The 144,179-nt window shown below is 45.2% G+C and overlaps 1 protein-coding gene across 3 annotated transcripts; it reads left to right on the top strand.

Moving 5' to 3' along the window:
• The first annotated feature begins 32,024 nt into the window (after positions 1-32,024).
• On the top strand, positions 32,025-128,689 carry CYRIA (CYFIP related Rac1 interactor A). Of its 3 annotated transcripts, XM_032497064.1 has the most exons (12): positions 32,025-32,163; positions 72,598-72,752; positions 101,587-101,666; positions 113,549-113,670; positions 114,907-115,012; positions 116,862-116,998; positions 117,466-117,543; positions 117,711-117,827; positions 117,918-117,997; positions 119,495-119,621; positions 123,254-123,324; positions 125,380-128,689. In XM_032497064.1, the coding sequence occupies exons 3-12, from the start codon at positions 101,597-101,599 to the stop codon at positions 125,441-125,443; spliced, it is 972 nt and encodes a 323-aa protein (XP_032352955.1). In that variant the 5' UTR covers positions 32,025-32,163; positions 72,598-72,752; positions 101,587-101,596; the 3' UTR covers positions 125,444-128,689. The 3 variants fall into 3 exon arrangements, with proteins under 3 accessions (XP_032352955.1, XP_032352957.1, XP_032352954.1); XM_032497066.1 differs by lacking the exon at positions 72,598-72,752 and having other exon boundaries at positions 32,106-32,163; XM_032497063.1 differs by lacking the exons at positions 32,025-32,163; positions 72,598-72,752 and adding an exon at positions 85,314-85,452.
• Positions 128,690-144,179: the final 15,490 nt, after the last annotated feature.

The following is a 144,179-nucleotide window of genomic DNA, read 5'->3' as shown; positions in this document are numbered from 1 at the left end:
AGAGTGGCCTCCGGAGAAGCCAACCCTGCTGACGTCTTAATCTTGGACTTCCAGCCTCCAGATCTCTGAGAAAATAAATGTTTGTTGTTTAAGCTCCCCAGGTTGTGGTATTTGTTATGTCAGCCCTTGCAAACTAATAAGAACAGTATCTCAGAAAAAAATATAGTTACCCAAAGAATTGTATATGTCTTTGAAGCAATGTTGCCACAGTCAACATTTGGAAACAGACTTAATTTTCCCTCAAAAGAGAATTATTTACGTAAACTGGGGGTGATACACCTATATCATGGAATAAAAGTAACATTCAAAAATATTTAGATGTATCTTTTTATTAACATAAAAAAATCAACTTATTAAATTAAAAAAGCAAGTTACAAAACAATACATATACTATAATCACATTTATATGTTTTTTAATATGAACATCTGTATACGTATGTATGTTGCATGTAAATGACTCATAATGCCAATCTCCTGTTTGTTTTGGCTTGGCCTGCCCTGCCCAGCCCCGCCGTAGGGCTCGGATGCAGCCCCTAATCCCCTTCAGCTATGTGGGAAGCACAGCTCAGGTCTTAGAAGTCTTCATATGAGTAAAAACGCTGGGACAGCAGAAACATGATGGAAATTTCATTAGTGAACTGCATTTCCACGACCAGCACTGTTAGGTTTGGAAGCGTCCGCACTCCTGCCTGGGAATGTGGGCTGTAAGTTTGCTGCAGTGGCTTTGAAGAGTTGTTTCCAACTTGCGTGCCGCTCAAGCCAAAGAAAAAAGAAAGACATTCTTGAAAAATCAATTCTTTGAATTTGAAAAAATACATATTTACCAAGTGCCTCCTCTATGCTGGGCCATATATGAGAAAACGTACGTACACAAGCCCGTTTAAGGCTGAACACCACGCAGAAGCAAGATCATTGTTTCCATTTTACAAAAGACAAACTGGAGCTAAGCTAGTTTGCTTAACTGGAATGATTCTGAGATCCTTTAATGAATCACTGTATTCTCTCAGGAAACAGAAGAAAGTAAAAAGTACACAGCACCCTTCTTCTTCCCTGATATTAATTCATATTTTCTGCTTTACCCCTTATCCCACTGCCCAATTCTCCCCAGAGTGCAACTGATGAAGCAGCTGAGAAGTGGCCATGAGGCCCCACCCAATTCTTTCTCCCCAGTAAGATTTCCGGAGTCATTCCTTCCTGCCACCACACTGGAAAGCCTGGCTCTCCTGGGTCTGACACAGGAGAGGGAGGGGTCGGGAGGGAGTCAGCAGAGGGAAATCCAAGCGCGCTCACCTTCCAGACTGTCAGCTGGAGCAGATGTCAGAGACAACAGTTTGCTTGAGACCAGAAAGAAAGAAGCTGGAACAAAGTGTGGGGGAGGGGGAGTTACTGGGGAGCAGAGTCAGAAGTAGGAATGTGGGTGCATTGATTGTATTTTCTTTTCTCTGTACTCTGGATGCTGTGGTAGCTGGGGCCTCACTGACCGGAGAGAGGTGCCCTGCCAGGCCTAGCTGATTCTCTGAGATAGCAAAGCTTGGCTGGAAGTGCATCTCTCCTGTGCATAATCATCAATCCAGAGTCCACACTCCCAACTGCCTCCTCTGTCTGGCTCTTACACTCCAGCGGGGAATGGCCTTGAGGGAATTGCCCTCTGTCCTACTCATCCTAGGGCCAGGCCTCAGACAGCTAGGGACAGCCCCTGTGTCCCGGAGCCTGCTGACATGATTCACACTAGTCAGTTCTAAGTCTGCTTACCCTGCCTTACTTTGCCTTTCCTTTGGAAACCATGCTAAAGGCTCTGGCCCGCTTTCCCCCTTGCTCTTTCTGCATCCTGACTGACCCTGTGCCTCCCCGTGCGGCCCCATGTGGCCCCGTGTGGCAGGCCATGCTTCCTGTTTCCAGGGAACCTGGAGTAAAACAATCTTCCTTCATGACAATTTTTCCTATGTCTGTATGTCTTACCATACCTGATTAAAGCCAAACCCAGGGTTTATTTTAAATAGTTTGTCAGGACAGTAAATAAATACCAAGTTGCTTACGATGCTTGCTAGCATAAGCCACGTGGGACTGTGTGGAAGGCCTGTGACTGGCCACAGAGCAGCACTGTTTGTCACTCAGAGCTCTAAGTCTCTTCCCCCTCCCTTTGATCAAAACTGAGTGAGAAGTCAGCATGTACTCTCTCATCTTGATAGAGAATCCTAGGAACATGGAAACTTCTGTCTTCTGGAAGAGAATCTGGAGCCCTCAGTACAGGCAATCTGGAAAACCCTGAGAGCATACCCCAAGGGCACAACCAATATCCACACGAAGAGGCTTTTATTTTTAACCTGGTCTCCTTGCACGGTGAGGGGGTCACAAGGAGGGTCTGCTTTTCTTTCTCTGGGTGAGTGGTGAGAAGAGGAGGTGACTGAGACACAAAGAAAGAAGTTGCCACAAATCTTTCCAGCTGCTGTTTAACTCATCATACTTCCCAAGTAGGATCTGAGTACTGGAAGGCTCTTGTCTTTTCTTTCATTACAAGCAAACCTAGGTGTCAGCCTCTTAGGACCTGCAGTTCTTTCTCTTCTCTTTCCTTGGGTTCCCCATCTATGCAGTCAGATTTCTGCGTAAGTTGATCTCTTAGTTCATTTCCAGTTGAAAGGACCCACGATGCCCAGCTGAAGCCTTCTGAGACAGGCTAAGCCTTGAATGTACCCAAGTATTAACTCGAATGATAGTCCCAGTTGGATCAGGAAGTTCTAACTTTATCACAGGTGCCAATTACTTTAACAGTGCGTGACTGCTGTGCAGGTGCATCCACACACACACACATACACATGCACACACATGCGCACACATACACACATATACACATACACACACATATACACATATACACACATACACACACATATACATATACACACACACACAAACACATATACACACATACACACACACACATACACACACACACACATACACACATGAGAAAGGAAAAACCTGGTTTACTTATTGATCCTGGTTTCTTTGCATTAATACATCAGACTCCAGACGGCTCTTCCTGGCTTGTAGACCGACCAGATGGTTCCCCAGACCCTGATCAGCCCCACTAATTATGAGCAAGGTGTGCCCCTAATTCTGAATAATGCAGGAAGCACGTGAGTCTTCCACAGGGAAAAAGACCCTGGGCCCAGGACAGTCTCTCCAACACAGGTGCAAAATGCATTTCAGAAGGAGGCGCTAAGTGAAGGAAAGCTCTTTTTATTCCTGCAGTTTAAGGAACTTTTCTTGGAGCGTTTGATTTTAAACATCCAGAACCAAATAAAATCCCCATTAATTTTTCACTTCAAAGGCCTTTTCTATGAGCTCTAATGGGACTTAGGAAAGCATTGATGGCTATGAATTTGCTTTTATTCCTTTGAATGTTGTGCATCTGATGTGCTAAATGCACTAAGTACCTAATAAGCTATAAACTGAATTGAGAACAATTTCATTATCTTGTTCAGGGACTGAGATATCTATTAGTTAATTCACCCACTTCAAAATAAATCAGAGACATATTTAACAAATGGGATAAGTGTATTTTTAAATAACATTTCTTAATTCATACAGCTGATATTCAGGCAAGATAATCAGCCCCATCACACTCCAATGCTTTTCCCAGCATAAGAAATAAAACAGAAAAAAAATTCAAATTTTCATAACTATGACTAAAAAAATATCAAAATAAATTCCTATGAATATCTGTATTGGACATATGACTTAGAAACTAAGATTCAAATACCTGGGGAAAACTGAAAAGATATGGCTGTGTGTCTGCAGGGGATCTAGAAATGGCCTCATGGCATAAAGCCCAGAATCACACAAACTGTACTATGGACTGAGGGCAGAAATATGCTAACCTGTGGACAGGAAGCGGGATGACTTAACCCAGGAGGAGACAGAGGCAGAGCTGCCACAGAGAAATGAAAGCTCTCAGACTACAAAGGATACTGTCACATGGCTGTAATAAACACTTTTTAGAATGTAAAAACTCCTGAGTTGGGAAACTTGTAAAAAGTGACCTGGTTCTGGTCAATCCTCTAGGTCTCCATCTGATGCCTCCACAAGTCAGTCCACAGCAGGATCCCACCAAAAGGAACCACACTGAGTACGAGAAACTGCATGAGGAAACAGCCCTGTGAGGTAATCAGTGGTTGCAACAAAGAAGGGAATTTATTAAAGGAGAGACTTCCCTCAAGAACGTTTACAATGTCCTAAGAGACAAATGGAGGGAAAGAAAATCAAGAATAAGACAGAATGAAAATATAATGAGCAAATTTCAAAAAGAAAAAATAGGTTCTTAAAAAGAACAATAGGGACTAAAATCAGAGGGGGAAGGAAATTCAGTGAATTAGCTTAGTGGTTGATTAAATGACGCAAAGAGAGAGACTCAGCCAGAATGCAGAAGAGAGATGGAAAACAGGTAATAGAATCAGAGGAAATTGAAGCTAATGTATGAAATTCCGACACGTGTTCAAAGGATTGCCCTTTACTTACTGTCCTGAACAAGCTGTAACCAATTTTGGTTTCAAGGTTGTAACGGCCTCATAAGATGTGCGGCTCCATTTCGCTTCTCTCCCTGTTCTCTGGAATATTTTCTGTAAATTAGGGATTGGTTGTTCCTTGTTTCCTGACACTTGGTAAATTGTCTCTTTAGCCAAATGGATATGGGGAATACAGGGAATTATTGGTGGCTGGGCATTTCAACTATGCTTTAAAGTTATTTGATGGTAATTTTATAGGGTTTTCACTTCTTTTCTTGGTGGGTTTTTTGAGATATAATTAACATGCAAAATTACACTAGCTTCAATACACAGTGACTTGATATTTGCATATACAGATGTCCGTCAGTATCCTTGGGGAATTGGTTCCAGGAACCCCTGCAAATTCCAAACTCCACGGATGCTTTAAGTCCCTTATATGAAACGGCACAGTATTTGTATATGCTGTACACGCGTCATTCTCATCTCTAGATTACTTATACAACGTAAATGTTATGTAAATAGTTGTAAATACAATGTAAATATTATGTAAATAGTTGCTGACCTACTGCAAATTCAAAGTTTGCTTTTTGGAACTCTGAGAATTTTTTAAAATATTTCAACCCATAGTTGGTTGAACCCATGATGACAGAGGGCCAACTGTATTATGAAATGATCACTGTGGTAAGTCTAGTTGACAACCATCACAGTACATAGTCACAAAAATTGTTTTTCTTGTGCTGAAAACTTTTAAGATCTACTCTCTTAGCAACTTTCAAATATACAATGCAGAGTTATTACAATCATGATGCTGCACATTTTATCCCCATGACTTATTTATTTTATTATTTCATATCTGTAAGTTTATACCTTTTGATCCCTTTCATTTCTTCTTGAGTCAATTTTTATGTTTATATTTTGCTTTAAAAATTGTATTTTTGTTTACTGGCATAAAATTAATATATTTTAATGTGCATTTGATAAAATTCACTGCTCATTAATGATATTTTTTGCAATGTGAGGAATCATCCTTTATCTTAAAGGCTTAAAGGCATTCAACTAAAATACACTAGCAAGCAACACATTTAATACAGAAGTATAGAACAATTTCCCTAGAGAGAAGGACTGAGACAAGGATGCCTACTATTGCCAGTTTATTTAACATTGTATTGGGGCTCCTGGCCAATACCTTTAGGCAAGAAAAAGAAATAAGTAATGAAAGGTTTGAAAAAGTAAAAACAAAACTTATTATTTGTAGCTTACAAGAAGATGTAGATAAGATAGTCAAAAGAATCTACATAAAAACTAATAGAATTAGTAAGTTATTTTAGCTAGGTGGGTCCCTGGATAGATCAATAAACAAAAATTGTATTTTCATATACCAACGACAAAAAATTTGCAGATGAATTTAACAGTGAATTCCATTATAAGAGCATGAAAAAATATTAAATACCTAAGTATGTAAGGAGGTCCCCCTTATCCGTGGGGAATTAGCTCCAAGGCCCCCAGTGGATGCCTAAAATCAAGGCCAGTCCTGGACCCTATGTATGAGGCTTTTCCTATACACACATCCTTATGATAAAGTTTAACTTATAAGTTAATCGCAGTAAGAGATTAATTGCAATAACTAATAATAAATAGAACAATGATAACAATATACTGCAATGAAAGTTATGTGAATGTGCCCTCTCTCTCAAAAATTTTATTGCACAGATTTAATACCTTTTCCATCTAAACTAAGCACTTATCACACATTGTGATAGTAACTTTTATAGTCTGAGATACGACAGCAAAACTAGCATGAAGTTCCTTTTCCTTCTTCACAATTTCACAGATAGAAGATTTGTTCTTACTAGATCTTAGCAACCTCAGCATACAACTTTTTCCTTTCTTTGTTAAGTCAAAAGCTGTCACCCTTTCACTTAAAGGGAAAACTTTATGACTTCCCTGTGGCACATCTGAATTGGCAGCATCACTATTCTTGCACTTTGGGGCCATTATTAAGTAAAATAAGGGTTCACTTGAACACAAGCACTGTGATACTGTGACTGTCGATTTGATAAGTAAGATGGCTACTAAGTGAATAACGGGTGGGACAGAGCAGGAGGGCACAAGATTTCATTATGCTACTCAGAAAGGCATGCAACTTAAAACTTAGGCATTGTTCATTTCTGGAATTTTTCATTTAATATTTTCGGATCGCAGTTCACCATGGGTAACTGAAGCTGTGAAAAGCAAAACTATGGGTAAGAGGAGGCTACTGTATCAAACAAAAGATATAAGAAACACTCTGTACAGAAATATGCAAAACATTATTGAGATAAATGAAAGAAGACATAAATAAAGGGATATAGCATATGATGAACTGGGAGACCCCAAATTATAAAGATGTTAATTATCCCCAATTCGGTATAAAGATTCATTGCAAAATCATAATACCAGAAGAGCTTTTTGGTTTCTTTTCTTTGTATTTTTTTTTTAAACTGATGAATTGATACTGAAATTAAAATGGAAATGTAAAGGACCAAAACAAAAATAGCCAAAAGAATCATAAATACTAAAACACAATTGGAGAAATTGCACTGCCAGATATCAAGACTTATTAGAAAGTAAGTAATTAAGTAATACAGTAATTAAGAGGGTACAGAATTGGCTTAGAGACGGACAAAGAAATTAGTGGAGAACAAGAGAGGATTCAGGAAGAGATTCACATATATATGGAAAGTTCATTTATGATAAAATGCTTCTGCATAGTGATGGGGAAAGGATAGCCTTTTCAATATTTTTTTTCTAGTTCAAATCAACTTTCATATTGAAAACCATAAATCTTGACCCGTACTTTGTATGATATAAATCACACCCAAACATCAGATTAAAACTGTTTATCTAAATGTGAAAGGTAAGACAACACAGTTTCTAAATGATAACATATATCAAATGATACATATACTTAAGAATATAATTCAGCAAAGAGAAAAGACCAGAAGAAAAGCAATAGGGAGTTAAGAAGCTGATAAAAATACTTTAAAGAGTCTAAATTTTATTGATCATAAAGAGTAAAGCTTAAACTAAAAGTAAAATGTATATGAAACTGGATACTATTGACTCATTTTCAAATAATTCATGATTGAAAATAAAATAAAAATGGAAATTACTTAATATTTATAAATGAACAACAGACTACACCTTGAAATTGAGAGATGTAGTTAAAGGGGTACTTAGAAATATGAAGCCAAATGTATTAATTAGAAAACAAGAAAAACTGAAAACAAATGAGGAAGGGCAAAGTAACAACATAAAAAATCAAAGTAAAAAGAACTTTAAATAAGCAAACAAAAAATAGTAACAGCAAACCATCCATCTGCTTAAAGGTTAATGTTCAAAATATGTAAGAAAGAAAAAGAAGAAAAAATGCGTAAGAAAGTCATACAACTCAAGAGCAAAAACATTAACAACCCAATTGAAAAATGAGCAAAGAACCTGAATAGACACTTTTCCAAAGACGAACATATGAATGGCCAGCAGGTACATGGAAAGATGCTCAACATCACTAGTCACCTGGGGATGCCAATGAAAACCGCAATGCTTTATCACCTCACACTGCTCAGAATGGCTGTTGTCAAAAAAACAAGAGATAGATGTTGGTGAGGAGGTGGAGAAAAGGGATGTGTAGTGAGAATGTAAATTGGTGCAGCCACTGTGGAAAACAGTATGGAGATTCGTCAAAAAGTTAAAAATAGAACTGCCAGGGATTTTCAAAAGTGAGCATGTCAGAGGGAAAGTCCAGGCAAAGTCCAGACCAAGAGGAAACTGTGAATGCCTAGCAGTGCCCCTCCCTTAGTAAAGCTGCTGTTTTTTCCCAACGACCAGAAGTCTCCATGGGAAAGTGGTAGTGGCAGGTGGCCATTAGGAGTCCCCAAATAATATTCCAGAAAGAAAGTCCTGGTGTGAAGTTTTTCTGTGCTTGATCCAGCATCTCTCAGTAACAGAAAGACGAATTTTTTTCCCTTTGCTAAAATGACCACATTTGCTTCTTAAGCTTCTTAAGAAATGCCTTAAGGTGGTCAAGTGGACACACTGACAGAACATAGGACACCCAAGAAAACGACGAATTAAGATAAAATCAAAACAAAGTTTCTGTGGCAGACACTCTTGTTGCTGCACCCAGATCCTCTCCAGTCCTTGTACTCTTTGGGGGTGTCTATTTCTCCCTCTTTCTTTGCTTTATAGGGTCTCACCTGAGACTCTTCCTTGAGTCTCTGGATCTGCTTTACCTGAAAGCACACAGAGCCAGAGAGCCTGGGGGTTTACATTCTCCCTCACCTCCCTCCAGCCCCCCTCCCTGAGCCTGCAGCCCAGTGGTCGGCGTGGGAGAATGAGGCTCCCTGCAACTCTAGGGACCTCAACTCTGAGGCATCATTTACACTCCAGGGCTCCCCTGGGGAGTCGGGCTGAGGCTAGAGCTTGGCTGTAGTTTCATGTTTGGTTGATTTCCTCCTCCTTCCTCTTTCCTGCTCTGCTCCTATCACCCCCTCGCTGAACCCCATAACACATTCTACATAAATCATTTGCATACATTTTCCTCTAACAGTCAGCTTCTGGGGAACTCAGCCTAAGTTCCCCAAAGAAGCTTGTAACTGTATGAAAATGGATATGAATACAAAGGTGTTAAATCATATTCCATCCACTGATAGTCGTGGGCATCTGTTAAGTGAAAGCCAGCAAGACTCCAGGGTCTTCCACATCCCCATTTCCCTTTCCAATTTCTCACTGAAGGGAATCAGCCGGAGAATAAGATATAAGACTATGAGAAAATAGTGGAGGTTCCTATCTCATACCTGAAGTGACAGACATGAGTGGAGAGAGGGCAGCATTTGCCACCAGCAAGGTGAAGCCATCCTTGGCGGTAAGGAAATGGAGTCAGTTCCACCCCCATCCCTCCATGCATCTCACACCAAGATCACAATATTTCATGGATCATTTTCCAGGATGGGAAACAAGAACAGAAGAGGAATAAAGTCACATGTCAGAGCTCACCAGGACAAGATTGTCTTCTCATGTTGCTTTCAACATACATGCACAGGCAGCTGGGGACACATCACAGCTTTGATTGACAGGATGGACACAGAGAAGAATCTCTTCATGGAAGGAATTGCAAGATTCCCTCCACAGTCTCTTGGGGGCCCATCTTCATCATCGACATCTAGCAAGCTTGACCTCCTGCTAGGAAGATGATTAGACAGAAATATCACTGGGTATGCGACAATTTTCAGGCAGTTAATACAGGTAACCAAGCCCAGCACTCAGAGCAAATGGGACACAGGGAAACAGAATCTCTGGGAGAAAAAGGAGAACACACTTGAAAACAGAACAGAACAAGCAGAACCCCTCCTTGTGTTCTGAAGTCTCAGGTTTTCATCTTGCTTGGGTTGAAGGTGGTAAATAAATATGCATATTCTGCTTCATTCTTGACACTGATGGAGAAATACAGCTTTGTTTTTTAATGTAAAACAATCATGAGAAGACTTGAAATAGGATTAACAACTTCCAAATCAATATAGGAAAAAGCAGACAGGGAATAATAAGAAAGCACAGGCAACAGGAAGCATAAAATAATACGGCAAGAATGAGGTCAGTGTATCCATCATCCGTAATAAATGTGAATGAGTTATGAAGATGAAATGTATCAGAAGCTTAAAACAAAGCAACAGATCAGATTATACCAGAAAATACAAACAAAATGCAAGTTGTAGTGGCCACATTATAAAAATGAAGTGGAATTCAAAGCAAAAAGCACTGAGGGGGAGATTACAGATTACTGAAATGTATACCTCATGGTGAATCTGGAATACCTATGAACTCTTAGATTTTCAACAAAAACCCTTCAGAATATGCTGTAACGAGGAGAAAATAAACAATAACATGAGACCAAAGTGTACACGAAACAAGCTTAAATACCCAACCATTTTTCTACTGTACACAGACTATTGACCATGTCAAACTCAGCAAAGAAAAGAGTTCCCTAATAGAGATTTATAGGCCACAGTCACTAACCACACTAACGAAATAGGAAATTACTAGCAAAAAAATAGCAAACTTAAATTTTTAAAACTTGAAACATTACTCTTTTAATTAACTTCTGTTTCAAAGGGAAAATCCCATTTGACATAAAATTATTAGTAAATCTGTAATTAATGACAATAAAAACACAAGATAGCAAAACATGTATTTATATAGCTAAAGGAAATCCTTCATTTTAAAGGTCTCTCATTATTAAATTAAAAAGACCGAGAATAAATAAAATAAGCATCAGGCTCAAAAAGTTGAATGAAGGAAATCAAAACTAGAAATAAATTCATAAAGATAAAAACACAATATACTGTGAATTAGAAAACATCAAAATTATATTTAGACATGTTTTAAAAAGCAGAATTAATGGACGAAAGCAATAAAATGACAATTCTCTAATTATACCAGAGAAAAAAGTAAAAGAGCAGAATTAAAAAGCATCAAAAAGCAGACCTTTGAAGGATATTTTAAAACTATAAGAAAATGCTATGTATAATGGATGCTAATGAATTTGAAAATCTTTTTGATGTTAATGAAAAACAAAATCTGAGTGGACCAGTAACTGACAAACTCTTAAAACCCAGTCACCTAAAACTGGCCCAAAAAAATGGCACTAGTGCAAAATATTTTAAAAAATAGACCTTTAAGGATTAAATAATTTATATGCTACTATGAATTTTAGAGCACTGAAAGAGATAGAACATCCCCTGATTATTTTTATAACTAAATGTTAATATCAAATTGTTATAAAGGCACTCAAAATAAAACCACAGACCTAATAAATTTGGGGGAAAAAACCTACGTATATAAATAAATTACATATTAGCAAACCAACCCTATATTTCATGATTTAAAAGCAAGACTATTCTGTGAGATTACATTTATTTTCAATTCCATATAAATATTTGAATCCATTTGTCAAGTATCATATTATAAATAGGGCTTCATTAAATTTTTAAGTTGACCAGTGAAAGTGATATTTTTTAAAAATATTAGGTCTATTCCACTAGGGAGTTTTTTAATATCCTTCAGTTTTTGATTTACTTCACATAGGCTGTGCATATTTTTGTTAGAGTTTTCCCAAGGTATTTTTAATTCATTTTTGTAGCTATAGAAATTGCTTGCTTTCCCTTATAATTTCCAAGTAACAGTTAATATATATTGGAATTTATTGAGTTTTTATGTTGGTCTTGAGTCCAGTCACCTAACAAAATTTGTTATTCTTGTTATGTTAGTTTTAGCATATAAAGAATTAAATGGTCTGCAAATATCTATTTTTGCTTTCTAATATTTATTCCTCTTATCCTTTGATTTCATTGAGTAAGTTGTGTAACTACGTAGATTTACTTTGTACAAGTCAGGATGTTTCCTTCTATTGTTAGCTTCCTGAGGAGAGAATGTTTGCACTTGGGTGTGTGTGTGTGTGTGTCTGTGTCTGTGTCTGTGTGTGTGAGAGAGAGCGAGAAAGAGAGGGAGAAAGAGAGATCAAAAATGTCTCTGGCATCTATTAAGACAATCCCCATGTCTCTTGTCCTTCTATGTGCTAAATAGTGAATTTCATTGTTTTCCTGATGGGGAACCATTATTACATGCAAGAGTAGAAGGGAGAAGCTTTAGTTACCATAATTCACCGCAAAATTCAGTTTTATAAGTGTGCTGCTTCTGAGTTTCGCATATCTGTTTGTGAGATTGGCCAAGACTGGTGAATGTGTTCGCTAGCCTAGTTCAGATTTTAGGATCAGGATAGCATTATATTGGCTGTGAAGTGTCCATCTTTTTCTGTGCTCCAGAGCAGTTAACATAACAGAAATTACCTCATTTATAACATCAACCTGGATTGAACTCTTTCATAGGGTAAGATTTGGGCTACTTTTTTCCATTTCTCCTATGTTAATAGAGAGATGTGCTAACTTACATTGATTCAATTTTGCTAAATCGTATGTTACTGGAAAAATTATCTATGTTTTCTAGTTTTCAGCTTCCATCAAAACAAACCAATGTATTATTCTATCATTTTTAATCACTTTCATTTTCCAATATTTATTTCTTCCTTTTTTTTTTTGTTTTCTGGATTAATTTATCAGAGATTTTCTGTTTCATTGATGTTTGCAGAGAACAATCACTTCATTTAATTATTGAAGTTTTTTTGTCACTTTTTTAAAATGTCCATATTTTTGCTTTTGTCTTTATTAAATATTCTTCTATCTTATTTTGATTTGTTTTGATGTTTTTCCTATTTTTCTTAATTGCATGCTTACTTCCTTTATTCTACACCTTGCTTTTTTCTTTTATATGAAAGTAAGACTATATATTTTGCTATGGATATTACTAAACCAACATTCTATAGTTTTAGAATGTAGTGCACTCAGATTTCAAGATAGATATGTTTATTTTCTCCTTAATTCAAAACATTTAAAGTAGCCTTTTTACTGAAGTATAACATACATACAAAAAAACACACGGGAAGTGTTGCTATGGTATGTAAAATTTTTAAAATTTAAATTAATATAGTGTTAGTGTAAGCCAACTTTTGATATATATTCTAATTTTATTACATTATAGCCAGAGAATAAGATCATTTTTCATTTTCATTTTTTAAATTTCATGAAGATTCTCTTTGAGATGTAACATACTGTCAATTTTTGTTTTTGTATTTTTGGAAAAAAATGTGTTTTTCCTCTTATCGGTCTAGTTTCACAGAAGTTATATGTAAATGCATGGAATACAAACATGTATATAAGATATCATACATACATGCCTCATCATATGTTTCAGATCCTAGTGAATTATTCTCAGTCACTCCTAGATTTGTTTAGGTCAGAGCACATCTCACACAGAGATTTGCTGGGATGGCACCTTCAGAAAAAGAACAAAGCTGCCTGAAATCGGAGGTAACTGATTGAAGGCTGTGGCCGCCTCGGGTCCCACCAGCCCACTCCGTGGCCACGTGGATCAATATCTCAGCACTTCCGTGCCCATGTGCGGCCCACCACTGTGGGGAGGCCTGGGAAGCCGGCCCTCAATCCTTTTTCATGGTTTCCTTGATCTGCTTATTTCAGAACAATGGGCATTAAAACGTCCTACATGAATGTGGATTTCCCTTATAATTTGTCAGTTTTCCTTCGCAGATTTTGAAACAAGATTATGAAAGGACTAAAAACCCGTGGTTCGGAACCACTTAAGGATTATAATTTTTATTAAATATTTTCCCTCTGTGTTGTCTTGCTTAGAAATCCTCACTTTAAATTCTCTCTTGCCTAAAATTAACATTGCTGTTTCGGCACTTATACCACAGCCATGTGCCTGGTGTAGACACAAGAGTCACTTTAAACTGTGTCTTCTATGTTTCTCTCTGTTTTAGGTGTGCTGCTGGTAGGCAGTGCAGAGCGGGGCTCTACCTAAGGGTCTTTTCTGTTCATTTTCATTGCAATTATGTCTGCTGGAATGGTTTTGCATGCGTATTTTCTATGTAGTGTTTCTTGGTGTTTCTTTGTATTCCTCTGTACCGTTTTTGTTTTAATCAATTGAGTTTCCGTTATTCATTTTGTCCCTTTAGTATTTTTTTAATTGAAGTGTAGTTGACTTACAATATTATGTTAGTTTCAGATGTACAACATAGTGATTCAGTACTTTTATAAAATACACACCATACAAAGTTCTTATAAAAGATTGATTATATTCCCCATGCTGTACATCCCTGTGACTTGTTTATTTTTTTAACTGGTACTTTGTACCATTTATTCCCATTTCACTTACTGCCTCACCCTCTCCCGTCTGACCACTAGTTTATTCTCTGTATCTATAAGTCTGTTTCTGTTTTGTTATGTATGTTCATTTGTTTTGTTTCTCTAATATTTTAATATGTGTATTTCTTATTTAAGTTTTGATAATGAAAACCCTTAAATCATTGCCCTGCATATCAACCTCTGAGCCTGTTGGTATTTATATCTTTTACCCCAACAAGATAAAAACTCAGTGAAGCTTCACTCTCCTCCTCTCTCTAACCCTAGCATCCATCTATCTTAAGATCCAGATTGGTGCTAAAATATTTTTAAATTATGCCAAAATAATCACTTCAACTATAAGTTTTATTGGTTTCCGGTGTTTGGGTGGTATTGTTTCATTTGTTATAAGTTATTTATCTATTTATTCCAAGGCCCAACTTCTTTAAAAACTGTATCTTCCTCTTTCTTGAATCTATTACTTATTTTGCCAGAATCTATGCTGAAGGTTCTGAGTGGTAAAGTTTATGAGTCCTTGCGTTGCCCCAAACATCTTTACTTTGCCCTCTTATTTGCACTTTAGTTCTAAACAGTTTTAGGACTTCAGTTTCAAAACAATGTTATCTCATAACTTTGAAAAACTGTGTTCCTTTGTTTTTAAGCATCCAACATTGCCAAGGAGAAATTCAGTGATAATCTAATCTTTAGTTTTCTGAAGATACCCTGATTACTTGTTTTCTGTATTTGGAAACTTAGAAGAATTTCTCTTTTCTTTGATTCTGAGCTTTTACCAGCATAGGTCTGGATGTCTTGTCTTGTCTTTTCTTTTCTTTTCTTTTCTTTTCTTTTCTTTTCTTTTCTTTTCTTTTCTTTCTTCCTTCCTTCCTTCCTTCCTTCCTTCCTTCCTTCCTTCCTTTTTTTCTTTTCTTTCTTTCTTTCTTTCTTCCTTTCTTCCTTTCTTTCATTAAATTCATCCCAAGCAGCACTTTTTGGGTCTTCAAATTTAAAAATTTTGTCCCTTCTTTGGCTTCTGGAGAGTAAGATGTGACCTACTTCTTGGACATCCCTGCTGACAATTTCCTGGTGAGGGGCAACTCCTTAGATAGGACCCAGTGCAAGCCTGAGAACCAGAATAATGCCGAGGACCTCAGCCCTCCCCATGCCAGGGCATTAACATTAACTTCCCCTACATGCCCGGACTCTGTCCCCAGCAGAGGAGTATGGAGGGGAGCTCCCCAAAATGATGGCATAGTTTTTATCCAAGAGATTGAATAAACCATCAAGAGACGGTTTAAATTTCAAGATTAGACTAAGCTTTACACCAGATTGAAACGTGGGGCGGGATAGTTTTCATTTTGTTCGCTAAGGCGTGTGTGTAAAAATGCATGTGTTTGGCATGTGTGTGGTTTGTTTTATTCTGGTGAACCGGCACGTGGAGGTTCTGGAGCAAGGCCATTCAGTTATATGCAAATTTTTTAAAAAATTACCATTTTTCTCTACAAATCCAAGTTGTGAGAGTTCACCTTGTGACTTCCTCCTATAGTAGCCTTTCAATAAATTATAATGAGGAGAAAGATGAGTAGGAAGAAGAGGAAACTGGGATAAAATCCCAGGAAATTACTTCCCCTGACATTTAACTGACTCCTTGGTCTGTCCCAACCTAACTTCAAGTATTATTTCTCATTTCTTCCTTTAATCTACCCAATCCCTTTCCAAGGATCGTTTCTTCCAAAACCAGACTCGGAAGATGTGGCACAGCTTCGTAATCAGGAAATTGCTCTTTTATTTGAAGCAGGGGTCTCCCCTTCCCCCCATCTGTCCTAATGCCTCTCCCCAACCCGCTTTTCTTCCCTTCTTTGTTCCGGGTTCTTAGACTCTGAGCATCCAGGGCTGAGCCTCAGTGGGCACAGAGAACGGGAATTGAAAGTGGAGATGAGAGAAACTGGAGCATCAACCTGGCAGAGACATGAGATCAGATAAAAACCAGCAGGCAGAAACGAAAAGAACTGTCGCCTTTGTGTGGAACCGCCATTGCTGGGGGTTGAGGAAGTAGCCCCGGCCTGGCATTCTCAGGAATTCCAGAACATCCCAACTATGGCCTCTGGTCTTGTTTGCTTATCAGCTTCCTCTCTCCACAGGTGTCAGGCTCCAGGCGGCTCAGCCACAGCACCTATGAAGAGGGGAAGAAAAACTCTGGTTATAAAGCAAATTTCTTTATGGAGACAATTCGAGAAACATCCACTGAGTGTTGGCTGCTGTGTGCCTGGCAGGGAGGTTTCCCTGGGAGGCGCCCGGGCCTGTGGGACTGTGTGCACTGAGGCCAGAGGGCACGACTGCACACATCAGAATAAACTGGCAATGTCATGGGTGCCATGGTGGGAACAGAAAATTCCTACCCAGAGATGAGTTTCCATGACTTCTGATTTATTATTAGGTGAGCCTCCCTGGGCCATGCTTTGTTCTAACCACCCCTTTCTGCCTTTCTGCCTCTTTCCTCTGTGCCCCCGGAGAACCCTGCTCATTCCTCTTCTGTTGTCTGTGGTATTTTGTCATGAGGATTACAGGTAGTTCTTGAGACTCCTGAATATTATGTGGTTGCTTTAACACAGCTATTTTGAAAGCTATCGTCATGTAAGTTGTTTTCCTTACCAAGTAACAGCAGAACACATTCACCCCATCCCTCAGATCCATGTCACCCAGATGACCAGCCTTTCTTGAGCCTCCAGGGAAAGTCTGAGGGTTGGAACTGGGATCCAGGCACACATTTTAAGGCCTCCAGATCTCTGGGACAAATCGAGTCAGCTGCATCGACATATCCTGCTTCAGTTTGGGCCTGATCCTTGACCACCTGTGTTCTGGCTCTGCGTCCTGGAGCCCTTCCTCCTTAGAGGGCTGGGCTCTACGTGTATGACTGGGTGGGCTGTGTCTGTGCCCCTCCCCTCACAGTGATGCCCTGAACAGCTTTTACAGGCCTCTGCAAAGATGCGTGAAATTGGATCATACATCGGAGTTTCCATCCCACCACCCAGTGAACTTGGCAGGGACAGAAGCATTCGTTCATCTTCCCAGGGCTGTGTTCACCCACATGGAGCCTCCCCTTCCATTCCAGGAATGGCCCGTCATCCTCTCCCTTCCCTCTACATGTGAGTTCCCGGCCAGCTGGCCCCGCCCTTCCATCACAGCCTCACCGGAACCCTCTTTCCTCCGCCCCTCCCCCTTGAGCCCCAGGCCGCTGCAGCCTGCTCTCAGATGCCTTCGGCCCCTTGCATCTTCAGGTTGCTGCATTTCCAGACCTGCGTTCAAGTTCAAGATGACCTCGACCCTCTCCCTGCCAGTTCTCCTCAACCTGCTCACACTCCCTGATGCTTCCTAGAAGCCAGAGAAGCTCAACAACAGAAGGAGCTGACCCAGTGTGGACACCCCCTCCGCCAGCAGCCCTGCCTGAAGGTGTCCAGTGACCATGGAACCCCTGCCAGGCAAATCCCTCCAGTTACAGAGCATTCTTCCTCAAAACCAAAGAGAAATAAAAAGGACCTTGAAAGGTTCCTGGAACACTCATCCATCATGATACATGTGCGAAACGGGGCCAGGAAGCTGCAAGGCGCTGCCCGGTGGCTCAGCCAGTTGGTTCCGTTTCAGGGCTGGGACAGCTACACTGTCTTCCAGGCACTGAGTGTGTCTGGCCCCAATGTCACTCAGGCCTGAGCTCTGCCTCCTTGTAATGTCACCAAGGCACATCGCTATCCTCTGGGGCCACGGGGAACCCAGTTTTCTTCTCTCCCTGGGAGACCGTGCACAACTGCTCTTTATGGAAATTACTGTCGTGGGTTCCGGAGCCTTCTTGTCCCCAGACTCAGCGCCCCACGGTTGATCCGTAAGTTGACAACAACCCCACCCAGGCTTTTCTTCTTGCCTTCACCCAAAATGGATTCCTTTGTTTACTGGTTCATAAGCTGCCCTTCTTCTCAGGTCCATTTTCCAGGACCTCCCTCTGGAAACTGGACCTGAAAACCCACCTTCTCCGATCCCTTACTTTATTCTGCTGGTGGTTCAGCAGCCTCACCCGGAAATCCTTCTAGGGTTGTCGTCGTCCTGACCGTGTCACTTGTGGCTTTTTCTTTTTCTTGAACACACTGATCTTCTTGGAGGCAGGGACTCGTGTTGCATGGCTTATGTGTAAAGAAACCCATGTGCCTTTTTCATCAGTGCCTCCTGTCTAACTTCCTAATTTGTCCAACTTCACGTGAGGAAAGTGAAGCCCAGGGAGGCTGGGTGATTCCCAAGTTCTCCCAACTTGAGTGGTATCAAAACTGGGACTGAAACCCAGCTCTCCGGACTCTCATGCCAGTACTTTTTCCAACACATCCCCTGGGCCCACAGAGAATTTCAGTACACCAGTTCTTTATGTAAGTTCAGGTATCTGTGTGTCCTCTGAGTAACTTGATCGTCTCTCTTTAACACCATCAACAAGTTCATTCATCGTCTCTGATTGGGCCTTTGTATATTTCCTCCCGTTGCAAAGAATCCTGCACAGATGCTCATTTAATAAGTGCTCTTTTGATGACAATAGTGATTTTTAGGATAATTATGCAATTCTAGAGGACAAGGCTGGAGATCTTACTCACATTCCCACATTCACTATCACCAACTTCAAAGCAGTTCGGGCAGATGGGGAATACCGCTGTATTGCAGTATAAGCTTTCTCCAGTCAGTCCACTGCAGCCACACTCAAATTTTCAGTTCCTCAAATAGAAAATAAACTGAATAGATATTAACAAAGCAATCTCTCCACTTCTTTGAATATTGCCAACTCGCTGAATTTTTCTCTTATGGTTGATAATAACCATGAAGAAACCAATCATAATTTCTCCTCAGCCTCTGAAATACATCACTTGGAGAATCTTTCCTTACTGAGAAATAAAATGAGGAGAAAAATCATATTAGAGACTAATGAACTCACAGAGTATTATTTTCCTTACTTGGTAACCTCAGGGTATGAGGTTTGGAACAAATTTTTAAAATGTGGACTAAAGGATATGTTTCCTTAAAATCCTGAAGGCATCACGCTAGAGTGATAACTTTTTTTTTCACATTTATGAATTTGGGAACAGAAAAAGTCTTTTTGTTTATTTTCAGGTATCTTTAGCTTCACTCACATATTCTAGCTACCGTTATTAAGCCTAGGGACTGACCCAGATTGAGAAAAAGAGGACATTTGTTCTAAAGGCATGAACATCTGGAGCAATAAATGTGGCTGCAGCTCAAAGTGGAGGCATCGCCTCTTCCCGGAGGCCTGGACAGAGGGCTTCACGGGGGGCTGGGCACACATTGAGGCGACAGTGACTCCTTGGAATCCTAGCGGGCATTAGCTGGATGGGTCCTGCAGAGTCAGGCATAGACTTCAGTGACTTCAGAAGCCAAAAGAAAGCTGTAGTGGAAGCCTTAGGTGTGTCACCAGGCAGGGCTGACTCTTGACTAAATTGGCGGCATGATTTGAGAGTCAAGAATAAGCCAGCTTTGGACCAGTGTTCCCAGTGCACCAATAGGCTCTCTGGTCACCCACGGGAGAGCCTTCCTTAAGGATCTGCTCGCAGGTTTTGTGTGTCCCTTTCAGAATATGCATGTCTCATCCTCTAGAAAGTAAGGCAAGCAGGGCTGCAGTGGAGTGTCTACTGCCCTTACTCAAAACAAGACAGAAATGTTGGAATTAAATGGAAAAACAAAACACATTAGCTAGCAATTGTAAATTCACAGCCTACCTTGAGATCAAGAAAGAAAAATTCCAAATTGAAAAAAAAAAAATTAAGAGAGGAATCTTAAAATTGGTAAGTGACAGTGAAAACGGAAAAGTGTCATAGGGAAATTGTAACCTGCTACAGGCTTTAACAGCTGGGACTAGGGACTAATGCCCACCCAGAGAGGGAAATCCAGCCAGCAACCCCGTGTGGGTGGGCAGCTGGGACTGAGTGCCCTGAATTGATTCTGCAGCCGCTAGCACTATGCCATTTGTAAGAAAATCACTGCCTGCAATCCAAGGATGCTGTAATAAATCTTCCTATCCACTAGGCCAGGGGATGAAATAGACACACATGCGAATAATCGGAACACAGTAAGGGGTCCGAGCTTAAGCCACCTTAGTAGTCCAGGACCCAAAAGAAACAAGTTAACACGAACATTAGTCCAGTACACTTAAATCCATAAGGTCCCAGCAAATGCAAATGAGAAAATGTCACCTAAAGCAAGTCACACGTGTGTCCCATGGAAAAATATCCTCACTGACAACAAGATCATAGCCAAAGTCACAAACCATATGAAAAGATGAATGACCAGGAAGAAGAGGCAAGAGGAACAACAAATAATCCTGGAGATAACGGGACAATTTTTAAGCATTTAAGTGTTTTAAATGCTTGCAGAGATAGAGAAGCAAATAGAAATCACACTGTAAGGAGAAGTCCGTATGAGAAAAGAAAAATAAATTCTAGGAATATAAGTCAATGAAAAACTCGTAACACCCCAAACATGGACACTATGCATTCTTTCCAAGTACACAAGAACTGTTTCTAAAAATAACTATGTATTAAGACACAAATGAAAATGTGTTCTTTTATGAAAATGCAAGTAAAACTAAAATAAACTATATATATATTTAAAAAACAGTATATGTGTGTGTGTGCATGTGTGTGTGTATTCTTTTTTTTAATTTCAAAGCTGGAGAGTTCCAATTTCCAGTTCAACATGAAAAGAATTTAAAAGCTTCACTCCCATCTGCACAACAACAACAAAAAAGTTGAACAAACTGATAATCAGCAACCTGTCATAGATCTATTAGAGAACTGAAGTTATGGGGCCTGAACACTGGAGAGACAGGCAGACGCAGAGACTCACAGCTTACTAGAAGCAGAAGGCAGAAGTTGCATGTGAGCCCCGTAGGGACACTTAGCTAGCAATTGACTAACTACTGGAGGCTAAGTGAGGTATTGCTTGAGAGAAACTCCTAGGGACCTAGCCTTAGAGGGGCCCCCTCACTTACAGGAGTGAGAAGTAATTATGGGATTATAGAATGTTTCCCCTTTCCCAGCATCTTACCACACCATCACCAAGGTTCTCGTATAAGAGCCAGAGATTATAGCCAAAAGAACTGACTTAGACCCTATTTAAGAAGGAGTCTCTAAGGAAACTCAAAGGTAACAGGAGACACAAAACAAGGACACTAGAAGAAATTTTAGCCTCTAACACCAAAGCTACAGGAAAAATTACCAGAGCCTAACACCTAGCCAGATAAATATAAAATCCCACATCTCAGTTCTGTTTACCTAATGTATTGTGTAGCTTTCAAAAATAAATTTTACAAGAAATGCCAAAAAATGAGATACAAATAAAACACACACATACACACACAAAACAAACAAATAGTGTTGAAGAGACAAGGCAAGTGTTAGAGCCAGACTCAGATATGAGAGATTTTGTAATTATCAGACAAGGAAATTAAAATTTAATATGCTAAACATTCTAGTGGAAAAGCTAGACAACATGCAAGAATAGATGGGAAGCTCTTAAGAAAGAATAAAAAATACTAGAAATTAAAAAGACTGTAACAGAAATGAAGAAGGCATTTAATGGATTCATCAGTAGACTGGACATGGCTGAAGAAAGAATTGGTAAGCTTGAAGATAATGTTGATAGAAACGTTGCAAAATGAAAATTCTTCAAAACTGAAAAACACACTCCCACTGCTTTTAAGAGAAGGCCAAGTGGAAGTTATAAATATTTACTACCTAATAACAAAGGAAGAGCTACACTGTATAATGTTTAGATTATGTATCACAATTGATGGGATATAAATAAACAGCAATTAGAAGATAATTTGTTTGTTAAATCCATTCATTCAGAAATAAAAATGAGTCGAGTTTTCTATTTAAAAACCTAGAAAAAATGGAAACATAATACCCTCCCCAAAAAGAAGAAAATGAGAAACAATAAAGGGCTCACATTGGTAATTAAGTGTTCCAACCCGGAAGTGACACCTGCCCACAAACCATTGGCCAGAACTGGTGAGATGATGCTGTAAAAGGGGCAGAGAAGTGTCGTCCTCCCAGTGGCCAGAGGAGAGAAGAACCAGAAGTGATTCAGCAGGAAAAGCTTCTACTACCCATGGGAGCATAAGAGTTTCCAGTTGATCATTGATATCCTACTATTGAATAGAAAAAAACGAAGCACTAATAACACAGTGTTACTATCCTAGGTGATGGGAACATGAATGCTTGTCATATTATCCTTTGTATCCGTGTTCCCTAGAATGGGATAAGCACTTCTCAATCATTACTTTTTAGTGTGAATTAGACCATCAGTGCTCGGATCAGGACAAAAGATAGCAAAGAGGAAACGGATGCATGCTGAAATCAAACTTTAATGAAAAATTCCTGTTAGCTTTCAAAAGCTAGGATAAGCTCCTTAGAAGACCAGAGAATCCCCATAATGGCCGCCATCTAAATCTACTATCTCGGCAGGAGGGTATAGCTCAAGTGGTAGAGCACATGCTTAGTTAGCTTGCATGAGGTCCTGAGTTCAATCCCCGGTACCTCCTCTAAAAAAAAGTAAAATAGATAGACCTAATTACCTCTCCCCACAAAAAATAAATTGATAAAAATAAATAAATAAATAAATCTACCATCTCATTCCCAAATCTGCTGTCAACCCGAAGTATTCACAATATCCTAAGTAAATCCACATCCTGATGTATTCGTGATTTCTGACTTTCCCTTTTCTTCCCCTGAGTCAGTCCTACTCAGGAACAAAAAACAATTTTTCCTGGAAGCCCCCCTCACAGACTATGTTAAATGCCTGTCCCTAGGTTCCTTAGCAGACTTCTCATACTCACAAGGCAATTTCTTAGGTATTTTCATGTTTAACTTCCCACCTGGACAGTGAGTTCACAACAGCATCCTTGCTGGTATCTCTAGCACCTATCAGAGTGTCTGACATACAGTAAGTGCTAAGTAAATCCTGAAATTGTAGAAAGACCAAATTTATTCCAAACTTCAGTGGTGTTTGGAAGGAGAAAAATAAAGGACAAAGAAAACCTGACCATCCGCAGAAAATTAGCATCGAATAACCACGGGTGCCACTTTGGCAATGAACAGAAGTGAAATATTCTGCTGGGGTTCTGCTGCTGCATGAAATAATGATGTTTCAGTTAGCTTTTTCCACACAGTCTTTTCACATCTGTCATTTCATTTGATTCTCCGAAAATTCCTCTTGGGTAGGCAGGGCAGGCTTTATTACCCATGTGAACAAATAAAAACACTGAAACAAGAGGAGTTTACTCACCTGCCCCCAAATCAGACAGCAAATAAAGCAGAACTGTTTCTAGCATCCAGGATTTAGGACACGCTCTTCCCATCAGATCTCTCTGTCTGTTGACAATAGCAGTTTCAGATTCTTGTCTCTAGAATCAGCCTGGACCTTTCTCTAGACTCGTCCCTCTTGGGTGAAGCCCCAATGCAGGCCAATAGAGTAGTTCAGGGATTTATGAGAAGCTATGGAGAAAATTGGAAAATCTACATAAAGATATACAACAAGATGACACGTTAGTGCTCAAGTCAGAATTTCGGTACCAGAGAGAGAAACCAGCCTGGAACCAGCGCACCATGTTTCAAATCCCGCCTCTTCCATTTACTTCCAAATCATCTTTCCTTCCTGGGCCTCAGTTTCTCAAAGGCCCCTTCTGCTCTGAGATCCTTCACAGACCCTGAAATGGCTAAACATATGTTATGAAAGGTAATGTTCCTTTTATTTCTAAAAACAAACAAATGAATAATAAATTCGTGAAAGGCTGGGTAGAGGTGAAATGTGGAAGTCGGAAACCCAACTGCATTTGCATTTATGTGTAACAACAGAAAAATCACCGTATTTTAAAAAATCTTCCACTTCCTCTCCCATTAACAGATGGGAAGCAGTTTGATGGAGTTTCTCAGACGAAGCAGCTGCCATCTGAGCAGTCACACCACATGAGTGACACTAATGAGGCAGGTGAAATATTCAAGAGCCCAAGACTCTCCCCAAGAAATCACTGCATCTCTATTGGGGTCATAGTTGATATGCTTGTGAGTTAGTCCTCAGCTCTAAAAATAGAATCTGCAAATAATAAGCCTCATAATGGTGATGACTATTATTTACAGCTTGCCCCAGCCTCCCAGGCAAGTGTCCTGGGAAGAACAAAAAGACGCTTAGCATAATTAAAACAAAGAAAATGAAGGTGTTGGCACATGACAAAAGGAAGTGTTTTAACATCAGAAGCTGAGAACGATTTGTTGGATTTGATTAATAATCACTAATGTGGATTTTATTTTAAAATCACACAGCTAGAGAAGCACACGGTAGGAGTTTTGTTTTATTCATACACAAAAAAAGCACCTTGAAATTGATTTTCTATTAAAAGGATCCTATAATGTTCTTCCAGGATTGATGACACTTTTAAATTCTACTTTTCCAGAAATAGCTTGAAAGGGCAATTTTTCTAATCCCTGGATTTTGAGGGATTCAGTTTAACTCAGATCAACTCAATAAACATTTAGCATTAAGTGTACATTACATTTCAAGCACTGGGAACACAGATATTTTATTATATATATAAAATATATATACATACATGTACCTATACGTTTATATGAGATGTATGACATATATAATATCTATAACATTCGTAAATTCCAGGAGCTCAGGAAGTGATGGGCAGAATTAAAATGCTGTGAGATAAAGCACGTGACTACTGGGCCTGCGTATTCTGAGGATCAGAGTTTGGAAAGTACTTCACTACAAGGTGATATTTCTCCCCCGCCGGAAGAATAACTTGGAGTTCATCCATTTGACAAGGGAGAGTGGGGCATTCCAGGAAGAGGACATAGCAGGAACAAAGGAATAGAGGAATGATATAATTGAGTTAAGAGTAGAAAAGAATGCAGCAGAAAGAACAAAAAAGGACAGATGATTAGTGACTGTATGAGTCCTCCAAAGAATGGAAGGCTTTGTCCTGGGGCGCCCCTGAGGGGTTTGAATAAGGGGGCTGCCAGTGACCATATAAGTCTCTTAGAAAGGTCACTGGAGCTCCAGGATGGACAGTGGGTTGGATGAGCTGAATGTGAAGGCAGGGGACCAATCAGAATGCTGTCAAAATAACCCAGGCGAGAGCTGATAAGGAAGGGGTTGATCTGGGCAGTGGTTCAAGGGAGGATAAAAAAAAAAAAGGAAGATAAATACGAGTTCTAAATATATCAATGTTCCTGCTAGCATCACTATTCTAAGACGTTTCTCAAGTGATTAAAGAGTCCAAAGGCAAACACAGTAGGAAGAAAACCATTAAAACAGCCATTTATGTAATTGTCACACATAACAGTTACATGCATTTAAACAAAAACATTCATATATTGCTAGCAGGGCTTGTAAGGAAGCTCTGTAGAGTTAGCCATTCTGTTTGGTAGGAAATTTAACATCATCCTAGTACCCAGCTGTGTTTTCAGCTCTTTACATTGGACACAGTCTCTGAGGGCAAGAGAGAGAATCCTGGCCTGTGTCTGAATCAACCTGCATGCTTGTTCACTGATAAATTTCCTCCAAAGAAACTGTGAAGAAGAGGAAGATCTGGTTGTCCAAGGAATTCAAAGCTTAATCCTAAACCATGAACCATGACACCTGCGTTTTATTTTCATGGCTGTGGCTGAGACTCAGTTGATGATTTGAACAAGTTACAGCAAGCCTTAATTTCCCTGGCTATTAAATGGGTATAGTCAGAAGTGACCCCTACTTACTTGTTGGTGATGCTGCAGATATTAGTTGGCTGTGCCTATAAAATGCTCTCAGCCTTTGCTCAAAGGCCCTCTTACATGTGTCATTGCTTTGTTGATGGTGATTTTGGAGATGGTGTGAGCTTTGTGGGTGGTGAGGCTGAGTCTCCTAGAAGGGCTGATTCATTTGGTCAAAGGTGCCAGAAGTTGATGCAATCAGCAACTTCCGGATTTACCTGGTCAGCCACAGATTGAGATCAACTGACCTACGAAAAAGTATCAGAGGGTTTGGAGTTCGAAGAGAATGGAAGTCACACATTCTTGCAAATCAGGGAAGGAAAGAGAGGGAAGAGAGAGAGGATGAAAGCAGGAATGAATTTCTGCAAATAATTAAGATCACTTTTTAAGTTTGCTAGCTGGGTTACATCAGGCACTGTGCTAGGTACACATTCGCTATCTGCACATTCATTGTCTCATTCCATCTGGCACACAGTAGGCACTCAATAAATATCAGTTACATAAATAATCCTTTATAGTAACTCCTATTTCCCCTATTTCCCCCATTTTATGTATATGAGAAACAAGGAAGAAGGAAGTCCTGTTCAAAGCCATGCTGCCGTAAGTGGAGGAGAGGAGCCCAGATTTAAACCTGACCTCACTGAAAAACTCCTGCAGGGCCCCTGTCTCTTCTCTGCTGCCAGGTGTCCCCTTTCCTTCCCTACTACCCAGTGAACTTCATCACTTTCAGTTTCTGGACTATGTAATTTTTCTCCATTCTTGACCATCATTTGACTCTATTTTTCCAGAATCTGGAAAATTATTGTCCGCCTCTTCTCTTTGAGGGGAGATGGGTGGATGGTGTTTATAATCTTTTACCCATCTTGGAAGCCAATATCCATATTATCCAGACTTGCCACACATGAGGGATCTACTTCATTCACAATTCTTCTTTACAAGTTCAAAACTAAAATTTTCAAGATACCTCAACCTCACCCAGACTTTTGACATCCCAAGGGATTATATGAGACATCTTAAGAATAAATAAAATGTATAATTTTGTGACAGGAATAAAAAGATGTGGTAGGCAAAAAAAAAAAAAAGAATGTTCCTTGCATTCAAAAGCAGAACTTTTTCAAGTGACTCACAGGAACCTGATCAGGTCCTTGACATTCATATGGGAGAAGACCTGAGACATTTTGATGCTTTATTAATATAAGTTTCTAAATGATTGGGAAAATCTCTAAAGAAATGCAAGACTGCATTGAATGCTTCACTAAGTCAACTGGCATTTATTGAGCATCAATAGTTTTATGTATCAGGGGCTCTTTGAGGTGCTGGACACTACCACCAATAAGACGGAGCTCCCGGATGCAGAGTTCATAGTCTAGTGGGGAGGAACCCACAGCCTACATTATTTGTAGATTCTGTATTGGTGAATTTGCCTACTTGCCAAAATTTATTTGTAGCCTCAAAATTACTACTCCAGGTGCTTTTGTGTCGTTTGTCAACATGCACCCAGCAGCAAAAACTTGTTACCAACCAGCACGTCCCTAGCTGAGGTCGAATGAGGCAAAGTTCTGCCTTCTTATTTCTGCTGTCATACTGGAAACAAGTGCCCTTTTTGTGGTCAATGTAGTGCCATGCTTTTCATATTTTTGTGCTTTTTGTTGGTGATTTCACCGTCAGAAGCGGCCCCCAGGCACAGTGCTGAAGTGTTGTCTACTGTGGCCAAGAGGGAGAAGGTGGTGCTGTGGCTTATGGACAAAACATGTTAGGCAGGCTTCCTTCTAGCATAAGTTACAGCGCTGTTGACTGTGAGTTCAATGTTAATGAATCAACAATACACATTAAATAAGGTGTTCTGAAGCAGAAACACACATGGAAGACTTGATGAATTGATGAAAATGTGATGACCAGAAGCTCACAGAACTCTAATCCTGAATTTCCCCTAGCGGCAATGGTTCAGCATTTGCTAGCTCAGAGTTTGTGGTGACTTCATAGAACATAGTTGCTAGGAGTAACAAAAATCAACTCTATATAAATTGATCAGATCCACATACCCTTGAGAGCGAAATGATAAAGGTATGAATGCAATACTATAAAAAGCACACAAGAAAAAAATAAAACATTTGACTTGGTCTTGGAGAGCTGAAGGAGGCATTTTAGAGTGGTTACTTTTGAACCAGAATTTTAAAAATGAGTAGAAACTCAATGAAGTGCACCAGGACGGAAGATCATTTTAGGCAGAGGAGAACCACGTGCAAAGACGGGGAAGGTCTGAAAGAGCTTGACATGCACAGTGATTTAAAAAGTGATTAATTCAGCTTTCTTAAGCCATAGGCTCCCATTCAGCCACAGGCAAGGGTTTCCAGCCATTACCAAGTTCTTCTACATAATTTGGGCTGTAACTTCTGCAACAAGGAAGTGTGCAGTATGTCAGCTGTGAAAATTGGCTCAATATTCATAATCAAATCTATTATGCTCCCTCTGAAGCCTGAGCCATGTTTCCGTAGAAACCCCTAGTTACATAAAGGAAGCCTGGCCTGTAATTGGCAAGAAAATATACCACCTTTGGAAGCCATTCTGGTCATGCCAGAGGGAAAGCACTGTGTAATTCCTGGGGAGCTAAGTGAACTGGGAGGACAATGTAAAGACTCCTTCCCGTGGCCTAACAGGCAGTGAGCCATGTAGGGATTCAGCCTCCACTCCAAGCCCTCACTGATAAATCAACCCACTAACCACCAAGTCTGCAATGAGCACTTTTTATACACCCAGCATCATTCAAGGCCCTAGGAGGCAACACGCGCGTGCAAACACACACACACACACACACTATTCTTTCTTTCACAGCTTCAAAGAGTTGACATCAGCCCTCATGTCAGCCTTCTAAAATAAGTATTATTTCTTCCATTTTAGAGACGAGAAAACTAAAACTCCAAAGGCTTACGTTTCCTAGGTTCACACAGCTAGTGAGTGGCAGCATCAGAATTTATGCTCAGCTTTGACTCCAGATCAAGTGGGGGTTTTAAGCTATGGCTCAGATAAGGTCCTTGTTCTCAAGAAACTGGCACATGCGATAAGTCAGAGGAATAAGGGGCTCAGATTGTCAATTTTATAGGAATTCAGAGGACAGAAGTGCGAGCGCACAGTCCATCCTCGTCCTGAAGGCATCACTGGCATTGAAACGAGTGGTCTTGGACAGCTGGAGATGGGGGAGGAAGTCATCCTAGGTGTGGATGTATGTATAAACACGAACAAAGGTTCAGAAGTAGAAACGATCTTTCAAAGGAACCAGAGGAGCTCTGCTGAGAAAGGGAAATCTGACTTGTGGAGGGATTTGGAAGGAATGTTCCACCTGTCCTAGAATGGATCTCAGCTGGAGGGAGAGCAGCCCTGGAGGGGAACAGCCCTTGTTGCTTGGGGACGCCCATCATTCACGACTCCATTGCTCATTCAATAAATATTATTGTGGATAGGTTTGTGCCAAGTATTGTTCTCAGCACTGGAGATGCTTCAGAGAATGTGTTTTCAAATGTGAGGGAGCAGAACCTGGTCCTTTGCTGGCAGCATACAGTCCCTGGGTGATGATGTGGTTCCCTCTGATCATTTTCACTACTGCTTCCTTTACTTTTACCACCCCCAGTCCCCAGGCATCCTTGGGCCATCAATCTCTTATTTGAGGCTCCAGTCAAACCCAGTCCCCGGGAGCTCCCAGGATCCAGCGCAGCCTTCTCAGGCTGGTGTTCCTGGTCTCCATCCTCAGCCTCACTTTGTCAAGACCGTCACACACTGATCACACCGGACTCCTTCCCACCAGGGCCTCTCCTTTGTCTCTGCTTCTGGAATGTCCTTGACCCCATGTCCTGCCTAATGAAGTCTAATTCATCCCTCAGGGTTCAGGTTAAAGGAATCTGCTCCTGTTTTCCCCAATCATAATAAACTCCTTCTTGTCTTGGGTCCCTCCACCCCTCTTTTGTGTCCTGTTCCACTTTGTCATAAACTGGGCCGGCAACCAGCCTGTCTACTTCTCAGGTCAGGGACACGTGTCCTGATTCCATCATTCAGCACAGTGCCTGGCACTTTGTCAAAGCTCAAGACATCTCTCAAAAAAAAAAAAAAAAACACACACACACACACACACAGCCAGGATATCCTTGAAATTAGAACAGTTCCATTTAGATTTAATTGAACTAAGATGTTAAAGTTCATTTTAGGAAATGTATATTGTGAATGAAAACCACTGAAATTTGATCTCAACCTACCTGCACCCTCAATGACAGTTTAATTTCACTGTAATCTTTGTTATAATAACCTCTAAACTTGTTATTAGTATTATTGATGGAGTTGAAAGACCATTTCATCTGATTATTGTGTCTTACGAAACAATTATTAAATTCCACACTAATAATTAGAAGGCCTATTATTTCACAGTGGGGTAGGCAGTACCATGCAGGTAGCCCTCAATTATGGAAACAGAAGCCGTCTTTAAGTGTGTGGAAGTGAAATTTCGTACATCAAATAGTCTCTTCTCACCAACTGAAGCTGTGTTATTAGAGACAGACAGGTGTAAAGTAAGGAGTCCTCCCGTGGTCTGAAATGACAGTGCTGTGTGGGGTGAATGGCGTCTGCGGGTGATTTGTCCTTACCCTTCCCAGAGCCTGACCAAGTTCAAGGTGGGCAGAATAAGTCAGAAATTTTGGTGTGTATATGCGTGAGGCTGTAGCAAGAAGGATTTTCTAATAGAGCCATCCAAAGATAAAGTGGATCTTCTTTACCAAGATTGATGGCAGGGTTTGTTCCAGACTCAGGCACCTCGACTGACACGGATGGCAAAGGGCAAGCCTTCTTCATTCTGAGCCGAGGGACCCCTACCAATTGGAAGACTATTTCATTCTAACTAGACTGCGCCCTCCTGACCCCTGTCTGAATTCTTGCCAAAACCCAGAGCAGGAGCCATGCTGGGCAGTTTGTGGAAGCTCTTCAGACTGATGGGTGGTCCCAGCCTGGAGGAGGCTAGGATGGCATCGGGTCCTGCATGAGGACCGTGGGGCTCAGAAAGAGGAAGGACTTGGTAAGGTCTCCTGAAGCTTCCTGCACTCCAGGATTGGGACATTATGCTCCCAACCTACACCCTCCTGCAGCAACTGATACAGCCATGGCTAGGCCCACTGTCGGAGTTTAATACAGTTTCATGACGCTCTAGCTGACTGACCAGGAAAGGAAGCCCTAGAGGCCTGGGCCTGAAGGAGGGCCCCCCCAACAGGAGCTCTGACTCACAACCTGTTTGGCACCGCGCAGCCCTCTCTGGTTTCCTGAATCTCTCTCTCAAATGCAAAAAGCCTCCATGGCAGATGTTTTAAAACAATGATCATGACAATGACGCTGTAATCCCCTACTTTCCCTTGCATCATAGAATTTTTCAAAGTGTTTTTGCAAACTTGCTCTTGAAGGTAGTTACGTTTTTCGGACTAAGCACTTGCAAAGACTGTTTCGGTGGTCCCATCAGATAACCGTGGCCCCTGGGCTGGGAATCCGTTAATAGTAAGCGCAGGGCGGAAGGCTGGGTTCCGAATCCAAAGTAATTTGGGAGTGGGGTAGAGGCTGGGGTGATCTGGCTGAATGCAAAGGCACTAACTTGAGGGTGGGTGTGCCTCTAGCGACTGACCAAAGGGCCTTTTTCCCTTCTTTTTTCTTCTTTTTCTTTTTTTTTTTTTTAAGGGGAATAGTGGATATGGAGGAATTTTGTGTGTAGAAACAGAGGGGCGGATCCAGGCTTCCCCTTGGAGGGAAAGGCAGTGGCCAAGGCCAAGAGAAGGGCAGGGTTACCGTGTGCGGAGGCCAGCACCAGCTCCCGGGCGCAGAAGGGGTCTGGGCGCCGGCGTGGGGACCCGGGCGGGTGACGGCGGGGGCGGGGCTCCCCGGGGCCCGGGGCGGGGCGGCAGCGGCGGGCCGGGCTGGGGGCGGGCCGGGGCGGGGCTCCGGGGCCGACTCGCTGGCTGCGGCCGGGGCTCCACGCGGGAGAGGCGTCCACAGCGGCGGCGGCTGGGGCAGCGGCGGACGGGCGGCCGAGCAGGGCGGCGGCGACTCGGGGTAAGCGGGGCGCTGGCGCGACGGGGGCGCGGCGGGGAGCGCGGCCGGCGGCCTGCGGGCAGGCGGGCTCGGGAGGCGCCGGGCCATCCCTGCCATCCTTCCCCGGCTCCCGACGCCCCTGCAGCCTTCGGGGGGTGGGCGAGTGGAAGAGCCGAGGATCCAGTCCCTTCTTCAGCGACCGCCGGCTAGGCTCCCCATTGCCCCTTGTCCCGAGGACAGCCTCCTGATTGTATTCCAGATCACCTCCCTCGCCCCTCAACCACTCAGCCTCCTCCCCCCACCCCCAGCGCCAGGTATCTTCAGCCCCAAAGCCATTCCTCCAGGAGACCCCAAGTCTCTGCTTCCCCGTTCCCACCACAAGAGGCCTGAGCTCCCCACCACTCTTTATAGCTCCAGAGGCAGGGGTGACCCCCACCACCCCACCCCGCCCTCGTGCCTGCACACCTGGACCCTTCTGCTCCCACCTGCCTAGATATGCTTAGCCAGCCAGCAAGCTGCTGTGGCTTGGACCCAGGCCCCCTTGTCATCGCCCTCCCCGCCTCCAGAATCCCAGTCTGAAGAAAGGGGACTTGACGGATCCTGAGCTTTGGGAACAATTTGACCCACTTCCGAAAGGGCTGGTCCCAGGCCAGGCTATGTGGTGGAGACACCTGTCTTGCCTGCCAGCTGAAGGATGGAAAGCCTCTGTCAAAATGGACCAGCCGGCCCCTGGGTCCTCCTCCAAGCTGCCCTACTTGCTGACCAGTGTCCCCAGAGACCAGGACCGACAGCTTTGTCATTTAAGACCTACAAAGCTATTTGCCGACCCCACCCTCAGATCCCCAGAGTTCCTCCAGTGGCTGGGTTGGGAGTGTAGGGTGCAGCACTGGTGGGGCCACCCTTCTGGGCCTGGCCTCTCATCCCAGGGCCTTGTTTTCTAGCATGCTCCCAGGGGAGCCCAGGACAGAGTACTGGAGCTGGTATTCAGGGCCTTGGCCCCACAGCCTTTTGGCCTTCCTTCCTTTCTCTGCTGGAAACTTTTTCCCCTTTTCACCAGTCACCATCACTCTGGTTGGGCCTGAGCCATCTGCACAGCGCTGAGTCCCCAGGGCACAGAAAGCTGGGCTGGGACCCCGAACGGCTGAGACTTGTGCTGGGCCAGCAGGGTGGCTGCTAGCCAGGTTGGGCTGGGCATCTGGGCCTGGGGGCCAGAGCTTTAGGATGAGTCGTTCGCTGGCCTTCATTGCTCTCCGAAGGGGGTCCAAGGGCTCTCTTTGCTGTGAAGAGAGGAGGCAGAGCAGGGGCTGTTTTTCCTGCGTGCTTCTGACTGTCTTGTGTTGCTATGGTGACAGTTTTGCCTCTCTTCCTCCTTCTGACTCTTCTGGGAGCTGGTTTTTATTGGTCTGTTGTCCTGTCTTTTATGGCTCTAATTTCTCCTTTCTATTTGCTCTGAAATAAACAGTCATAAACATGGGCGCTGGGCCCAGGCTGGGGCTTGTGGAACTGCACCTCTTCCTGGCCTTGGGCTCCTATGAGGGGCAAATAGGGGAAAGAGGTGGGGGCTGACCTGCCCACACTCCCTCCTGCCCCGCAGCTGTGGGAGGGGGACAGTGGCATCACAGTCTTGGGCACACCGTGGGTAACACATGGCCTTAGTGCTAATAATAGACCCAAGTGTGATGGAGAAGCTCACGATGTTATTTCCTTTCATCTCACTGCAACCCTGTAGGGTCGGGGCTGTCCCCACTTTGCAGACGACAAAACTAAGCTCAGAGTGAGCTATTTCCCTGAGGTCACTCTGGTTTTAGCATATGGTTGGCACTGAGTTTTTGTTGAATGAATGGAAAAATGATGGAGCAGGTGTGCAAACGCCCAGCTCGCTGACTGTTTACCCTGCGGGCTTCTGGGTCCCGCTCCCAGGACAGCAGAGCCCGCTACTCGCATGTTCTGTGAAGTGTTCTCCAGTTTCCCGACTGGACTCCCACGGAGGCCAGCTGCCAGAGAGCTGCCTGCCAGGTCCTTCATGCACCCTTGCCCCCAGCTGTTGGGGACTCAAGTTGGGAGGGGAGTCGAGCCACTTGTGACTTCCTGTTTCTGCTCAGCACCCAGAAGCGTTCAATTTGCTTTTACTCTCAGGGCCTGGATGTAGGCAGGGGGTTGGGGGCGCTGAGCGCCCAGGAGACCTTGCCGAGCCAGTCCTGGGTGAGGAGTTCAGAGCTTCCAGGGCCCTGGGTCACCGACTGTCATCTGTCAGGGACACTCCAGAGAAGCTGCCCCCTCTTCCCTTTTATTTTTCCCTTCACTTCACACTCTCTTCCCCCCGCCCTCCCCTTCCTCCCTTCGCATTGCTTCTGCTCTCAGCCTGTTAATGATAAGCTGGAAAAGCATTATGGTTGCATGCAAAGACCAGGGAGTCAACAGCCTCATTGTCAGATGCTGGCCCTGGCAAGTCAGTTCACTCCTATGGGCCTCAGTTTCAGTCTGTAAAATGGGGTTGATAGCATCTGCCCTAAGGGCCACATTTGCTTGTTTTTGTAGGATGGAACGGAGTAGCTTACAGACGGTGCTTTGCAAAGTTGAAAGTCTGAGGGGCACATAGAGCCCTCCTCCTGTTGGGAGGTCTGGGTATTCAAGAGAGCCCCAAACCGCTGCCCAGAGATTGAGAACTGATTCAGGAGTAATTAAGCTGTCAAATCTCCAGACTTGGTACTGACTCAATCCATTTCTTTATTTATGTACCTTGTGTTAACTGAGCATCTAATCTGTACCAAATACAGTTTGGGGAACAGGGGCTTTAAAAAAAAAAAGAACACTATTCCAGTTCTCAAAGGATGTAGTCTGGTGGTAAAGACAGACATGAAAAGAGGCCCCTAGAATGCCATCGGAGAGGTGGTGAGGTAAAGGAAAAGGCGAGGTGATGTGGCGTCCAGAGGTGGGGATTTGACTAGGGGTCCCCATTAGGGCTGAATCAGGCAGGATGTGCTTTGTGGCTGAAATAATGTTGTCCTACCACTGCCCACCTGGGAAGCATCGGGGTGAGGCTGCCTGAGCTGAGCCCCTGGCTCAGCGCTGGTGAGCAGGGTCAGGAGAGGGGCACACGGTAGGGAGCCGGTCCTGCCTTCCTTGCTGAGTTTTGACTCATCCACTCATAGTAGCCTCTGGCTCCTGTTTCATCTTGTTCAGAATCCTTTCTCAAGGAAAAGGCAGCATGGTGATTGGAAAGACACTGGATTTTGGAGTCAGCCATGAGTTCTAGGTGTGATCCTGAAAGAATATGTAACATCTCTGAGCCTCAGTTCTTGCATTCTGTAAAATGGCAATAATGAGACTTGCCTTCTAGGAAGTAAACGATCTGTTGTATTTATAGGACCTGGCATGGTCCCTCCCTCACAATAGACGTGCTGTTATTTAGTTATATTGATTAGAGAAGAGTTCTCAGTTACCAGGCCTCTGGGTCCTCTTAGAACCATTGGACTAATTCTGGTCTTCAGAGATCTATCCATTATCTGAGAAAGTTAAAAACTGCCCTTCCTCAGGCTCCGCACGCTGCACACTGCTGGTTAATCGCTGAGTTATCTCTCAGCAGATAAACTGTGTTCTCCACCATAGCAAGACTGCAAATCACCAACACTTTGATTTCCTCAAAGGGGAACAAATTTCAAATGCCAACAAACACCCTGAGTTTCAAAAACATGTTACTATCTGTGAGAATGTACTTTAATTTGATGCAGTCTCACTTGTTTATTTCTACTTTTGGTGTCAAATCCCCAAAACATCATTGCCAAGACCAACATCCAGGAGATTACCGCCTATGTCTTCTTCTGGAAGTTGTATGATTTTAAGTCTTATGTTCAAGTCTTTAATCCATTTTGAGTTACTCCTGTGCATGGTGTAAGAGAGTGATCCAGTTTCATTTTTTTTGCATGTGACTCTTGTTTTCCCAACGCCATTTATTGAAGAGACCATCCTTTCCCCGTTGTATATTCTTGGCTCCTCTGTCTGACAACACTTTAAAATGACTGCTCCAAATTTTTTTTAATCCTGGGGATGTTTAGCTTCCTTTTATTTTTTTTAAGTTGCCATATATATGTACCGACATTTTCTCCAATCGTCACTGCAACTCTGTGACATTAGTATTTCCGTCCCCTTTTGACAGTTAAGGAAACCGGGAAGGGTCAGGTCGTTTGCACAGAGGCCGGCAGCTAGTAAGGGGTAGGGCCAGAATTTAAAACGAGTCCTCCTTGCTCTTCGTGCCAGAGTACACAGTCTCGTCATTTCCTTGGCTGGCATGTCAGTGACCTAAAATAATTGTGTTTGGGGAATGTGAGCAGATTTTACTGGATGTGGAACTGGTCAAGGCTATAACTCAGGCTCATAGTAAATATTTAGAGACTTTATTAGGTTTTTGCTCTCAGCACAGCATTAACGAGGCTTTCTGAAGTTGGCTAAGGCTTCATTCCTAGAAGTGATGGACAGGAGTTTGGCGTGTCCGAGTGAAAAGAAAATGTTTGATGATGCTCAAAGTGGCTTCCTTTGCACAAGGAAGGGTTCCTGGTTTGTTGCTGAAATAAATTGAATTGGTTTTATAACTGAATGTATGAACGGAAAGCATGACAGATGCCTCCCAGCAATATAGGGACGGAAGCAAGAAGGTCAGAAGATGTGAGCTGGTGGCTCTTCAAATGCAGGAGTGGATGGGACTCAGTGGGTCAGTATAACTCATGTCTAAGCAGATGGAGGTAGAAAAGCAATCACAGAATTGCTCGCTCCCAGCCTTCCTTGGGTAATTTCGAAGCCTTATTTCCCTGGTTTGGGAACCCAATGAATCCAAGAGCTGAAAACTGTGCCTTTTTTTGCCAGCAGTGTGCTTACCCGGTCCAGCTTAGCTCTGCAGATGGATCTGTTTCTATCTGCAATCATCTCAGGGCCTGAGTCTGGTGTCTGCTTATTTAATGACTTCATTTTCTAATAAAAATTCTATATGGCATAGATAATTAGATCTTTAAAATGAGACTGGGGAAATGGAATGCCCCCAAAGGGTTGAACTGCAGTTTTATGATGGAACAAGCATAAATATGCGCTCATTCATTCATTCACTTAACTCATGTGTACCGGGCAGGTTCTTGCCCTGTGCCGTGCTAGACAGAACACAGTGAGGTGACCCTGCCCGCCGGTAGCTGTCACTCCCACCAAGGCAGGGGACCGTGGAGAGTGTCATAGAGCAGCGTGCGAGGTTGTGGAGGTGGGGGTGGGAAATGTAATTGTTTCAACCCTTATTGCAACACAATCTTTCTGGGTGTTGTCTGTGGCGCACCGGAATCACACCTGACACGGGGCAGGGAGAGGAAGCCTGGAAGCCTGGATGGCAAACGACTCGGCTTTGCCCTCAGCTCTGCTCCTTGCTGCCTGGGTGGGGCAGGAGGAGCAGGTCTCTGTACAGGGTCCCCTCCATGTCCCCAGTTTCAGTTGCCCACAGTCAACCTTGGTCTGAAAATATTAAATGGAAAACTCCTCAAATAAACAATTCATACGTTTTAAATTGTGTGCCGTTCGGAGTTGCGTGATGAAATCTAGCCCCTTCCTGCTCCGTCCCACCTGGGATGTGAATCTTCCCTGTGTGCAGCATATCCCACCCCACTTAGTCACTCAGCACACATCTCTGGTATCAGATAGACTGTGGCGATGTTGCATTGCTTGTGTTCAGGGAACCCTTATTTTACTCAGTAGTGGCACCAATGCCCAAGAGTAGTGATGCTGGCAATTCAGATCTGCCAAAGAGAAGCCATAAAGCGCTTTCTTTCAGTGGAAAGATGTAAGTTCTCAACCTAACAAAGAAATTAAAAAAAAAAAAATCTTTGCTGAGGCTGGTAGGATCTATGGTAAGAAACCGTGAGGGAGAAAGAAATTCCTGCCCATTTGCCGTCATACCTCAAACTGCGAAAGTCACGGCCACAGTGCATGACGTGTTCAGTTAAGAAGGAAAAGGCATTAAATTTGTACAATGACCTACTTTGAGAGAGACCACATTCACATAACTTTAATTACAGTTCCAACTTTTGTTATAATTGTTCTATTGTATTATTAGTTGTTGTCAATCTCTTACTATGACTAATTTATAAATTAAAGCCTTATCTTGGGCACGTCCGGATAGGGAAGACCGTGGTATATGTAAGATTCAGTACCATTTACAGTTTCCACCGGCATCTCCCCTAAGGATTAGAGGAGACGCTGTACTTCACTTTCACTGTTGGTAAAATGGGAGGGTTGGGTTCGGTGACTTAGAAGGGCGTGTCCACGTCTGCCTGATGATGCTAATAAACCCTTGGGCTTCTGTCCCCAAGTGACGGGTGAAGGAGCAGAGCCTGGCAGCCGTAGTCAGCAGGGTTTCAGAGACAGAGCTGGGATGGGGAGAACCAGGCATGTTTGCAAAAAACAGAAGCCATGCTCTCCCCCGAGCAAGGGAGCCAAGTCTGACTGTACATCCCGATAAATGGTTGAACGTCAAGGCTGACGGCAAAAGAGACAGAAGGGAGGCAGGAGCTCAGCGGAGCGGGAGGGGCCGTCACCAGCTCACTCCCACGTCCCAGGGTCTCCACCAACTGGGACGCGGAAGGCTGACCTCACAGATGCTCGGCGACTGCAGTATGCGCTTCTGTTTTAAGTTAATATCCTTTAAAGAAAATCATTTGGTTTGATGATTTCCGGGTTTTAGAATAAATTAAAGTGCATGATCATTTTAGGGTCATGAGGAACGAGAGCAGACGCACGACTACCTCAGCACACCGTCAACCTCTCTCATTCCCACTGGCAGCGAAACTCAGGCTCTTCCGGTAGCAGTGACGGGGCTGGATCCCAGGCACTGGAGTAGACAGGCAGAGGAGACCTGGGGTCTCACCCTGCGCTGCCCGCCCAGGGCGGCCTGGGCTCTGACAATTTATCTCATCTCTCTGAGTCTTGTGTTTCCCTCTATGAAACATGGGCAGCAGCAGCATCTCCTGAACAATGAGCATTTAATATCCATGTTTAGCAATTCCCCAAAGAGCTTTTGAAACAGAGATCCCCGTACTATGGTTGTTCTATTGTGTTAAGGAACTTGCATAATGTCGTGTCAGTAGGATGGTCTCATCGCTGGTACCTGAAACCATGCCTGTGTGCTCTCAGAGCATGGTGTCTCTCTACCACCCACCCTGGCAATGAGAGCCCTCCATATGTGAAAAGTGTGGAATTAAGAAGTGTGTATCTTGAGTAAAATCCTCATCTCAAAGAGCTAGATGTGTCTCCACACCTTGAAACTGGAAAAATAAAAATTACATACATGGCTGTGTTTCGAGTGCTTCCCTGGGAGTGGTATCTCTGAGTTGGACTGACGTCCTTCTAGGGCATCCTGTGCTCAGCTCAGTCCATCAGAGGTGAAGGCCACCCCGTGGTCCTGAGCGGGGGTCTCTGCTGTGTGCAGCGCATGGCCTCGCTGAGCCGTGGAGCCAACTCATGTTTTAGAACCTCCCTGGGGTCACTGGAGGTCATGCGGGCACAAGCGAACCATGGTCTTGACATACAGATGCCAGACTTGTGTGTTGTCAAGGCTGGAACAACACTTTTAGTCTAATCCCTCTATTTTACAGAAACTGAGGTCAAGAGAGAGAGTGAGAGAGAGACAGCGAGACAGACACAGAGAAAGATTGAGACAGAGACAGGGAGAGAGAGAGAGAGAGACAGAGAGACAGAGAGATTGACCAAAGGCTTTTCCAAAGCTGGGATAAAGACTCAGGAATTCAGCCTTGGGAAAGCTGCAGCTGGATGATAACCCTTTGAGATCCAGGCAGGTGAAATGTGTACTTAGAGGGTCCATGAGAACCTCCCGGGGCTCAGGGTGACTGTGCATCTGGGCCCACAGACCTGGGTGGAATCCTGGCTCTTCCAACTTGCGCAGATGCCTTAGGCTTATTGAGTTTTCTGATTTATGAACTGAAGTTAATATTTGTGGCTCAGCAATATGGCAAAGAACACAGGCACGCCTCTTTTTTTTTTTTTGCACTTCACAGATACCACGTATTTTACAAATTAAAAGTTTATGGCAACCCTCCACCGGATCGACTCCGCGCCATTTTTCCAACAGCATTTTCTCACTTCGTGTCTCTGTGTCACATTTTGGTAATTCTCGCAGTATTTCAAGCTTTTCATTATTTTTGTATTTGTTACGGTGATCTGTGGTCTTTGATGTGACTACTACAACTTGCTGAAGGCTCAGACGATTGTTAGTGTTTCTTAGCAATAAAGTATTTTTTAAGTTAAGGTATGCACATTTTTTAGACACGATGCTGTTACACACTTAATAGTGTGCAGTATAATGTGAACATAACTTTGTATACACTGGGAAACCCCCAAATTCATGTGACTCACTCTATTGCAGTGGTCTGAAACCGAACCCCACAATTCCTGCAGGTCCTCCTGTAGATGAGTTAAGCATATGTCAATTTCCCCTTTTTGCTTGATCTCTTAAGAAAATGTGTTTGGTAAGTGTTTAGTCTGCTTCCTTGAGGCTTCTTGTTTGTTGTTTTAGATCAGGAACAACAGGGAACTTCTTTCTCTGACAGACACGCCCCTGAACTGGCCCTGACAGAGCACCCCCCAGACCCACTCTTCTGGACCTTTAATTTCTAGCTCGTAAGCCTTCATTTTATACTTGAAATGAACCTGGCCGTGCCGTTCACTTGAGTGTAACAAGGATAAAAATCCAGTGGGCATCCAGCACCACACCTTCTATATAATCTATCTCCCCACCAGTCTTTTATTTTGTAAATATGTGTGTGTGTATTTTTTTTTCCTGAAGAGTTAAGGTTTCGGATCTGTGCCCTCGAGTACCTTCAGAAGTGATAAATGGGGCTGTGAGCTATTTTCTGACATTCCCTTATTTGCAAGTCCAACACCCTAAAAGCTCTGAAATGCAAAGGTTTTTTTTTTTCTCATAACTCATTTTTTGGAGGCAAGAGCTGGCCTGATGGTACATGAGACTATTTATAGTTTTTATTTATTTCACGCAGGATGAACAAGGTTTTCATCGGGAGGAGTGTTCCAGACCTTGCTGGGGGTGCACAGTCCATGGTGTGTGTCCTGTATTACCTTTCTAAAATCTGAAAAATTCTGAATTTGGAGGCATAGGGTTTCAAAGAAGCTTTTGTAGCTTTCATTCAGAAAGCCCAGAGGAACTCGCAGCATCACTGGAGTCGGCGGGTTGCGAAGGCACAGGTGGGGCCCTCCCGTGTCTGCTTGGTACCAGATGCTGCGGTGACGTGGTTCATCGTGTGTTCATCAGATACCTTCCTGGCCGGTTTTATATTTCATCAATTTAAATAATAGGAAATAAATGAAATGACCGTGCTTGGCACAAAACCAAAACCAAAACAACAACAAAAACTTCTTAAAGCAGAGTTTCCAAAGTTTCATTGGTACAACGTATTTTTGAAAAAATTCCATAGAGCTGAAATTAGCTGGGAATTTTTGTTCTAGTGTGGCTTAAAAAATTAAGTTTCATCATTCACCTTTGGAGGGAATTTTTAAATCTTACTCATCATTTTAGCCTTGAGAGGAGGAAGCGGGCTTGGAGAGTGAACATGGGGAAGTGAAAAGCCCCCAGTAGGCGTGAGAAGGATCTTCGTTCTTATCATGGGTCTGTTGTTGACTTGCTGAGGGAGTTGGGCACGCTGTTGCCCTTCTCTGCGCCCTAGAAACTTCATTTCCAAATCAATTACTTCTTTCATTCTCTCTCTGTCTCTCTGAGAGTCTACGGGTAGAGCCCGGGGCCCCAAAAGAGAGCGCAAACGCTGAGCTTCCTGCCTGGCTGTGTTCTGGAAGCTTCCATCCGGCCTCCAGGCAGCCTGGAGGGAGGGGAAAGGCTTCCGTGGTCTCCTTCGCGCCTTTCCTTTACACGTCTCTCAAACACCGATCCTCTGATGCCTTAGGCTGGTTGGTGTGGGATTCATTGTGGCCCCCGGCACCTCTCCTGATGCCCAGGGAGGGCCCACGGAGTGTTACATCAGTTATATTGCAGGGGACCGTTGACCTGCTGGGTCTGGCTAGCGCCAGCAGCTACCCTGCATTACTGGGGCCACAGTCAGGGCTGTGTTACGGGGTGAAGGGGGTGTCGGGAAGGAGAGTCAAAGTTCCCTATCACAGAGCAGGACCAGTGCAAGGTCTGCCGGAGGAAAGGAGTAGGTCCCTGTTAGGACCTCTGTGGCCGAAGTGTTGAAATATAGATTCAGGTGAAGGGCCTTGGGACTGACCTGCCTCCCTCTCACTGCCTTTATCTTTCGAGTTTACGCAGAATGTATCATAATTCTGACTTTTGCCAGGTTGAAAGTTCCCTCTAGGATCGAGAGAGGTTTAAAGAGTTGATGGTTCTCTCCCCCTGGGAGTACCTGCCCTGCCCATCCAGGGGCTCCTCACTCAGCAGTAGCTCATGACAGGAACCGGGGCCCTGGCTGCGGCCAGGGGGTTTCCACGAGGCAGAAGTGACCTTGAATTTTAGGATCCTGAAGTCCTGCAGTTTGCACAGACTGTGGGAGCCGCCAGGCAGCTGTAAATGTGGTTGACACTGGGGCACACTGAGATGAGGGCCCCTCTGGGGGTGACTGGTCCTTAGAAATTCGAGAAGCCTGGACTTCTGTGTGTGAGCATGTGAGTGTGAGTGGCTGGTCTGTGTGAGTGTGTGTGAGTGTGTGTGCAGTGTGTTCTGTGTATGTGAATGTGCATAGGTACGTGTGTGAGTGGATTATGTGTGAGTGTGTGTATTCAGGGGTCCTTTCAGATCCTGGGCGGTGCTGCCAAGGCCAGGGTCAAGGCCTCTGGGCAAGGCTCCATTTCAGCCTGACCCCTGGCCTTTGTGTAACTCACGAATGAAACTGACCACTGAGGGTCTCCCACGGGGCTCAGGGACCTTTTGTCTTTCAGGGACCAGTGACCACCGAGCATGGCAGTTCTGAGCTTAACTGACAGGAAACAACGAAATGATGTTTTCTGAGGGAGAAAGACCTAATCCTTCTGCTTTGGGAACCTGGACCCCAGTCAGAGCTTATTTGATACATATTTGAAAAGACTCAAGTCGTTTGCCCATGCTACTTTAAAAATAAAAACAGGAGAAAAACCTGATATGGGTTTTAAAAAAATAAAGTCCTAGAAATATGTTCAGTTTCATTTAGTAACTTATTGGGGGAAGATAAGAAAAGGTTATGCAAGAGACAAGGAAGGGAAGGGGAAAGAGAAACACAGAAGAGACGCTGAAGCTGCCTTCGCCCTGTGACGCGGTGGTCCCCGGTCTCCTGGTCCAGGCTCTTCCAGGCCAGACCCAGGCAGGGCTCAGCAGAGCCGGGAGGCTGGACGTGAGGGAGGAGGAGGAAGGGGGGGTGAGGTGGGGGTTAAGGATTTTTGCAGTTTGCTTGCTAAGCATCTGAGGATCAGGAAGACCTCTCAGGGTGGGTGGTGGAGAGAGCACCGTCCAGGGAATCCCCTGGGGGTTGAAGTCTCCCACCAACCCCCCCCCTTTTGTCATCCTTTCTCTCTCTGTGCCTCAGTTCCTTGGCCTGCAGTTTCAGTGGCCCAGAACCTTCCTCCTCATGGGTCCAATTCGGGGGTTTCCTCCCAGCAAGACTGGGGGTGAGTGTGGAAGTTCACGCCGGTGTGTCTGAGATGAAATGCTGTGTGTGTGTCCTCTGCTTTCCCCTCGCTTTAGAACCCCTCTGTGTCCAGGCCCCAACACCCACTTCCCGTTCACACTGTCCACTCAGTAACCTGCAGGTAGGGCTGTGGGTTGTGCAAATTTATCTGTTCCACCTCAGATTCAGAAAATGATTTGAGTCGCGCGTATCAGCTAAAATAGCACCAGTATGCTTGATATGTCGTCACATATGCACACGAGTTATTTTTTCTCCCTAGCTATTTATAGGTTAACCATACCGACATGGCCCCTCATTTTTCAAAGTATGCCACATTTTAAATTATGTTAAGAACCAAGATTATCATCTTCATTCTCTTTTGCTTGTCTGTTTGTATATATTTCTCACCCTACAGACGGCCTGGCATGGTAGATGTATTTCTGTCTCTTTCGCAGAGAAAGACTGAAGCTAAGACAGTTTTAAAAACTTGCTTTAAGACATAGGTTGGAAAATGGGGCACCACGGTTTTGATCCAAGTCTGCCTGGCTCTCAAAGTCCTGCACTTTCCCACATCACTCAGTCCACCCTGCTTCCAGGGCACCGTTTTATTTTATTTTTTTAGGAAAAGAAAATCTTTTTTTCCTGCCGCAGTTCTGCTTAAGCCTCAGAAAATACATCCCAGCTGGAGCCCTTTGCCTCCTTCCGGAGTTGAGTCCCATGTCTCTCTCTACCTTCATGTAAACTTCATGCAAATGATAGATTTCCACGTAACAGACTTTTCCATTCACTCCTCAAGTGCCAGACACTGTTCTAGAAACTTTCATGAGTCATTTAATGGGAGAAGAAGTTGTGGACTTCATTTTATAGAGGTCAAAACTAAGTCTCAGGGAAAGTCAATTATTTACCCAAAGACAGATGGCATACGGGAGGTTGTGGCTTGCTTTGTGAATTAAGGATTCAGAATACGGTGCTGTAGGGGTTTGGGATGTGGCCTTTGGCTTAGGACCAGAGCATCCCCTTGACGAATCATGAAATCTAGTCCAGCTGACCCCCCGACTCTCACCCTCACAGTGCCTGGCTTCCTCAGCCTCTGTCTGCTGCGGTTAGAGCCCGATCTGGTGGTTGTGGAGAAAGGCTTGTTTCCTCTTGTCTTTTCCCATCTTGCATCAGCCTGTGCCATCCTTGGCTCATCTGAGCTGGCTCGAACTCCTCTTCTAGTTTCCTGGCTCAGTGCAGACTTGCCAATATTATGCATTAACTTCATATTACAGAAGAGAACACGGTGATGTGATTTACCCAAGATCACACATGAGTTACGCCTGCTGTTTCCAAGATGCTCTTTCTTTACCCAGACAGATTCTTTGAGATTCACATCTGGTCTTTCATTCTCCTGGAAAAGTCCCCACCAAGTTCATCCATCCATCCATCCATCCGTCATCCATCCATTTGCTCAGCTCATTTATTGAGCCCCTACAGTGAGTGGGGTACTTCTCTGGGTCAGTATTTGCAGCTTCAACAGTGAACCAGACACACAAAACCCCTGCCCCCATGGAGCTGATATGCTGTTGGAGAAAGATGGGCCATAAACCTATCAACAGGTAAAATGGATCTTGCGTTAGGTGGTCCCACGTTCATGAAAGAAAATGAAGCAAAGATGGGTGTGTGGAGTGAGGTGGGCAGGGGAACTGGGGTGGGGAAGAGTTGCTATTTAAAGTTGGGAAGGAAGGCTGGAGGGAGGGAGAAGGAGTGAACCACGCAGCTAGCTTGGGGAAACGTGTTCCAGGCGGAGAGTCAGCAAGTGCAGAACCTGGGGTGGCATGTACCCGGCGTAGCAGGGACAGCACGGAGGCCGGGGCTGTGGCAGGGTGGACAAGTGGCAGGCGAGGAGGTTGGGGAGACAGCCAGGGACTGGCTGGTGATTTCGGTTCTCTCCTGAGGTTCCCTCCGACTAAGACCCTTGGCTGTATTTTTGCAGCCTCCTTTCCCGCTGGTCTGCCCCCACACTGGCCTGTGCACCATGGACCAAAGGCCTCGAGTACCCGTGGTTTTCACATCCCAAGCACCTAGCGCCAGGCCTGGGGTGGAGGGAGAGGCAGCATTTATGATAATTCTGCCCCCTTTTTTTCTTTTTTTTTTTCCCCTCTTAAGGCCAAGGAGTCTAATGAAAAGTTATTTACAGTTCTTCTGATAAAAATGGGAATTTTGAAGGCATGCCACACTTCTAAACTCCAATTAGCCAGTTCCTTTTTGGACAACCATCTGAGGGTTGCCAGGGAAAGAATAAGACGCCAGAACCAAGCTGGGAGTGGAAGTTGTGGGGAGGAGAGTGTTAACTGGAGTCCTGAGGAAGAGGGCTGCACGCGAAATCCCTGGGGATTAGCAGCGCTCCTCGGATCCCTGCCGGGACTGCTGTTTACAGAAGGGCGACCACAGGCTGGAGCAGGGAGGCTCTCGAGAAACCCTCAAAGCGTGTCGGGAGCCCAGCCAGGACTTTCCACTCCCCACTGTGCTGACTCAGAGGGTAGCTGGGGGGGGGCCCTGGGAGCCTGGAAGGCCTTGTCTCTGGAGACCTTTCAGGAAAGAAAAGAGCATTTTCCCTGGTGGGGAGTTTCCCTCACAGAGCTGAACGCTGGTCTCTGAGAGGCCCTGGCTGCTTCGGAGGCAAAGAAAGAGCTTAGGAGATGCAGCTAAAGTCGGGAGAGAGGAGGGCTGTGCAGAGGCCCTCCAGGGACACCATGGGGTCAGGGGCTCCCACGGCTGTCAGCTCCCACCTTCATATCCGCTCCCAATCCGAATCCTGCATCCTCGGGACAAATGGAGACTTAGAACAGTTTGTCCCAGCTCAGAGCAGTTGGTCCAATAGTCGGAGAGGACGGAGAGCAATTAGTGGACGCGGAAGCTGGAGGACCTTCTGAAGGCTTTGGAGAGCCATTAGGGAATTCCACCCAGGCACAATTGGGTGAAATTGGGTGTGCAGCCCGAGGTGCGTGTGTGTCAAAGTGAGTGTGACATAGTTCCATTATGGAGTGGCCATTAGTGACAATTGGGAGGGAAGGGATTCCTTTCCTGCTGGTGTGTCAGGTGGTGGTTTTGTTTAAAAATAAAAATGGGGAAAAGGAAAGATGTGTCTTGTAAAGTATTCAACAACTCCTTTTTGACGACGGAAGTGTGCAGGCACCGTGCTAGGTGCTTGTGTGGACACAGAGGATCAACACAGCTGTTGTGGGCCTTGCTAGAAAAACCGTCCTTCAAAGAATGTGGGATAAGATCAATTGAATGACTTGGCTTCAAATGTACGTGGCAGATATTCAAAGGTGGGGAGACAGAAAGCCACAATACCTGATATTAAAAAAAAGGTGGTATGTATATGAATTTTTTAAAGTAGTAAGTTTTTGCATGTGAGTCTGTGCACCTCCAGCATTTTCCTGACTGTACACAAAGTTTTTAGGGTTGCCTAGATCCTTTGTTACAAAAAAGAAATAAAATGTATAATCATTTGTCATACTAAGAAACCATGTTTTGTATCTAGAAGTACCCTTGCCCCCCCCCCCCAAAAAAAAAAAAGTAGGGAAAAAAAGAAGAATGGAGAGTTACTTCTGTACCTGCCAGTGATCTGTGTAAGGCAAGTGACAGCACTTCCGGGCCTTCATCTCTTCTCCCACTGGTGGACTTGACCTTCGGTCCTGCAGACTTCCCTCCCCCAGGGATATTAGGAACGTTACAAGCTTTGAAAACAAGTTAAAAAGCTCTGTACACATTGCAGGGTGTTACTAACATGCCCACGAGGGACCTCTGATAACAACGCGGGACCTGTGAGAGGCTTGGGTGAAGTCTAACCTTTGTTCACGACTCCCATCTTTCTCAAACGTTGCTTCTCCTGTATGCCTCTGACTGCCTATTTGGGCTTTCTTCCAGCTTTCAGAATTGCTTTTCCTGACTTCTTATTAGCGTCTGCTTTCTGCAGTTCAGTGCAATGCTCTACAAATGCACACGTGTCTGTGTTTACCTATACACCATGGGGCCGATTTTTTTTTGGTGGAAATTACACTAATGGAAGAAAAAAGGCCAAGATTGTGGCTCAGGCTGTGAAAGGCCAGGGGTGATATGTGAAAACGGCACCTGTGGGTAAACGGGGGAGGGAGGTGTCAGAAGTCGGCCTGCTGGGGTCAGGGTAGGAAACCAACAAAAGCAGCAGGCAGGATGCCAGCTCTGTCGGCCCCCTCCCACCCCAAAATAGCTGCTGAAAATGGGGCTTTCTGGTGAGCAGATCAGCTGCTGCAGAGTGGAGACCGTGCGCCTTGTATGTCAGCAAGCGGGGCAGAGCGCCGACGCAGCCTGCAGTGTGTCTAAATAAATGATTAAGGTGACTCACCCATTCCCATTGAAAGGAGCTTTTTAAAAAAAGTGAAAGTAAGAGAGAAAGTCGAGAATAAAGCTGAGACAAAGAACACTAGGAGTTGAGGTTAAAACAATGGGAACAAGAAAAGTGCATTAGTCACTCTTTTCAGATCCTGTGAGCCTCTGTCCTGGATGACTACGTCCCTGACTCGGTTTTAAGGTCAGGGTCTCTTTATGTTTGAATTTCCTGGTGAAATAACACACCATTCCCAGTGCTGGCCCCAGGCCTGTGATGGGCACTCAGGGGACATTTGTCATGCTGTCCAGCTCAGGAAGCCTTCCTGCGGCCAGAGAACAGCCTCTCAGCCACGGGCAGAAGAGCTGAGGCTCACAGCCCATTCAGTTCAATGGAGATGGAAGCACTTCATCTCTTTTATTGTATTTTCTCATCTTCTTTGACTCCATTATTCCCTGATATCAGGAACCGACCAGAGATCAATGAAATCTTTATGATTGGCTGGTATGTTCATCAGTCCGTGGTTTGCAAATGAGATTTTTACACCAAAGATGAGACAGTCTTGTTTTTAATCACACTAGGCTGTAATAAAGTATACAGTTTTGTTCATCTCTTGGCCATTTGATTTTGGGCCATCACTTCACCACTCTTAGGCCCTCGGGGCCTCCTTCATAGAATGGATGTGGGTCCTTCTTTGATGACCTCAACTTAATACCTGCAAATATGAAATGACTTAATACAGCATCCAGTGGTGTATCAGTCAGTGTTGCTGCAGTAAGAAATAAGCCCCAAATTTCAGTGCTTATTGTCAAGTGTAGCCGCAAGTGTCTCACTTATGTCACACGTCAGGGGCTGCAGGTTGGCATCTGTGGTGCTGCCCCACATTTCTTATTCTGAGACATGGGCTGAAGGGGCTGCTGCCTCCTGGAATGTGTCTTCCTCACGACAGGGAAGAGAGTCAGCGAGGCAGACGCTTGAGATGCTTTTTGAAGCTTCTGCTTTATTCTCCTCACATTCCATTTGCTAAACAGGGCAAATGGCCAACTTTCATATCAACTGTGTTCTCATCCTGTGAGAAGGGACATGGTACAAGCAAATCACATGGCAGCCAGAAAGACTGTATGTTCTTTTTACAACCCATACACTGTAGACCTATTAAGCAGGGTATGAATGTTATGTTCTTAGTGAACTAGTATTTGATGGCATAGTAGGAACTGAGCTCATATCTGGTGTTGATATATAAGTCAACTGGACTGCACAGGATGAGCCAACATTCAGCTATGCTAGAATGTAGCCTTTCCAGCATGGAAGACATTTTGAGTCATTTACCCTTATACGTGAGGAGTAAAACCTAGCACAGTGCCTGGAAAATAGTTGATATTTGACATGTACTAGCTGTTTTGAATAAGTACACGAGGTCACAGCTGCTCCAAAACTCTGGGAACCCGAGAGTCAAACAGATTTAAGGTTTCCAGTCTATTTCAGATGAGAACGTTCGGCAAAGTGTGTATTTTAACTGTGTGCTAGGAAAACAGGTCTATCAGTGTATTCTTAAATTCAAATATAATCACATCTCTGAAGACCCTTTTTCCCTTATGGTGGAACTCACATCATGACATCAAAGAACTCTCAGTGTGCAAACAAACGTAACCCAAGGTCCCCAGCATGGTTGATGGTCGCTGTCCTTGTGAGGGACAGTCATCACTGCACTTTTGACCATTGTTGCGTCTCTCTTTGCGGCTTTCCAAAACACTTATTATTCATATCTTTTGTTGTTATTGTACCTTCCTGTCTTGCTAGGAGCCACGGTAGTCTGTTAAAGTTAGAGAAACGAAAACCAAGGCGTCAAGATCTGAGGGCAGGGCCAAAGGTCAAGCAGGGGATGTGGCTCATCACTCCTCCCCTCCCCAGCTGTGTGACCTAGGGCTAGTTACGCAACCTCTCTGGGCCTCATTTTTCACATCTGCCAAATATAGATGCTAATAACTGCATCTTTGTCTTGGGGGTGCTGTGATGATTTAACAGGGTGATGCATGCAGAGCGTTTGGAGCCCTGCTTGACACAGAGTGAGTGCTCAGTGCACCCACGATCTTTTTTAGTTTTCAGCTTTGACCAAACCCAGGTGCAGAAGGAAGAGTGGCAGGCAGAGAGCAGCAGTGTCACTGGTCTTTGAGAAGGGGGAGCAAAGGTAGCAATGAGGCTTTGGATTGAGGCCGGGGTATGGGACTCCATGGACGGTGAGGAGGAAAGGAAGTGGCCATGCTCCGGTTCCAAACAGCCTCCTGACCCAGTGCAGACACTGAAAAACTCTCCAGGGTCCTTGTCCCTGCTGTACCTGAGCCTAGGCCATCAGGGGGCTCGCCCTGCTGTGGTGGTGACTCAGGCAGCAGCTTCCCAAAGCAATGCTCCTTTGAGGCACACTGGACAGTCACAGGGACGTTGTCCATCTTTGTCCAGGGCCTCTGATTGTGTCTCTCTGAAGGCCAGGTCAGGTCATGCCTGGCCAGCCTGTGGAAGGCGTGGGGCCTCCAGGTGTGACATGTGGCTCGGGAAACAGGCTCAGAGCCAGTCTCGGGCAAGAGGGCTGACGGGGGCCCCGGGCGCTGGTCACAGTGCAGGTGAGCGCCCCACACGGTAGGAGGCGTCTCCTATGCATGTAACGTCCTCTTTGGGTCCTTGCAAACCGTCATCTCGTTCCCCCTAAGACCTTGAGTAGACCACTCCCAAGAGGCCAGTGTAAACTGTATCTTGAGCTCACAAAGCATAGAATGTCATTCTGCTTTTTATTCTGCCATTGAGATTTACCGTTTCTCTAACGTCTTTAATTTAAATAATGCCATCCTGAGTGTCCAGAAATTTCAAAGTCCACTGCAACATCTAACCCTTTTGTCACCAGCATGGACAGGTTTTAGCCAGACAGAACAGCTGATTTAGACTGCTGTGTGTTAGTTACAATGGGGAAAGTATAGGCCTTATTTACATTTAACTCTTTCCCTCTCTGCTGGCACTAACTAGGGGAGGCGTTCTGTGTGTCATTCAAGGGCACAAGGACACTGATTTGCAGGAGGATTCCCACCTGCGTTACTCTTCACAACAGTCCTAGAAATCATACCTTATGATTTATGCCCATTTTATGGGCGAGGAAACTAAGGCTCAGGGGCTCATCTGAGCCCTTGGCCCAGGTTATAATAGCTAGTAAATGGAGGGGCCAGGACTTGAACCCCAAAGACTGACTCAGAGCGTGTGTTCTTGGCATAACATAGGATCGCGGTCAGTTGTGAGACGCTGGACAACGTCCCTGTGACTGTCCCATGGCCAAGCTTTCTGAGGCCACTTTCTGTCCCCAGCTGCTTGGGCCAAAGTGGGCGAGAAGATGCATTTATGAAAGCCTTTCCAGTGTGGCTCAAAAGTGTTTGTGTGAGGCTGGTCCTAGTGGTCAGGAGAGGTGATCCCCTGGGTGGGAGGGCGCACTCTGCCCAGCCGTGCAGTGGCGTGGAGAGGGAGGAGAATGCAGGGTTCATCCCACCCAGGCTCCCAAGTGGGTGAGTTGCTCCCACCCGCTCCCTGTTGTCAGCCTCTACCCAAGACTGGACGGCTTGGCTTTGCAGCGGGGCTGTGACGACTGCACCTCATCTCCTCAGTAAAGCTTGGCAAAGGGAGGAGAGGGGAAAAAGGTTCATGTTTATGTGGGTGGTTTGGAGACGGCAGTCTGGTGAGCAGACCCCTGAAAGAGGGGGAGGGGAGGCACGTCCACATCTGCAGGAATAGCGTGGATGGTACAGGCAGGGGGAAGAGAAGTGGGGTGACCCCGAGGACAGCATGCTTTGCTGATCAAAGACCGAAGAGGAGAGTCTGTCTGGGGGAGTAAATGAAGCCAGGAGAGGGAAGGGCTGAGGGGGAGGCCGGACTGTATCTTCAGAGCCTTGTAGAATGGGTTCTCCACAGGGAGACAGGAAGTTGACAGTGACTGAACCCCTGCTGTGCACTAAGCTCCAGCTGCCTCTCGTCTCATCCCTTTATCCCTTTAGTAACTTGGCAAGAGGCCCAGGTAGCCATGGCCCAGGTGAGAGACTGAGGTCCTCGTGTGTCTGCAATCAGGCAGCTCACAAATGTCAAAACCAGCGTTTCAACCAGGTCTTTTGGATTTCAGGGCACATCCCAGGCCAGCTTCAAATTTAAGTATGTGAATGAATGACTGAGCTATTGTGCTGTACACCAGAAACTGACACAACCTTTTGAACTGACTCTACTTCAATTAAAAAAAATACAATTTAGACATTTGTTAATTATTTAGTATCTGAATATACTTATTTACTGTCTGCCCCATATCCACTGTGATGATACAGGAAGGCTCAATTTCTAGCCCCTAATGTGCATTCACACAGTTCAGGCCTGTAAGACATCTTTTTGGAAGGGAGGTTGTACTAGGTGTAAGTTCATTTCTTGAGCAAGTTAATGCATCCCCTGTTGCCTGGTATGTATTAGTGTGAGTTCTACCGAGAAACAGGACCAACAGGACATATACGTTTGTTCAGACATATATACAGACATGTGTATCTCTGAGGAGTCCCAGACCTGTAGTCTGCAGGCTGGAGGCCCAGAAGAGCTGATGTGTAATTTTAGTCTGTATCCAAAGGCCTGAGAACCAGGGGAGTTGATGGTTCGAATCCGAGGGCAGGAGAAAGTGACATGCCGGCTCGGAGACAGTCAGACAGAGAGCGTGACTTCCCCTTTGCTCAGCCTGCGTTCTCTCCAGGCCTTGGAGGGACTGCGCCGGGCCCAGCCACGTCGGGGAGGGGAGCTCGGCTTTGCTCAGCCCGTATTTCAGGTGTTCATCTCACCCAGAAACAGCCTCTCAGACACACCCACCTGGAAAAGTGTTCAGCCAGGTACCTGGGCACCTCGTAGTCCAGCAAGCTGACACACGGTATTAACCTTCACAGAGACCGCCTTTACTAATATAACACAGGTACAGAAACCAGAACGTGGAAGTGAGGAGGCTTCAGCCCTGCGTGTGCCTGCTTGGGTTTGGCAGTGCCCGGAGCCCGGGCGCCCCTCGCGTGGACCGGCTTCGCTGGACCTCTCAGACTCCGCGTTCAGCCAGTGCCAACCCTCTCCGCTCTCAGGGCAGCCTCGAGCTCTGCTTCATAGGTGGACCGAACAAGCAGGGTTCTTTGAGATCGTCTGGACTAGGGATTTTCAGCATGTCTTACGTCCTGGCCACATGGAAACTGGTCATCTTTGTACAGTGCGCAGAGGACACGGGTGAAGCTGCTTGTGGCCTGGCCACCCTGACCCCCTCAGCGGTCCCCCAGACCAAGGGTATAAATGAGCGCATCTTTGCCACTTGGTCGGATCTGTTTTACAGATGGAAATACTGACGCCCAGGGTGGGAAAAACAGAGCTTCCTGGTTACTGCTTGAGACCATCCTGCACACTTGTGGTTGCACTGTGTGGCTGCCTTCCCATTGTAGCCACTTCAGATTTCTGAATTATTCATCAGCCATTTGTTACACATTGTCAGGGACAGCTGACTCGTGTGTGTGTCTGTATATACACACGTGACCACTTCCCAACCGGGTTATAAATTACCTAGGGACGGGGTCTTTGTCATCTTCGCTTTCCTTTCTTAAACCCTCCAAACTGCCAAGCATAATGGCTTGGACTTTTCCTATGTATTAAAGTATAAATAAATAATCATCCATCCTTATCCTTTTAAATAAACTGTGGCATCCTCCTGTGTCAAGTATCCCTTCTTCCCGAAAGCATTCCCAAGTGTCCCTGGCTGTAAATCATCTCTGCTTTGTGTGACCCTCAAGAACATTTTCTTTGTGACATCTTCGCGCTTGGGCTACTTTCTACCTTACGTTAGAGTCGTAGGTGAAGGCATTCCATCTCCCTTTCCAGTAATATGACCGCTTTGAAATTAGAGCTACGTGTGATGCACGTAGCAGAGTGCTATTTACTTCACAGGCAGTCAGTTCAGACTCAGCGTTGTTTGAGGGCTTGCTGCGTGTCAGATGCTGCAGGGGGTCTGTGATACGGGAGCTCCTTTGAACTTCAACAGTCTTGCCAGGTGGGCGTGGCATGCGAGCTCTATTTCACTATGTGAGGAAACTGAGACTCCAAGAGGGAGGCACCTATTCAAGACTGCTTTAGTTGAAGCCAAGACCTCTGGGCTCCAAACCCCATACCCTTTGTACCACCCAGGATACATCCCTGCTCGCCTTAACTAATGTCTTCTGAATAAATATACAAGCCAAGAAGGGGGCGGGGCTCATTAATTTAGAGGCTAATAAATGTGGGGCATAAGGATGCGTGATTTTTGCTAGTGGCCATCAAATTACCCTCGTGTTGAGAAAAAAATGAAAAGAATGTTGGTTCTCATGGATGTGTCCTGCTCGCCTGCCAGTTGTCCCCAGGACATCTGCAGTCAAGTGAAATATGACTTGCAGATGCGAGAATCTTCTGACTGTCCTCAGCCTTTCTCCCCTGATTTCTGCCACAACGAAAATGGGAATTCGTGCTTTTTCATTTTGCCAATAATCAGTTTCCTTGATAAGTCTTGCATTTATGGGGGAAATCTAACCAGCCGCGGGCCTCCAGGAGGCTTTGTGGTCATGGCTCCGTGTGTGTGTGGGCAGCACGGCTGGGAACATCCTGCTTTATTTTTTCTGCCCTACTTTTCTCTTATTTCCCATGGCAGTAATTGACCCCTTTCCATGTTGAAGACCCCCCAAAGGTGGAAGAAAGCATGTACAGCGATGCTGGATTCATCTGCCATGTGATTATCGAAGTGTGGCCTCCAAGGATGTTACTTCCCCAGCCCCATGCATTCCTGACTCTGATCAGAGCCCGAAAGCCCCAAATCATGCTTCAGAGTTGGCAGTTAGCAGCAAGTATCTTCACAGACATCTGTGAAGAAAACATGCCTAGAGGAAGCGTCTGATAACAACAGAAGCCACCACGCCTGCTCGACAGATGCATCTTGGAGAGCACGCTCTCCCTGGGGACACGGCAGGGCATGCCCAGAGAAGATGTGATCAGCCAAGCTAGAACTCGGTGAGGTCAGTCTTCAAAGGGTCTTCCCAGTCCTCGTGTGGCCCACCGGTGTGATAATTCCCTTTTTTGTGGATGCAAACGCTGAGGCGCATCCACTGAAAGGCCTGATTTTAGAGACGAGCCCTTCGGATCCCAGTCGTGACCTCCCTGGACGGCCAGGTGGACACCATGACTGAGCGGGGTGCTCTACTCTGCCCCACATTAACTCTCTGCCCCGGATCGAATCCCAGCAGCAGAGTAGAGATGCTGAGATGCTGGCTCAGCGTCAAAAAGAGGGATGTACCTCAGTGCCCTTTCCCACGTCCGGGTCTGTGTGTAGATGAGCTTGACTTTCAGCCATCAAATCCTGCTCAAATGTCTGCTGGAAACCAGGCGCTGTTTAGGTGCCGGGAGGCAGGGGGAGTGAGGGTTGATGTATTTTCAGCCGTGAGGACAATTCTGGTGGAGAGTTCTTCCTCAGAATATATTTTTACATCGTGGAACTGGTCTTGGCAGGAGACAATCAGAAGGCATTCACTCATTTTTTATTCATTGAATAAATAATTCTGAAACAGTTACTATGCCAGGGTGGGCACTGAAAATATGACAGGGGGCGGGACTGACACGGGCCTGGCTCTGAACACTTGCTTACAGGATATCTGATTGTGGGTGACTGTGGACAGAAAAAAGAACTAGGGCTAATGTCTTTGTAATATTTTAGGGGGAAAAATGTGGGGAAATGTGTAATGCAAACAGAATTGTAGAGGGGATGTTTAGGCATTTATTTACCAACTTTTGTGTGTTTCATTTCCATTTTGATTGTATTTCTTTTTCACACAAAACAAAAGTAGTTGTCCATTGAAGTCCCTTGAAAACTTCCTTGGCTGGTCTGGACCAGCTGGAAACGACTCAGGTCTGCTTCTTTGGTGGTTTTGCATCATGGGGGCAGGCTTTTGCAACACTGTTGCACCCTCAGATGTTGGAGAAGGTTCTCTCTCCAGGCCCTTGCTTCTCTGTATCTCTGCCTGCAGAGGCCTTTCAGCTGCCTTCCTCTGGGGCTAAATGCTACCTATTGTTAAGCCGCTGAAGTAATTTGTGCATTTGACAAATATTTATTGAATGCCTACTTTGTGCCATGCATAATTCTAGGCACTGGGGATATGACACATTAGTGAGAAAAAATAGATAGTAAAGTTTTAGTGATAATAGGAAAAGGTAATAAAGTAATATTTATTGCCTTGTAGTTTCTTAGAAGGTCAAAAGAGCATGGAGAAAAAATGAAGCAGAGTAAAGGGCATACGTTTGGATCCGTGCTGGATGTGTCTGAAAGGTAAGACCAGAAGAATTTCCTGCAGGATTGGATGTGGGACGTGAAATAAAGAGGAGGCTGAGATGACTCCATAATCTTGTCCCATGAAACTGGAAGGATGGAATTGTCATTAGCTGAGATGAGAAAGGAAGTGGATGAAGCAGAATTGGGAGCAGAGACAGGGAGTTCGGTTAGGGGCCATGGTAAGTTTGAGTTGAGACTTCAAGTGTGGGTTTTGAGCAGGCGGTGGTGACCACAAGCCGGGGGAGGTGAAAGCTGGAAATACGCATCTGAGACTTGTATCAAAATAGAGATGATATTAAAGCCATAACACCGGGTGAGATCACCAAAGACATGAGTCCTGATAGGGAAGAGACTGAAGATCTGAGTCCTAGGGAATGCCAAGGTCAAGACTTCTGGGGAAAAAAAAAAAAAGAGAGAGAGAGAAGGAACCAGCCAAGGAGACTGGGAAGGAGCAGACATTAAGTGGGAGGAAAAATAAAAGACTGTTATTTTAAGACTTTCTAGAAGGGATGATGACTCAGTGGTGCACAATTGCTGACGGTCTAGGAAAGATGAAAGTTGACCATTAGATTTCTCATCGTGGAGGTCATTAGGGTCATCCACCTCTGACCCCAGCCCGCGCAGCCTGCCTCCTCTGCATACGGTACGCTCCTTTAATGACACCACACTCATCTGGTGTCTTTGGATAGCTGTGCCACCACGAACTAGCTGCATGTCTGCAATCTTGCAGCCATCCTCACTGTGTACGATGTGCCTGTGTAACGTGAATGAGCACCTCCTATGTCTCGGCACCGATCTAGATGGAATAAATCTGCCAAGTCAGTTGGGCATTCCTCTGCCCTCGTCTGTCTTACAGCCTGAGGAGTAAGGCAACGCTTATAGGATCTCATAGCAAAAGAAGGAGATTGAGATGGGAAAATTATGGGAGCTCAGAGGACAGGAATTTTCCTTGGGGGTCAAGATTAAGACCATAGTTGGATAGGCCTTTGAATTTGGTCTTGAAGGATAAATAGGGTTTGGAGTTACGGAGTTAAGTAGAGAGTAGACTCTTTTAGACAGAGGGGAACAGAAGAGCAGGGGCCTGCAGGTGTAACAGCCGGAAAGGTGACACTGAGCTGGACGGTGGGGCCTGGGAAGGAGAAAAAGAAGGTGAGGCTAGACTTTTGGCCAGGTGAAGAGGGCGTTAGAAATTAGACGCTGGGCTTTATTTCTTGGTCAATGGAGAAATCATTTAAGGCTTTGGAGCCGTGGAGTGACGCAGTGATAGCTCTGCCGCTTTGGGAAGAGTTGCCAGCCACGTGTGCAAAACCATCCAGTTGAAAGATAATAAGGGCCTAAACTAGGGCAGCAGCAGTGGGAGGGGAGGGGGGAACAACGTGAGACACTGCAGAAGCGGAGTCCGTGCTCAAGAGTGCAGGGTGCGTGGATCGTAGCTGGGGCTCTGGGCCCCTCCCTGAAGGCCACGTAAGCCCCTTCACATGCAGTGGACCATGCTTGTCACCTCCACCCCCATCCTCTTCCGAACTGGGAGCACTCAAGCTTCACCTCATTAATGAAATGAAGCTTGTTTATTTTGGAAACTCTGTGATTCACACCGTTTCTGCGTGTAGGAAACAAAAGAACTCTGCATTTCAGGACTCTCCACCTGCACTCTGCCCACTTGAAAGAGGTAATGGTGGGGATGTGAGCCACATGAGCTCGGGTGAGGGTCCCTCCAGGTCACCTCCAGCCTCCCAGCTCTGATCAGTTGCATCTGATCTGATCAATTGCATCCAGCGTTTTCAGTAATTAAGCAAAAGCAGTTCTCAAAGCCTGGGGAGGGATCCACAGTGCCTCCCCAACCGGCGGTGCCTAGGAAATGCCAAGTGACCCAGATGGGGTGCAGGCAGCCTGCCTGCTCGTTTTCCCCAGAAAACCCAGCCCTGGGGAGCATGGCCTTTGTGCCAGAGGATGGAAACCCTCTCTTTGCTCTGCGACTCCTTTAGCATCAGCTTGGGTGGGCAGAGATGTGGCAGGTGAAGGCCCAGGGGGCTGATCACTGATTTCGGGAAGGTTGGAACCGCGGGCTGTGGGGGAAGGGCCTGGCCCGCAGCCAGTCCCAGGATCCCAATGCATGTGGCAGCGTCGGGGGAGCAGCCTTGGTGGGGAGGCTGGCTTCCTCCTGAATCTGCCCTTAAAAGGATAGAAGTGCTGCTATATCGTCGGCATTGGGTGGCATTACTGATGATAAATTTCTTAAAAGTGTGGATTTTTTCTCCCTTTTTGCAAGGAGTGTGTGTGTGTGTGGTGTGGTGTGTGTGGTGTGGTGTGTGTGTGGTGTGAGTGTGGTGTGTGCGCTGTGAGCGCTTTCACACAGTTTGCAGCCTGTATGTGTTAACAGATGGGTTCATCCTCGTCTTTTATCTAGTGTTACAGAAGATAAAACTGAAACTGGATGATACGCTGCCTCTTCAATTTAAGAGAGAAAAAAATAAAAAAGCTCTTTAAGGGAAGCCCTTCTGGTGGAAAAGAGTGGTCCAAAATATCGTCTGGCTTTACTCAAAAGGCAAAGTACAGCAGAACCCTTTATAAATGATTTTTGTCCTTCCCCCTGCCCGACTTCTCCAAAATATATGATCTCTGAGTCAGAAGTAGGCCAAGCTTTAAGGCTGCCATGAATTATATATCAAGAGACATCATTACCCTGGAGTCTGGAACAAATGCCCCATGGTTTAAATTTTACAGACTTTTTTTTCCCCCTAGTGGCAGCAATTTCTGGTTTTGCATTCTTCCAGAAATGGGAAAGGAAAGCATTTTACAAAATGCACGATGAGATGTTATGCTAATAAAGAAAAAGGTAATTGTGCAGCGGTTGGAAATATTCCCCTCTGATGGAAGCTTTTATCCCGCGACACTGGCCCCACACTCCAGGTACTTGGGCTGGCAGCCTGCTTCCGCTTTGTCTTGCCTGATTTCAGCAGGAGTCAAAGACATACCAGAGCCAGGGCTGAGGCCCAGGAGAAACAAATTCACTGGGCCATTCTCTGCCCACCCTTGATGGCAAAGAGCTCGCCATTCCATCTGAACAGCAAATATGCTTTCCCCACCTGTGTATTCCCTAGGATTTAAGCAGGGTGTGAGAATCATTCTTTAATTTGAAACTGGGAACATTAACTGGATAAATAGGAAAGGTGGATGTTTGGTGTTTGTTTTTTTGCCTCTTTATAGCCATCCCGTGAATTGGAAAGTGAGTTCTGAACATAGGATCCCGGGACAGGTTGTTCCCGGGTGTAGCATCAGGCAGTGATGGTCTCCTTTGCTCTGTGTGCCATGATCATCCCCAAGTTCATTCTTCTGGGGTGCATATTTCCATATTATCTAACCTGGAGAGAGGCCAGGGGTAATTCTTCATATAGGCTTCTCATCTTATTTTTAATCTTTACTAATCCTTTTATTAATTATCTCACTTTATTCTTGTAAGACTTTGGGGATATGAAGTGCGCATCATGTTTCTCCCATTTTAGAGATGAAATCGTTGACAGCCAGGATGGAGAAGTCACTACCACTAGAGTAGTATATGTGTACACATACACACATACAGACAGATGTGATATAAAATATAAACCTGGCAACCTCACCCTGTCCCTGCCAAATAATGAAAGGTAAACACTGTGTATTGTAATTGGTGTTTCATGTATTTATCTTTTCTGGGAGCTTATGAGCTCATGGCACGGGTGAGGATCTGTCCTTTGTTCTCAGAATCTTCATCCCCAGAGAGGAAGAAATACAAGAAGCTAGTGACAGGATGCAGGGTGGGCCTCAGCAGGACCCCTCTTCCTTATTGCTGTCCCTCTGCCTGGATGCACCCCAAACAAGGGTTCGACCCACCAGGTAGGGTTTTAAGACTGTCCTGTGTGCCGTTCAGGAGTGTGGCTGCATTCATACCCCAAGAGGAGATCACGATGGCCATCTTATTTCTCGTCTCCACTGACCCAGGCCCTTGGCACCGCACCTGGAACTGTTGGCCATTATTAGTGTGAAAAAGGTCAAGCTTGAAATCTGATAATTCAAGAGATTATTAATAATGCAGCAAAATGATTTTGCCATTACTGGAGAAATTGCATTGTTGTTTTGAGCGTTAGGACTTTAAAAAAAGAATTTATTTAAGGCAAAAGCATCAGAATCAAAACCCTTCACTCGGTCTGTTTGGACGTCAGTGCACTTCTTTATTTCTCTTAGCCTGGTTTCCCTCATCTTCACTGTGGGGATAAGACCCATGCTGCCAGGTCACGGACGTGAGGAATGAATGAGAGATGAGGATGGAAGGGGCCAGCTTGAGCCGAGGATGGAGTGGCTTCTCACCAAGTGGTCGTGTTTGAAATGTCTTTCCCTGTAGCTGTCCTTCCATCCTGTGGCCCTGAGGCCTGTCTGGATTGTAACTAACTTGTTCCTGGGCTCCAAGGAAGCCTTGGAGTTTGTGGTTTAGAGATCTGAACCAGAAGATTCACTGGGCACTCAAAAAAGTGCACTGGGCTGAGAGTCAAAGAAACTCTGTAGCAGGCCCGGGGCAGTTCGCCCCTCCCCCAGGCCACAACCCCCGTGCATCAAGTGAAGTGCAGGTGGGGCAGGCAGGTGCTCAGGCGGCTTCCAGCTACAGCATTCTGCCAGTCAAATTTCTGGTGGAGTGAGTCATCATTCATAGACCAGGAAGGGCAAAATTACCCTCGTAATCCTGCTCGCACTTCAAGGGCCTGAGAAGCGACTGGGTCCTACAATCTAGAATTAGCTCTGAACCCTTGGGCTTTTAATGAAAGGGCTTTATGAGTCAGATGGGGTCTGGCCAGGGAGACACAGAGGGAGGTCCTGTCCTGTCATCTGGTTCTTGAGAAACAGGGAGTCCCACAGGGGGAATTCCAGGAAAGGCTTGTGGCAAAGCTGCACCCCACAGCCCTGCTGACTCGGGGCCCCTGGGCCCCAGGACAGTCAGCATGTTGCCTGTTGTCATCTTTTCCTTGTGAGTGGCTGTGCTGTGCCAGCCTGGTCTGATTCTCTTCCCTGTGGTGGCCGCCATGCGTGGAGTGTATCTTAACCAGCGCCGTTTCCGCTTCGGGTGGTTTGTGCTGAATGCATTTTCAATCCCAAGTGGTACCAGGGATAAAAGGATTGTCTCCAAAAAGTGGTTTCTGAATGTGTGGAAAGCAGCGCTGCCTGCCGTGTGTTTTTAACAGTTGCCTCCCCAGAGAGAGTTTGAAAACCTCACCTTTCAAGATGTTTCAACTCCTATTAGAAAGTGACTTGAATAAAACTGCTCTTCTGACCGCTGCCACTGTGATGGCCAGGCTAGTGGTTGCGCGTCTAACCCACGTCTCTAGAGCTGCGAATTTCACACCATTTCTTCCCATCTCCCTCCCAGACAGGGCGAAATCCCGCCTGTCAGATTCTTCTGCGTGGAGTCACTGTGGGGGGCTGTGCACACACGGAGTGCGGGTCTGTGAGAGAGTACGTCATGGGTCCAGCTAGACTCACTTGCTTTTCCCACAAACCATCACCAAGCACCTACTGTGTGCCAAGCACCTACTGTGTGCCGGGCACCGTGTTAGGGCAGGAAGTCTGCCGTGTTCTTGCGCTGCTGCCCTGTAACACATGTCTCAAGTTTCCGCACCCAACGGCCTTCCAGGGTTCCTGCGAACTGACCCAAGTTGCTTTTATTTTTCTCCCAGATGCTAATGTGTTCAGGGAACTTGAGTGGGCCAGTATCTTTAGATCAGGGTTTCTCAAGTTTGGTACTACTGACATTTTGGACAAAACAAATCTGTGTTGTGGGGGGGTCTCCTGTGCATAGTAGGATGTTTAGCAGCTTCCCTGGCCTCTACACATGAGATGCCAGTAGCACCACACACCCTCCAGTTACAACCAAAAATGTCTACAGACATTGCCAAGCATGTCCTCATAGCTTAACACTTATCAAAATGCCCTTACATCCATGGTCCTATTTTATATATTTGTGTGTTATGAAAGCAAGGATTTTTTTTTTTGCTCCCCGTTTACTGTTAAGGTAATTGAGGGCTAGGATGGGAAAGAAACTTGCCCAAGTCAAACAGTGAGTTGGGGGCAGAGCTATGGCTACAATTTAAACCTCCTATTGTCCTAACTCAGTGGCTTCTCATGGGACCCATTGAATGATGGCTGGAAAATATTTAGCAACTGACTCTCTGGGGAAAAAGAAAAACAAAACAGACCTGATTAGGAGTGTTTGCCAATTTCCATGGTGTAAACATTCCCACGTGGCTGATTTTTAATTACAAGACCTCACCGAATATGAAGTTGGGAAGAGATGCATATAATTGCATCTGGCGCCCGCTGGCTCCAGGCTGCCATTGGATCCACATGTGCTTCTGTCTAGATATGAGCCTTGCTCTCTGCTGCACTCCGTCCTTCCACGCTTTCCCCCATAAACACACGCAATTATTACTGTCAGGTGCTGTGGGTGGGGGGAGCACTAGCCTGGTGAGGGTGTTTGACCACTGACTCTTTGGATAAGTATGGAATAGTTAGAGTGGGATTTTCTCCCTCTTCTGTTAAACAGCCATCCAGTTTCACACTCTTTCCATCTAAGGGGTTGCAGGAGCTCATCAAGAGGCTCTCCTGTGCAGAATGAACTTTTAGGCAGGAACTAAGCGCCATTTCTCAGCATCAGATGTTTTGAGTGTGAGATGCTTAGAGCTGCAGCTTAGTGATGGCCACTGGGCTGTGGGATGTACCTTTCTGGCCCATAGAAGTAGGGTCCTGGCTGGAGCGTTAGTCCAGATATGAACTGTGACTTCTGCAAGCCTCGGTTTCCACTGCTGTGAAAATCTCCTCATCACTGTTGTTGTGAAGAAAGCATGGACTCTCTTAGGTCTGAGCCGCGGATGTCTGCTCTCCCACCTGGCTGTTTGCTGGATTAGCTGGTTGTCACTACAGTATAAGCTTATCAAGACGAAGGACTTAGTTGGCCTGGATTTCTCTCACCTTGGCCATGGTTCAGTGCCGTTTGCTCCTAGTCATCTTCTCTGTGGTCCAGCTTTAGACCCAGGAGAGCCTGGGACTGTGGGAAGAACCCTCAGCTGGGTTCCTGCCCCACCTTTGGTACCACCTCGTTACACAACCCCAGGAGTCCTTTGGTGTGACTTGAATGTGGGCAGCCCCTGGGGAGGGGCGGGAGCATGCTGCAGCATTTGGACTCGATCTCAGAGGTGGTGGGAAGTGCTTGTGGAATTCTAAGTGAGGGACACACATCATCAGGTATGCGCTTTACAAAACTCTTTCTGCAGAGCGTGGGGACGGAGTCCAGGCAGGATGTAACCAGTTAGGAGTTTGGTGTAAGGGTCCAGTCAGAAAGTGTTGAAGCCACCCACGGGCAGTAAGTGCCGAGTGGCGCAGACAGAAAGTGCTAAGCGAGTTCAGACAAAAGAGAGATCAGTGTGGGCTGGGTATCAGAAAAGCATCAGAGAAGACTTCATGGTGGAGGTGAGGCTGGTGCCGGCTTGGACGGATGGTAGAAAGGATGGAGGTACACAGAGGGATAAGTCCGGGCTGCAGACCAGGGCCACATAGCACCAAGATGCAATGAATCACATTAGACTTAAACCGAGAGTTTCTGTAAGGATGGTTCTCAATTCTTACAGACCTGTTTAGGGAGGGACTTGAACGCTAGGCTTAGGAACATGGGTTGTGTTAGACGGTGGTGGTCTCACGAGGAAGGTGCATTTCCCAGTAGTCGATTTCTGTGAGGATCTTATCCCGGGTATTTTTCTGTCCACAATTCCCACTTCTTTTTTCCCCACAGCAGGGTGTGGGGTGCCCGGGACCCTGACGGGGGGGATGTGTATGCATTTGCCGCCGGCATCCCTGTGCCACTGGGGAGGACAGAATCCCTTTGCATCTTGAGGATGAATGCTGATCACATGACTCCTCATTTGCCTCGCAGCAGGGGGCCCAAGAACTGGAGCAGCTGTGTTATTGTCTGAGGATCCCCAGTGTTTGTCTGCCGGGGCCAGGGTGACTGTCCTTGTCAGCAGCGCAGAGAAGCCTGCTCCCAGCTGTCACTGCAGGTAGTTCCCCATCATTCTTCCTCACGTTGACACGACTTTCTCCTCTTACTAAGAGCGACGGACGTCCCCCTTGCCCTGCTCTGCTTTGTGCAGGTGTGTCCAGCTCTGTCCGCGAAGGTGACGGATGACTAGCCTCGTCTCATCCGAGAGAAATGAGATTTGAACTTTCTGTGAAGCTTGAGTAAACAGAGTTTGCTGGAAGATGGCACAACTAAACATCATTACCTTGGAGGCTCACGTGAGGAAACGGAGGCTCAGAGGGGTGTTGTAACTCACCCAGGGTTGCACAGCCAGGAATCAGGGGGTGAGGACTAGAACCTGTTGGATTTGGCTTGGGGTGTCTGCGGGAGGGCTTCTACTTTTCACGTCAGCCGAGGCCAGTATTATCAGAAAGCCACTCTCCCCAAGCTCTCCACTGAAGGGCTGTTCTAGACACTGAGAGCCCCAAGTGCAAAGACAGCTTCATTCATTACACAGATGGCAGAGAGGGACATGCCCAGGGTCTGAGACTTAGGGTCAAAGCAGAAACTAGAGCCCAGAGCTCCTGATTCTCCACCCGCTGTGCTTCGCCTCCCACCTAAGCAGGATGTCCACAGAACACCCAACACGAACCACCTGAAAGGTGCCCTTTGCTGCTGGCCAGGGGCTGCTGGGAGTTCACAGCTGGTTTGTGGTCCTTAGGTGGTGTTTGCCCTGGGAGACCCGTGTGGCTTTTGGGTGCATGAGTCCTGCCAGGCTTTGCACGGGGTGCCAGTGTGCACCGGAATCTTTGAGAACTTGGACAGCAAGGGACTCAGCCAGATGGGCTCTGGGACTGTGCACAGTGCAGTCCGGCCATGGCACCGTTTCTCAGTTTCTTACTTCCGGGGAGCACTGGCCTTGAACTTCCATAACAGTCGTTTACTCTGAGAGTCCAGGTCAGTTTTGCCCCACGTATTGAGGGCCAGTTGTATTTGCTGAAGTTCAAACAGGTGCCAAGGACTGCACTGGTCACGTGTAATGTTTTAATGTTGCGGAACCTGAATGCCTAAAAGGGAGCGATTATTCCCATTGTACAGACAGGGCAGCCAAGGCTCAAAGAAGTCACAGTTCACAGTTGTTGGGCATGAGACTCCAGGTTCTTTCCATAGCCCCGCCCTCCCACAAACACTTACAGAAGCATTTGCAATGCTAGCTTACTGTTTGGCGTCACGAAAAGCATTGGCGTACGTAAAGTCCTCTACAGTCTGATAGCAGCCTGTTTCTGTTGTATCGCTGCCCCCCTCTTCCTCCCTCTGCAGCCACACCGAGCCGTTCCCTGCCCTCAAGGAAGCTGAATTTTACAAAAGCAGCCATCTGCATTTGTCATTTGTGCAGGGCTTTGAGCTCATTACAGTAGCTTATAAACATCAGTAAGACATGTCCCTCCTCTTAAGGGACTTCCCATCCATGGCAGAGATAATGCATGAACATAATTAGCTATGGTACGTTAGTAAAGAAGGCTCGTTTCATCTTCAGAGTAGCCCAGAGGGGCTCGCTGGGGTACATGGCTGGAAGTCTGCATCTACCGGTCTTTGCATCTGAAGATCAGACAGCATTAGTGAGGGACTGAAGGTCACACAGCTCAGCCAAGGCCAAGTTCTAGATACAGCAAGGTTTCCTTGCCCCATCGTAAAGCATTCCTGCTACATCAAGACATCCAGGCTTGTGTCCGTGGTGATGGTCGGGCATTGCCTCCACTGCTTGGACGGTGTTTGCCTCTTTATTGCCGCCTGCCTGATGGAGCCTGGGTGGGTGTCAGCTGCTGATGCTTCGAACCTGTTAAGTTGTGCCCCTTCCCTTCAGAAAGGTGACGATCCTGTAGTTGCAGCCCTGGGAAGGGAAGCGGGAAGGTGGAAGTGCCCCGGCTGTCTGCGACTTGCCTGGACTGATGCTCAGACTTGTCGGGGAGAGGAGGCTGATCTCATTTGATCTCTAAAGTGTCTCCCCCTCTCCCACCCTAGAGGAGGACCGGATGTAACCGACACTGTGAAATATCACATATGAAATAGTCACGTGATGTGCAGCCTGGTGCCTGGCTCGTAGTCAGTGCACAGCGAAGAAGAGTGATGGTCTTCCGTCCCATCACCCTCATCCCCTGGTGCCCTCGGACAGTCTAGAGTTGCCTGAGCCCTGGCCACTCTGTCAGTCACTGTTCATCTCTAGGCTGCTTCCTGCTCCCAGGCTGGGCTTCCCTTCTGGGTCCCTGGGATGAGAGGCCACACGCTGAGATGGAAGAGACAAGAGTCAGTCAGGGAACTGTGTTCTGGTCCCAGCTTTGCCACCTGCTTGCTGGGTGGCTTTAGGCAAGTCCCCTCCTTCCCCTAGGTTTCAGGTGTCCCCTGAATGGCATTAATACCAACAGCATAACAGTAACAACAATAATAATGACAGCAGTAGTGGGCTGAGTGGTGGTCCCAGTCCACCCCCAAAATAAATCCATGTCCCAGCCCCCAACAACCTGTGAATGTGACCTAATTTAGAGAAAAAGGTCTTCCTATTTACCAAAAGTCACCACTGGCAGGCACTCCTATGCAGAACAAGTAAAGAGGCGGGCCGTTTGTGTGATTGCAGGGCAGGGCCCTGAGCCCGGCAGCTGGTGCCTTGAAGAGCCCTTCGGGGTCTCCCGGGTGAGCTTCCAAGAGCTGTCAGAAAATCGCTGGGCCAGAGGTCCTGTGATGGCCCCTAATTAAATAGATGCCGAGACGGTCTCTTCCGAGACTGGGCTAATTACTCTCTTGTTAGCCTTTCACTTTACCTGTATTGATGTGTGTGAGATTGACTTACGACTGATTTCCTGGTTTCAAAAGAACAGCAGACTCTTTTCCTCTTGACCAGAGATTCTTAAGGAGGCAGATTTTTTAAGAAACAAAAAGCAGGCTTTAAGCACCACCTGCATCCTCTCTAGCTGCGTGGGATCAGAGGGGAGACCGCTGGCCAAAGGGCGACAGGTCCACCCGCTCCGGGCGGGGTCAGTGCTGCTGGCAGTGGAGACACCCGTCCTGCTGCCTTAGGCCCCCGAGATGGGAGAGCCGCCAGCCCTCAGGTTTGGGGGGCTGGCTGGTTATCAGAACAGCTGCACATTCAGGTTCTGGGTGCGAGGGCACAAGGCACCCAACAGTCCTTTCAGAGCAGATTGCTGAACTAGTCACACCCTCGCTTCGGGTATCACAGCACATCTGCCTTATAATCAGGTTGCATCAGCCTGGTTTATACGTAAGGACCACAAGACCAGTGGTTATAGGAGACTTTCTGGTGTGCAAAGGGAGAGTGAGTTGTTGCAAAGGAGTATTTGGGTGAATTGAAAGCAAGGGATCGTCCTGGAGAATAAAAATGACCAACCCCGTGGGACTGTGGGTTATAGAAGGGCGGCCCTATGTTCCCGTGTGCCTGGGACACGCCTGGTCGATGCCTGTTGTCCCAGTGGCGTTATTAATAGGCCCCTTTCACTCTGAGAAGTACCCAAGTTTGGATGATAAATCACACGACCCCTTAATTGTATGTGACCACACCTGCACACTTAGTGTAGCTGGAGTGTGGATAATCTCTACAAGGAAAGGCCTGCACGTTTGTGCTTTAACAGCTCAAAGGTGGCTGCGGGTTAGCACCGTCGTGCAGTCATGGGGAGAGCCTGACACCGTCTCACGGCACGTGTGGCTCAGAGGTGAGACCGTGGGCCAGGGTGTCAACTTGACAGCGGTTCAGATCCTTCCTCCCAGCCAACTGGCTGACCTTTAGGGCCTCACTGAGCTTATCTCAGCTATAAATTAGGAATAATAGTATGGCCCTCATAGAGTTGGTGTTATTACTGAGCAACCTGCGGAAAGCATCTGTTTTGTTTCCTGATAGGCTCCAACAAATGGTGCTTGACATTATTATTATTACTACTATTATTTCATGACTATGCTTACTTTGGCTCTAGTCTCTCCAGCTATGAAATGGTGAGTGAGGGCTGGCCCCTGCCCTGCCCTGCTCCCCAGGTCTTTGTGAGGCTGAAATCGCACAGCATCCCCAGAACCCAGGGTCCCTGGGAGTACGTGCACTGACCATTCCAGGTGGGGACTTTTGGCAGAGTTGCTTGCCAGCCTGCCCAGCGGGTCCCTCCCTCTATGACATGGGAACTGGGTTCCCAAGACATCATCCCTTCCACCCACCCTGATGACTCTCCCATCTTGGGCCCTCCCCGCCTCGGTCCCCTCCCCAGCCCACCCCACTTCCTCCTCCCACGAGTGGTGCTGTATCAACACCAAGGCCAGGAAGTCATTTACTGGTGGTGCTGGCTGCCACCGGGGGGGCTCGCCCAAGGAAGGCTGGGGACCAGACTCCTGGTCCTGCTTATTCAGCACCTTGCCATCAGTATTCCCTGCCTGGAGAGTTCCCTCCCTTCCTCCGCCTTTTGAAGGAAGATGTCATCTGTTCCTAGAGCCTTACTTTATCCTCTATTTCTTTCCACTAATTGGCTGTTCTACACGCCTCGCCCTTTCTTTCCTTGTTTCTGTTTTTTAATGTAACTGCTTTGACATGGAGTGTTAACCCCATAGTGGCTAGGAGCAGGAATCCAAGCCAGACTGCCTGAATTCAGATCTTGGTTCTACTACTCAAAAGCCAAACCCCTTGGACAAAGTGTGTCAGTTTCCTCATCTGTAAAATGGGGTGGGAGTGAGGTCCATCTGTCTGGTGTGGCTGCTGTGAGGTTTCAGGAGTTACCAGATGTCCCAAGTTAAGTGACACCGGAAGCCCTGAGGATACCTGATGAACGGGGATGGTGTTTGTTACCTACAGACCATCCCATTTGTTTGTCTTCTCATGGGCAGGTGCGTGTGGTGCTGGGGGACAGAGGCTGTCCTGAGAGAGGGGTCCTGACTCGGTATAGGCTCTGCTGCGGGGACTTGAACAAGCACGCTGCCATCTTGCCCTTGGAGTCCGTGTCTGCCCAGCCTGCAGGGCGGGGAAGTGGTCTTCCAGGCTCCTCAGACCCCTCACCATCAATATTGCCTTCTCTCGGTTTGCCCCCTGTGCAGCCCTCCCACTTCTGGAACCATTCAAAAGTGGAAGCTGGGCAGCTGTTCTAAGCTGTTTCTCCCCTCCTCCCCTGAAGGGCAGGGGGCGGGGCAGGAGGCAATGCAGGGTTAACAGGTCACCAGCCTGGAGGTCAGGAGATGCCTGTTCTAGTTTCTAGTTTCGGTTGTTGTGTGACCTTGGATAAGTCATTCCGTGTACTTGGATTTCAGCTTCCCCGTTTTTAAAATGGGATAATGACCCCCTGCTTTGCATGTGTCTTAAAATGGCCAAAGAAGACAAGATACTGAAGAGCACTTTGCTGGCTGCCAGGCATGGCAGGTGCCGCCTCCTGATGGTCTCAGGTCGTGCCGGTCTCCTCCATGGAGCAGAGGGACTGTGGCCGCAGCTCCGGCCATCCGGAACCACTGGCGACAGAAGCGAAGCGGCGTATCTGTTGTGTGAGGCTGGGCTGCTGGTGGGGACCCGAGACGGGAGCTGTGTCTGTCCTTGCGTGGTCTCTGTTCTCCCCGCTGGACCTCTGGCCCATGGGTGACTCAAACGGGAAACCATCAGCCATCCCTTCAAAAAGCTTGGACTCCTCTCAAAGATGCGCTTACTTTTCATCACTCTGTGTTTATTTGGATGGTGGGAGAAGCGAGCTTCCGCCTTGATCGGGTCTCTGTGATCCAATCAATAAGATGGAGGAGATGGGACATGGTGAAGGCTGGGTTAGGATCCAGGTCATCTAAACACTGGTCCGTGGACCACAGCCAGCTGGTGACAAATCAGGAGCTTGGCCTCGACTCCAGGTTGGGGCTGTACTTTTTGTTAGCTTCTCCAGATGCACAACCAGTTTGGGGAACCACGGGAGTGGGTGGGACTGGTATCTGAAGGCATGCCCGTGAAGGGGCTGTGTTCCCTGCCCTCCTCCCCCTACCCATCAGGAGGCTGTAAAGTCCTATTCGTATTGGTATTGCAGTGTGATTAGGTCCTTATTAGGGTCATCTCTCTGTGTGGTTGTTCACCTTTTACCAGGTGACTGGCATCCTTAATGATGCCTGTTGGGAACTGGGGAACTTCTGAAGTGTCTGCAAATAAGTAGAGGACGAAATGGATAGGAAAAGATTCTAGAAGTGCCTTAGGGTCATGGTCTGGAGGAGACTCGCATCCCACTGCCCTGACCCGTTTAGTTTTGTGGTAGGAAAAGTGGGTTATCATTTTGAGAGCATTTGAGAAAGTGGTGGGGGTGGGACAGCGCCCCCTGATGCCTGATCACTGCAACAGCGCCTCCCGTGTCCAGGTCCTTCTGCTGCAGGGCTGGCCTCGCCGCCCCAGCTTAGAGGTGAGGGCCCTGCTCTTCTTACCTGGGGACTCTTCTTTAGAAATTCCCCCTCTTCAGTGTCTACCCCAGGTGCCCGTGGGAAACAGCACCTGTGTCAGGCCCCCTTCTCCTCAGCCTGGGCTCTGATGGGAATTCACAGGCTCAGCCCCAAATCTGGAGGAAACCCACTTCTCTCCCGGCTGCCACCATGACCTGGTTTCCCAAAATGCAGGGCTCAGAAAATCACTTTCTCATCAGGCCAAAGACTTTACAGAGTTGCTGTGTTTTCTCTATCATTTCCTTCCCTCCTCCCCGCCCCCCCCCCCACTTCCTGTTTTTTCTTCCTCTTTCTCCACCCCCACCTCATCTCTCCAGCCGTGCCCCTGGTCTGAGAACAGGAACAGAGGCTGGGCGTTGATAGCCATGATTTCCTCCGGCTGCTCGGAGCCAGGGCCAGCCCGGCTTCTCTGGGGCGCATGAGCCCTGGCTGGAAACACACAGGAAGCCACGGCCTTTCGAGCGTCCTCTCTGAAAGAGCAGCAGCCTAACAAGAACAACCCTTCATGTCCTTACACCATGAACCGCTTCCGAAGAGCTCTCTCCTGCCTTCAAGCTAACACACTGGAGAAACAAGACAATTCCTTAGTGTTTTGGCCTAATAGCTGTAGTCCAGTTTAGATGGACCAAACACAGAGATGAATTCACATCTGGTTCTGCACCGAATTTTCTCCAAGACTCTGCAGATCATTCTAGTATTCTCAAGCTCGGTTCCCTAACCCTCTGGGACAGTGGAGTGCGTGGTACCTCCAGAGGAATTTTGGAGGCCAAAGTAGGGAGATATATCTAGAAGATTCACACGGTGTGCCTTGTAGATATAAATATTATTTGCTTAATAAATGTGAGATCCCTTCTTTGATTTTGGTTTTCTGTCCAGAGGAGTGGCTTTTCAAATGTACGGTGGTCAGAAAAATCACATGATAAATGATACCGGTGGGAAGAGAGTCTCTGTGTCTGTTACCGTGTTTTCCTGAAACATAGAGACAGAGACAGAGACAGAGACAGAGACAAGGAGAGACGAGGAGGGCCAGCAGCTGGGTGCGTGCGCGTCCCTCACTAAAACCAAAGCCCACCTCCCGCTGTGATCAGGGATTCCATTATTCCATGGCAGTATTTTTCTCATGGAAAACAGGGAAAACCATCCCAACCACATGCCTGAGAGGGGCTGTTTTACTAATTTAGCTCCCAGGGGTAAAACTACAAAAACAGCAATCTGGAAAAAGTGCCACCTCCTCCCTTTTTGAAAATCCATTTAAAAAAAAAAAAAAAGAAGATGTCCATTCAGGGTCAATGACCACTTGTTTAAGTCAGCTTGACAGTGTGACTGCTTTTTAAAAAATTCCAGGGGCCAAAGGGTCAGAGACACGTTCTGATCTGGAGCCTCCCCATCCCGTGTTGCTGAACCCCTGAACCGGGCTGTTTTCCCCTCTGAGCTTCAGCTTCCCCGACGACAAAACGGAAGCCGTAGACAGGAGTGGCACAGCAATTTCGTCCAGCCCCGGGAACCTGTGATTCTGGGACTCTCTCTGCTCTCCTTAAAAGAATGTGTTCTGATGAGAGGGGAAGAGGAAGTGGCCTCTTGTAGTAACAAGGCTTGCATTCCCTTTTAGCGGATTATCACTCACTAAAGACAGAGAAACCGCAGGACTCTTGAGGGCCACAGCCCTGATTTGGGGAGCCAGACTTGTCTCGGCCAAACAGCTGCTCTTCTGGTCTGTTCCACCAGCCTGGATTGGTGAATCTGTGTCACAGGAGACATCTCCAGGTAAGAAACAACTGTCTTGGCTCATAGCAGACAGCAGGAGCATGACCAGCGTTTTTGGTGCAGAGATTGTGATGTGCATGCTTGCAGGTTATCTGGAAGGATTCAGGAGGCCATTCCATCAGATTTGTCCTCTTTGATTGGAAGCCGTGTTTCCTAACACCACGTGCACGCAAAAGGAGAAACACAAGGACGTGATTAATAATTAATGTACATTTCAAAGAAGCTGTGATTTTGAAGTGGTTAAAACATCCCTGGGTTCTCTCACTGCCTTCTGAGTGGGATCTGTCACTGCCTTGAGTCTTTTGAGTGTTTAGGCAGGAAATGAGTCGCTTGGAACTGCATGCCGGGGGAGAGCAGAATAGAGTGGCACTTGTAGGTGGCTTTCTCCCTGCAGAATCCATGTGGGAGTTCCTCTCTGCCCATCCTGGCCATCCAGACTGGGACCAGCAGGGAGAGAAGCAGCCAGCCTGGGATGGAATTTAGGTCTCCTGCCAGAGGTCTGGTTGGCATCTCACTTGCCATAAACATTTTTAGAGGTAAACTCAGCTTGTAAAGTTGTCATCCAAGGGCGCCACGGGCCACAGCCCCAGCCCCTTGTCCTCTCCCCTCACCGCCAGCATGTGGTTAACTCCCTCCTCTCTCAGCTCCGCCCAATCAGTCCTGGACATTTTTCTCCTTATCCGGAAGGAGAGGGCCACATCTACTTGAACTTCTTCATTGGACTTGGACCTGGCATCCCTCCCAGATGATGAAGGATCTGCTCAGGATTCAGCATCCTGAGCTGTGTTGTCTTAGCGCATCTCCTTCCCGCTGGGGCAGGGCACCCACACATCCAAGGTCAGGACCCAGGAGGAGATGGCAGTAAGCCGAGAGGACCACATACCCGCTATTCTTTTAGCAGCTGCTGCCGTCACCTCCTGCTGTCCTTTCCTGAAGCTCTTCTTTTTCATCAAGCCATCTTGAGTTTCCTTAAAACCTAAAATCAGAAGCATTTCAGAAGGCTGAGCCCAGGACAGAGGCAAGACCAGTTGATTCCTATGGTGTTTTCCAATTCTGTGTTCTTGTGATTGTTTTACCCCAGATTTGTTTCTTATACCAGAGTCTCATGCTTGGGGGAGGGGAGCAGGTTTCTCTTTTGCTCCTTTCCTTTCTTCCCCTTACGGTTTCTTTCCCCAGAGTGGTCCCTGACTGAGCGTCATTCAGAGAAAGGAGAAGAGCTTTTGAAATGAGACAGACCTGACTTCGCATCTCAGTTCTGCTATTTATTGGTTGAGTGATTTTGCCTAGATTGTGTTCAATTCCTGAGCCTCTGCTTCCCCCTCTGTGAGACGGGCCTGTCTTCCTTGTGTTGCAGGCTTGTGCGGAGGCTCAAAGGAGACCCTAATGCAGTAGCGTACTTTCTTGCTTATCGTAAACGTCAGAAAATGCCAGCTTCTTTCCCTGTCCAACCTGATCAGAGGTATTTAAATAGAGCTTTGAGCCCCCACTGGGTTGCATTTGAACCTGTGCCTAAAATCTAGGGACGAGCCTCATCTCCACACAGCCTGAATCCCACCCAGTTAAAGAAGGGAGGGGCTATTTCCAGCTGCTTCGGATTTCAGAGTCCCTCTGCAGTAGCAGCCTCCCCTCCCTCCTGTGGCCAGATTGCCCTCTGCAGCTCGGCCATTGGAAGGTTTGCTCTGTTACCTCCAACTTCGGGGCTCACTCCCTCCTAGCCCCTTGAGTGCCTCCTTTGTCTCCTGAGATGTCAGCTGAAAACTAGCTCACCCTCAGACCAGCATACTTCCAAGACCCAGAGGCAGGCGCTGACCACTGGGGTCAACTGATGTGGGGGGCCCGAGACAGTTCGCTTTCAAGCCCGTGTTCATCCAGGGCTGTGGCCCTGGCTTGCTTCCTTGGCTCTGAGCTCCTGTGGGGCATTCGTGTTTCCAGCCACCCGTTCATCCCCCAGATATTTATGGAGCACGCGCTACACAGCAGGGGCATTCTAGGTGTTAGGGCTCCAGGACAAGACGAAATAAAATAGGACTCCTGTTCTGGAACTTGCATTCGGCTGGAGTCAAGGGCGTGTCAGCAAGTCCAAGAACATACTTGATATCAGGCAGTATGAAGTGTTCTGAACACTGCAATCTGGCGGGGGGGGGGGGGAAGCAAAACTAAAAAAAAAATTAAAAATTAAATTTAAAAAATTTAAAAAGAAGACAAATGAACTTATATATAAAATAGAAACAGACTTACAGACATAGAATACAGACTTGTGGTTGCCAGGGCGGAGGGAGGTGGGAAGGGATAAACTGGGGGTTTGAGACTTGCAGATACTGACAGGTATATATAAAATGGATAAACAAGTTCATACTGTACAGCTCAGGGAAATATATTCAATACTTATAGTAGCTCATGGTGAAAACTAATATAAAAATGAATATATATATATTCATGTGTGACTGAAGAGCTGTGCTCTATGCCAGAAATTGACACAACATTGCAAACTGACTATAACTCAATAAAAAAATACTATATGAAATATCAAAAAAAATTTTTTTTCAAGCATAAATAAATAAATAAAGCCAGAGGGATAGGAAGGCGGGGAACAGGCATCGCTATGTTAGGCAGGAGGCCGGGGAGGCCTACCTGATAAGGTGTCATTGGAGCAGGACCCGGACAGAGTGAGGGAGCGAGGCTAGAAGGGAAGCTGGACCAGAGGCTCTGAGGTGGGGACGTGCTTGGGGCTTAAGGACCAGCAGGTGGCCAACAGGATTGGAGCAGAAGGAACGAGGGACAGGGGAGGGAGGTGAGAACAGAGAGGAGGGGCAGGTGGTGTGGGTCTCAGAAGGCCCTGTGAAGACTTGGGTTTTCCTGTTCTGAGTGGCTTTTCCAGAAATTCCTCTACCCTTCCTCCTCTTCCCCAGAGCACCTCAAACGACTCATCCCTGAAACATCCCTAAGGAGAAATAAAGAAGGATGCTCTTGGCCAGAAGAGTATTAGACCTTCATTCAAAACCCTGTATTGGGCGCTAGGTACCGAGACTCTGGAGATGAACGAGCTTTGGCCCCGTGCTCGGAGCCCACGGCAGGGCGCTGGTCCAAGGCTGCCTAGAGAACATGCATCCACAAATTAGGTCCAAGTGAGCAGCTGTCCTAATTTGGTCATTGTGAAACCAACTTGCTAGAGTGGGAATTTTCCGCTGGAACCTCCCACAAGTCATTTGCACCAATTGTCTCAGGGTTCATTCACCTAGATGATTGCCAAGTCTCGCCTTCAGAGAGGAGGGAGGATCCTGCCATTCAGCAAACTTGTGAGGACCTGTTCTGTGTCAGCACCAGCGCCAGACATGGGGTAGCAATGCTGAGATCCAGCGACTGCCCTCAGGTTGTTTCCGGTTTTCCTGGGAGACCTGCTAGTGACTAGCAGCACACCACTTCTCAGTATAATGATTAGAGTGGGTGTTAGGGAGACAAGAGGAGGGACGCCTGACCCCAGGAGAGGGACAGAGCCTGGGAAGCTTCCTGGGCACGCTGTCTCCGCTCAGTCCTAGAGATGAGGAGTCCGCCAGGTGAGTCGGGGTGGGTGGGAAACTTCAGGGAAGGTTCCATGTGTCCAGGCATAGAAGCACAAGCAAGGGGCACCTCGTGGAGGAACCCTGGCACTGTCATTCCCTGCAGCCATGGAGGTGCGCTGAGCTGCGTCTGAGAGTGTGAAAGACTCATTCAGATAGACAAGCTGCAAGGATTAACCAGGGACCATGAAGGTCAAGCCGAGAGGGTTGAGTCCATCCTGAACACAGCTCAGAGCTGGTCACAGTGCTTTCAGCAAAGATGGATGGCCTGGCAAGACCATAGTTTTACAAAGCAAAGGGTCTAATTTTATTTGACCCCTCTGCTCTCTAAAGTGCTAATTTGACATCCACTCCTTGTAATATTATAAGATCACAGTTTCCTCCGCTGTAAAGTAGGTCCATACCAATTACCTGAGTGATATGGTAGGGAGGGTAGGCGATACCTGGCCTTTCCACCACCAGTGCCCTGGGGAACGGGAAATGCTGACAGCGTCTCACGTGCAGTCTTGGTACCAGGTTGCTGGTGAGTGGTTAGAACAACAAGCCTTGTTTCTAGTGGGAGAGAGTGGCTGGTGGTAGCCCATGCTTTTCCAGTAGAAATGATGGATTTAGATCTTGATCTGTTTTTTTCTAGTCAGAAAACAAATCGTTAACTGTATTTCTTAACCCTCTCTCTGCTGAAGACAAAAATAAGAGTGTTCCCTTTAGAAATGTACACAGATGTTAAACAGATAAGAACTAAGCCCTTACCAGGCAACAGATGCTGTGCTGGGCCTGGGAGCATCAAGGCGTATCAAGCGTGGTCAACCCCTCAAGGAGTTCGTAACCTCGTGACAAAGACAGAGAAACCATCCGTCATGGGAGCAGATGGTGGGTAAGAGCCCCGGCATGTGAACGAGGGGATGTGGGTGCAGAGAGGGAGGCTGCTCTCTGCCCAAGCAAGTCAGGGAAGGCTTCCAAGGCGGGGCATATGAGTTGGGCATTGAAGGATGAGTAGGAGTTGGGATCTGGGAGAGAGTCCGGAACAGCACTCTCATAAATGAAGGCCAACACTCAATTCTCGGGGTTGGTGGCGGGGAGGAAATAGCCAGACTGCTCGTCATCACACACAGATAATGCCTCAACTCTGCTTTTTAAAAATCTATTAGTCGCCACCTTCTCATCCTCCCACCTCATTCCCAGCAGTAACTAAAAAGAATCAAATTGACTAATACGAGTTCATTTCTTCTGTGACCCCACGGAGGTGTTAGTGAGCAGAACAGGATGATGAGGATCAAGAAAAGAAGCAGAAGGAGGAGGAGGAATCCAGTTCCATCTTCCAGAAACACAGATTTAACAGCATAGCTGTCTGATGTCAAAATTCAAATTTACAAAGAACTGGGTCTGTTTCTTTGCAGTAAAAACTACAAGAGATTTTTAAACTGTATCTGTCCTTCTGTCTTTCTCTCGGGGAAAAAATACATATCTGTCTATATATGTTTGTGTGGTTGTGTGTATACACACCCTCATATATAGAAGTATATAGTGTAAGTGCATATATATGTATACACACATATATATTATATGGAATTTATTCTACTGTAGCACAGAGCTTAGTGCCGATGACCTCCAGTCACACTTGTGGAAGGTGGATGCATGGGTTAGCCTCGACCTTGCTGACCCGCACGTGTCCCGGGATGTGCCAAGCTCTGTGCACACCGAGGTGCTGGATGCTCACAGCACACCAGGAGGGCGTCTCAACGCCAGCTCCAGAACAGGAAGCCGAGCTCAGGGAATGAAGCGTCCTGCCCAAGGCCCACAGCTATCAGGCGGTCAGGATTCAAACACTCCTCTAAGTGCCCCTCTTCGGCCATACGTGCTCTGTGTCCCCCTATCTATGAACAGTGAAGCTTCTGGTAAACCCAGGAGGTGATTCTACAACTAAGTGTCAGCCTTGGAAGGGGCCGCACCCAGCACTTCCAGACGCAGGACTGGGTGGAGCAGTGGCATCCCGTCGTGGAGTCGGGCGTGCTCGTGTCCCCAGATCCTCTGCAGATCCCTCTGGTGCCAGCAAACACACTACACATTGCCCTGCAGGTGTCTGCTCACGTGCTTCCAGCGACGGGGTGCTCACTACCTGATAAGACAGCTGGTTCTATTTCCAGGTGTCGGGCACCCTTCCTGGAAAGCAGGAAGGAACCCAGGGGTCAGGGCAGACCGCAAAACTGGCAGAGAGAGGAGTTCTGCAGGACTGCTCATGCTGGACGCAGGCTTGGAGATGTTCCCTCTGAGGACCTCCGCGGGGCCACCCGTTCCCCACAGGACGCCTTCCCCACATGTCAGCTCTTTCTTGCCTGACTCTGCTGCTGGCCAAGGAAGAAGGGCCGTGGCAGTCTACCGATTTCCTTCTGTTGTTATAATGTAGCATACAAGGAGCCGGAAATGTGGTGACATTTGCAAAAGCCTGTGTCCCTAGTTTTAAGGAAGGCCACGGAACAAATGGCGTGCATCGGAGTGGACTTTGGGTGAGATTCGTTTTCACGTGGTCACTGTGAGAGGCTGTGTGACGCTGTGGTTAGTGGTGCAGACCGAAGCCGGATGCCCGGGCTGGGATCCACCTCTGGGGAGCTCAGGTTCGCTGGACCTTTCTCCTCCACCTTCCTCATCTGCAGAGTGAGGAGAGCCAGCAGTCCTGCCTCACAGGGCTGCTCTGATCACGACACAAGTTCATGCATGGCACGGTGCAGAGTGGGTGGGCCTGGCACGTGGTAAGGGCTCAGTAAGCGTTCTTCGCTGTTTTTCCTTTGATCTAAAGCCTCACTTGATTATTCTATTCAAAGTCAGTTTCTGGGATGTGCTGTGAGTCCAGGCATTTGAAGGCTGTTTACTAGACCTCTCCTGTGTGCAGAACTAGTCAAGGTGATGGGGTCTCAAAGCTGGATAGGCAACATGACAGACGCAGTCAGACATCACTAGTGTGGGACTCCTGTACCGTGAGAACAAGCCAGGCCTTTTAGGAGACCAGAGGCTGGAGAGTTCCCTGACCAACGGCTTCTCGGAGGCGCTGGGGGGTCTGGAGTGGAGGGGGTGGCAAGGAGGAGATGGAGGCAGGAGCGGGGGTGCGCAGACAGTGGGTTGAGAGAGGATGGAGGAGTGAACTAAGGATGACTTAGGGAGAGGGTTGCCGTGCTGAATGGGAGACTGGGGGGAGAGCTAAAGGGGGTGGGATGGCTTGGGAGTGATTTTTGGTGTCGCTGTGGGCGGTAAGCTCTGCCTTACCCTTTTCCGTGTGGAATGCCTGTGGGTGCCAGGTGGAGATCCTCCACTTTGCCTGGCTCTGGTGTCTGCGAGGAAGAGGGCTCGGGGTGGGCCAGCGGAGGGCCCCCACAGCGCAGCTCAGAGCCGCCCCGCTGCTCCAGGCAGAGCGAGCACAGGCCCCTCTGTGTGCGGCCCGGGAGCCCTGGTCGGGCCTCCTCCTTGAAGGGCCTGACAAAGACTGGCTTGTTCTGCCCTGACATCAGACCTCGCCCTCAGGATTTCTCTGTTCTTCTGGGGCAAGATCTCACACAGTGAGAACAGCGTGAAAGGGAAGGGGGGAACCCAGTGAGGACTGTCTCGGACGTCACCATGCCAACCTGCGGCCCCGGCGCAGGGTAGGAAGGGGGCGCCTGCCGTGTGCGCCCCGAGCATCTTCTGGGCCACGCCCCAGGAGGGACAGCCCTGAGTTGCTAACATCCTGGGCAGAGCCCAACGGGACCTGCCGGTGTTGGTTCCGAGAGATGCCTGGTCAGTAACGGACAAGACATTAGTGAGTCATGTTAATTAATTGCTGCATACAATGGGTTGATTGTTTTCTGGTTTTTGTTTTTTGCTTTTTTGTCTTAAGTAAGCAAATGTTGCATTTAACACCTGGGTTTTCTATTTTAACAAAGATTTACAGAGAGCATTTTTGCCTTGGAAATTTCATGGAAGCTAACAGTTTCAAGGGATCTGTGAGGTCATCCATTCTAGCTTCTGTCTGATCCTTTTTTCAGATGAGTAAACCAAGGCTGGGAGAATGGAAAGAGTAAAGACATTGTAATCATGCAGCTCCAGCCTCCGGGATTCTGATCCTGTATGACAGGCACTCAGCACAAAGCCTGGTCCACACTGGGGGCTTATGAAACGCTCTCCCTGCTTCCTTTTTGAGCTTTGGTTTGTGCCAGCTGACGCCCATAAATGAACTCACTCCTAAGACAAAATGAATGTGAAACCCATACAAGGGGAAGTCCTGATTTCATTTCTCTTAAATCCATCAATTCTAAAAATAACCATTTACTTGTGAGCTACGGGATGAAAAGTGGATTTGACACTGGAACACATCCTTAGTCTAGCGCATTGGTTCTCAACCTCACGGCCAAGGCCATAGGCTGGTAAGTGAGAGATGAGCCTCCACTGTCTCTCCAGTGTGTTTCCCACACTCCACTTTCCACGCCACCGAATGACCTGAGATTAATCTGTTTAGCTGGGTCCTCAGCTGGTGGGAACTGCCGGGCAGCCCCAGACCTAGTGCTTGAACCACAATTTGCTATCTTCAAGTGGAATTTAGAAACAGCCTAAACAGCACTTGATCTGTCCATGAGGACCGGGTGCCCTAGTGCAGATGCAGGGCATAGCTTTCAAATTTAGTCACTTGCGGCCACAGACACCAGCCTGGGAACGCCAGCTGCAGGGTGAAGTTTAAACCAGGACAGTGCATGGTTGAGTCATCCGGAGCAGGGCTGGACTTCCACATAAATCTGGAGATAAACTTGGTGAGTTTGTTTGTTTGCTTTAATTGTGGTCTTGCTGGATCAATCCAAACAGGGAAGTTCCACGGTGACTGTGCTGCCTTCTCTGTGTATTCGGGTTTCCGGCAGGAGCGTCCTCTCTGAAAGCAACACTGCACTTCCAGACGCCCATCTGTCTGTAAATGTATAGGGTTGGGGGTACAGATCGCTGATGGAGGGTCTCCCACTCTCTTAATTTGCCTTTCCAAAGTATTTCCCAGATCACAAATATAATTTTAAGTGGACATGTCACCAAAATGAGCTGTCTAAATTCATTTCGATGAGCTTGGAGAGGATTTCAACCTTTTCTTTCTTTCTTTTACTCTTTACATTTTGCAACTCGAGTCAAGTTGATTCAGCCACAAGACATGTTTTTCTTGGTGGAAAACGTGATTTAAGGAATTAGCGAAAGGGGCTGGGGAGAATGATGACTAAGCCAAATGGTTGAATCTATTAATTTTTCTCTCCTAAATGTCAGGTCTCCATTTCTGGCAAAGTGGTCAAGATCAGTGCTTTTGAACTGACCTTGAACAAGAATGAAGTGCGTTACTGTGTTAAGTAAGCTTTGGCTACTGCAGCTGTGAATTTGCACCCTTTTGATTACTAAGAGGAACAACGTTTAGAATATATTCAGGGCGTTGAAATTGATCCCTCTGCTTTGTTCTTTTTACAAACTTCTGCTTTTATACCAAGTAGCTGCGCTGACCGGCATTTTTACCGTGAGATGATCACGCCTCTTAGTGGAGAAAGTACGTAACTGCAAGCTGGTACATTTGCCCAAAGAAACGCTGTGTGTTTTAGCAGAAGTCCATCACTTCAGTAACTCGTAAAGCCAAACAGCTCATCTCCTTTGGAGGGTTATTATGGGCTTTAAATGAGATCATTCGTGGACGGCACTTGAAACAGCACTGAGTGCGGGGTTGACACCCCGTCAGCAGCTGCTACTTCCCTGATCATCTGAGAATGAGGATTTGGGAAGCAGGGATGGAGCAAAGTCGTTTTTGGAGTCTTCCAGATATCAGCTTCAGGGCCCTCCGGGTCGGCTATGATACATGTTAGGAAAGATGACCCAAGAGTCGTGGGCCAGGCCTCCCCTGGGACAGGACTCTCCCTGCCGCCCACCTGCCCCGAGGCGAGACGAGGCGAGACCACTTCAGAACATGCACGTTCTCGCCGTGCAGGAGTTCTGATTTAAAAGCACAGCATCCGCACGATGCAATTCCACCCCGCCTTGGGGAGGAGACGCTGTTCCGTGGCCCCGCCTGTCCCTGACATTGGACTTCTCCCAGCTCTGCCCCTGGACATGAGACGGCGCCACAGGCCTCCCTGTGCGAAAGCGAGTCTCTGGCTGTCTCCTCCTAGGAGGAGCAGGAGATGCCTTGTTCAGAAGTTAATTTGTGCATCACTGAGGCCCGAGTTTGCTTTTCTGAGGACTCAGGTTTTCTGTCTTCTGATTGCGCAGCAGAGCATGAGGTCCCGTGAGTCTGTTTCTTTATGTGCCCAAGGCCGGTTACATCTCTCTTAAACTAGGCGTGAACGTGGGGGAACGATTTTCCTTCCCTCTCTCCTCCTTTCTTCCTTCCTTTCATTCCTCCTTCCCTCTCTCGAGTTTCTCCTTCCCGCCCACCCTTCCCCCTTCCCTCCCTCTTTCCCTCTCTCTGAGTTGATGGCTGGCACTCTGACGAGAGGTCCCTGGGCCCAGATTTTGGCATCCACACCATCTCTTGTCCACTCACTTTGTCATTTATTCAGAAACGTGTATTTCCTGAGCAAACTGTTTTGGATTCACACGTAAGTCAGTCCCAGTCCCCGTGCTGGGGTGTTCACTTTCCAGGGGAGAGGCAGACCCAGGTAAGCAGGGTGACAGGAGTGTAGAGAGGTGCTGGGGGAGGGTTCGGGGGGCTGCCAGGAGAGGTGCAGAGGGCAGGGGATCCCCCCAGGACTGGGCAGGCTGCACCTCGGGCCCCAGGCTGGTGGGGGAGGTAAGTCTGCCTGACAGGAACTACCTTCATGGCAGGTTTAAAAGTTACCTAGGAAAACTGGGCCAGTCACTTCATCCTAACCAGAAGACTGGAATCTGTCAACAGATCTCAAGATCATTGAAGATCACAGCCTGCAAGCTCTATCAGCTCCACCAACCACACTGAGTGTGATCTCAGCAGTGAGGGCCCTCCGCAGACACGTATGCATGTCATGTTTTTGACAGAAATATATACAGGATATGCAGGGTGTATATACTGAGGCCGTAGGAAGGAAGAGGTCAGTTCTAACTTGGGAGCTAGTGGCAGGGGAGGGAGGGCTGTGGGGTGTGGGTGGAGATGGAAATCAGCTGAATCGAATCCAGTGTGACGTGACGTGTGGGTGGACAGATCAGCTGGCAGGGCCGATAGCATTTTATCAACTGAACAGCATCTTCAGTTGTACTGGTGATTTCTAGAAATGTTGAAAAGAATTTGTTACTTATTCCAGCCCACTGTTGCCATTTCCTGGGCAAAGTAAGTAGACTTCCAAAGCCTTGAGAATTAACAGCATCGTTTCATCATCTCTTGGAATTTTTTTGAAAGCCAGTGGGCATAGCTTTGGTTTTTGCAAATCATCCCCAACCACTAGTGCCTTCATCTTCCAGTTTTACTTTTACCTCCATTGTAGTGAGACCTGATTTGGGCTCCTGGGGCTGGGACTGTAGTGGCTCTCCAATTAAAGAGAAAATTCCTGAAATTCCAAAGGAAAAGAGTCTGAACAGCATACTAAACTTCTGAATACACACGCTGGATTAAACCTAATATAAGTACTTTGGGGCCGTCTTTATCAAGTATGTGAACATTAGTTGTAATTAGCCTATCTGTGCATTTCATGACATTTGATGCTTCAAAAATGCACAAGGGCTTGAGGACAATTTCTCTTTAGTGGTTTAAATGGTCTGCCTGATTTCTGACTTACTGCTTTTTCACAGAGGTAAACTCTGTAAGCACTTCCTGATTGCAGCTGTGGCCAGTTTTGAAATAGCATGGTGCATGCAGAAGTGCTGGGAACCTGTCACCACCGTCCTTCCCAAATAGCTTGAACTCCAAAGGGCTTCAGGGACCAGGACCAGGGATGCTCTCCAGGAGTGCTGTTAGCACGCAGTTTTGTTTCCTAAGCATTCGGCATTAGGTGGGCTGAATACATTTTGGGAACCTGTTGAACGTTCCCGTGGCACGAAACCTCAGAATGCTGAAACGGGGAGGCATTTCCCAGGTCATCTAGCCGGTCCTGGCGGGTGACGGAGGACAGGAGGGGGCCCAGAGCGGGGGAATGGCCTTCTCCCAAGCTGTGTAGCAAATACGGGGCTGAAATGAGATTAGGACAAGAGCCATGACTCCCTGGGCACTCGGTGGCCTTGCAGAGAACTTGCAGTCACTGGGAGCTTCTGTGTCCTTCAGGCCCAGGATCACACAGTAACCATCTGACCCAACCAAGGCGCCAAGTGGCATTTCTGCCCTGCAGTGTCCCTGGTCCTGCTTTCTGGATTCAAAGTCCCCAGCTGATTCTCCCAAACTTCTCTCCCTCTGCTTCCCCCAAAACACAGTTTCTGCTTTATAAGTTCATGGTGTTCCTCTTGAGAACCATGCTCACTGACCAGGCACCCCCCTCATCCCCTAGAATGACGACTTCTCCCCTATTCTTATACAAACAAGAGCGGTGTCTGACCAAAAGGACAGATGGCCTGCGAGCCACTCCTCCCGTGACTTTGGAGGAAGAAACGTATGTTTTGTTGGAAGGGAAGTCCCAGGGCATCTTGGGAATTGTGTTCATGAAGGAATAGCTTCATTCATTCCACCTGTGTGAATGGAGTTCCCGCTGTGCACCAGGGCCGCGTCTAGCAGTTGGGGGTGTATCCATCAATGACGATGGAGAAGAAAAAGAAATATAAAGATGGAGACTGGGGAGTGGGGCGAAGTGTGATTTTGGAGAGGGTGGTTAGGTTGGGCTCCACTGAAAAGTAAACCCTGAACAGAGGCCTAAAGAAAAACCGTGCAGATATATTGGGGACAACATTCTAAGCAGAAGGTCCAGCAAAGATCCTGTGGCAGAAACACAGGTGATAAGTTCAAGAATGAAAAAGGGCAGAGGCCAGAGCCCATCGGAGGAGGGGGAGGAGGGGGAGATGAACTGCCTTGGGTCATGTGACCCAGGGCCTTGCTGACTGTGCTAAGAATCTTGTATTTTACTCTAAGTGAAGCAGAAGCCATTGAAGAGACTGAATCAGAGGAGTGACATGTTGAAACTTTCAAAACCCCATGAGAGCTGCTGGATGGGTCACCAACTGAGCGACTGGAAGTGGGCAAGAGCAGAGCTGGGAGGTCTGTTTAGGAGGTGAGTTCGATACTCACTTCGCAAGAGTTGGCGGTGGCTTGTGCGTTGGTCTACGGCTTTGATGGCGGAGGGTGTGAGAAATGAGCAAATTCAAGCTATATCTTAAAGAGGGGAGCTGATAGGACTTTTCAGCTTAGATATAGGGTGTGAGGAAAAAGAGAAGCCAAGGATGCCACTGATGTTTTTAGACTGAGTGTCTGGAAACATAGATTTGCCATTTATTGAGAGAAGAAAGACTGGAGAAGGGGCAGATGTCTAGGGGAGAAAGCAACACTTTAATTTTGGATGTGTTAAGTTTGAGGCATCTGTTGGAAGTCAGGCAGTCAATGGGATAAACGAGTCTGGAGTTCAAGCGAAAGGGTCAGGGTGATAGTTTTACACGTGCAAGTCATCAGCATCTGTCCTCTGAGATGGTATTTAAAGCCCTCACAGGGCTTAACAGTTGTGTTGGAAAGAGGAACTCTTCTTCCTGGCAGGGGGACAGAACTAACACCAGAAGTCGGAACAATAAAAATAACAATGGTGATAGTGATTACGGGATTTATGTGTCCCACTGCTTACAAGTGTTGTGTTACTATTTCTAAAACCTTGCAGAGGTTGAAATCATCTTGGTTTTACTCATATTAAAACTCAGACTCTGGGAGGTTAAGTAAATGTTGTTCAGTGCATTGATTAAGACCACCCAGCTAATAAATGGCTGAGATGGGATTCAAACCCAAGAGTGGTCTGTCTTTTATCCCTGCGAAGGACAACTTAGCAGAGAATTTCTGCCAGCTCACCCCTCCCCCACCTTCAGTGGCGCCTGTCCTGAAGGCGGGGCATTTCAGATGCGGGGTGGAGTAGTGGGTGTCAAGGCCGCCCTCGCCAACACAGAACACACACTGTAAAGCAAGGGAAAGGAGTTTGGAAAAGAGTTAGAGAGACATCAGGAGGTCACACATCTGCTCTAAACACTGGCTGTAGTTTAAGCTGAAACCTACCAATAGGTGCTTGTTGATTTCCTTTCCTAGTTCCAGAGGCCAGACGACGATGTCCACCCTGATGGAGGCAGGTGGAGAAGGGGAGTACAGGTGTTTGTTCCACAGGCCTCCCTGCCCCGTGTGTCATGTCCTTTGGTCCTTGCCACACTCAAATGGGAGCTGTGGACGCCACCTAGGAAAGTAAGATCTGAGGGGTGACATTGACCTGCAACTAATACATGTTACAGATGAGACGGGAACTAGGCTTTCCAGACCCCAAAGCTCATGGCAGTGGCTCTGCACTCCTTAAGAAAGGAAAGGGGAGAAGGGGGCGGATGCTGAGAGCGTCCTGCGTTATCATCCGCCTGTCCCCGCCTGCAGTTCCGCGGATGGCCAGCAGAGGGCGCGCGTCCCCGACTTTTCCAGCCCACGGCCCGAAGCCATGTTGCATGAGCAAACGTCTGCAGCCGCCTCCTTGAGATCGAAATGTCTCCTTGGCAGGAAATCCGCGAGGAGCACTGCGGGGTTGTGCAAACAGCCTCACAATGTCCTCTTGTGTGTGTGCACTCGGCTTCGTCCGCGTCGCCTACAATGCTCTGGGTTTTTTTTTTTTTTTTTGGATAATGGGCCTCTGTGGACCCATAGGCCTTGTCATGCAAAGGGAGTGACCTGTGTTTGTCATAAGTGGGCTCTTGTATGATTAATAGGCACGCGAACGAGCCCGCAGCAGCCATTGAGCACCGGCTTCACCTCTGCGCCGAGCCGGTGTGGTCTGAGTCGCTTTCTTTCCTGGCTCCAAAGCAGCCGTGCTGAATTTATTGCTGAAAGGGAAATGACTTGTTTGCTTTGTGGTTGCAATTCTTTATATGCAAGACAGGAGGTGCAGAAAACGAACTTGCAACCGGAGGGTGCATACCAGATTCTACACCGGGTGATTTACCTGTATTATCTTATTTACCCAATGACGACCCTGCCAAGGAAATATGGTTTGCATTCTACAGAGGAGGAAAATTCAAATTCAGGAGAGTAAAGACTTGCCCAAGGTCTCCAGCCTGTGCTGTTTCCTTTTCCCTTTTGGTGTGGTCTGTGGTCCATGCACTTGGAAATACCTCCCTCATTCTGCCTGGCTGTCCATACACTGAAGTTGGAGATTTTAAAATAAATGAGGGGTTTCCATTCCTGGGCGTCACTGTGTGTATTGGACCTCCTGGAATTATGTGCAAAAATATGTGGGTCTGTCCAAGGGTGCATTTTCTAGAAAGCTGGTCTTCATCTGATTCTGAGCCATCGATTAGGATCATAAAACAATAGAGTCAAGCACCCCAAAATATCTCTACTTTGTTTGTTTTCTCCGACCTCTTCCTCTTCTCAGTGACTCTTCCTGTCTTCAGCTTGTTTGCAGTTGACAGTCTTACTGTCATTGCTCCACAGTGACTGCTGATCGAAACTTCCATTCCATTTCAGTGGACAGAAATGAGGAGGCTGTGGGCTGGACCTGTGCTTGGAACTTGAGTGGGGAGGAGTGGGCACTGCAATGGGTAACATCCTGAAAGCGAAGAAGACATAGCCCTTGAAGGAATTCACAGCAAAGAAGGGGAGATTGTCAATTCAGCCTGGGGGTCAGGGAAGAGGTTTCTGGGAAGAAATGCTATTTAGGTTTTTTTTTCTCTTTTTTTCTTTTTTTTTAAATTGAAGTGCAGTCAGTTACAATGTGTCCGTTTCTGGTGTACAGCACAATGTCCCAGTCGTGCATTATATACATATATTCATTTTCATATTCTTTCTCATTAAAAGTGATTATAAGATATTGAATATAGTTCCCTGTGTTATACAGAAGAAACTTTTTAAAATCTTTTTTTATATATAGTGGCTAACATTTGCAAATCTCAAACTCCCAAATTTATCCCTTCTCACCCCCTTTCATCAGTAACCATAAGACTGTTTACTATGTCTGTAAATCTGTAGATGAGTTCATTAGTGTCCTCTTTTTTCTTTTTTTTTTAGATTCCACATATGAGTGATATCATATGGTATTTTTCTTTTCCTTTCTGGCTTACTTCACTTAGAATGATGATCTCTAGGTCCAATCCATGTTGCTGCAAATGGCATTATTTTTTTTATGGCCGAGTAGTATTCCATTGTATAAATATACCACAACATCTTTATCCAGTTATCTATTGATGGACATTTAGTTTGCTTCCATGTCTTGGCTATTGTAAACAGTGTTGCTATGAACACTGGGGTGCATGTATCTTTTCAAATTAGAGTTCCCTCTAGATATATGCCCAGGAGTGGGATTGCTGGATCATACCAGATATTTGGATCAATGGAACAAAACAGAGAGCCCAGAAATAAACTCACATACCTATGGTCAATTAATCTTCAACAAAAGAGGCAAGAATATACAATGGAGAAAAGAGTCTCTTCTTTTGGTGGTGTTAGGAAAACTGGACAGCAGCATGTAAATCAGTGAAGTCAGAACACTCCCTCACACCATACACAAAAATAAACTCAAAATGGCTTAAAGACTTAAACGTAAGACAAGACATGATAAACCTCCTAGAAGAAAACATAGGCAAAACATTCTCTGACATACATCTTAGCAATGTTCTCATAGGGCAGTCTACCCAGGCAAGAGAAATAAAAGCAAAAATTAACAAATGGGACTTAATTAAACTCATAAGCTTTTGCACAGCAAAGGAAACCATAAGCAAAACAAAATAACAACCTATGGAATGGGAGAGAATATTTGCAAATGATGCAACTGGCAAAGGTTTAATTACCAGAATATATAAACAGTTCATACAACTTAATAACAAAACAAAACAGAAAAAACAAACAAACAACCCAATGCAAAAATGGGCAGAAGACCTAAACAAGCAATTCTCCAATGAGGACATTTAAATGGCCAATAGCACATTAAAAAATGCTCAGTACTGCTAATTATCAGAGAAATGCAAATCAAAACTACAGTGAGGTATCACCTCACACCAGTCAGAATGGCCATCATTCAAAAATCCACAAATGACAAATGCTGGAGAAGCTGTGGAGAAAAGGGAACCCTCCTACACTGCTGGTGGGAATGTAGTTTGGTGCAGCCATCATGGAGGACAGTATGGAGAGTCCTCAAAAAACTAAAAATAGACTTACCCTGTGATCCAGGAAATGCTATGTGATTTGGGCCTTGAGAGACAGACAGGACATGCACAGGCAGAGGCAAGGGGGAGGGAGCAGCAGCAGGAGCAAAAAAGAAAAAAGAAAAAAACTGAGAAACAAGTCCAGAGCTGTCGGCCCTGTCCGTGTTCTGCTGCGACCCAAGTACAGAGCGTTCAGAGGAGCTGAAACTTGAAAGAGAGCTTCAGGTCAGGTTTTACTGCTTTGAATACCATGTAAAAAATTGCACCCATTTCAAGTTGACAGCCAGCGTGGGAAGCATTTACACTAAAACAAGCCTTTCTTCTACCCAGCTGACTCCACATCCCACTGGGAGGCAGCTCCCTCCACAAGGGCCCTGCCTCCTGGCCCTCAGCAAACCCCCACCTCACCCACCTTTCCTGTCCCAGCTTACAGTGATGGTCATCACCGCTTGCTTGGGGGGGTCAAGCCGGGGTTTTTATTTTAAAACAGTACTTCAGTTTGCAATGACGAGTACTTTGAAACTGGAGACAAAAGCAGAGCCACTCCTGCCTCTGAAATTTCAGGGGAGGTTTCTCAGCCCTTTAGATGACCTTGATGCTTGAGATGTAATGGACCATGCCAGCCTCCCTCGGCTTCAAATTCTTCAAGATTTCAGTGTGTGAAATGGCTTTTGTGGGTCTTTTTGGTACTTCTGTAATTTTTTGATATCCAACACCCTCCCAAATAAATCTGGTCTGGGAAGTAGTACCTCTCGTGCTTTGACACGTCCATCCCAAAGCCTCCTTTGATACCCTTCGTGCACAGGTGGGTCCCAATTTAAGAAAACTCAGCATCTGAGAAAAACAGACTTTTACAAATCAAGTCAGTCTGTGGCACTGGGGCGGGTGAGATTCTCCAGGGGACTTTCACTTCTCAGAAGGACTCCTTCCACCAGCACGGTGCCTCCCTGTGCCTTGACCTGCGAGGTCCTATCTCACCACCTGACAGCGAACCAGGGAGGCAGAGGAACCACAAGCACCAGTGTGTGATGCAGCTGCTGGGGGAGTGAAAGCCAGGCAGAGTCGGGGCAAAGCCTTCTTCTTTCCTCTTCTTCTTCTTTTTTTATTTTAGGCTAATGAAAAAGGTTTGATTCACCAGCATTAATTCTACACGTGACATTTCCTATAACGTGCCCAGAGTCTGGTGCATGACCCGAGGTGCTCGGGGTCTCTGGTGTTGGATTAGGGGGACGTGAGAGAGATCGAAAGACAGTGACCAGAGGCGATGAGGAGAGATTTCGGCCAGGAGAAAGGCTTAGAGAAGAGGTGGGGCCGAGGAAGGGGTGGAAAGTCCTGGATAAAGTTTGGTGAGAGTGGATTTAAGGGGTGCAGTAGATGCAGAAAGCTCAGGTGACACTCAGGTTTGGGGCTCATAATTTAATGATGCCTTTGAACAAGGAAGGAGGAGGACACTGGGGGAGGGCAGAACTTAAGGATATTAAGATACTCCCAAAATTGCTCTGCTGGCAGGAAATACCCTTAGATTTATGGACCTAGAGTTGCAGAGAGAGGTCCATTTGGGGGCTAGAGGTTGAGAAGTTATCCGCGTATGGATGAAAACCAGAGTCTAGAGGGTATCACCTGGCAAGGCGAGAAAAGTTGTGAAGAAAGACCACTGGAGCCTGATATTTAAAGGTTAGAAATGGAGGAAGCGGAGATGAGGGGGCAGCCAGGAAGTCCTCCAGCATCTCAGGCGGAGGGCTCGACCCACAGTCCACACAGCAATGCTCCTCTGCAGCCCTGTGCGCGGAAGAAGATGGTCTGGCTCTTGTTGGTTTCAATACCAGAGAAGTGATTCTGGAAAAAGGAGATTTGTGATGTGAGAGAACTAAGTCTGTTCGATCTAAATCACTGACTGCCTGAACTCAGCCCAAAGTTCCGTGGCTTCTCGGAGTTCCCATGTTCTTGATTTCACAAGTGGAAGGGGACAAATTCACTAATGACTTCTCCACAGTGGGCCAGTCCCGAACTCAGCCCCAGGCGCATTATTTTATATTCACCAGTACTGGAAATTGGCGGGAGGTAGAGGACATGGACTTTGGTTCCCTAAAAATGAATCTAATTTTGCCCTCATTTCTTGGAGACTTTTTGCTGCTGTCATATTGATGTTTATGGGGAAATTAGCAATGATGAGATAATAGTCTATTTTGGAAAACTGAACTCGGTTTCTGAAAGGATGATTTGAAACCTGCACTTAATTGTTCGGCTCCATAATGGTCTCTCGGTTTTGGGGTGGGTTTTTTTTTTTTTGAGAATTCCCATGGATTGCCTTCCAACTCGACTCTAGCAGCTTGTATCCCACCGGGAATGCCAAGCCCTTTTGAGGGACACCATGGTATTAATGATGGATGAGAATTCAAGGCATTTTCCCATTTGAGTGCCATTACTTGTAATGTTAAAACGTTTTGAAAACACATTTTAGCCATTAACTCATTTTTATTGTCAGATGAAAGTGCTTAATAGACTCACTCTACTTTAGTTTTCCTCCTTCATCTGGGAATGAAATCATCTGTTGGGTTCTTGGCAGCACTGTCGGCAGTGGAACAGACAACCTGACGACTTCATTGCAGAAGTGGCAGCTGGGGAAGGGACTTCCAGCCCCACCGGCTTATCTGACATCGCTAACCTGGTTTAGCAAATTCAGGCTCCTGGAATTTATAGGCTGAGCTACTTCATTCCACTGGTGCACCCCCCCCCCAAAAAAAACACAGGTGCTTCTATCATTTAAGAAATGTACCTTTGCCTTAGTTGAGAAGTATTTTTTTTTAAAGCCACCGATTTTGTATCTGGTATATAATAGGTTGATGGTTAACTGATTTTGCTTATCATTCAAAACCATCAGGGAGTGTCAGTGGTGGGTCATGGGCTTCTGTGGTTACCAGGAGAAAATGTCTCTGAGCTGTGTGAATACCAGATGGATCAGGGTTGTATATACGCTCTCCTCCCGGACAGCTCCCTGGATGGTACAGCCAGAGGGGTCGCTTGCTCTGGGGGGCTGATGTGGGGAGCCTGCAAGTCTCTTCTAGAAGTCACTGGCTGCTGTCATGATTTCTCCAACTGGGAACCTTGTGGATCAGACTGAAAGGTAGTTTGTTTTAATAGCCTCCCTAAAATCGCATCCAGTCACCAGAAACATTCCTAAAGCCAGAACTGAGACTTCTTTTCCCCATACTGCTGGGGAAATCTCAGAGCCCCGTTGCAGTGAGGAGGTCAGACGTATGGTCAGACTAAGTAAGGCTTGTCACAAGATGCAGCTGGGGACACTGGGGACACCCAGTGTCACTGAGTGCTGGGGCTCAGCCCCCTAGGCAGGGCGAGTAACTGACCAGGTTAGCAACTCCTAGACTTTAGAATTTCTTAAGCCAGTAAAATTTCAAAATAAACTCTGGGGATTTTGGATGTGGTTATCACTATCATTTTGTAAAAATAAGTAAAAACCACTGTGGCATAAAGAGGCGTGCATAACTTGAGCGTCTTGCCAGGCTCACCCATGGCCTTGACTTCTCAGTTAGCCTTGGATGGATCGATGCTTTGGAACCACCGGACAGAGCAATGTTAAGGATTTCTTTGCCAGTGCTGTGTCCCAGGCCCCGTGCTGAGGGCTGGGAGTACAACGAGGTGCAAAAACAGCCCTGCCCAAGAAGACCTTACATTCAGAGATAAGGGGAAAGTGTGTAATTACGGTCCACACTGATAGATCCCGGGATGCGGTGAACACAGCTCATTGGGTGAGCAGAGGGAAGCAGCGCTCACCCAAGGGAGCGGGTTTCATTTTATTCCAAGCGGCATCGGAGAGGAGGGAAGACTTTGGGAGTTCCGTCTGAAGTCCCTGCTTCTCAAACTCCTATTTGACAGGGAATTCTGGGGAGGGAGCTGTGCTTAGAAGTCAGGTGGAATTGGATTCCTGACCCAGCTCTGCCACTTGCAGGCTTGAGAAACTTTTTAAATCTCTAAGATTCTTTCTTTATCTCTCCAATTGCGATAACAACACTTCCTACCTCATATGGTGACTGTGGAAATTAAAATAGGGTAAGACTTGGAAAGCCCTCATCACCATGGCCTGCAGATCATTAAACAATGTTAGCTGTCATTATAATTGCAAACAGAAGGAGTGGCAGGGGCAGGGACCCTGAGGCAGTAAAGAGGAGGCTGCTTTAGGGAAGTGCAGGGTATGGCTAAAGTGTGGGGCCAGGGGCGCGAGAGACAGAGAGACCCAAGGAGATGGGCAGAGGCCAGAGGCTAGGTTTTCTGGACCCAGTGCCCACACTGGGATCTGTTATATCCTGTGGGCCCTGTGGAGCCACAGAAGCATATTAAGCAAGGAAGTAACATGATGAGACTTGTGTTTAGAAAGCCAGACATGAATGGGAGGGAGACGAGACTGGAGTCCAGAGGGGTGGTCTGGAGGCTCTTTGCAGGATGCAGGCAAGCTCTGCTGAGGGTCTGAATTAGGATCAGCAAGGTAGGGAAGGAGGGAAGTGGGCACGATGTCATGGGCCACCAGTGGGGGTGTCCTTGTTAAGTAGCTGTTCAGCATGTTCTGGTGAGACCCTGCCAACAAGGAGCAGAGACCGTCCTGTGACAGCAGTAACGCTGCACCTTCTATTTTTATGTTTTAAAAAAGGAATCCGATGTCCCATTTACTTTTCCTGTTAGTGGACAGAGCAAGATATTGAGAGCCAGGACACCTCCCTTCTGGTCCCTAAGGTAGTGTGGGTCCTTGGAAAACGCATTTTTTTTCCTTTTTTTTTTTTGTAAAATAAGAGCTTTAAAAAGATGCCCCCAGTTCTAATGGAGAATGTGTTCTCATGATATTTAGTCTGGAGGACTTTGGAAAAGACACCTACTCGACCTGACCCACAAGATCTGATCCATAAAATGGGTCCAATAGCACCTTCCTCACCTGTGACCCACGTTTTCGTTGAGGATAAATGAGCCTAGCACATCTCTGACAAAGATGCGACGTTGTATAAATATGGGTCACTGTTGTCTTTATAACTGGTCTGGGGCGTTTGTGCTCTCTTGTTGCAGAAGAATATTAGTCTCCATCAGGACTTTGTAATCCTCGAAATATTGCATTATCGGTAAAAAAAAAAATCTAAGTCTTTGATTTCTTAACATCTTGGTACCAGGGATTCTAAAACTTACAGATGCTGGAAGATTTTGACTCATTCAAAGTGCTAACCTATGCCATCTCTTCTGGTAGGGGCGGTGAGTATTTGTCATCTTAAACCTTAAGAAGACTATTAGCCGATAAAATCATGTAGGGCTGCTGTTCTGTTTCTCTCACCTTCTATTTATTAGTGATTAAAGATGGTGTTGGCTTAGGAATTCTCCTTTTCAGTAGTTATAGATGCAAAAGAAATCGTGTAAGTGCTTGTTCTCTAATCATGAGAATTAGGCCCTGAAATCCTGCTGTTCCTGGGCAAAGGTCAGCATTCACAGTGCCTGCACCCTGAGTCCTTTGCTGTGTCTCACTTATCATAAATACATACATTTCCTCCCCAGTGATGACCACATTTTTTTAAAACCATCCCTGCTTGATTTTACTTGATTTTACACTGTGGGAATACAGGTAATCCTGTTATTTAAGTTTTTTTCTTCCAAACAAAAACAGTTCTAAACAGGGGAAAAATACATGTGTGTGTGTGTGTGTGCGCGCGCGCACGTGTGCCTGTGCACAGGCTTTGATTTTCTTCTTTTTTGGAACTGAAATGTTAGCCAAAAACAATTTCTTTTTTTTTTTTCTAGAGAATCATCGTTTTTGACTGAGCAGCCTTAGAGCCAACTCTCATGGAAGTGGTTCTGAGCTCAAGGCCAAGAAAGTAGTCATAGAAAATACCATGAATGCATCCCTAATTGTCATCCCTGGGAGAGGAGAGCATCCCATGGCGGGGGCATGCAGGCAGTCTTAAAATGTTATTAGCACTCTTGCAGTGACTAGAGAAACGCCCCACCTTCTAGACAGTTTGGGACAAAATGTGAAAGGAAGGACCTGCTTCAAAGCTATATTTTTGTAAATGAACCTTGAGGAATAAGCCTCAGTTTTGGGAAGAATTAAGGGGTCACCCAGCTTGCGTCTGCTGAGCCCTTCTCACTCCCGACCCCCCAGCTGGAGGCCTCCTCTTGGCCGATCCAGATTCCCCCAGTCCTTCTTGCCTGGGTAGCAGCTCACGTCTTACATGAAGCTAACTTTTCCGGAGACTCCACCCACCTGGCCTTGTCTCTTTTCTGAATTCTTAAAGAAATTTGTCTTTGCCTGTGCATGACAGAGCAGTACTAGCACAGAGCAGGCACTTTGGCATCTAACCGAAACTACAGACTCGCTCCCCAGAAAAAGGAACATATATATACAATACTATACTATTCTGTCTGCACTTTCTGCAGGCCACGGACTCGCGAAGTCCCCAAACAGGGACCTCGTAGAAGTCTGGAACCCCAGGTCTCCTCCTCTGCAGAAAAGAGCATGGACTTTGGGTTCCCAGACTCTCAAGCTCAAATGTGACTCGACTTTTTATTCTCTTGTCGTCTTCAGAAAGATCCGTCTGAGCCTCTTTTTCTTCCAGTAAATGGAGATAATTACAGCTACCTGAAGGGCTGCTGTAAGGTTTGCGTGAACTTAAGTGTGTGAAAGCCAGGCACGCAGTGGGCACTCAGTAAAAGGTGAATGTTCTCGTCCCTCTCATCTATAATCATCATCGTCGTAGTCATCATCACTCAGAGTGGCACTTAATGTATATCAAGTATGTGCCACTACTTCCACATTCAGTTCACATTTTAGAGCACTTACCACTCGTCAGAAGCCTGTTAGGTGCTTCCAGGTTGATTACATTCTTAAATTAAACCTGTGTTGTCTCCCTGCACGGAATGTGTATCTCCTGAGCTGCGGCTGTGGCTTCTGTCATTGCATACCCCACCCCCACGTGCCTCCCGGTATTCAGGGTGTCACCCAGTGATTGACTCATTCTCTCAGGGCACTTATTAAAGATGGTGTTTGTATTAGAAAACCAAAGAGGGAAGAAAAAACTTCCCACCAAACTGTTATCAGATTCTCTTTTCTTGGAAGAGGAGTTTGATTGTTCCTTTTGTTTAGGTAGATGACTGTCACCACGAGAGTCAGTGTTGAGGAAGGTAAACCAGGTCTCCTGGGACCAGAGTGGACCATGATCTTGAACCCCTCTGTTTTTATTTTTTATTTTTTTTTATTTTGGAGGAAGGTAATTAGGTTTGTTTGTTTGTTTGTTTATTTTAATGGAGGTACTGGGGATTGAACCCAGGACTTCGTGCATGCTACATACCCGCCCTACCTCTGAACTACACCCTCCCTCCTCGAGCCTCTCTTGATTGCTGGAAAATCTATATGTTACCCCTTTGTCCTTTGACATTTCTTCCTTTTCCAATTACACATATTTCATGAGCCCTTTTGGCAGGACTTTCTTCCTTAGATATCTGTGTTTTCCTTAGATTTTATGCTATGTTCATGAAATGGGGTAAACACGGACACAATCATTTGGTTACAATTTTCAGTTTTTGGTGATTTTTTTTGAGAATTTACTAAAAGAATGACCTCACTAATGCTATTTTCAAAAGCATTTATTTATGCTTGAGATTTTTGTGTTGAAAAATGAGAATTAACTTACATAGAGTTATCTGAAGATCCCAGCATCTAATTACCACAAACTTACATAAATATTGTTCGTTTGAAAATTTAGCTTTGCTTCATAAGGATTTATAGTTTCAAGCAGCTTCCATATTTAACTTTAATAAATTAAAATTTTCTAAGTCCTAAAAAATATATCTTTTTCCTAGGTATATTTTGAAGATAAAAATAAGAAAATGTGTTTATAATACAGCGTTTGACGTGTAGGAGAATTTCCTGTGGTGCTCACCATTAATACCTTTGAATATTTACCTGATTATGGCTTCATGTTAAAGCAGTTTGCATGAAGAATCATGGATCTTGGGAGACCAAACTTGAAAGATAAAGAAAAGTGCAACTTATATGATTCTGGGGATGTTATAATTCTTTGATTCCCTGAATATCTTAAACCATAAAATGAGTTGTCATGCTGAATAATTATAGCTAATATTTGCACAGCATCTTACAGTATTCTACACAGTGCTTTTATACTCATTTCAATAGTCCTTGGAAGAATCTCATGCAGAAGAGATGATTATATTATTGTTGTTGCAGGTGAGGAACACAGACTCGTAGCTAAAATGACTTGCTCCAGAATAATGGGGGGGCGGGCGAGACAGTGTTTCACATTTGTTTGGGTCTCATCACTCACCACTTACACCCTGTATCTTTTGAGAGCATCAGTAGGCCACGTTGTTATTTTGGCCTGCTCTCTGCTACAAATCCTCAAGACTGTGTCTCCATCTTTATCAGTAAGTCCCAGCCAACAAAGCCGTGGGGAAACAGGCCCAGCAAACAGCTGAAGCCATCACGCCACGGGCCCAGGTGCCCACACTCCTTCACTTTGGTAGAGAAGGGGCAGCTCTGGAGAACCAGTCATGGAGGGAGACTGGTGCCTTGAAGAGCAGAAGGCCACCCGGAGTGGCCACAGATGAAGAGAAGACCACCTTGCGATGCCAGTCTCCGGGGAACGTCTCGGGAAAGAGCCAGAGTGTATTTGCAGGGCCTGTCACTTCCTGAGTCCTTACCTAACTGGCGCATCCTTCCCTCTCTTTCATCTTGGAGACAAAATCTTATGCCCTTCCCTTGCTCGCCCCTACAAGACCTTCCCCTGGGGAGCGAGTTCAGATCCTGCAACACTTACGTGCCCTCCATAGCTGTGTCATGTCCTGGGGAGGCTTCACTTTAAGACGATCTTGGGAGATGTCAAGGGGAACATTGTGTGTGTGTGTGTGTGTGTGTGTGTGACAATAAGCCTAAACTTTCTAATACAGACAACCTACTAGTTTAAAATAATAAACATGCTTTATAAATTATTGCTTGAGCTATTTTATGCCTGGAATCCCTCTTATCGTCCTTTGTGATTATATTTCTAGTATTTTAGTACTTTTGCATCTATAATTTTTGCTGTAATTCTTCAAATTGGTGCTCCTTCCTCTCCTGTATTATTGGGGAGACCTTTCATATCCTTTGAGCTTACATAAGCAGCATCTTTAACTGTAGAAACTGGCAAGAATCATCATTGTTTTAAGGAACACAGGTCTAGATCCTCCCAAAGGGCTCAGAGCACTTGCTGGATTGCCGTATTCTCTCTGATATAAGCCCCCGCCCCATAGGAGAGAGCAGCAGGTAGCTGGCAAGTTCCCTGAGATTGACCCAGTAGCAGGTCACATTAGAAGTGTAGCCATGGAGTCACTGAAAAGAACGTGGAAACCAGAGTTCCCAGCTTCCCTAAATACAGCTCTGGACTCCCAACCGGTTTCCTCTTCCACCCATTGGCTGTGAAACCACTGCTGTGCTCACGGAAGCTCTGAGACTTGCACATCTGCAGATATGTGTCAGCCTACTCTTAGCTGGAGGACATTCCTCTTTGTCTCAACTCTCTCTTAGCCATGATCACTTTTTCCTTTAAAAATAAAATAAAATAAAAGTTGTACTTCTGTAGGATAACCTGTGTGTTTTTAATTTTCTGAACACCAAATCTTGAAAGAGATTTTTTTTCCTTTGCTTTGACTGTCAGAAGCTTAGATCCAAATCGATGTCATCTCCAGCAAATGTGAAAATCTTGTGGCCTGGATGACACATAATTCATGTAGTACTTGCCTCTCTGCCTTTATTTTACTATTCTACTTTTATTTTCCTGTTCCCCCCAGTTTCATTATGTAAGCATTTGCTTTCTTTAATAGTGTATAATGGATTATCTTAATTTTTTTTTATTGAACAAGATAAAGTATTTTTTAAAAATCCTCATTAATTAACGAAGCCATCTCACTAGTAGCGTGGTTTCCAGAAATGTATTTGGCATGCACGTAAGAGCTGTTTGAAAAGATTGGAGAGTCTCTGTCATGAGGAATATGGCTAGTGGTTGGCGGTGCAGTGAAACTTCCGTGGGTGGGGGGTCTTCCCAAGTGGAGCCCTAGATCCAATTAAAAACAAGCATGGCCTCTATCCAGTGACCATTTGTGTGATGCTAACCCACTTTGCAGTCCTTAAACCAGAATATACTTCTGTGAATTCTTGTCCACCTTGGAGGGGAGCAGTAAGCATTATATATGTATGTATTTATGTATGTATTCATTTATTTGCCGTGAAGAAGATGAACTATTTCTGTCCTTATTTGAGGAGCTTGTATTGAAATGCATTTTCTAGGTTCCATAAGACTGGGCTTAACCCCTAATACTGCATAAGGCCCCATAATCATTGTTGTTCCAGATAGTTCCTGTTTGGGATGTGAACCATCGGAATACACCTAGAATAGTTCCAGGTGAATTGCCCTTGGTTGTTGTTAGAATCGTGTTTCAAAATATTTGACCACGTCAGCTAGCCAGCTTAAGTAACCTTTTGAACAGCAAGAACTCTGCAGCCAGCTAATATTTGGACGTCTTTCCACGTGTTTGTGTCAGTCTGTTACTAATTTTAAAGGCTTAATGTATTTCCCACCCAGGTACTCTGACAATAAAATCATACACAAGACAGACTTTTAGGAGGAAGCTAAATCCATTCAGGCTCTCTTGTGACACGTTAATAGCACAAAACTAGGGAAATTAAGAATATTTAGCTTCCATTAAGGCATTTTATGTGAAAGTCAGGGCTGCTGCTGAACAGCAGAATCATCTTCCTGCAGGAAGTGCCTCCGGGTCTGAGTTGGAATTGTTCATTAAATTGGAAACAGATTGTTTCCTGCAGACCCAGGAGGGTTTGTGATTGTTGCCCGGTGGCAGGGATGGACTATACCAGTTCTGAATTTTAACTTGTCAGAACCCATCACATACAGGGCTTCGCTCAAAAATATCTTAAAAGGAAACGTGCATAAAGGCAAAAGGGGAAGAAAAGAATGACAGAAAGAATAAGGAAGATTCTTTTGAAAGAGAGAAGCATGGTATTTACCTCTTGGTGTGTGTGTGTACATACATGTGCATGCATGTGCAAATATTCATATACTTCAAGGTGGGTGAAGTCTGAGAAGTATCTATTCCATCCTCTTCCCAACTCATTTTTTCAGTATTTTTAAGGGATTTAGAGAAATGCCTTCTTAAGAGCACAGCACCCAGCATCAAACTGCAGCTCCATAAATATGTATGGAATGAATGAATGGTCAAGTGGCCTTCTGAAGAAGATGCTTTAATGTCTAGAGCAGAGGGCAGTAGAAATTTTGTTATTTACTTAAATAATAACTACATTTTCCCTATTCTTTTGTTTTTTAGATTGAGATGCAGATATGTAGCAAATTTGTATTTCTCTGTAGATTTGATTTACCCTTGCAAATGCTCCAGGCTTAAATTTCATTCAGAATAACTTTCTGGATGTTATACCTTTTCATTTTTACAGTTCACGAAGTACCTAATGTCATTACCGTTGAAATGTCAAATTGCAGGAGCCTGGGGGTTACTCCTCTGAGAAACACAACCTCCTATATGGGCTAAGAGGGGTTCCTGTGTTTTCTAAACTCTTTTCCTCAGAAACTATAAGAAACTTACCTTTCTGGACAAATATTTTAATAATGACCTCTCTGTTCTGCTTGTCTATTGACATGGTATGTTCCCACATCAATGGAACAGAAACAAACAAAGCTGAAATATTAACTGTAAGGATTCAGGGGATTCGTGAAGGGGAAAAGGAAACATTTTGTAGAATGTACCTAAACTCTGCCTCCTGTAACTAACATACCTGATTCTTTGAGTAAAAAATAGTTGCTGAGTTATCACTTGTCACCCGGTATAAAGATGCTTTCTCTTGGGTCTTCAGATGTGGCTGTAGGGGTCCAGTGGTGTTTATGCAAGTTAGTCAGTTATGTCCAGTCCTTTAAGAAGTCTGTTCTTTAAACTGCTAATTGTATTTGGTTTTGTGTTGCCTCTCCTAGGTTTGCTGGGATGGGAAACCTGCTCAAAGTCCTTACCCGGGAAATTGAAAACTACCCACATTTTTTCCTGGATTTTGAAAGTAAGTGTCCCAAATTAAAAGACTGAAATGATGAAAATAACTTGTGGATAGTGGAGTTATAAAGACTGTGTGTGATACTTAAACCACATCTAAATGTCACTCTGCATTTCTTTCTGGGTCTTCAGAGATTAATTCTTTCCTTCCTTTTCATTTATATTTTTAAAGACCTCCAAAGAACATCTTTTTAACATGCCTATGATTTTCTTTGATTTTTGGAAGAAGTCAGTTATTGTAGCCCTAGCATAAATCATCATCGTGTATTTTCTTAATAATTTTCATGAATTACTATGTCATATTCTAAAGGAAAATGGTATACATAGTAATTTGCACAGATTAACATAGAACAAATATCACTAGACGTGAAAGAAAAAGTGATAGATACCAGAAATGACACTTACAGATTATTTATTCTTTAGTCATCTCTATCTGTTCTTTATATATTATTTGATAATACAAAACTGTTTCAGGATTTTGAGATATACTGCTTTCATCTGAAAGGTTATGTTTCTTTTATCAAAAACTTTAAATATTTTTTCTAAGGATAGAATGGCCTATGAATCATGACTGAATAAGTAGAGAGATTCTCATCTTGTTATTTTTTTGATTGAATATATTTACAAATGAGTGACAAACTCATATTTAATCAACTAAGCTCATGATTCTACATTGACTCTTGGGTTCTCCTCTTTTTGAATTTCAGTTCCAATACCAAGCACAGTTAAATGTACTATGTCCCAGTAGTCACAATCTGTTGCAAACTGTAATCTGCTTTAAACTTGAATATTTCAAGTATTTGATTTATATTAAAAATAAATTAGACCTTCTTTACATGTAGACCAAAACTTCTAACAGAGATTTTCTAAGTAAATGCTAGAAGACCCTTCCAAGATACAGCAGACCAAAAGGTGAAAGTTCACTAGATGTATCATTTTTAGAATCAATGATATATCTAAAATACTTATGTGAAAAGGAAAGTGTCCCCAAAGCTCATGCATTCTGAAAAAAATTTTTACTCTAGATTATATTTAATGAAAGAGATCTCATTTCTGATTTAACTCATTTTGCTGTTTTTGTTCTTGTTATTTGGCTGGGTTTGGCTGGGTTTGACTGGGTGTGGTTGGTTTTGGTTGAGCTTGGCTGGGTTTGGCTGGGTATGGTTGGGTTTGGTTGGGCTCCGTTGGGCGTGGCTGGGTTTGGTGGGGTTTGGCTAGGCCTGATTGGGTTTGGTAAGGATACAACGGGGAGTTCAAGAGCCAGATTGATCTGATACTTCAAAAAGAATGGGCTTTTTTAACTGACCTAACCTTTGCTACTCCTCTACAAAACACATATCTTTGTTGGTTTTGTTTTTAAAAGAAAGATTTATTAATACCTTTAAAGAATTATTATGAAATAAATTACCCATTATTCCAACATCCTAATTTTACTACTTGCCTTTTTAGTTGGTTCTTTCCGTTTCTTAACATACGCACTTCACACTGTTTCATTCAACATCCACAAAGCCCAAAATGGTTGTCTTCACTCATTGCTTTGGCAACATACAAACACCTAGAAGAGTTACATGCCTTTTCTTTTTTGGAAACTCTGAATTCTCCACATACCTATGTGTGCTTCTCACAATGCCTACCGGAATTCACTGGCCCCATTTGCCTACCTAGCTGTTCTTGAATTTTGGCTTTCCATGCCTCCGTGAAGAATAGTGTTGAGTTCTTTGTCAAGTCTAATTTTAAAGTCTTTTAAAGTGATAAAAATAAAATCTGCAAGGATTTAAAGCAGTAGTTTTCAACTGGTGTTCTCTGGAGCATCAGAGTTCGGAGGTGACATCTCAGGGGAACCCCTGCCCCCCTACTGTAGCAGTGGGGCCTTTCTTTCTCTCTCTGAGAACCCGAGGATCTGATCTGCTCAGTCTTGTACTTTGGACATTTTCTTAATATCTTATTTAAAGAAAGGTCACAGTGGCCAAAGAGAACATTTAAAAATCTTAAATTTTGATGATGGCTTATGGTACCAAAACTCCATTTGTAGATATACTATAATTTCCTCAAGAGGGGGAAGTGTGGACTGGATTCCCGTGTCTGGTGGTTCATTACTAGGATCATAACTATAGTATTTAAGGAAAATATAAAACTATACATTTATAGAAATGTATAAAATCCTATTTATTTCCCCCTCAATCCCAAGGAAAAGATTAACATTATTTCACTGAGACTGAGAAGATAAATTACTGGACTAAAGTCACACAGGGAATGCTGGGGGACTCAGGTGGGAACACAGATGTCTTTGGTTTTCCTCCTTTCTCTGCTTTGCTTCCTTTAAGTCTTATCAAATGGCAGCTTCCTAGAAGTACGACTCTCTTCCTGATTAGAGAGAGAAGTCTTAATCATCTACAAACTAGGACATGTCATGAAAAACAATTTTTTTTTTTTAATTTGGTTTCTTAATCCTGCAAATCCTACGTCCCTGGGCTGGAAGGGTGGGGAAGACCTGCTGTGGTTATGATTTTCCCTTGAGTCTGTAGGTTTCTGCTCAGTACAGTAACAGTATGTCAAGTATGGTTCTGAGCATCCATGTGAACCAGGTGGCATCCAGGAGACAGAACTAAACAAGAAGAAGCATTGCCCAGTGAGGCCCCAGGCTGGTGTGGAGGATGATGTAGGACACAGTTCAGGACAAAATAAAATAAGGGGCTTAAGAGAGGCATGGCGTGGCCCACTAGCAGAGGGAGAAAGCATGCATCTAATTTTAGGAAATAGATGACTGTAGACGGAATTAGAGCAGTCTTCTTGCAAAGGCGGCGTCTGAAATGGACTTTAAACAATGAGGTTTTTTTTTTTTTTTTTCTACAGACATAGAAGTTTTCCAAAGAGAATAATTGAAATCCCTGAGGGGAAACTGAACAGGCCAGAGCTGAGCAGATGGGAATTCAGGTGTGCTTATGCTTAAGGGGAGGCTGAGAAGTTAGAGGATCTGGGGGAGAGGCTGCATGGAAGAGGAAGCAGGACATCTTATTGATGGCAGGGCCTGGGCCCCATTTGGTTTGGTGACAGCGCTCAGCCTGTACTGAGCGCGGTGCTCAGGGCACTGAATGAGCCTGAGTAACAGGTGCTGACCATGTGAAGGAACAGAATAGATCAGGCTAGATCAGGCAGCCAGGAGAGCACAGACATTCAAGAAGGAGAGAGGGTAAATGGATTCAAATGCTCAAAGTGGTCAAGAAGGATGAGGCTTGAAAAGGGGATGACGAGTTGGGCAGTTAGCTGCCCAGCAGATTCAGGATTTCTTGCTTTGAGTACAGAAGCTGGATTGCAAAGAGTTAAGGAGTGAGCAGTGGAGGGTGGGGGGGAAGGCTGAGGAGCATTTAACAATAGCTTAAATGCATGTGGCACCTCTACTTTGAGTGTTGAATATTCTTTTTGAAGTCAGTGATGGAATATAATTGAACTGGGTCAAATAGATATAATTAAGCTGGGTCAGAATATAATAGAAAATTAGACACATCTGTCCTTAGGTTTTCCAGTTGTGTAGATCTGATTTAATTTGTTTGACCTTTGCAGTGAGTTCTGCAGTTTATGCTCACATTTCTACTCAGTCGCTTAACATCTTTCTTTATTGTTGTTTTTTTATCCCACCACTTCTTTTCTTTCCATGAGCAGAAGTTTTAAATTTTGATGAAGTGTGATTTATCATTTTTTCCCTTTTATAGTAAGTGTCTGCTCTACCTATTTTAAGAAGTCACAGCCTGTTCCACAGTCATAGAGAGATTCCATGCTTCCTCAGGAAAGCTTTAGAATTTTAAGCTTTACATTTAGATCAATGATCAATCCTGAGCTAATTTTTGTACGTGTTGTGAGAGAGATGCTGGGCTTATTTCTTTTTTTGTGTGTGTGATATGAAATTATTCCAGCACAAGTGGATTGCTTTAATGCCCTTATCATAAATCGGTTAACTGTATTATGTGTGGGCGTAGTTCTGAACCTTTCACATTTCACCAATTAATACCAAAACGTAACAACTCATAAGTCTTAAAGTCAGGAAGAGTAAGTCTTTCAACTTTGTTCTTTCTCAAGATGTTTTGACTATTCTAGCTTTATTTTTCTAAATAATTTTGTCTTTTATCATCAGCTTTTAATGTCTACCAAAAATTCTTGCTGAGATATTGATTATAATTACATAAAATCTATAGCTCAGTTTGGAGAGAATTGGCATTGGGCAATATTGATTCTTCTCACCTATGAATGTGGTCCATCTTTCCATTTGTTTAGATATTCTTTAATTGCACTCAGCAATGTTACAGTTTTTAGAGGTCCTGAATATTTTTTTTGTTAAATATACCCTTAAGCATGTCATATTTTGACCAACCATAACAGCTTTCTTGTGCTTAGTGTTTGCAGTGGTATATGTTGCTCCATCCTATCTTCCTTTTTTATGGTGTGTTTCTTGTAAACAGCACGTAGCTGGCCTGAGCTTTTTCATCCAAGCTGATAATATCTACCTTTTAACTGGCATGTTTAGTCCATCTATGTTTAATTATTGTAGATACATTTAATTAATGCTTGTCTTTGAGTGTACCTTGGTGTTGATCTCCATTTTCTATATCTGCTTTTTGTATCTCTCTCAACTTTTTCCTGCCTTTTGAATAAATCAAATAATTTTTAGTACTCTCTTTTGCCTTTTCGGCTGATTTTTAAAATTATGCTTCTTGGTGCTTCCTTTGGAGATGACAATAGACATCTTTAACTTACTGCCATCTGCCTTCAAAATGTATTCTTTACTTCATGAAGCATTTAAGAAACTTATCGCAGGACACTTCCAATCACTACCCTTCCACCCTTTGTGCCCTTGTTCTGTGTTTTGTTTCTATGTATGTACATATGCTATCAACTCCTCATTGCAGTATCTTTTTTCAACTTTAAACTCTCAATCGTCTTTTAGATGTGTGTGTTTGTATTTATAATCTTAATAGATCTTTTATATTTACTGACATAGTTTGTCTTTCCAGTGTTCTCCATTCCTTTTAACATATTAGCCTAAAGAACTTCCCTGCGGTAAGGATGTGGGTGGCACCTTAGGCTTTTGTTATGTGTGTCTTACTCAGTTTCTGGCATAGACCTGGGCATGAAATATATAAGCTTAGGAACTTCGATCTCTTTATTGATGCTAATTCAGTAACTATCTGCAGAGCGTCTCCTGCATCCTGGCATCAGGCAGGAATAGCAGAAGTAGGGGTGGGGTCTTGGTGGGGCAGGGAAGCATGGAGGGATGATATAGGGCACATAAATATAGGAACATCAGAAGAAGATGACCTCTTTTTCAAGGAGTAACTTGATTGGGAAGATCAGATGCAAACACTTTGAAGAGACAATAGTACAGGTAGCAGAGAAGAAGTCTATAATATTAGAACAGAGAGCAAGTGTTAGGCTAGCCAAAAGAAGTACAAGTTCTAGGGTGGGCTGAAGACATGTGTCTTAGAACATAGCAACTGAAAAGAAAAAAGATTTTCTTATAAGAAAAACCCACCCTTATGGGCGTAATAGGAATGCCAAAAGTAATAGTGGTGATTGATGGGAAAGGAAGGGGGAGGTGTTAAGAGGGAAATTCTAAAGCCTTCAAACCATTGTCCTCTCAGAAAGGCTCTGAGTGTTTTGATCTGTTAGGACCACAGTCTCCTACTCCTTAAAACAAAGAGGGGCTGCTATCAGATTAGGCGATCTGGGATTTCTTTATCGACCCAGGCTACTTCTTGCTGCTAGTGATCTCCTCTTTCATCTCTCCTTCTCTGGTACCCTCACATCTGCTAGGGTAGTTCGCAGAGGGCTAGATAATCTTGGGAGGGGAAAGAGGAAAAAATAGGGGATGTTTTTGGTCACTTTACAGATGAAACAAAAAACAGACAAAAAGCAAAGGAACCAAGCAGACCTGGGAAGCAATTTGTTTACACCAACGCAAGGATCCATTCACAAAGATTCTTTAAATTGCTAGCACTTTTGCTTTTCAAGTGCTTTTCATCTGTCAGCATCCTCATTACAGACTGTAGACCCCGCAGGACCATAACAGGGAGGAGACAGGGCTCTTATTCACTTCCCTCCCTTTACTAAGAGTTAGTATGAGGCCCAGAGAGATTAATTGGCTTGCCTTGAGGTCTCATATTCAGTAAGTGATAAAACTGGTCATAGAACCTGCGTCTCCAAAACTGCATCCTTGGAGTCCTCCTTCCCCCTGTGACGTCACAGGGGTCCCACTGCCCGTGAGTGAAATAAACGAGGCTCGAAGTATCTCGGCGCTCCCTGCTCTTTGCCATTCCTCATCTGATTGTTCCACTGGGAAAGGGGTCTGGCATAGGAGGACTAATGTTCCTGTACAAATAAATATGTCAGCCCAGTCACACTTACACTTTCCAATGGGCCTTTGCAATTTTATGTTGTTTCTGTGAGCAGAGAGTATTCTGTTATAAATCATTATCACTTTACATCCCCAATTGTTAATAGTAGATAGTTATTTATGTTTCTCAGTTTATCCTGAAGGGGAGAGGGGTAGAGAAGTGAGGAAGTGGGTGGGGGAAAAAGAAAGCTATGGGTTTAATTTATGGCTTTGGCGAGTCCTTCCTGCTGGAGCTTTTCTCCAGTGTTTGTACGGCGGCCAGTGGGATGTGGAGACAGGGATATTGATGAAATGCCAGGGCTTCCTTCAAAGCCAAAGACATCTCCAAATAAATTGTGTCTTCTACTCACATTATCTTCAGTTAATTTGTTTGATTCTCTGTCGGCTTTTCCACACGGTCCTGAATAGGTTGTTATGGGAAGGTAGGTGTGTTCCTGGTGCTTGTGAAGACGGAGTGTGTCCTTGGCTGATTTACAGAGATAAGGACGCTTTGATTTGACAGCCCTGGGGTCTGTTCATCAAAGATGTTCCTTCCTAACAAACAAAGCCCGCGGCCACCTTCCTCCCCATCCCTGCAGTGGAATGCCAAGCATTCTGCTTTCAGTAAATATCCTAGTCCTCCACCGGGAAACCTCTGCCTGACCTCGGTGCTCCAAAATGCTGACAGTTCGTATCCACCGTCACCAGCAAATTGAGCCAAAGGAGGATAAACAGACTCCCTGTAAACCAAACGAATACTGTTTAACTCTCTTAATTGATAAGATGGTATTTTTCCATTAAAAATTCTAAGCACTTGGAATTCAGCAAGTTCTTGACAATAAATATATGTGCTCAAGGTCACGATGCACATGATACATTTTCATACTTTCCACAATAGCAAGTCCAGAATAGGGGTTTAAATCATCACCCGGGGAAAGGCCTGGATAGGCTTGCTCAGGCCTCCAAGAAGTGTTGGTTTCTGAAATTGCCTGTGTAAATCACAGGGGGGTTTAACAGCTTCATTGTGAGACAGGAGCAGCCCACCTTTCCGTAACCGCTCTCCTCAATTTCGATGAAATAACTGGTGATGATTAGAAATTTAGAATGTGAATCTTAGAAGAAACCTCACCAATGAATTCACGGGCTGCAACTGGAAATAAAGACCCATCTCCATCATTAATATTATCGGCGTGCCTTTCTGTGTGTGTGTGTGTGTGTGTGTGTGTGTGTGTGTGTACCTTTGACGAAATGTCTTTGTGTTAAAAATAGGAAAACAAAACCCGTAATTCAGAGTTCATGTCCTCTCAGCAAATGCTCCAGGAGGGTGCCGATAGGTTAAGTATAGTCACCTTCTCAATCACTAATTCTTCAAGGTCTTTTTGCAAGATGTCTCTTCTTGACATCTGAAGACACAGTACATTTCAAGCCTTGGTGGCCGGCTGAGTCTGAATTTGGAGAATGCCAAAAGTGTAGACCCCAAAGCCTCTCAAGGGACTGTTCCCAGAAAGCAAAATCATAACAGCCTTAGAACTGGGACAGCAAACATCAAATGCAGTTTCTCACTCATCTAATATTCTAGCAGCGTGCTAACCACACCGAGGGGACACGGAGGGCGTAGATAAATGAAGGACAATTTAAAAACACAAGCGCTAATGGAAATGTGAATAGCCAACCTGACTGCAGGTAGATGTGTATTATCTTCATGGTAACGGTGAGACATATAACTGTATAAAAGCCATTCGGGGAGAAGAGACAGGGGAGCGGACCTAGAAGTAATAGGATCTTCCAACACCCACGGTCTCCACCACCTGGTCAGTTTCCTCGTTTATTTATTGAGTCCTGACTTGTAAGTGTCTCCAATTGGTAAGGGATATGGGAGCCCTGAGGACAAGAACACAGACCCTGTCTGCAGAGATCTCAGAATTCAAAGACAAGCAGAAAAACCACCACAGAACAACATGAGAAGTATATTTAAAATATTTGTTTCAACTGTGCAGCACGTTTTTCTACTGGTATCTACTACGTGCCAGCCTAGGTCCTGGAGATTTAATGTCACATGAAACAAATGAGTCAATGGACCAGATTCTCATTAATTAGCCCTAACTGTCTAATGATTTAGCTGGGGGATCAAAGTGGGATGAATCGTGAACTTAGGGATATGAGCCAATACCAGCGTCCCTTGGGGTTACACAGTCCTTTTCCCATTTGAAAAAAGGCACAGACAGACCAGAGATTCTCCTGGTTGCCACGCTCCACCTTGGAAGTTGATGCTGCTCGTGTTTTGCGTCCTCTGGGAGTCTGACACTGCCTGGCCCAGAAGGCAGGGCCTGTGCTGCCGGCACCAGGGCGTAATTATTAGCTGGAAGGAAAGATGACTTCAGTTCCATGACAGAGGAAGGAGGAAAACACAACGGTGGTCAATAAGCCTAACAAATTATGGAAGAAAATGAGCCAACACATTTCTAAGTCCGAATGAAAGAAGGAAAGCTGGCTTGGATTTCTCTCACCGCCCCCCAACCCCGCCCCTGCCAAATGGGGCCACATGAGAAACATTTCTAATAGGACACTAGGATATCTGCCAAAAGAAACGTTTTCCCAGGGACGGAGGGTGGGGACTGAGGGCCCTGTGTCGCAGATCACGCTGGCTGGCAGGAGAGAGTTACTGCAGGACAGAAGGGACTCGCGCTGCCACCTCTGGGAGAGAAGTGATCTCACCCTCCACGTTACTCATCCAGCCCTTTGTGGTCACACGGACGACGTCGGGGTGGATTTACATTCGAGAGTGTCACTTTGCCCAGGATGGGGAGAGAAACTTGCCTGTCTGTGGCCAGCACCACCTTTAGGCCACCCCACCGGAAACTGTCTTACATTTGACGCACTTAAGAAAGGCCTCTATTTTCAAAGATTGAGTTTGAATTCTTTTTCCTTTTGTGTTTAAGTAACCGTCAAAATAATTTTTTGTGTGTTTTTTTTTTTTTTAGCACGCTTCTTCTAGACCGCTTAGCTTTTTTTTTTAACATTTTTTATTGATTTATAATCATTTTACAATGTTGTATCAAATTCCAGTGTAGAGCACAATTTTTCAGTTATACATGAACATACATATATTCATTGTCACATTTTTTTCTCCGTGAGTTACCACAAGATCTTGTATATATTTCCCTGTGCTGTACAGTATAATCTCATTTATCTATTCTACAATTTTGAAATCCCAGTCTAGGACCTCTTAGCTTTAATTCTGTTTGGTGGAAAACTTACCCAACTGATGACTTGCTAAGCTGGAGCCTTGAGACAGCCAAGATTAGGAGGCTTGTTTTTCTGGTCTCCAAGTGCCTTCTTCTTTGCATACCGCTGTGTAATTACACTCAAATGGACTTACCCCTCAGAATCTCGGTCACACAATCTGTTTTTCTCTTCCTTCTCCTCAAATATGTCTCTCTCTAGGAAACTGTCCTCATGTTCAGTCTGAGAGTTTTTGATACATTTGTCCAAAGCGGAAAGGATTTGAGTCAAGAGTGTTTGATTTTTTTAATTTGCTTTCTAGGATCTTTGCATGTTTGTCACAGGGCCTCTTCCCTGACTTTCTTCTTCCTTGGAAGTTGCCAGTGTTACCCTAAAATTCTGTTCCATGGAAATCCTTTCCTCAGTTACAGGCTTCCTGGCATGTGGGTTTTAGGTGTATGTGTAAGACGCCATCTTGCTTTGAGAAAAGTCAGGGACAGTGGGAAAAGATGAAATATAAAGTATTTATGACTCACATTGTACTTGAGAAAACTTACCAAGTTTGGAGGAAACAGGGGCAGGGTAGCAGAGGATAAAGGAGGAACACTTTTTTCTTTTTCTCCTTCTGCTTCTCAGGCTAGATCTTTGTTCTCACCTGGCCGGTCTCTTTCCTCGTCCAGGCCCAGCTGTGCTCTCCCCAGCTGCCCGGCCTTCCCCACGTTCCTCCTGGCTGCACTCTCTTCCACCCTCCAGCCGGCCAGCTCTCAAGTCCCGGCCCTGACATTAAGCAGTTTCCACTTCTCCGAGACCACACTCGTCTTTCCCTTCTCCCACCCCGGTGCACATTTACCTTAGTCCCTCCTCAGCCACTCGTTGAAATCCATCTCATTCCCAAAAGAAACAGTCTGCAGAGTTTCTGGATAATCTCTGAGGGCCTATGATTTCTTTTCTTCTAAAGAGAACGAGCACACACTGATGAATTTTACCCTTCATTTCCCAAGCACCTCTACCAATTTCTTAGGTCTTAGTGGGACCTGGAAAGTGAAACGGTCTGAAAATCTCTGGGGGCATCACTTCTCAAGGGTCTGGCCTTGTGTTAGGGTAGGTCCAGCAGATGGCTGCTGAAGCAGAAGCACCCACAACCAGCCCGACCCCTGCTCTGATCCTCAGCCTTTCTGAAGACCCAGTCGGCATGGCCAATGTCTCGCTTAGATGGCACCTGTTTGGTGAATGCTGTATTGTCCAGTCCCCACCAAGATGAGTCAAAACTGGGGTTTGATCTGGGGAGTGTTACACCAGGTGTAACTCCATCCTGCCGCTTGGTAATGAGGTCTGCTGAGAGAATTCAGCACCTTAGGACTTGGGTTTTTGAAAACAGATTTTTAAGAGATGGCATCTCTCCCCTTTCTTTAGTGCCTTTGTTTTTTAGATGGAGATTCATTTTCTTACTACAGGCAGGAAACATATTTATTTGATAGGTATTGTGAGATAAATAAAACCCAATCTTTACCACCTTTCAACTTCCACCCACCAGCCCCCACAAAATACTCCTGCAGACAAGAACACACATTGGCTCCAGATACAGAATCAAGTAGAATGTGCTGAGGAGCTATGGGGATGTTTCTGTGGCTGTTAGAATGTTCTTCATCATTTAAGCTTGAATGTGTTACTTATTTTTTGTAGATAGCATTTATGGTTCAAACCAAGGATGCACAGTACGGATGTCCTTAAAATGAACTGCTTGTACTTCTTGAGCTCACATTCAAAGAGAAATCCCAAAGCTTTCTACATAATCATTGTGTTCTAGAAACAGATATCTCTGCCGTGGCTCTGAAGGATTATCTGATATTTTAAGCCTTTTTAATATGGAAATATAAGGGGGGCTATCTTTTCATCTGTACTCAGATTCACAGATTTTCAATTATAACAGAAATATTCAATAGTTTCTCTTAAAAGCGGACCCCAAAAGATAATGTTCACTCTTTCCATCACCCAGGGTACCACTCGGCACATTGTAGATGTACAAAAAAAAGTGTCCTGCACAAATAAATGAAAGAGTGCCACCGACGATTCCAACACACTGTGCTGGAAGTGTGTGAAATATTGATGACCACTTAGAACTGAGTAATGGGCAGAAGGTGTGTTAGTTTTCCCTTCTTTGCACCTTATTACGTTAAAGGGCAAACACCAAACCTGTAGGAGTAAAGCAGAATTCTCCAGCAGGTTGAGCTGGGCGCTTCACTTCTTCCCAGGCTGTTGATAAACACGAGCCCTCTGTGTCTTTTGGTTTCCCATCTGTTTAGATGCCCAGCCCACAGAAGGAGAGAGGGAAATATGGAACCAGATCAGCGCTGTCCTCCAGGATTCCGAGAGCATCCTCGCAGACCTGCAGGCTTACAAGGGAGCAGGACCGGAGATCCGAGACGTATGCCAATAATAAAACTGAGCTGACAACACCCCTGGTGGAGAAGGGAAACCCACGCATGTACACACACAGCAAAATTAAGTACTAGCCTTAGTATTTCCTAGCGTACGAGGAAGAACAAGGAGGGTAATGTGTCCTTAAAAGATGTATGAATGGTCCCTTTTATACTACTGCGTCAATCTGAGCACACAGTGCTGTAAACTGTGTAGAGTGTTAACCATTCTCTTCTCTGACATAAATTCGATGTTGCAGGACTCACATTTAAACCATAATTTGTCCATATGTTACATTTCATATAAGGGAAATGTACATATAAAAATCTCTGAACAACCGTTGAAATATGAGTCCTGAGGTCTGGGCTTACATGAACTTTTCAGTATTTTACAATAATTTGGGCAGGTTCCACCAGTATCACCAACCTTAAATGACCTCACTTTAAGTAGCCTGCAGGTCTGTCATCTTGAAATGACGTATGACATTAAAAAAAATTAATGCACACACACAAAAAACAACTAAAACAAAAAAAGAAAATTGTCGGTGTGGCTTTTGAGACTTCATGATTCCTTAAAGGCAAGAAACTTCACACTCCTTTTGTTTGAAATAATTAGTTTTATGGACGTATCAGCACACACACACACACACACACACACACATCCTCATGCCACGCCCACCATTCTCTGAGGAATAAAAAAAAAAAACAAACATCACTAGCATCATAATCTTCAAAGTGCTGAAACCCAGACAAAACAGCACTTCTAAGAAAGTTAACAGCCAATTAGAGGCTGGTTTTCTACTTAGGGGTCACCATTTAATTCAGGTAATTTAGGTCCTAGCACAGACCAGCAGAATATCATGCACATTATAGAGAAAGGAAGAATCTGCACCTCATAATGAGCACGAGTTCTCCTGCAGAAGAATCAAATGGGGATGGAGGAAGACTGAATTGCTTCCAATTAGACGTGCATTTTTATTTTGCATTGAAGATAAGAGAAACAAGTAAGATGACACAGTATCTAATCGCAGAGCCATTTGCATTATGCTCAAGTGCTAAAATCACCGGTTTAATTGAGCATCTCGGAGGACACTCCGATGAACTGATGTCAATTTGAGAAGTGCACATTGTCAGCGAACATCGGGAAGTACATTTTTTTAGCTAGAATTCTCTCTCAATCTGAAGTCATTTTGATGCGGACACTGTTGCTTATTAAAAACAGACAACTCTGTCATGTTTTGCAGGCCATTCAAAATCCCAACGACATTCAGCTTCAGGAAAAAGCTTGGAATGCAGTGTGTCCTTTGGTCGTGAGGCTAAAGAGATTTTATGAGTTTTCCATAAGGCTAGGTGAGTACGTGTTTATGGTTTTCATGTCCCATGTATGAAGCTCTCTTGTGGCATTTGAGAAAGTAACAGAAAAAACTCAGCGTGTTGGAAACTGTCCCACATCCATCGCTGTGCGTTCTCAGAAGCCATTCGTGTACAGCACCTGCCACGACCATTTCTTTCAATCCACCTCAGAGTTTCTCCCTCGGTGTTTATTGACACATTTAGTGTCTCTGCCAAGGGACATCCCTGTGGTTTTGTTCTCAGCTAAGTCTGACCCTTAACAGTTCTCCTGTGTCTGATCACATTTCTGAAGGGCAGAAAAGTTGGAAAATGCAGGTTATCTGCTAACCCAAAAAGAACTTGATTGTCTTGAACCATGCATAAAAATTGATATAGTAAAATACAAGAAAAACAAACATAACCTGTTCTTAAACTTAAAAAAAAATCTATCAGTAGAGGATGGCTTTGCAGAAGCAAAACTAAAATCAAGTCTGACTGGCAGCGGGCTCAAGTGTGACCACCCGTATGATATAACCACTCCCCTGACAGCAAAGCCACGCGAGGTTCCCTTATCAACGTAATATACCCAGAATGAGGAAGGGCGTGGTCATGCTTTACTCAGCTTTTGCCATACATGAATGCACATTTGAAGAGTTAAACAGAGAAGCTGAAATACTCTGGCGGAATAATAGCCATGATCTTGAGAGAAAGTGGAGCTAAGATTCAGAGGGAGCAGTTGAATGAACTTGAACCAGTTTTTAAAGAAGAAAGAGCTTCCAAAGACTCTCAGGTTGAAGAGGCATCGACTTCTCTGTCTTCTCAAAGTGTGTGCCTAGACCCAATGAACTGAAATCCTAAGGAAGCAATTTCCAGCTCAGCAGACAGAAAAAGATCCAGCGATCAGAGCGGGCCAAGGTCAAACTAGCTGCTTCAGAAAACAGTGTGTTCCCATCGATAGAAGAGGCTAGTGAGGCCCTTTATAAAGAAACTGTAAGAGAATTTAGGGACAATAGAGCTGGTGCTGGCAAACTTTTCTGTAAAGAGCCAGGTAATAAATATTTTAGGCTTACGGGCCTTCCTGTCTTTGTTGCAGCCGCTCGACTCTGTCATTACAACACAAAAGTAGCCACAGTCCGTTCCTGAGGGAATGACAATAAAGCATGGCTCTGTTTTAGTAAAACTTTATTTGCAAAAATTGGCTGTGGGCCAGATTTGGCCCGTGGGCCCTGGTTTGCCTACAGCTGCTCTAGAGGACTGGTGAAATGACCCGGAGCTGTTAGAAATATATTGGAGGAAAAACTGGAAGAAAGGTGTAGAAACAGACAAGTGGGAGTAATGAGAGTGTTTCCAGGATAGTAGTGGGGGTAGGTGTGGCGGGGGTTTGTAGAAAAGTACTCCTGGGCTTCCGTGAGGGTGTAGGGACAGAGCCCAGCTGGACAGGACGGGAAGGCTCTTCCTGCAAAGCGAGTCATTTAACCCATGCGTTCGGGCCGCCTCATCTCATCCCGGATCATAAGTGGCTCTCCACGTGATCCCAAAACACCAATTTGTGGTTTCCTGACTGTGTTAGGAATTGGGACTACAGGACGTGCGAGGCTCCAGCTGAGCTTTAGGAGATGTTTACAAAACTGTGTGGCCACGGGAGTCTTCTGCAGTGGGGGCGGCCTGCTCAGGCGTGGCGGCGGGGCGGGGGTTCCCTTTCGTCCTCATCCGCACACAGCAACTGGCACCCGGTGCTGGGGAGATATGGGAGAGGAAGGACTCTAGCAGGGTATCTCTCAGAATGTCCACGGAGGCCGCAAATGGTGTTTTTTTGAAGGATCTCTGTGGGCCACCTCAAATATGCATTTACCCCTTTGACTTTCAGAAAAAGCCCTTCAGAGTTTATTGGAATCTCTGACCTGCCCGCCCTACACGCCAACCCAGCACCTGGAGCGGGAGCAGGCCCTGGCCAAGGAGTTCGCAGAAATTCTGCATTTTACCCTACGGTTCGATGAGCTGAAGGTGAGGCCACGTGTGCTTTGACGGTTTTAACAGATGCGGACAGAGTGCCTCCTCTGTGTGCAGATGCTCTGCGGTGCCGTGGGGTGAGGGCAGGAGAGATGAGTGAGACGTGGCTCCTTCCTGAGGGAGATGTCTGATGTCGTGAGGATTTGCACTCCTTGTGGTCAAAGTGGTGCTTTGTACGTGGAAATTCAAAATCTGCCAAACGCAACAAGAGAAAACATTTCAAGCGTCTGTTCCTCTTTGGGAACAAGTGCACCTGCTCGGAAATCTAGCCAAGGGTAAAAACAGGGCATGTTTTTAAATAATGAAGCTCTGGGTATTTATTTTTAACCAGAAGTTGCTTTGACTCTTGTGTAACAAAGAGGAGTCCTGGTGTGTGTGCAAAATCTAGTGTCTGAGTTCCGGATGCGTCTCCCCCGACTGATGCTGAGAGATGACCTGCTTTCCTCCCTTCTGAATTTCAGATGAGGAATCCGGCTATTCAGAATGACTTCAGCTACTACAGAAGGACCATAAGTCGCAATCGTATCAACAACATGCATGTGAGTCCCTGGATCTCCTTGGTCCTCAGGCCCATCCTCTGTGTCTCTTGATTCCTGCATCAGAAGGGGCACAGGGAGGAGACAGACTCCTTGATGAATTCAGTTTCCAGAGGACACCATTTTAGGATCTTGACCATCTCTTTATCTTCTTGTCTTCTTTTCATCAGCTAGACATTGAGAATGAAGTCAATAATGAGATGGCCAATCGAATGTCCCTCTTCTATGCAGAAGCCACGCCGATGCTGAAAACCCTCAGCAACGCCACCATGCACTTTGTCTCCGAAGTAAGTTAAGCTGAACAGTGGGGGGCCTTTTTCCTAACTGCACTTGAAAGTTGCTCACAGGCCTAACACCTGTTTGTGTCTCCTGTTTAGAACAAAACCCTGCCAATAGAGAACACCACAGACTGCCTCAGTACCATGACGAGCGTTTGCAAAGTCATGCTGGAAACTCCGTAAGTGAAATCAGAGGGGCATTCACAATGGGGAGCTCCCCTGTCTCTGGGATGATGGTGATGACGGGACTAACACTTGAGTCCACACATGAACATTTTCTTCTCTGTTGACTGAATTCATTTCATAAAGAACTCTGGGTGAGCCGTGTAGTTATCCGCATGTCAGAGCTGAAGAAGATGAGGCTCAGATTAGTGAACCGACTTCTTCCTGAAGATTGCATAGCTTGTTAATGTGTCTTTTTTAAAAAAATTAAAGTACAGTCAGTTACAATGTGTCAGTTTCTGGTGTACAGCACAGTGTCCCCGTCATGCATATTGAATAGCTTGTTAGATGGCAGAGTCAAAACTGAGATCAAAGATGCAGCAGTTGTAAATAAGAATCAAGTGGAGGTTCGGGTTGAGTGACTGGGTATTATTATAGATATACTGGAGCAAAGATTTGAGAGAAGATTTAGAGCCAAGAGTAGCAGTGGTAAGACTGTTGCAAGAATAATAATGAAGATCTCTCTCTCTCTCTCTCTTTTGGGTGCAATGATTTCTTTGTACATAAATTAGTTGCTAGATTTAAAAAATGGTTGAGGTTGTTGGGGATGAATTAGTATAGTGAGTCAGTATAGGGAGAAATCTGCACACCAAAGTCAGGGTTCCACTTGTTCCACGGATGTCTGCAGCCTGTTCGGTGCCCGTAGACACGTGGTCTGACCTGCCTGGGCCTCGGTTTCCTCCTCTGATGAAGTTCCCATGACACCATCTGTGATGCAGCATGTTTGGAAAGGCCAGAGGCATCAAAAGTGCCTCATAAAATGCCTCCTAAAGTGCCTCAGTTCAAATATAAGATGAGATGGTGTTAATTTCAACTATTTCCCTTATATCAAAGTTAAGATTTACTCCAAAACAGAAATAGTAATCATCATTGTGGGGCCAATTCATAATGAAGTAGAGGTTAAGAAAGCCCCTAGAACTGGCCTGAATTATCAGAATCATCGGCGACCCTGTCAAGGTAAGTGAACAAAAGTTAGACCCCGCAAATACCCGCAGCCCAGTGAATTTTAGGTATCTTTGCCCACTAATTCCATCTGCAGCCTGGATCTTAACAAAGAAAGTTACCCTGACTGGAGACCCGGGAGCTGCTCTATAGAATTGAGCTAGATTCTTTTTCTCCATAATGAAGCCATTACTCTCTATAATCTAAGACAGCCAGAGAGACCTGCTATAAAATATTCAAGATTGATGGGCGGGGGAGTCACGTTCAGGATGAGCTGCCTCGCTGAAGGACAGAAGAGAAGAGAATTTACTGCCGTCTCATTTTCCCTGATCTCACACTGGTTGGGACAGATTCAGGGGGAATTTAAGAGCATATTCACCTGGTTGTTGCAGGCCTGGGATGGTTCTCAGGAGAGGATCGGAGGAGTGTCAAGTAGCCAGATGTGGAGTCAGGGAGGAGTGTGCTGCGCCACGGAAGTGACGCCGGCCGGTGCCATCTCTCCTCTCTTGCAGGGAGTACAGGAGCAGGTTCACCAGCGAAGAGACGCTGATGTTCTGCATGCGGGTGATGGTGGGGGTCATCATCCTGTACGACCACGTCCACCCCGTGGGAGCTTTCTGCAAGACCTCCAAGATCGATGTAAGAATAGCTGCGAAATGTGCTTTCCCAGCAAGAGCTCATGAATGTCGCCACATAAACCTTGCTCCTCTCTCTCTCTCTCTCTCTCCCCATCACTCTCTGAGTGAGCTCTCTGAGACACAAGCCCCATCATGGCAGCTCTCCTTGTAGGAAGAAGTCCAGGCTTTTTCATGTGCTTCTAACAAAACATCCCACCTCACAAGCACAGCAGGAAGGTAGAGGTGCTGAGCCCTCAGCTTGTAGAGGAGCCCAGCAGGGGAACAGTCAGCCGCTCGCTGCCCGTGCAACGTACCCAGAGTGCTGTTGAAATCTGTGGTTTTATATGTTGTATGTGTCTCAATGTGAAAAGCATTGGGAGATACTGGATTACAAGACATTGTGGTCAAATCCCGAACAGCGTTCCAACTTCCTCTCCCATCGCCCCTGCAGGTTGCTCCACCCCATTCCAAATGCCTTTTCTTGTCCTGGGGCTTGAGCCCTTTCCCCTGCCAGGAGTACCCTGCCTCTTCTCTGCTGGGTGGGTTCCTTTAAGACACTCCCCAATGTCGCCTCTTCTCAGAGCACATCCCCTGTGCCCTGCATGGGTCAGAGTCTTCCTTCTGCTCTGGCCCCAGTCACCTGCCATTTTGGATTTTCTGACTCCCTCACAGACTCTGAGTTTGTTGACAAGGGCAGAGACCAGGATCTATACCCCAATGTCTGCTCCTTTGCCTGGCAGTGTCCTTAGCACGTAGAGCATGGCGCTCAGTAGATGCTCCCCACAGCTGTTGCTGAATGAATGAATATGACTGGAAAACAAATGATTCTGGTGTGCTGGTGATTTCCTGTTGATGGTGGGATAAAGCAGTCCTCGTCTCGTCCCAGCGTTGGCCTGCCACAGTACCCAGGAGTGTATGCCATTGACTTAAAGCTTTTTCAGTACAGAATAGGATGTCTCGGTACTAACCTACTCTGACGCGGCTAAGTTCGGGTGACACACTGTATGCTCATTTATCCGCACAGAACCGCATCTCCGATGCTCTAGTTCTGCGCAGACAGAAGGCCCATGTGCTCAGCGGGGCCATAAGTCTGATGAAAGCAAGAAAATGTATCAGCGAATAATGCAACTTGGATTACTCATTTTGAGGTCCTGGTTCCCTGGCTCATCAAAGTTCTTCATAGAGGCATCATTATTTTTAATGTAATTACTTCTGTTTGCCAAGAAAATAAATATTTAGTATAAAGGTTTGGAGAAAATACAGGAAATCAAAATACAGAAAATTAAGTGTATCCATGGTGACCTCACCATGGATAGATGACCACTGTCATTATGTCAGCATCTAGAAGTCCCTTCTTGTTACATAGGTGTTTGTGCCGGTGTGTGTATGCACTTAACAAATTAGCACCCTGTTCTAATTGCAATTTTAAAACGTATTTAATTTGCATAATGGTCTATTATGGAAGTTTTTTCCTACCAATCAATATTTTTACTGTATTCTTTGTGAGGCTTAAACATTTTTATGCTATAGATTGGGAATAAATAGCTCTATTAATAACCCATGAATATCATCTGAATGTAGACCTAATTTATTACCTGGCACTCCACAGGACATTCTCATTTACCACAGCCATTCGTTAGCTTGTCATAGAGTCAGTAATTAAAAATATACTGCGTACAAGTATGTCTTAGCCCTAACCTTTAAAAAGCTAGTCCTTGCTTGTCATTTGCAGTCTTTCTGCTGAGGCCCTAAGCATTATATCATATTAGATCTAACCGTACTCAGTCTTGATGAAGTCTGTTTGTTCACGCAGGTCTCACTAAGAAAGATTTGTTTATCTCAAAGTTTGTACGTATCTAAGAAGGTTTCGGGTCTACCAGGCACAATGGTCTGATGGACCATTTTCTTTGAGGACATAAAGGGGCTTCTTCCAGGAACCAGTCTGCTTCTAAGCCAGGAGTCACGTGCACTTGGTTTATAAATCCTTAGGGTATCAGCTATGGGAAAAAAAACAAATATTTATCTGTGAGGCCCTGAAACAGGTACTGTTACCTGCACTGTCAGAGAACGTGTTCAGGAGTGCACGATGGAGGTGCGGGAGCTCCAGAAACCAGGCTGAGGGAGAAGCTCTGTGTAGAGGCAGGGACAGCGGGTGATGTTCGAGGTGGACCTTGAAGAAGGGGTAGGATTTTACCGCATGGGCAGAGACGAGGAAGAGTACCGCAGGCAGGTGGGGGTTGGTGGGGTGAGGGCAGGTATCATCAGAGCAAAGTCGTGGAAGCCCAGAGGGATCCGTGTCATTTAGAGAACCGATGCTAGTCGTGGGTGCCAGGAAAACAGGCTGGAGTGACATGGCATTTGCAACTGATTTCCTTAAAATTGTATCAAATGGTCCACTGCAGAATTACTCCTTAACCCCTGTCCCCAGCCCAAACCTCACCCAGAATTCCAGACCCCACCTCCTAATGAACCAGGTACCTCTCTTCTCCCACTAGACCATGCGCTCTTTTGGGAGAGGGACCAGATCTCCTCATCCTGAGCTTGATCCCGTCCTGCACCCATGGCAGGCATCTCTGATTGACTACGACATTCCTTTTTTGATGAGCCTAGACCTGCCCCTAGATGATTCTCAGCCCTGTGCTTCTGGCCGCTTCCATCAATCTAACAGGGCTTTTCGGGACTTCAGGAAAAAAATGTCCACATACCAGAAGTATACCCAGAGAAAATCTTTATAAATGATCATTATAAAAGAGACCCTTAGTACAGTATTCTTGAATCAGTGCGTGAACATCTGAGCTTCAAGTGAGCGAGTGTATTCTTCTCAGAAAGATTTTTCTTTTGCAAAAATAAAAATAATAATTCCAGAATGTGCATAATATAATGTGATCTGTATAAATTTAGTTTTCACGAATTTCCCAAATTACGAATAAATTATATCACATGGGCACAGAAAGCTAAGAAAATGTGCCTAGGTTCATGAAGATACTAAACAAGGAAGGATGGGTGAAACCCAGGCATCCTGTCTCTACGTGGTTCGCATTCCTAACCACTGTCCTTTACCGGCCCTCTGCTGGCCTAATGAGGGAGACAGCTTCGTCTGGGAACAAAACCTTAAGGTTCTCTGAGAAATGCCAGCATACTACTGGGAATACAAAGAGGTGCTGGTTACTTCTACCTGGTTAAGGTAATGAGGTCAGAAGAGGCTTCCTGGGGTTGGTGATCTTCAGCTGAGTCCTAAAAAATTGTTAAAGGTTTGCCAGTCAAACAGCTGAAGGAGGAAGAGCATTCTGGGCAGAGGGATGGCTTAAAATGAGCAGGTTTGCAATTCATCCAGTGATTCTCAACTGAGCACAGGCTGGAGGAAGAGCTCTGCCCTTGGCTCTGGAGTCCCAGACAAGAAGATCAAAGCCCCAAGTCTTTGTCCCCAAATGCCAGACACATACAATGTTCAATGGCAGTATAATATGAAAACTGACACAGAACCTTCTAGAAGCCCAGAGAAGCAACTCACTGGCCCTAGGAGGTAGGAAGGTCTGTGGGTCATTTCTGTGTTTGATTTCCATGGGCAGAAATAATGTGATATTATTATGGACAGATATTATGATGGACAGAATTACTAGGGTATTAACAAAATGTTGTGCTTTTTCCTCCTAGATGAAAGGCTGCATCAAGGTTTTGAAGGAACAGGCCCCGGACAGTGTGGAGGGGCTACTGAACGCCCTCAGGTGAGCCTCAGCCCTGCAGGGCAGCCAACCCCTCAGATCCATTGCAAATTCAGATGCTGTTGGGATCCTGAGGGCCAGAACACCAGGCTTAACCCCTTACATCTGTTAACACATTTAATCTTCCCAGCACCCTATTGAGGTCAGCACCATTTTTATCATCCCCTTTTTACAGATGGAAGAAACCGAAATTTAGAGAAGTTAACTAACTTGCCAAAAGTCTCACAGCAGATGGCTGAGCTAGGACCTAAACCCAGGTCTGGGTGGCCCTGCAGGTCGAGGGCCTAACTCCCGGCCACACTGCTTTGTGGTTAGTGAGGACCTGTCAGAAGCAGAAGCTCCCCGGGTCTCACTTCCCCCTGCACCCGTGGTTCCCAGACCAGCTGTACGTGAGAATTATGTGGGCAGCTTTTGAAAGCACTCATGCTCAGGGCCAACCCAGACCAAATGAATTCGAATCTCTGAGGTAGGGACTCAGGCATCCATTTCGTGCTTGTGTGTTTGTTCTGAAGGTCCCTGGGCGATTCATATGCGCAGCTGCCAGAACTGGAACCCTGCTCTCCACCGTCTGGATGTCCCTGTATTTGGCCAGTGCCCCTCACTGCTAATAAGTAATGCCCCAGCACCTGCTCTCTTCCCCAGGACACGTGGTTAATCCACTTCAGGGGGGATTCTTGCTTTTTAGCTGTGACACATCTACAGGAGCTTGTTGACTCGTGCCAATCTGGATTGCAGTCTGGAAAGTTTATGGTCCCTGCTGTCCTACCCATCTTCAATTTCCCTTCCATTCTGCTCCACACTGTGCATGTAGTAAATGTAGTAAGTGTGAGTGGAACGGAGCACTAACCCCCCACGTGTGTGTATTTCATTTCCCATCATGCCGTCCCGTTTGGTTATCACAAGCCAGAGTGCTGAGATCTATTTTCCCATTCAGTGAAGGGAGAAACTGAGGCACCCATGAAATGAATAAAGAAAGCACTGAGGTTGATCCTGTTTGTGGAGGTGCTAAGTCCTCACTCTTCAGAACAGATGTGGTATTCATCCGAGAGCCTTCCAGATTCTGCGGGTGAACCAAGGTTTTCTCCCTTGGAGCCCATTTCACGGAAGGCTGGCTTTCCATGCTCAGTAAGAAGACTTTGGCGTCTGATTTTTTTTTTTTTTTTTTAACTTTCCAGCTTCATTCAGTCAAGCAAGGCTTCGAACACAGGGCACTGTGATGGGCTATGCGTTCCATCTGAGTCTTGGCCTTTTGTGTCTCTCGGGAGGCCTAGTGACGAAGGAATAGAGCCAGACCTGAATCCAAATCAGAAATCACAAATTGTTTACAACTCATGCGTTGTCATATTTGTCATCTGGAATGGGTCATTCAGTGTCTCTGAATCTCAGTTTTCTCATCTGTAAAATGGAGGCAGTAACCTGTCCTGCAAAGAGTTAGTGTGAGTGAAATAAAAACTTCCACGGAGGGCGTCGGACAAGGTCAAGATTTTATGACAAGCTAATTCTCCTTTCCTTCCTTTTCACAAACTATTTGACACCAGTTCATGTGAGGATACAAATTACACTGCTTTTTCCTTATGTGGACCTGCCTTTGCGCCCCCTTGTGGTGGCAGTGAGGACGAGCATCCCCATCAAAGTAGAAAACCATAAATTTTTTAAGTGTTGGGTAATGTGTTATATGCAAATCCATATTTTAACACCCAGCAGGGGTAGCCGACACAGCCAAGATCCTGCACTGAAGCCCGTGCAGTCTACTCCCCGGGACAGTGAGATTGCTTGTATCTCTTTGCATGATTATTTGATTAGATAGAAGATCTACTTGTCTAATAACCACAATATAAAATTCCTTCGGAAGGAAGGATCAGATATTAAACCTGAGAGTGCTCTGGGCGCAGTCTGGGCAGTGAAGTGTCGCTCTTCATCTAAAAGACCAAGGCCGAGTTTGGTTTCTAAATATCAGTTGTGTCTCCCAATGTAAAGATAGGCTGGTGAGTCATTATCGTTGAAGCTTTCTCAGAGCGTGGTTTGCACACTGACCCCCATCATTTTCTCTCCATCCAGGTTCACTACAAAACACTTGAATGATGAATCGACTTCCAAACAGATTCGAGCAATGCTGCAGTAAAGCTTTGCTCAGAGAAGAGGATCTTTGTACTGACCTCAGAAGATGTATATGTTTACATAATTTAATACAGATTGATGTTAATACTCGTGTATTTACATAACCGTTTCCTTCTTGTCACTGAAATATATGGACCTTAATCTGTATCCTGACTGACTCAACCCAGCAGAGCATAAATTGACTGGCGAGCCTTACCTTTGATGTCGAAAACAAAGTCCCCTTCTCCGAAGGCAAAATTTGGAGACGCTGATCTTTGCTACTGGATTTCTTTACACCTGTAACAATCAGAAATCCCTAATAGTTTGCGGTCGGGTTTTAATTCTAGATGTGTAACCTCACCGGGAGGTATAGCTATAGAAAGACAAAATATTTGATTTCCTGTGTCAGCTCAGCTACAGGAAACACAGCTGTTATCCTGACAGGGAGAGAGAGGGATCCAAGGAAAGAAAAATGCACGTGGAGACCCCAATCCATGAGTTTGGAATTCAGCACGCCCCCTCTCTTTCCTCAGACCGCACAGCACACGTGCAACTTTTCTGTTTGCACGTAAGTTTACTTACCAGCATCTTCTCTTTCTGCTTCGATTTCTACCCTCTAGCGCTCCCTTTCAGCTTCTCAAGAGGAAAATCAGCTGTGTTTGAATCAGCGCGTGGGAAGGAAGCGAGACTAGATGATGTGCTGCTGTGGCTGGGCTGGCGACGGGGCTTGTCTTGGAAGTGGGGGACAGGTGGGGAGGAGGGGCACCGAGGCATCAGGACATCATCTCTCTGCTTCACGCCTCTGTCTGCAGGGTCAGGGAGACGGAGCGCTGGCTCAGATTGCGGGTGAGTTTGCTGACATTCCATGTGTCTGTGGAGCGCTGGGCACACAGCCACTCCTAACAGGAGCCCTGTCCTCTGCGGACCATTCGTGTGTCAGCAGAGGTCTAGACACTTATTTAGTTACCAGAAAACTGGAGGGAATTTACAGGAGACAGTTTTGTTTTCTGGTTACCTGATACTTAAAAGACAGCCCCTCCACGACCCAACTGCCAGCTTGTCTCAATGTATAATCTCTGGTCTGACTGCCCGGGTTTAGTCCTAGCCCTACTGATTCACAGAGTGATCTTGGGAAATTCACTTATGCTCTCTGTGTCTCACTTGCCTCCTCTATAAAATGGGCAAATAAAACAGATAATCTCCAATAGCCCTACAAGGCTGTGAGCCAGTAAACAGACTGACTCTCACATCCTTCCTTAGTAAGCAGAATCCAATAAGCAGTCACCCCAACTTGTCCTGATGGTTAACAATGCGAACAAGGGCCATTCTGTCTGCAGAGCAGAGCTCAGAATGGCATCTTGGAGATCTTCTAGTCTGATCTCCAGTGGAGAAGTGAGACAGAGGATGAAGTCAAACAGGATCACCCACATGTAGGACTAGAACCCAGGATGCCTCATTCCTGATTCTGCCCTTTTTCTTTCACCAAGTGGCCTATGCATACATACTATGGGATGGTACTGGACACTTTTAAATAAACCCTCAGCCTGGCCTATCTGATCACTTGCCTATTTCTGATGGAATGAGTTGCCCAGGGGAATGATAATTACAGAAGTTGGGGCTGCGTCCATCAGGGTTTGGCATCATTCACAAGGTCCCAGAGAATAAGCTGTCAACCTTTGCTTTCTGGACTTTAGTGGCCAGCTGGCATTCCTTGGGGTCCTCCAAGAGAAAAAGAGACATACTCTGGTTTATTTTTAGCAAAGAAATCCAGTCAAGTGGCAGAAAAGATTCCCTGGTCTGTATCTAAATGTCAGTCAACAAGAAGAGGAAAGGCCCTTTTCCTTGGAGCTTTTCAAGCTGAACAAGGACAGCTGCTTGGATGAGGGCTCTCTCATCAGAACAGAAATGTACTAGATGGCTTTCAAGACCTTTTCAAACCCAGGGATTCTAAAACCCTGGAGGAAGCCAGAGAGTAGGATAACCCTGGGTAAACAAATTCATTAAATATTCAGCTCAAGAAACGTTCTTCTGTTTGGCAGCCACATGTTATCTTTGGGCAGCAACTGTCAAGATGAGAAATAGAGAGGCATTCACCATGCGTCATCACTGGGGCTTCTTTCCTCCTTTATCAGGGAAGGAGATTAAGTCTTGGAGAGAGGAGAGGACTTGCAGAGTGAACAGTTGAGCACATTTATGACTTTCAATTAGACTTTCTATCAAATAGGACCAAACATACGGGAGGGGCTGCCGGCCTGCCCCAATTCAGTCAGGCCACCTTGTTTCAAAGCCAGGATTCATCAGCACCTGGATTCTCAAAAGCCCAGGGCCTGAGCTTGAGGACAGGTTAACTGAGTGTCTGTGATCACTAGCAGGTGATGGGCCTTGGGTCCACTCCAGCGCTGCGGTGGGAGACAAACCCTTTTAACAGACTGTCCTCCAGACAATGGACGTCCTTGGACAATGACATTTCTTTGTGCTGCATGCACATGTCCAAGGCCCGTGGGTGGTTTAGGGGAGAGCGCTAGCCACGGTATCCATGTAATGTTAACTATATTTCATATTTGATGTCTCATAGTTTTCAAATTAAAGTGTTTTCCATTACTCATATTTATTTTGGGGCAAGCGACAAGGTGAAAATTCTATTTCTCAGATGCACTGCTAGTTTGACATTATAACTTTGTTCTCAGAAACCTTTTATGTGCCACTAAGAATTAGTTGAAAAAAATGGCAATGGATGTTTTGAATTACGGTGACCCATTGGGGCTGGAGTATTAATTAAAAACCAGAAGGAAAGTCACCAGATACTGTCCTTTAACTATCAGTTCAGATCATGCTTCATCAATGTTTGCTACTAGTCATCAACATTGTATCAAGATGTTAATGGTAACTGAGGTTTTTTTTTAATACATCATCACATTTAAGTAACAGTAATTTCATGCTTCCTCAAAAGGCAAATGAAGCCTGCTCAATCTTGGGATCTAATTGTGCCGTAGAAGTCAGAGGCTGCTCATTCAATCTTGTATTCTAGACTGCTACAGATTTTTCTAGATGTTGATAATGAAGCTTGGAATTTCATCTTAAAGAAACAAAGACTTTGGAACCCAGTTTCCCCACTACATCTATAAAGGCTGTTGCATACACGAAGCTGTTTTAAAGTTGTCAGATGTTGTTTGCTGAAGTCACTGTAATTTTTTTTGCCTGCTTTGCCTCTTTTTGTACAGAAGTTTTGAGTGTGAAATGAAAATTAAAGTTTGGTACATATATTTAAAAATACATTTCTTTTATATGATGTTCAAGGCTAAGTGGGTAATAAGCATGTGAACATAGATATTTGCTAAACACTTGCTCTGAGGACCTGGAAATCACAACAAATGCCTTTCACCTCTCTAAGCCTCAGTCTCTTCATACACAGCATGAAATACCCAAAATGAACTATTCTTGGTACCAGGTATATCTTACTCATTTCAGGAAAGACCCTCATTATTTTAAAAAGGCATAAAATACACAGAGACATGACTCATATCTAGAGATACATGAGACCTGCTTGTTCAAGGATGCTAAGAAACTCTATTAAAGGCTCTATTTTTTTTCTCAAGTCCTTTATGGATTTGGTAAAATTAGCAAATAACCTATTCCATAAAAGCACATTTTTTCAGGCATCTGAAGCTCTAAAGCAATTATCTTAACTATTGAACATTGAAACTGTTCTAGAGCATTACTTTTAATTCCTGAACCTTTGAAGCTGATCACCTGAGACCTAACTGTGTGTGCTCCCCATGGATCAAAGTCCCCAAGAGAGATCGTCCATGGCGCCATATACAAAAGACAAAGGGAAATGAATAGGAATGGGAAAATTTACTGTAAATGGACACATGGACAAATTATAAGTGGACAAAAACTAGAAAGAGAGAAAGGGAAGGGGCTCTTTGAAAGAGAGAGAGGAGAAGAAAGGGACCCTAATTAAATGAGTGTTGAGAGTCAAAAGACACTGGGAGAAAATGAGTAAGTAGAAGTGTGACTGTCAAGAGGAACACAGCTAGTGAGGAACTGAATACCCTTCCTACCAGCCAGAAATTTGGTGGTTAATCAGAGTTCTCTTGGCAGGATGGTAAAGAAGAGCTCAGCTGTCACATTCATGAAACCTGTTGAATATTTGCCGTCTGATTTCATGCATGTCAGTGAGGAGACAGCATTTCTAGGTGTTTGCTGTTTGAAAGGTCTGTAGGATAATTAGTCATCACAAAGTAAGTGATTGATTAATACTATATAATATTGATTACAATTTTGAAACTATCCATATTAAGTACATTTATCTATCAATTGCCAAAATCCTAGTTTTTACTACTGGGAACCCTCACCCCCACTGATTAGACCTACATGGTTCTTCCTACACAGTAAATAGGGAGGTCTTGGCCATTCTATCTGCTCCAACTTAAAAGTCAAACTCCAAAGAAGGGAGATTTTTCCGCCCTGGTCACGTCAAGTTCCTGGGGCTGTATTTTTACTACTCTAGACCTTCTCTTGCCTGTTGTCTCAGAATTTAGTCTAGAAACTCTTTTAGGCAGAAAGTTTTTGTAAACTCACTTAAGATGGTCTTTTGTCTATGAAATCTTCCAGTCTCTTCCATCAGATTGCCCATTTCCAGATTCCTCTTTCTCTCTGTTTACTTTCTGTTCATTTTAAATTATCTCTTTAAACTTTCTGTTTGTTTCAAATTGTCCTTGTTTGCCCCATGACAGGCTTTTTCTCAAGTCAGGAGCTATATTTTATTAACATTTACTAAGCCACCCAAGAGCTAAAGTCTTCAATGTTGTGACTTGAGGACCAGCAGTTCTACAATGCTTCTTATACCTTGAAGAAGCTTGTCTCTAGAAAATATCAAAAGTACTTGGAGGAGGCTACAAAGTCATTTTCTTCCAAATTTCAATAGATTTGAAAGGATTTTTTTTCTTCCTTTTGTGTGATATAAATAATGCAATCACTAGGGGAGAGGTTATATATGTGAATGCAATTGGAGAGGACGAAAGGGGAGGGAGCCCTAGGCTGAACCAGGGGAGTATTTACTGTCTCCATAATGCGTCATGGGCATTTCCAGTCTTATGATACTGCCTTTATGCACACCCTCTTCCTCACTGTCTATCTGAAGTTTACCTGGGCATTAAGGGCCAGGTCATACTCCACGTCCTCCATGAAGCTTTCCATAACTAACTCACTTAATGCTAATCCTCTCTTTTTGGTTCCTAATACATTTAATTTACTTGATGCTAAATATAGGCCACTGCACACTACTTTAAATTATGAGTTTGCTTTGTCCACTAGATGTTTCAGTTCCTGAGGGCAGAAAATGTGTCCTTTAGAGGGGCGAGCTTGACATAAGCCAGTGGCCAATAGAAGCTGCCTGCAAAGGGAAAACTTCCAGGTCCTGAAACCTGAGTCTGCTGAAATGAGACCCTGAGAATTCATTCCTACAGCTCACAGCCATCCACAGCCACAAATTATCTGCTCCTCTGACTGGTCAATTTATTCCTGGAGGAAATGTTTACCTACCTGTCAGGATATTTTTAACCTCTGTGGATGCAGAGAGCTTGCAGCTTGCTGCTGAGCTGCCAGGAGTCCAGCTGAGAAATCAGGCTGTTGTCTTGATCAAAAGTCAGAGTCAGCTGCTTCTGGCAAGGGCAGGCATGCTAGTTGGAGGAAATTTTGCTCGGTCTGGTACTAGGCTGCTGCTCCGTCAGAATGGTGAATGTGAGACAGGGGCAGAAGGGCAAGAGAAGCGGCGTTTCCAATAACTAGAACAATGAGTTCAGTACCTAGGACAGCAACCTAGGGATGTTGCCCAGGCCATCCACAGCCATGTATCCTGGAATACCTAAGCCCTATTATTTGGTTCAGCTTTGTCTCGAGAACTCTGATTATCAAAGATAATATGTTCCTCATAAAATTAAAGTTTCTAGGTAGCTGGAAAAGCATTTTTCTTTATATTGGGACTTCTGTGTATCACATAATATGGGCAGAAAGTAGTTTTGGAAAAGACCATGTATCACCTTGGGTTTTCATATTCACAGTATTTTTAGATTCAAGACAAACTCATAAAAATGAATTTTCCTTCTTCTTTACCCTACTCCTCCAGCTGATTATTAAGGCCCAAGAAATACCCTCTCTAAAGAGCTCTCGAAATCTATTAGATTCACCCCAGGTCATGTTGCTTTATTTACCTCAAGTTTCATCATGTCTTCCTTAGAAGATCATCACTCAGCCTTTACTTCCTCCCTCCTCTAGTCCATTCTCCATACATCCAACACTCACCTTTCTGTGACTTGTCTCTGAAATATATACTTGGAGATGTTACCTGGTGTTCTATGAAAGAAAAAATCAATTTTCAAGTACTTGTGAAACAAGGTTAAACAGATTATTTTATTTACTTACTCTTTTTACTACTAGAATTTTTTATTCATTGTAAATCTCCAGAAGGGTAAAGCATATGATATGTAGCAATTCTCAAATGTATTTGTCTGCAGAACTCTTATATTTCCCAGAACATCTATGATTTCTCGTGCTCGTTAGCATTCTGCATAAACACTGTTTATACAAACCCAATAGGTTAATTTTCCCATCTCACTCCTCTTCTACCAAATTTGCATCCCATTTCCCCATGCTATAAAAAAATGTTCACAGTTTTCTGGCATAACATCTATTTTTTCATATTTATAACATTGCTAATAATGCTATTCCTTCTGCCTGAAATTCTGTTTCTCTTCATTTGTCTTATGAAATCCTATTCATCTTTGAAGACACTGCTCAAATGGCTCTTCTTCTTTGAATCTTTCCATACTTTACCCAAGCAGAGTTCTTCTATCCTGCATACTCTCATGTTCCTATCTCTCTCTCCCTCCTAATATATAGATATTCATCATAATATTTTGCATTTATGTGTTTGTTTATCTCTTTCTCACTGGAAAATGGATGCCTTGAAGGCAAAATCTGTATCTAGGGCATCTCTCTATTCCCATCACCTAGTGGAATGTCTAGCCCTCAATATGTGCTCAGGGCATATTTAAATGAATTCCTTCATCTTACCAAAGGCTAAAGTCCAGACTATGCCAAGACTCAAAGCAGGGTGGTCTCCTATGCTTTGCACAAATGCAGCTCTGCCTGATGGTTTCCTGGTTGGGATTTTACTTTGCCAAGAGCTCTGGTCCAGGGCCACCATGTATGGTTTGAGATAGGTGCATGGCAATGAGGGATGTACTCTGGTCTTTGTTCTGCTCTCCAAGCCCATGATCCTGGCATGGGCTGTGCCAGCCTGGAAGAAGGAGCATTTTCCATATCATCACAGTAGTAAGTGTGAGCCCTGAGAGCCATGCTTGTTCATTAAGTCTATACAATTCTTTTGATTTTTTTTTTTTGTAGTTTGCCTTTTCATAGAAAACAGTACATTTTATCCACATTTTTAAATATTTGACAAACCTTTTACAAATTATTCATTATTTCATAATTTTCTCTTTACCCGTGGTTATAGCTCCTTTTTATACAGCTTCCCTTTACCTGTGGTTAAGGAAGTACTCCTTCCTTAACATTAACATTTTTGAATTTACGTTTCATATTTTTTTTTACCTTGGTTAGACAAATACATGATTTATCTGTCCATATGTGTGTACACATGTTTGTACACGTGTGTGCATGTGCGTGTTGTAAGACACAGTTGTTGAATAGCAGTTCATGGTTTAAGAGAGAGAGGGACACTTGAAGTCCAGATAGCAAACTAGGTTTTCATTCAGTCACATGACTTTCTAAGTGTGTGATCTTGGGTGACTTGATCTGTGCCTCAATTTATCACCTGTGAAATTATGTCAATTATAAAAAAGGGGCAACGGTCCTTGCTCATAGCAACCAATAAGTAATTGTCAATTGTATTTATTGCCTATAGTACTACTTTTTATCTTCATCATTTCCCGCTTTCTTAGTAAATGTCCTCATTTTATTTACTAACTTTCTTATTTCTTATTTTTATAATGTCTTATGTGGACTACTGAATTTTTTTTTCCCTCTATTGATGGAAAAACTTTCAGGAAATGAATTTTTCTATGATAAAGCATTTAACTTCCCTCATTATCTTTTTTACTAGATTATTTTATGCTCTGAGTATAATTTTTCATCCATTTATGCATAATTTAGGAGTGATTTTAAGTATCTAAAGAGTTGAGGATTTTATTGAGTTTTTCACTCTATTTTTTTGTCATTACGTTAGTATTACTGTATCATCATCAGGATGTCTTGCTGCCATTTTGGAGCTCACCAAGGCTTTCTTTGGAACCTAATATCTTAGTTTGAATCCACTCCTAAAAGCAGAACCTACAACTAGGACTTAAGCACAGGTAATTTATTTGGATGAACCCAGAGAACAGGGACAGGCGAGCAGACAGGAAGAGACAGGGCGGGAGGAGGACCTAATAACAGATGTCCTGTTGAGCAAGGCACTTCTGTGGGCAAGTAGGGCCCAGTCCTCCTGAAAACTCTCTAAGAAATTGTGTAGAAACTCCTACTTACCACCTCCTTGAAGTACGGGATGCCAGAGTCCATGTACAGTTTGCTAGCCCCCAGGGGCTGAGCAAGCTTCCTTGACTTCAGAGAAAGCCAGGAAACGGAAAAATGGAGACCGATAGTCTAACCCCTGGCAGGCCACTGACAACACACATGGGGACTGCCCACCGCAGATGCCGCTGGCGTCATGGACAGGCAGGTCCAGGGAGTCTTGTGTGGGACCCCATCTTGTATGTTACACATAAAATCACCTCCACTTGTAAAGTGTGCCAGTGAGAAGGATTTATTTTTTAAGGCTCTTTGGGGTATAATTTCCAGTCTTTGCTTTTAAATTTGTACCAAGGAGTAGCTCAGTTCTTCACAAGGCAGACAACTCTATTCAGGGATATTTGAGAGTGATTGCCATTTCAAAAGAAATGGAGGTGCAGAGATATAGAGCCTTCTCATTTATCAAATGGTAAGTAATTGCTCATATTTACTTGACCAAGAGTTTCTTCACGTCAAACTGGAATTTGAAAAGTAAATAATTTTCTCATACCAATTAAGAAGAGATAGAAAAGATGCAATCTGAAATATTAGCATTAATAATTTACTGGAAATATGTTTTTCCTATTATTACAAATAGTAACACAGATTTTATAGAGTAACTTCTTATCTAGATAGAAATAATAACCCTGTAAGAATTTATATTTGTAATATTATATGATGTAAGGAGAAAACTTGGGTGCCTCTCCTTAATTAAGAGACTTGTAATTTTTTTTCCTTTGGTTTCTATATAGCTTGTTATTATATACTCTATACAACTTTGGAAAACTCATCGCCAAAGGATTTTGGATTGTCCCATGATAAAGTCAGCATAAAATTAACTGTGGCAAGCAAAGAACATACATTTATAAAAACAGAAAGGGGGGCTAAGTCGAGTACATAAAGAACATCTAAAAATATTTAGGACAGATGATGGATTAACACTGCTACTGGTAATTGGGGATCTTATGTAATGTAAGATGTTACAGATGGTAGAAATTATAGATATGAAAGGACTCACTTTGACAGACTTTGCCAGTGTTTTTAATAAAAGTCCCATTCTAGCCTTAGACAGAGTTGGGTTGTTTGAGAAGCAACCATGCATGGCATGTTGACTTAAACTACCTGTTGTTAACTCATTTTGTAACCTCAAGATAGAGAGACTGGACCTGTGCAATTATAATTTCCCATGTATGATTTTTTCAAACTGTTGTCAAATTAGCATCTCTGAATTTTTCTGGTGATAAGTGAAGCCCATTGACCCAGGGATAAAGGGGAGGAAGTTCTCAGTGAAAACATCCTTCATTTCTTGCCCAGAACTCAGTTATTTTTTTTCTAATTTCTCACTTATGGAATTAAAGAGTATAAGACCATGTGCTAATTGCCAAGGACATGGTTATGAAAGTTGGAAGGTTACATTCTAGTGGGGGGACATAAATATAATTCAACCTGATAATTACGATAATAGAGATAAACACAAAGTCACATAATAGGAAGGATGTGGGAAACCTAGCCTAGCCTGGTTGGGCTGGGGAAGCAGAGGAGTAAATGAGGTCATCCTGGAGAAGACAGCTGAGCTTTGAAGACCAGAGGAAGACATCCAGAGGGGCAAGAAGGAGCGGGTAACTGTATGAGATAGAAGTAGCATCATTTGCAAAGGCAAGGAGCCATAACACCATCAGGGCCTTTATATGAATGGAGCACATGAGTTGGTTTTTTTTTTTTTCCCTGGAAGTGAGAGATAAAAGATGGGAACCCAATGAGAGGTGAGGCCAGACAGGAAACTGAGAGGCTATGACAGTGATGGAAAGATATGGAAATACCTCAGACTGAGATCACTCTGACTGCTGTGTGGGAGACAGACACCCAGTCCTCCTCATTCTTTCACCCCATGTTCAACCTAACACAGTCATTGGCATCTACACTGAAGCAATTCATCCAAAGATGTCAGATAATACCTATAATGCTGCCATTAAAGCAATATCCTTGTAGATGACTTTTTTATCCTTAATCAAATGCCAAGTGCTTTCAGCCCCGAGTGTTTCTTCCTCTGAATGTGCCACGGTTGAGCGCTGGCGTTGGTGATCATCTGTGCATGCAGAAATGTTTACTGAGTTCCCTCCATTGTCCTGGGTCCTTCCAGCTCTGACACTTGATAATGTGTGTGTTACAGTAACTATAGTGAGGGCATCGAATGAATGAATGAACAGAACAAAGACAGAATGTTAGCCTTTTGAACCATTTTTATTTTCAGGGTTTCATTTGTAAACTATGGAGCATACCATATTTATTTAACTTAATCTATCAGGATGACACTTCATTACATTAAGAAATTCTAATTAACTAATGAAGATTTCATCGTCTACTCTTTTTATGTTCATGTTAGGGCAGGCCATTTTGATGACAACTTTTATAGCTGTAATTAAATATTTCTAATAGATTTAGTTAAAATTTGCAAATAATCAGGCATATTTCATCTTTATCTTATTATTCATGGCATATCCAATTTAGCCCTGTGGCAGTCACCCAGCTTTCCGTGTCTTCTCTTATTTCTTTTTACAAGTCTGTGCTTTACTTAAGAAAAAAGCTGGAGGTACTGATAGATCAGGGTTGTAATATCCATAAAATTTAGCAATGGATCCATGAACAAAGAAAGCCCTCCTTTCCCTGTTGTGGTTTGTGTAGTAAGGCAACCCCAAGTGACCACCACACATCTGTATCTCACAAGTTAATCAGCATAAATCCAGAGAGCGACAGCTTGACATGTGTCCCTGGGTTCTAAGCCATTCAGAAATGCCACTTCATGGCCTCCTTAGGGCCATTCTGCTGACGTCTGCACACCGCAGGGGTGAGGGGCTTATATCCCCAAAGGAACACTGGACAATTAAATACTTGACGTTGATTTTTAATCCATTCTTTATACTCAACTAAAACGTCTTGTTTTTACCTTATATTCATTTGACTCTGGATCTGCTTTTTGGATCTTCATTCATGTATTCAAACATGTATTTACTGTCCTTTACATTCCTTTGGAAGGAATGGAATGGATATAAACTGTAGCCAAACAAAGCGAGTTTTCCCCCTGTCCTCAGAGGTCCGAGGACACTGACTAAGCCCTTCCTGCGTTCCTCTTCTTTCCCCCATTTCTCAGCTCTCCTTCATGTGTGGCCTGTTGCCCAGTTCCATAACCTCCTTGGTCTTTTCCCTTCAGTTTATGATGGTGACCCACCTACCAGAGAAGGCTGAATCTCTGCCTGTTTTCTGCAGTCTCCATCACCACTTGCCTCCATCAGAAACTTCCTATACGACTAAAGATGTAAATCAGATCATCCAAGGCAAGAACAGAAGGAAGGTCAGCTAGGCTTTTCGGCCCCAACTTCCCACTGAGTCACTCTCTCATGAAGCTTCTTCAACCGTCTTGGACTGGAGAGCAGCTTAGCTTCCAGAGGGAGGCTCTGGCATCAGACTGCAACAGATCTGAACACACCCCTATCTGGAGACAGATACAACACAGATCCACCTCTTTGGGTTACAGGCATGTAGCTCCTTTAGTGACATTTTTGACCAACCTACCACTATAAATGCTCAGAAGGCTAAGGTGAGGTAATGCTATGAACATCAGTGTCCAAAAGGCAGAACAAAGAAAGCCCACTGATTCTTCCCTCCACGCTGACTGTACGCGGGTAGCCTCTTCTGAGAGGACTGCTGTGCCTTGTCACAATGTATTACTGTGATTGTCTGCCACTGGGATGAGTGTTGGCCAAACTTCTGGGGGTAGGAACAGAATCTCTCCCAAAAAGTGCAGACTGTTCCCATCCAGCCACCCCAAGAAAGAGGTCTATGCCTCAGACAAGAATCTAGAACCAACGAGGAGGTTAACTTGCAGCCGGGGTGATTCCTACTCTGTGGAGCCTGCATGCTCTTGGACCAGACATTGATGATGGTCAATGTCCAGGTGTGTGGGCTCCTGAGGGTAAAGGGCAAAATTCATGCCTGCCACATGTTGGGATCTGGACAGGAGGTACAGCAGCCCTGGGCACAGGCTGAGGATGCTGAGGTCGTAGGGTGTAAGTTACACTTTGGGAGTCAATGCCCTGTTGGGTTTTAGAGGGGCCCTAAGTATCCATGGGACATTTGTCAGACTCCACAGATCTCATGATCCCTGATCTGTGGCCATGCTTTCCGTCTTGATCTGAAAGCCTGCCTCTCCCTCTCGCTTACCGCTCCTGTCTTGCCCTCTTCAAACTTTGGTATCCCTCCAGTTCTAATAGCCCTTTCCTTCCTTCCAAGAAACTGCTTCTCTCTCCTACAGCCCGTAAGGGTTTCCTTCCCCTGAGCACCGCAGCTCTGACTGTTTCTGCTGCTTGTTTTCCTTCTCTTCCAAGGTGGCTGCCATCCTGATAAATTGGTTTTGATTCACTTTCACATAGATCTAGGTGGTTTTCTCCCCAGCAGAGTTGTGGTCTTTTGGAGGGTAGAGATGAGACCAGACGTTTTCTGCATCTCTTCGCCGTACATACCCTACCTCTCCTGCCCACTCACAGTTCCCACGTAAGTGATTAGAGCCACCAGGGGATGCTTGAGCTAACGCTATCTGGCATGTCTAGTCACACCAGTGGATTTGGTCCACGCATGGTTATCGCCTACCCTCCTTGGTTGAACACCAATAAGATCCATTCCCACTCACGTTCCCCAGGTTTCCTCCAATGTATTAATGACCACAACTCCCATTCTCCTTGGTGTTAGCTATTTCCACCTGAGCCCTAATATGTGCTCATTTCTGGAGCAGGAATGGATGTGACTCTAACCATGGCAAGAGGGAAAGAATTTAAAGAGACTGATCTTCCACTATTAAGGCATCTACCCCAGGTAAAGTGGTAATAAGGTTTTCAGGTACAGGAAGGTGAGTCTAACTTCAGGGTGCAGGGGGAACAAGATAATCTCAGTGACAAGGGAAATGCAGAGTGACTTGGAGGCTCAAGATTGTCAGTTTTGTCTGGGGCCAATCCTATGTTCTCATTCCTGGTTTTAGTATCCTAATCTTTCCCAATAAATGTCCTAACTTTCCCGTGGGAAACTTGGCAAGACTGAATTCATCTCTTACTGTAATTCAGCAACTCACACAATAAATTTTTTTTTTTATTTTTTGCAATATCAACCCTGCAGCTATAAGAAATAGGAACATATTTTAAGTCCCTCTTCGAAGCTCTCTGCTCCTCAATCTGTGACTTGAGCTGATAGTTAAAGGGCTAGAGTTTGTCGTTTCCTTTCTGTGGTTGCTCGAGTGCATGCAGAAGAATCCTCCCACACCACGGTCCCTATTGTCATCATCGCTGCCACAACCCATGGGCTCCCAAGGCGTGTCCTCAGTTGGCACTTTATCACGTTCAGAGGGCAGCCTGACTAATGGTGATGCCAGTGCGTGCCATGGATTGCTGGCTTCTCACTTCCTATTGGCAGAAAACAGCGCTACACAGACGTTCAGAGGCACAACCAAACCAACCCCGAAACCCCAACCTGGTGTGTCTGTCTCCTGAGACCCTTCCCAGCAACAATGCGGTCTCAGTCAGGGTCGAATCAGGAGACAGAGAGCATGTAGTTATTTAGACAGAGAAAATTTAATGGATGGAATTATGAATTATAACAGTTATAGTTAATCTATAAAGCAATAAAGATTAAAGTCATTCCCTAGGGTTGATGGAGAGCATCTAAGGAAGAAATAAACTTGGAAGGCAGGGGTCCCTCTCCAAGGATGGGATTCACCTCATTGGAGAAGGTCCCCTTTGTACTCTGCTGGGCGGCAAGGAAGTTCATTGGGTTGCCCCAAGTCAGAGCTGGTGCACAGACACCAGGCTGCGGCTGGTGGGCAGGAAACTGCAGTTGGAGGCGGCCAGCAGGAAATACCCTGTCTAGGTACAGGTAGGTCAGGACAGATGGGCAGGGACCTACGGTTAAGACTGACAATCTGGAAACCTACCATGGTGCCAGCAAGGCTGGAAGACTGACCACCAGAATGCTTCGGGACTCACTGGGAATCTGCCCACAAAGGTGCTCGTGAAAAGCAAAGGGAAGTTGTTCACAGAGATGCCACCAAAAGGTGTTTAGGGTAAGCACCAGTGAATGTCTGAAATGTGATGCTGGCAGCAGAATGCGAAGAGGAAGAAGCAGAACCCCAGAATCAGTAGTCCCTTCCTCCTGATGTGTCTCTTCAGCGCCCTCTACTGAGAGAACTAAGCATTGTATGAACTGGCAAAGAGGAACTATTTACAGGGTCCTCCATTGTTGCAGAGGAAACAATGAAAGGTGGCTGGGAGCTCAGGGGCAATAAATTGATATTTGGTCCAATTGCATCAACTATTATGATAATAATTAACATTTTATAGTCTTCACATTTTGTTAAATCATCTTTATATTTATTACCTTATTGCATCTTTCCAATTATTAAATTCACCTGAAGGATAAGGAATTTGAGGCTCAGAGACATCGTTATCCAGAATCCCACAGTTGGTAAACACCAGAGTTGGATTTCAAATGAGATTTGGATGCAGCGTGAATTCTTCATACAGAACTTACTGCCTTCCTGGGGGTGTGGAGGGCAGGGGGTGCTGAAAGGAAGAATCCGTTGGTAATTTCAGTAGTTTCATATTTATCCGACACCCACTACCTGCCAGGCGCTGAGTCAGGTGCTGGATATGCAGAAGAAATAAAAGAGACATGGTCTCTGCTCTAACGGGACTCATAGTCTAGAACAAGGATGGCAAACTTCATCTTAAAAGACAAATATAAATAATAATATTTCAGGTTTTGCAGGGTGAAGAAGCAAAATCAAAGATATTAAGGTGCTTACATGGTCATTTACAGTGTAAAAATCATTTTTAACCCATTGGCCAGGTGGGTTGCAATAAAAAGTTTATTATAGTAATAGATAATTTGTTGATCCCTGGTCTAGATAAAGAGATACATTTTTTAATGCATGTATGAATGCAAAGTGTAAAAAAGGCACAAAGGAAAAGAAATGGTTCTATGAGAGAAGTAAGGAGAGGTCGAGGGAGGTTAATGAAGACTGAGGGTCAAGGAAGTCGTGTCTGAGGAAGGGTTATTTGGACCAGGATGGGAAGGGTGAGTTGTTAGCTGAGCAAAGAGTGGAGTGTGGAACATTCTGCGCAGAGGCAACAGCCCACAGAGGGGCAAGAACTTAATGCATTCAAGAAGCGGTCAAATACACAGGCACGCGCATGCACACAGGGACGCGCACGCGCACGCGCGCACGCACAGGAGTGGAGCTGGAGCCCAGAGGGCAAAAGGGAGAGAGGAACATGGAGATTGACGAGGAAGCTGGGGGCCAGGTCATCAGGTCATCTGACCATCCAGGCGCTTGTGAGGAGGCAAGCCAGGAGGGAGTCAGGCCTGGGAGCAATCAGAAGTGGAAGAGAGGGAGGAAGAGGGGAGAGGAGCAAACGCAAGGGCAGAGCCCGATTCAGGATTCAGCAACCACGAGGCCCCTCCTCCGAGACCCCCAGTGGCTGTGAAATGCCGTTATGCGTGTCAGCCTTCAGGAAAGGCCCGCCTCTCGAACCCTCAACCCTCACCAGCACACATTCCTTTCAGGTCTGTACTTTGATGCGTTCAAAGAGAATTCAAACCATCTTTCCATTTCATAATTGAATCTGTTGCACCAGGCCTGATCGAAAGGGCAGGAAAGCAGCCTGACCGTATCCCCCTCCAGAAGTTGGGGCCATTCGGGGTCCTGGAAGAGGACACGGCAGCAGGAGTCAGGAGACGTGGGCTCTGTCTTGTCAGCCTGGATCTCACCTTTTACCTTTACATCCAGGTTCTGATTTAATTGGTCACAGAGACCCGGTCCTGTCATAGTTAAGAGCATGGGTTTTGTCATCTGGAACTCTAGCTTCGAATCAAGCCTCTCTCATGCTCCATCGATGTAACCTTGGTCATGTAACTGAGCTTCTTTGAGCCTCACTGAGCTCCCTCATCCTCGGGGTGGGCATCATGCTGGAATCTAACTGGTGAGACTGTGGTGATTCGTAAGTGGGTTGTGTGAGGGCTTCCAACGGTGCAGAGCACGTAGGAAGCACGCAGTATGTATTTGCTGTGTCTTCATTGGATCCTTCCATAGCTGTATAATACAGACAAGGCAGAAGCTATTATCCCATTTTACAGACGATGGACTAGAGGCACAAGAAAGTCACGTCTCTCTGTTAAGATCACAAGGCAGAGCTGATCCTCAAAATCTTACCAGTCTAAGACCCAGCTAGGCTAACACCACATCTCAGCAGAGTTATCCTGAACAAGTCCCTGCAGCCTGCAGGCCCCAGTTTGCCCAGTAGTAAGATAATGAGGATAAGGAGAAATGTGTTATCTCTGATCTCTCTTCCTGATCTGACCACTGTGACACCCACAAACGATCTGAGGGCTTTGCAGTTTGGGAAGTGACTCAGGTCCTGCCTGTGCGCTGCTCCCAGTTTGCCTGGGGGTGGGGGGCGCCGGGTGGGATCACGCCCAGCCTTCCAAGTCCCACCGCTTTCCCAGGCCAGGTCTGTGCTGGCTGCCAGCCCCTGCTCTGTGCGCCGAATGTTCCCTTGTCACATAAAATTCTCCTTCTGACACTGTTTCCCTTTAGAAAGAAAGTAAATCATAACTTTTCACTTAAGCATTTCTGCTTCTAGTCAGACCTACTTTAGCCTGAAGTTGAAAAAGGGTATATTTGGTTGGATCACATTTCAACTCAGTCTAATAGATATTTGCTTAAGGGGGAAAAGGGGTTGAAGAAAAAAGGGAAATGTCAAAACGGAATAATAAAATGGTCTATAAACAGAAGCAGGTTTTCTGCGATACGTTACCCCGATAAACCCGATAATGGGTCCCAAATGCACTGTCCTGGGTGGATGCCAGGCTGGCCAGCAGGGGGTTCTGGGTTATTTTTAATTTTACTGTAGCCAAACCATGACCTCATCCCGAAAGAATTCTCTCCCACCAAAGAGCTGTATCGAGTTATTTGTCGGCCAAAATTCATTTGAATGTGGATTCATCGGAAACATGTGTGACCACAGAAGCAGCCGAGAGGGAAATCTGGGGAAAAAGGGGGATTTTCAAGGAAACCCTTCCCTTTGTTTGAATGAAACAAGCCAGTCCTTGTGGGGCCTCAGGCCTTTGATAGTGTGGGTCCCGGGCCTGCTGCTCTCGGTGACCTTTCTGTGCCCTCAGCAGCCCCAGAGCAGACCCCCCCCCCAGGCCCCCTGCCGAAAATGCAGCCACCACCCATCACCCACCAGGACAGGCACCCTGTTGGAGGGACTCAGGTCTCAGGCAGGAGCCTTGGCCAATACCCACATCACTTAAAGGTAATGAGTGCAGAATAAGGGCCATTAATAGCAATAACAGTATCTGTCCTTTATCAAACACCTACTACGGGCACTGTGTTAAGTGCTTTGGATATATCATCTCATCCCCACCGCAAATGTAGAAAGTGTGATTATTGCCCATTTCATGGATTTAAAAAAAAAAAAAAAAAAAAAAAAAAACCCTGAGGCTTAAAAAGGTTAACTTCTTAAGAGTACCTGGTTGTTTATTGGCTTAATCAAATTTCCAGCCCAAGCTTGTTTTAGCTCAAGCTTCTGCTCCGGTCACAATGCTTTTGCAAACAGAAGTCTTCAAGAGATCTGGAGAAAAGAAAGAGGCCCTCAGATTGGAAAATCAGGGAAGGCTTCGTGTAGGAGGGGGTATTTGAGTTAGGTGTGGAGGACAGGTAGCATTTGGACAGAGGGGGAGATGTGGTCCAGATAGAAAGCAAGTCAGGAAGGAAGCGGAGAGGCATCGGGAAATGTGAACTGTATCTTGGAAGGAGTAAAAAATCTGTTTGACTCCCAAAGGAGAAGCGGGAGAAATGCGATGGGAAATGTCTCATGAGGCTGCATCCTGGCGGTCACTTGGTTTTCAGATGCCTGGGCAGGCTTGACTCAGAAAGAGGTGGAAAGTCATTGATAAGTTTTTAAAAGGAAATCGTCCTGAGCTGTCATCTGGAAGGGGTGGCATGGGAAATTCAAGGAGGATATCCCAAGAGATGGCTGGATCGGGTCAGAGCTCATGAGATGGCAGAGGAAGAACAGGAGAATCTAGAGGATGAGGGTCATTTTGTAGGGGGAAGAGAGGTGGAACAGCCCAGGGTGAACCTCAGGTCT

The sequence above is a fragment of the Camelus ferus genome, chromosome 15 (genome assembly GCF_009834535.1).
Source record: "Camelus ferus isolate YT-003-E chromosome 15, BCGSAC_Cfer_1.0, whole genome shotgun sequence".
Lineage (NCBI taxonomy): Eukaryota > Metazoa > Chordata > Mammalia > Artiodactyla > Camelidae > Camelus > Camelus ferus.
This window is presented reverse-complemented; position numbering and strand designations above follow the sequence as displayed.

Bases quoted from the DNA above. Each gene is read 5' to 3' on its own strand.
- CYRIA (XM_032497063.1), top strand. From the start codon at position 85,355: ATGTTGAAACTTTCAAAACCCCATGAGAGCTGCTGGATGGGTCACCAA. The intron at 101,667-113,548 runs GTAAGTGTCCCA...CCATCTGTTTAG, and splicing joins TTTTTTCCTGGATTTTGAAA to ATGCCCAGCCCACAGAAGGA. The intron at 117,998-119,494 runs GTAAGTGAAATC...CCTCTCTTGCAG, and splicing joins AAAGTCATGCTGGAAACTCC to GGAGTACAGGAGCAGGTTCA.